The 120,920-nt window shown below is 38.0% G+C and overlaps 1 protein-coding gene across 5 annotated transcripts; it reads left to right on the top strand.

Annotated features, from left to right (window-relative positions):
- The first annotated feature begins 35,383 nt into the window (after positions 1-35,383).
- Positions 35,384-119,138, top strand: HERC1 (HECT and RLD domain containing E3 ubiquitin protein ligase family member 1). 5 transcript variants are annotated; one of them, XM_086471525.1, is made up of 77 exons: positions 35,384-36,313; positions 37,572-37,667; positions 37,980-38,174; positions 39,821-40,132; positions 40,813-40,909; positions 42,510-42,653; positions 44,071-44,198; positions 45,027-45,171; positions 45,260-45,431; positions 46,590-46,724; positions 48,501-48,666; positions 49,266-49,391; positions 50,597-50,818; positions 52,008-52,160; positions 52,350-52,482; positions 52,955-53,146; positions 54,314-54,535; positions 55,429-55,602; positions 56,551-56,665; positions 56,756-56,876; positions 59,014-59,185; positions 61,209-61,515; positions 62,851-62,971; positions 63,252-63,303; positions 68,999-69,270; positions 69,567-69,782; positions 69,869-69,989; positions 70,947-71,184; positions 71,542-71,735; positions 73,608-73,763; positions 73,991-74,097; positions 74,335-74,445; positions 74,526-74,702; positions 75,642-75,881; positions 76,088-76,171; positions 77,286-77,806; positions 80,959-81,734; positions 82,849-83,047; positions 84,019-84,179; positions 85,751-85,867; positions 86,030-86,261; positions 87,447-87,571; positions 87,839-88,038; positions 89,289-89,557; positions 90,075-90,127; positions 91,421-91,621; positions 92,258-92,432; positions 94,130-94,400; positions 95,138-95,351; positions 96,107-96,363; positions 96,929-97,056; positions 98,426-98,553; positions 99,748-99,948; positions 100,823-100,953; positions 102,003-102,202; positions 102,675-102,789; positions 103,328-103,474; positions 103,815-103,916; positions 104,906-105,079; positions 105,382-105,675; positions 106,441-106,506; positions 106,618-106,743; positions 107,364-107,502; positions 107,931-108,112; positions 108,833-108,988; positions 109,473-109,595; positions 110,187-110,289; positions 110,663-110,832; positions 112,220-112,358; positions 112,645-112,814; positions 113,268-113,437; positions 113,616-113,781; positions 115,098-115,174; positions 115,603-115,855; positions 116,087-116,239; positions 117,222-117,527; positions 118,469-119,138. In XM_086471525.1, exons 1-77 carry the CDS (start codon positions 35,384-35,386, stop codon positions 118,652-118,654), a joined length of 14,622 nt encoding a protein of 4,873 aa, XP_086327651.1. In that variant the 3' UTR covers positions 118,655-119,138. The 5 variants fall into 5 exon arrangements, with proteins under 5 accessions (XP_086327651.1, XP_009951062.2, XP_086327648.1 ...); XM_009952760.2 differs by having other exon boundaries at positions 87,839-88,059; positions 96,158-96,363; XM_086471522.1 differs by having other exon boundaries at positions 87,839-88,059.
- The last annotated feature ends 1,782 nt before the right edge of the window (positions 119,139-120,920 follow it).

Raw genomic sequence — 120,920 nt, 5'->3', positions numbered from 1 at the left:
GGTATTATTTATCTGCAAGTGGCAGATAGATACTCTTCTGAGGCTGTGGTAGATGTAAATGATTCCTTCTCCTCCTGTTGCCACTTCTGCAAAATATAGCCTGGAAGTAACACAGTGATAAAACTCTTATCACTCCAAATGGCACTGTCCCCTGACAGGAGGCCTCCAGTCATGTGGTTTTCAGTTCAACCAGATAACAGGACTGACTGTCTTTGAGGGAATCCTTCAGGCTCCAGGAGGGTGGCTGAAGGCAGATACTTGCTGAACAGTCCCCAGCAGGGTTTGGGCTGTGTTTCTGACTCTATAAGGGTAGAGAAAGTTGCACCCAGATATCAGGGAACATCTGTGAAAAGAATTAGATTCTCTTCCACTCCCTAGTGGAAGAATCAGTGAAAAACCATCCTCTGAGGCTGTGGCAAACAAACTTTCCTTGAGAAAATGTTGTGTTATGCGGGACCAAAAAGCACGTCCCAAAATAGGTAGTCTTCTACTTGATCATAAAGTGAGCTTAGTGAGGCTTTCCTGGTAAGCTGGTAGAACACATAGCCCTAAATGACTATAAATCAATCTGATTCCATTTCACTCCACTGCTCATGAGTAGTAGAGATGGTACCACCTCAAATAAACACATCTCACATGGCAGTGCTTGTCATGTTATGTATTATACCTGTGCTCAGACTGGATAGTGGATTCTAAGAGGTGCTTTCTCTATTGAATCTCAGCACCTGAATTTAAGACTGATAAAACAACAAATTTTTGATTCTATAATTTTTGTTGGGGATTTTAATTAAGCAATTGTACAGTAAGTATTATTAAGAGGTGCTAAAAGGTTCTTTCTCTTGGCCTCACGTAGTATCAGTGGTTTTCTCAGACTACTTTGAAACTAATTAAGCCTACCCAAGATGATGTGCTGTAATTAAGAAAAATATATCTAGGCTTGAGGCCACAACATGCCAAATGACAGAAGACATGCAGTATGTAGTTATTCTGGGACCGTGCTGAGGAAGAGACATCTGATCAAAATAAGTTAAGATCGAAAAAAATAACTGCTTTCTACAGTAACACTCTCTAAAGTAAAACTCAGGTCCAAGGCATTCTGATGTGACCAGAGCCAGTATTGTGGTTGTGGATAGGGAGTCATTTCTGACCTGAAAGTACATGAGAATTAGGAGTGATTTGTTCTGATTTAAATGCAATTTATTCTAAAAGATGATGAGTGTGGTCATATAGGAATGGTCTAAGTGATTAGTGATAATGGAAAAAATATTGGCACAATAACACCAACAAAAAAATCTGTGTTTCGTTAGAAAGTAAGAATCTCAAAGCCTTCAATTATAAAACCCAACAAAAACCTAGTTTGATATTGGGATGTGGTAAGGCCTAGTTTATTTAGATGTGATTGTGAAACCCTCTTTAGAAATACACTATGAATTTCAGTTTTAGAAAGCCTACTCTAGTAGTTTCTTTGGTAGTGAAAAGCCTTGGCTTCTGATGTGATAAAATTATAAACTTGGTAGCTTCTGCATTCTTTACAGTTGTTTCCTCTGTACGTAGAAACACTAACCAGGACTGTAAAGCAACAAGCCAAGACTCTTGAGGAAATTCTTAAATGAATCCTGGCCAGCCAGCATGATGGGAATGTGTCTTTGATATTTCTGAATTTGAATGGGCTTTCAACTTGTTGATCAGGTTGGTTTGTTTTGTTTTTTCTTTTCTTTTTTGCTGTCAAGTGTACGTAATGCCAGAAACAGCAGGGTACAAGGCAGAAAATCCTGAGGTGGTTAACAGCTGAAATCAATGTCCTAGCTTTATGTTGCTGGGTTGTTATTTTGTTTTAGATTTGGTCATTTTTTTCCCAACCTCCAAGTCTGGTAAAACTACATTGCCCACAGTATACTCTGTATCACTTAGAGATGAGGGGATGCTAAGTATTTACTGTAACTTTGATTCAACAAATGTCAGCAAATAAATGGAGAATTGACTCTTCACTACTATGCGTGCCTTGACACGGTTGCTTTCTTTGTGCAAAATGGAAGTAAGTGCTTCTAGACTAGAATTCTCTCTCTGTGCTCATAGTGTTTTACAGCCATGCAGCTTGCACATTATACCTTTTTAAAGGATTGCATAAGAATTAAGTCAGTGGGAAATTGTCTGTTACAAATCAGCATGTAGAAGGAGGATAATGTTCTGACTCAGACTTCTGAAAAGGTGGTTTATCAGAGGCTTCATATTAGCACAACTCAATGTATTTGAATACAGTAATAGTTTTCAGCTGTAAGAAGATGCATATCATCTTAGTAGTCTACTTGCCTACATGTGTACTTGTAATGCATGAAAAAAGTGTGTTTTAGCCTTATATTATGTACAATATTGGAAAAGGTCTTAATCGAGAATTGGTGAGGCATATCATAAGTGAGTTCTAGTTCCCTCAGCGTGTCCAGTTGAGAAGGTTTTTGTTTTGGGACACTTGTTTCTGAATTCTTAAAATAATTTGTACTGTAGCGGTTGCTAACATTAGGAGAAATGTTTCTAAAATTTCAGGCCTCTTATCTGCTTGGGAATCAAAATGTGTCAATTGTGCAGTTTGAAGGGAAAAAAAATGGTGAAAATAAGATTAGGAGCAGTTAGGCGTCTCGTACTCTGTATGGACACATGCTCGTTTTGTTACAGTGAATGTTAAATTACCTGTTTCTCAAGTGTGACATCAGATTCATGCTTCTGCACGGTCTCTGGACAGAACATGTATTAAACTTGGTCTAAGTCTTCAGAGTACAGAGTAAAACTTCTCAGAAGAAATGGAAACACTGTTTTGAAACTGAGCAAAGTGAACTTCCAGCATTCTTACGGGAAGTTTAGAATCGGATGAAAAGACAATTTTCTATATTGAATCAACATTAATATTCATTTAATATCAACTTAAGATGTTTAGTTTGGTAACAAAGGAAAAATAAGAATGTTTAAACATTTCCCCCCCAGCCTTTTATGCATTTTTTTTATTTGTAGCAGCTTTGCTTGTCAACTCCCTAGAGAACCAGGGAACAGAAGATTACTTAAAAGTTTTTTAAAAAAAAGTTTATGAAAACACCAAATTTGCAAAAATTAGAAAATTATGAAAAATTACAAACTATTGTATCCTTTTCAAATCAATTTTTGTTATGAAGCTTCCATAATGTTTATGTACAAATATTGCCAGCCAAAAGAAAGGTTAATGAATTAGCATTCTTCCAACTACATGAAGTAAAGAACTTCTCTCCTTACCAAATTTTCTTTCTGATGTCTACTGGAACTTTCATATGCTCTGTTGAAATAGTCTGTTACTTAAACTATTCTTGGGCACTATAGACCCTGCCAGATGCATGGTTTGCATCTGACCACATGCTAATTCTTAAGTACCTTGGAAGTAACACACCATTTACTTTTAGTTTTTGTTCAGTAAAAATGTAAATAAGACTGCAATTTTAAGGGCAGTTACTTCAGATGGAGTATGTGTACAGCTACAAAATGTTAGTCAAGATCTCTTTTGATCTGAATGCTGAAGATCAGTAGAACAGAGACATAACATAGTAAAAATGTGTCTGGTCTTCCAGGATCTTAGTTAATTGAAACATAAAAGTGCCTAGTAAATTTGTTATAGTATTCTATTTAAAATTTCATACCATGACTGTAACCATGGTATCTGAGCACCTTTTAGTCATGGACAGCTTTATTGCTAATCCTTAGAGGGTATTTCACACCATTATGAAACTGATTAACCTAGGTTCTTGCTCAGAAAAATCACTTATGTTCATGAAAAGACTTACATTCATGCTTATTTTTAAATCTAGGCTTAAAATCTTAACTTCTTACTGAACTGTAACTTCAGGAGAAGTTAAGCATCTGATCACTTTGTAGCCAAGATACAGAATTCACTGTATGGAAAGCCACTGGTGATTTGCTAGGTGTTATTTTTTGTTCTGACTCAGTATCCTAAAATATTAAGTGACATTGTGTGTTTGGAGGTGCCCCATTTCTGAAACGATATAACGCTGTGGTCCAGATGCCCTATGGCTATTTTCTAAGGATAGCTGTTGGCTGTGGTAGCCTGGCCAGCTTCCCGTTTCAGTAATTGCTTTTGGCATGCCTGAGAGATGCCCTGCTGCTTCAGTGGGATGCATTGTCTGTCTTTTGTTTCCTGCCCTATATTGTCCTGTAGTCATGCTCCCATGTCACGTTTGTACGTGAAACTATTGTGCAGCGCAGCCTGATTCCTCATGCTGTTAAAACCATTATTTTCAGATAGAGAAGAACATTTAGAATTGAATTAAAAGCCTGACCTTGAGCTCCCTGAAGGATTGGGTCATGCATCTGTTCCAGATGTTCTTCTAAAGGACCTTTGACCTCTGCTGCTCTGTCTCTCCATTTAGATTTAAGCATCCCAGGCCACCTTTGCAAAGCCTGAAAATCTTTCTCAGCAGCCTGCTTCGAGGGGAGAGCCCCTACAGCTCTTTCCATTGCTGTAGACTTTATCTGTCTCAGCCTCAATGTAGGCATGGCTATTGATCCTGGGGTGTGTTAGAACAGCCAGGAGTGGAATGAGCACTGGTTTGAAGCTTCAGATGTCCCACATTGGCGCCTGGAAAGAGGGACAGGCAGGTACCATCCCTCCTGCCCTCCCTGTTATTTCTCTACTGTTTTGCCTTACTGTCTCTCTGTTCTACATGCATGATTGCCTAATCTGTTCTCCAGTGCTCAACTCTGGCACAGCTTCATCCCAGTAATTCCCTACCAGGAGGTGGGACCATAAAACAAACCCAAAGGACTGGGTGAGTGCAAGGGCATGTCTTGGCAGAGGGGTGCTAGAGGGCACCCCTAGCAGTCCCCACTGTGTCACAGTGTTTCTGCCCCAAGACTTACCAATAAGGGAAAAACAGTAATCAGCTAATACTGTGGGCCCAGGGCACTGTGACTATATTTCTGATTTTAGACAGGCATGGTGTAGGTAATCGCTATTTCTTTCACTCTTCATGCCGGTGTATTTATAAAAATTGGTCAGTGTTACATGTATCCTCTTTATACCTTGTCCTTTGAAATCTGAAGGCAAGATCTGGGAATGTTTCTTCAGGCTACCATCTCTTTGAGGTTACGTTCTCCCTTTTTATTAATGCTTTGAAGTCGTAGGTATGAATTTTTGTGAGGTAGTGGCTGTAGGCTTGTGTTCTGTTACTGTGCAGCCATGTCTGCAGTGATGGTGTGCCTCAAATCTAGAAGTAGTAGCAGTGTAAGAAGAACAGCCTGAGCAGGATTTTCCTGTGTTGGTGAAAGCGTTCTAAATCCTTGTGTTCCAAATCACCTTCCTGCAAAACTGCTGTTGCAAATACTGCTTCTGAATTACCTTCCTATAGTGTTAGTTACTAGTTTTCACAGTAGCATTTCAGCTTTTGTTTCAAGGAGGACAACCTTACATGAAGTGTGCAAACATGATTGAAAGTGTTGTCAGTATTGCTTTAACTGCCTTGCTGCTTTTGATTGTTGCATCCCTTCTAAACTGTGACCAAGGTAAATGACTACTCTTTTTTTATTATTATTATTTTCAGTCATGAACTTCAAAAATAATTCTTCCAGCAGCACGTGAGCAATGATATTAATTTATATTGTTTTATGCAACTGCTGCATGAAAGGGTGACATCAGTTTTGATTTGAATTCCTTTGGTCCTTGGTCTGTGTTAAGACACCTGTTACACAGAAGATAGAGCTAAGGACTTTTCTTGGAGTGGCATCTACAAGTGTTAAAACAGTCTGTGCTCTGTTCTGTACAGTTACGCGTCCTACTGAGGGCTTGTGCATGATGCTGGGCGGGTTATACTTAAGGCGTTGAAAATACTGCAGATAAATACCGAGCTAACTTATTCCTGTGCTTCCCCTGTCTTCTCTGTTTTACCCATTCATGCTGCAGCCTCTCCTCTGTCTGAAGCTAACATGAACCAGCATTAGACTGGGCCACGTTGCATTTTCAAGTGGCTGGATCAAGCAGTGCTCCACTAGACTTCCTCTGCGCCGGGCCTGAACAACAGGTGTCCCCTCAGCGGCACTAGGCAGTGGCTGCTGGACCGAGCAGGGGCCCACTGGAATCCAGTGGGTTTGCTGGCAGGCTGGCCTTGCGGTGCAGTGCAGATGGGCTGGTTCAGATGCTGATGGACATGAGAGGAAATTGGACAATGTACTTAAAAAGGGGAGAAAGGGTTGTGGGTGAGGGAAGCAGGAGAATGACACTGAGGAGAAGCTGGGAGAGGTGGGGAAGGGTCACTGTATTGCGTAGTGGATGGAGCAAATTTTAGGGCGGTGTAGGTGGTGGCCCTCCTTGTGGGCTCATCCGCTGTCCTGAGGTGTGTTCCTGGTTGGTACCTCCTAATACCATAGGAATTTTTGTTTCTATAACACTCCATAGCAACAGAAAAGAGATGCCTACTGTCCTTCTTTCCATGTCACCATGCTGAAACTAGCCATCCTAGTACTAGTCTTGTTAGTACGTGTCATTCCATAGCTTTGGACCTTGATCCCAGCACCAGTATTCAACACTGCACAAACTCACTCTGAAATACGAATGTGAGAGCATGACCAAAAAGATTCTCAATGCCTCTACCTCATTTCAGAGGCTGGCATACCAAGTATCAATATGATAAACTCTACATGTGATGGAGACTATGAATTTACTGAGTGCTTCAGCTGGAAAAGATAACAGACCCAGTGAATTTCTAAGCTCACTCAAAAAATGCTCCTTTCAGAATTTTTCTGTCCCTTTTGGTGCTTCCTTAACCCTTTTAATGTTTCCTTCTCTGTCACTGTGGTTGGTTGTTTAAATATTGGAGGGAATAAAGCTTTGATCAGTACTATATTGTTGTGTTGTCTTTGATTTATCTTCTCCATGCTAGAAACTACTCAATAATAATTTCTGTGATTGCTTATGTGCAGCATAAACAGGGCTCTGTTTTAAAATTAAGATAAATCTCCAGAGCAATAAAATGAAGCAACCTAACACAGAAAGGTTTTGTAAAAAGCCCAATCAAAACTGCAGAGTCACAACATAATCTGAACAAATTCAGTTGCCCTGTTAGCTAATTTGTTTAGAAGGAAAATGATAATTTTGAATATCACCCACATTATTGAACCAGTTTAGTTTAACTGAAGGCCACAGATTCTCCCATGCCCTTAATCACCTGAATGGATCATTTTTCTTTGTTATTTCCATTGTTTATAGTTGGCCACACACTGTATAAGGGATGGACACATCTAAGATTGGACAAAACGAGCCTCTCTTGCTACTAAACTGGAAAAGAGTTTAATGAGATTTTTAATGAATACAATGCTGATTAGTTGAAAGAAAAAAAATTCACATACAAATACAGTACCGAATGCAGCTGTTCTATATTTGCACTACCTCATTAGCATTTTCCATGGACAAATTACAAGATATTATGGTTATTTATCAATTAATGTTAAAGGATGTTTCAAGGCTGTATTCAACTGTTCCAGCTAATTGTATACCTGTACTCTATTTTTTTAAGGACTAAAAAACTTGGCATGAGACCCAGTATTGTATAACTTCCCAAAGATCTTAATTGTATCTTGGGCAATTGGGCAATGCTGGACCTTCTTGCAAACTCCAGGGGTTAATTTCTGTCTGTAATAAAACTTCCTTACTGAAGTTTGGAGGGTGCTGCATAATATAAAATATATTCTGCACTTAGTTCATAACACCGTGAACTAAACTATGCACAGGAATTAGAGGCTGCTCTCTGCTTGGCACCTGGAAATCAAGAATTGATGGGGTTTCTCTTAATATTAATTTACATAAAAGTATTTCAGAAATAGGGATATGAAAGAGAGATAGAAAGGTGTACAGAGAATTTAAGAGGAGGAGAATCTGTTGAAGAATGTCACGGTGTATTATGGAGTGTCTTCTCTGTGTGTGCCTCAAGGTAATGGTATTCAGGTCTCTGAAACAGGTAGCATAGATCTGAGGTTTGGTTGAGTTTGCTGCAAACTGTCTTCCTCTGGTAGATTTCACACTTGGGATTTTGTGAATATTTATATTTATTCTAAAAACTTATTTTTTTGATCACTGATCAAAACTGCAATTTTAGCCTGCAGAGCTAGAGTCTTCCAGTCAGAATGTGAATGACAGTGCATCTGGTGACTTAGCTGAAAACTAATGTCGTATCAGTTTCCTCAAGGGTGAGGGCTTGAAAATAGCTGAACATTTCTGCAAGTGATACAGCTTAAGGGAAACATCAAAAGGGTGTGTTGAACTGTTGGAACACTGGAGGAACCACAGCTTTAACAGTGACATTTTCTAGGGAAATGTCACCTTGTGAAAAGTTATGCTGAATATTCTAAGAAAACAAGTTGAAGGGAGAGTTTTGGTTTCTTGCTGGGTTTGTGGAATTTGAAAAAAAACCCAGCCCCAACACATTACATTCCACACCTGTGAGTTGCTTAATGCACGACATTTTTATTTATTAGCAAGTTGTTAATGTTCCAAGTACAGAAATTGTGTCCAGAAAGTACAGATGGAGATAACTTGCATCCCATCCTAATTGTGCAAATTAGCCAGAGAGTGTATGATGGACTGTTCCTCAGGACACTAGCTTGGTTAAACAGGATGCCCTTTGCAGCCCTTTCTGTGCAATGGGCAGAGCTTTCTATTCATCTAGCCAAACGCTTCCGTATAATGGAACTGCTTTTCATTTCAAAGCAAAACTTTAATTTATTTTGTGCATTTTTTTCTGTTAGAAGGATTCAAGGCTTTTGTTAAAACAAACAAAAAAAGGAAATTACTATAAGTAAGGTGTTGCGTGATAGTTCAGTTTTGCTCCTGGGAAGAGGAGTGAAAGCTTTTTAATGCTATTTTCTGTGTGATCATGTAATTAAATTGATTTAGAACTATCTACCTAGAGCTTAAGATAGTACATTTGGAGAAAATACAAAAGTAAATGTAGGATGGGGTTTTAACTGAATTAATTGTTGTGTATTTGTCTTGCTTTTTTTTTTACTTTGCCTTTTTTTTAGTAGTTTTACTGACTCTTATCTGTTTTCATAATTTTCCTTGTGGAATCTTTACATTCTTTTTGAATTTTTATTATTGTTACATCTACGTTCATAGCAACATTTAAAACCAAACATCACACAAAATTAAGGACGTATTCTAGTTGTGTTCATCTTATATTAGATCAGATCTTTCACCATAGCTATGCTCTTCTGATGGAAGCTGCTGACCTGCATTGATCAAGTGTGTGTTGCTACAGCTGCTGGTGGGATCTGAGGTGAGGGGACTGGCTCTGAAGATAGGCCGTGGCTCTCGTTTTAGCACACTGAATTCGGCCAGTACTTTCTCTGAGATTTCGCTCTGAAATGAAGAGGGGAAATTTGAAAGTGGCTGCAGCTCCCCGAGATGAGCAGCTTGTCCCTGTGAATTGAAGGAAAAATTTGCACAAGAAATAGTGCCTGCTGGACCCTACATATTGTTCAGAAGTATGTCTCTGAAATCTGCCTGGAAGTGGGAGGGGTGGGTAAGGATGGGGGCAAGTGGCCCAGCGTGCAGATCGGCTGTAAAATGGCACGTCAGGGTGTTGGACCAGGCGTTGTGCAGGCTGTGCGGGACGGCTGGGACCGCTGGCCTGCCTGCTGCACAGCCCGGCCGGCCTGCTCTGGCGCCCCTGGCTGGGTGCTGTGCTGTGCACCTTGCCTCGCTCTCCCCTTCGGAGCCTGCATCCTTGCCAGCAGCACCCAGCAGCTCTTCGGGGCCTTTCAGGAGCTGAATACTCCTGCTGTTTGGCAAGGAGGAAAAACAGGCAGCTTGAGGGAATTAAAAATAACAGCAAGAAAAACCTTTTCAGGAATCAGCTGAAAGCTGAGGGAGGGGTGAGGAGAAGGATCAACTGGAGTGCAGCCAGTGATATGTGTTTGCCCCTTAGCACAGCATTTGGGCATGGGGATTGATTGTACCAAATCCCGAATGTCTGATCAAGCAAACACTTCTCCTTACAAGAGAAGATACAATTAAAGAAAGAATGAAGTTTCATCGTTTACTTGCTATACCTACTTAAAAATGTTTATGATAGGATTTTATCGGCTTTTTCACTTCTAGAAATATTGGGGAAAAAAAAACCTCAGCCATAAAATAGCCTGGTGCAGGAGTTTGCCACAGTGTATTGACTGATTTCTTGCCTCTTCCTCCTTGTGACTTACTCCTCTCTCATAGCCTAGCAGAACACTTCTGCTCTCTGATTGTGTACTTCAAAAAGTACTACCCATCGTGAGCAGGTATTGCAATTTAGCATCCCCAGGTAAGTAGACAGGGTATGTCTTTCAGTGCATGTGTTGCTCTTTTCCAAGGCATATCCACAGAAAATTGTCCCTTTGGCTTTTCCTGTCCCAAACCCATTATTATGAACTACCCAAATGTGCATTTGCTGTACATCCATAACACACAGCAGACCAGAAACACTTAACCCCTAACCCCTAAATATACAATCAACTCATTTTTGAGAAGCAATAAGCAGGTTCTCAGCTAAGTTTCTGACTTTTTCTCAGCTGGATGATTATTCAGGCTTGAGTTCTTTAATTCAGATGATTCAGGACAAGTTAGAAATAGTTGCAGGTAGCTATGTGACTGGTTCCAGAAAACCAGGATTTTTTCCTTTAATATTTAAAAAGTGAACTAATATCTTCAAGTTGTGCATGCTAAGGCTCGTCTTGACTTCAGATTGTTGCCTGTCTGACTTTAGGGCTGGATGGGGTTTTGGTGGGTTTTTTGGCAGGGAGTGTTGTTAGTAAGTGCAGTTATAAAGAGCAACACGTGCCTTTAACCAATAGTGCAAGAACAGAAGATGGAAATACGTGCCTCTGTATTGATGCCAGTGGCATTAGTCCCAGTCATTTACCATCATCAGTACGTTGGGACAGACAAGATTATACCCTAATCAGCACAGCTATATTGGTGGTCTTCTAACTTGTTTAATAGTGTTTCACAAGAGAAATGTTTCAGCTCATCTCTTTTCTGGATGATTTAGGGCTGAATTAGCAACAGCAAAGAGGTTGTGTTGGTTGGTTGCTCTGCGATTCTGTCTGTCAAGTCCAGGACTTCGTGGCACATACAAACTCAGATGCCTGTGGGCAGACCTCTGGGCTTTTGGGTCAAACACTAGTATTGGGTTGCGGAGACTGGAACTGTGTTTCTGGCTCCACTCTGTGTTATACCCTGAAACTCCAGAGTAGCCTTGGAGAAGTCGCTTCATCTGTGTAGGCTTCATGTTTTACCGCTCTGAAATTAACATGTTGATAGTGGTCCATGTGAAAGATTTCTTTGCAGTATTTATTTTGAAAGTGACCTTTATATTACCATGTCTCTTTTGTGAGTGGGCACTTTCTTTCCCCAGCAGCAGCGAGGTATTGTAGTGGTAGCAGCCCAAGAAGCTATGTGGGACAGAAAAAAGCCGTGCTTGAACTTTACCAGTCTCTTTTTAGAAAGACCAGGATGAACAAGGGTTTTCTTGTAAAAGTAGAATATTAGGTAACATGCTGAGCTGGAACACAACCTGTGCTAGACATACTGGGATGAGATAATTATCCTATTTATACCTTGTCTTTTCCTCATCTAAGGGAAAGATAATGCCCTTTGAAAAACACTTTGAGATCTCAAAGTGAAAGGTGTGGGAGGGTATTATTTGTGTTGTGGTGCTTGCTGGAAAAAATAGAATGCAAGAACAGATGGAATGAGAGGAAATGTGAAAACAATGGGATGAGAAAAACTGCTTTTTTAGCCTTACAGAGTAGTCATTGATTCATGAAAGCAGAAGGATAATTCCCCATTGTATAGCTTTCAGACAACAGTTAGAATATTCACTTCTAGCTAAAGACTAGAAAATATACCCATGAACTGACAGAAGCCAAAGAGAAGTCACATTAAAAAAAAAAAAAAAAAAAAAAAGTTAGGGTACTAGGGGAAAAACTAACAGGAAAAGCGGAAAAAATACAGTTTAGTGAATTGATGGAATGGAGCATGAGCACTGAAGTGACATAGCTGTCAGAGTTTGAAAAGATGGTAAACTCAGAGAAAAAGGAATTGCTTTTGTAGCTTAAGTTCAGAAAGAGGAATTCTGGGATGAAAATAGAGGTTTGTTTTTTTCCAAAAAAGAGGGTTTTTTATTATTTTTTTTTTTTATCTGAGGAATGATCTCCTAGAGAAAATGGAAGTCATTATTTTTAAGAATGCTAAACAATGCATTAGAATATTCTGTACAGACAAGATGGTTTACACCACCTTTCAGACCTTCAGGCTTCATGTGGCGCAATTACTCGGGTATTGTGTGTAACCATGGTCTTTGAATGTTGTTAGTTTTGAGGATAGCTTTACCATTTTTATTCATCTGTATTCTGCAAAGAAAAATAAATCAATCACAACTATAAAGAAGCGCTTCTTTTCCTAGGCTTAGTATTTATTGATGACTTTTATAAAATTAATGCTCTATTCTGACTCTTGCTGAAAGAAAACAGGCATAGGATCTTGCATGGAACAATTATGGTAAAGTATAATAATAATTTGCATTTGTGCAAAAATATTAGAGTAATTTGAAAGCAAGTTATACATCTATCTAGTGGCATTATGCCCATTTCAGAGGAATAAATAGGAAGGGGACTTATTCAAGGTCAAATGGCCTCAATGAAAAAAATGGAAGCTTTCTGCTTAACCGAAGCCATCTAGATAAACTAAGTATTACGGTCTTTTCTCCTTATGAAAGTGGAGACTGGATCAGTGCTATGCTTATGATTGCATAAACTTTAATTTTCATCTTTATTTCTTAAATTTTTCACCTCTCTACAATTGCCTTGAAGCAAAACAGAATATTAGTGCTTGCTAGGAAGAACTCAAGCATTATTTTGCTACTGAGTCCAGTTTCATGTGATGCAACTCTTTGTAAATATTGACTGGTGAAATACTGTGGCTACTGTTTTTTGGAACAGCAGTGAGTTTACTGTGTATTAACTTAATGTGTACAGGCACACATCTCTTGCATACTGTATTTGGCAGTCCTCCAGTACAACCCCCTTTGTCCTGCCAAAACTAACCAGTCTGCCTGTCTGTCTCTGTTGCTCCAAGGCCATGATAGCTGGATAACCTCTCCACCTGAAATGCGAAGGGACAGCTAGTGTCAGTTGGTTTGCATCTGCATGCTCCAGTAGTAAGCACAGAGGTGATGTTAGAGCACTGTGTTGTCTCTTTTCTGTGTTTCCAGCCAGAGGTCTTGATTTGCCTTGCTCACTGCGTAGGAAAGACTATGGGGGCAGGGGGTGTGTGTGTGTGAGCTGGGGGGCAAGCAATTGTGCCAAGTACTTTTCCTAACTGTATTGCTAAAGGGATATGAAGTGGGGACACAACTGTGGGATTGCACAGTGGTCATTCTTAGAAGAAAGTAGAGGACCAAACCTCACTCATAAGGCCCTAAAGGTATGGTGACAACTGGGGAGTGGCAATCCTATAAATGTTACTTTGATCATTGGTTTAACGCTCTCTAGTATCTTTATGCATATAATTATTATTATCACACAATATTTAAGATGCACTTTGGCTGTGCATGGATGCTATCATACTGAGCTAATGTGAATTACTAATCCTTTTGGAGTTCTAATAACCTTCTTGCTACATATGCTCAAAATGTTTTGTACTCATGCATAGATTAGTTTGGAATTAGTCTTGTGTGTGAATTTAGTTGTTAGTTGTTCATGTATAATCCTCTTATTTTCCTCTTTATACTCTCATTCGTTTTCTTCCATTGCAAACCCGTCCTGTTTCCCATGTGTTTTTCGGTTTGTTCTCTGGCATGTTTCCTGTTTTGGCCTGGCTAAGGGCATTTCTGAGGTGCAGAACACTGTTTCACCCAGAATGGCTTGTAACACTTTGAAAAAGTTACCAGGTAACTAAAGGAAGGGAGAGATGGTGATGGATTGAATCAGATGTTAAATTTGAGGTTGGTTCAGACTGGTTCTACTCTGCATTTCACAGTGTTGGGATCCAGCAGTAGAAGAAGGGAAGTGACACAGCCACCTGCAATCCTGAGCTCTGAAAGTGCTGATTATGTGGCAGTGGTGATTTGTACTGGGGTAAGAGCCAGCTGGCCGTGAGGATGTGGCTTTAGATTGCTTTCTAATAAATAACAGTTAGTATGGCTGAGCTTGGTGTGAACGGGAAGTGCCACGCAGAAGAACTGTCACTCCACAACATGAGTCAGAAGATGAAATTAGTGACTGACACAGATGCATCTATTTCAATGCCTCCACACTTGGCATCCCTGCACAGGCAAAATGTTTTAATAACAGCTTGCCTCATATACCTTGGATCGACAGGAGAAGAGCCAGTGTTGTGATGAGTAACATATAGAAGACATAGGTGAATGGTATTTTTAGCCTAGCAGTAAATTTTTCCAGACGCTTCCTAGTTTGGTGTAGGCTGGCTTTAGTCATGTTTTTCAGTGTTTGCAACTGCTTCTTCCTCACCTGATCAGTGACTGACACAAGCTCCTTTCTTCCTCTTCTAATTGGTAAACTTGCCTCTCTAAAATACTTCTCTTTTTCTTTTGCCTCATGTAAATTATGAACTCACTGGCCAAGTGAAGTGTCTTGCCTTTGAATGAGCCTTCACAGAGAAATGATTGGTCAAGACCTTTCTTTATTGGGATGAGTATATAAGACGAGACTCTTCTCATGTATTCCTGAACATTAAGAACAGCATTTATTTGGGCAAATCTGGGTCCTGGTCTGGTTAAGTAACTGCACAGGCATATCACTGTGATTTTGATAATACTTGAGAGTGACAAAGCTTTACCCACTCAGTGCTAATTGCAAGATGGGGTCACAAGTAGCAATTCAGTGTCTTGTATCCGATCAAGGAGCTTAAGTTCAATGCCTTTGGTTGCTGGTTTGGGCCTTTTCTTCCCAATGACCATTTATTAACTGGTGGCACAGAAACACCCAATGTCCATTATTCTAATTGTTGTCCCATTTCTGTATAAAATTATTTCTGAGTCACATCCAAGAACATATAGACTCCTTTCATTGCCATGACAACGGCAAGGCATGCCAATGTTAGCAATGTCTGCTGGAAAAAAATATCAGTAAAAGCAAAACACAGTTAATTGAGATATTTCATATACAAATCTGATTATCTGTAATGATCCAAAATTATCCTGCATTGTGCAGAAGTAGTTAAGAACAAGCCCTAGATAAATAGCATCGTCTAATGCTGAATGTTGGGTCCTGTCCTAGGCGCTGCTTTTTTTTCTACAAAAAAAGATCTTACAAAAACAGTGAGAGTGGAATTGATCATAGTCCTGGCATCATGTTTGGATCAGAAGATAAAGAGTTAAATGTAGTTACTAAAAATAGAGACTAATTACTAACAGTTTTAGAAAAAGACTGACTTAATGTTAAAGTGCACATTGTTCTTTCATTATCGTACCTTTCTCATCATTGCCCAAGATTAAAAGTACCTTTGCTGGGATTACATAACGATATATTCAAAACTAATAAATAATGCAGCAACTCATATAAAATAATAGGAAGTCACTTATGTAAAACAGGTCTCGTAGAGCTGAATGCTAGAAGAAATCTGCCTTAGTCCAGGTGAAGCTTGGAAGGAGGAAAGAGAGGGGGGTGGGACTTGAGAGATCTGCAGTCATCAGGAGTGATTATTTCTGTTTCAAAAAAGAGGTAGGAGCACAGAGCTAATGGAAGTAGTATTTGCAGCCTCCTTTCTCTTGAAAGCTGCGCAGTATATGGGCTTTCTCCTGGCCTCCCTCTATGCTTTGAAGCTGAGATAAAGGCTGTCTTGGAAATACAAATTGAGCATGAATACCCTGCAGTGAGGGACATTACCTGCTGAACTCTAGAAATTTGTAGATGTAGAAGACTTCTCTTTATGCTTGCTGTGCAGGAGGGGGAGAGGATGAACGATATTGCTCACTGAGAAGCTGTGATTCAGGTTTTCCTGGTCTATGTCTGGAGTTCTCCCATAAAACTCTCAACTGTTTTGTTTCCTTTTGCCCTGTTAATATGTAGCTGCAGATGGATGGAGGGCTAATCTTTCCTTTGATGTGTCCTCAGGGTGCCCAAAAGAGTACCAGGAGCTTCTGCAATTTCCAAAGAATGGAAGTGCTACGCTTGCATTTAATAATAGCTTGACTCTCAAGGTGGCTGATTTCTAATGATAGCCATAGGCAATGTCAGAGCAAATGTAGATCTTGTTTCCCTTATTTATAGCCTTGTTTTCAGCCCTACTGGTACTGCTGTAGATTAGGGTGCTGTTGGCTTCATTTGGGTTCTCAGGAATTTTGGCAATACTTGCCTGCTTAGTACAGGGAGATGGAATAGGCCTCCACATTCTGCGTCACTTGCTGTCCTGGGTTTTCTTTGAGTCCTGAAGGCCCTGAAGTGCCAGCTGGCTGTAAGTGCAGACGGTAGCTCAGGCAGTACAGCCCCCAGTGAGTGGGGGCTCCAGCTCTAAAAGAGCCCTCCTGGACTCCCAGAGAAGCTGGGGAAGTCACTTGACTTCTAGATGCTGCTTGAGACTTACCAAAGATTGTGGTTAATATAAAATATTAACAGTTGCTATGTAATAAACAAGCTTTGTGTGAGAGTTCAAAAAGATAAATAGCAATGGTCCTTTGGGACGTTGGCTAGCATTCTATGGGCTGAGAACCTTACAAAGGTTGGGTACGGCAAACCGCATTTTCCTTTTTTTTTCTTTTAATGTTGCTCTTACCCCTACCTTTAGCTAGCAGCATGCTATTTCACAACAGTAATGACCAGAAATTACAAGGCAAAGATTTTCAAGGTGTCTTGGAAAATTAGGTACTTTGATTACAACAGTCTGTATTATAATCATGTATGTTTAAAAATATATATTCTAAAGTGATAGGAAGATTTTTTAATTCAGAACAACTATTAATTTGCTTCCTTGATTCTTCTCATGTTCTTGGCACCTCAGGCCCCAGTCTGGAAAGTGGCTGCATTGTGTCTCCAGTGTAACTTAGGTTCTGAGATCAATGAGCCTCTGTGGAAACAGACAGGTACATCCACCTATAGCCGAATTGCAAGATGAAAGTCCTAGACTCTAGGTATTGCAAGCTGATTGAAGGGCTGTGTTAAGACTTGACAAACAAAACAAGAAAAACTTGCAGCTTTATGAACTTAATATCTAAGTGTACCTCACTTAAAAACATTAAACATTTGCAAACCTAAGAAATTCCTTGAGAATTGTACAACACTTGGTTGCTGGCGGAGCCTGTGAGCCATAAAAACCTGCAGCTAATGATAAGGTTTGTCTTCATGCTGTGGTTACCATAGGCGTGTGGGTGTGGGGCATGTTATCATGTTGAAGAGTAGTGCTTAGTGCGTCTTTGTCGTGCCCTCTGTTCTGCAGACTGGTAGACCTGCTGGAGATTTCCAAATTGAACGTGTTTTGATGGATCTGTTGAATTTTTTAAAGTTTATTTCTTAAACAGCCTCCTTTAGCTGTCATGTTTTAAATAAAGAATGCTTTAAAATGTTTTTATAATTTACCCCATTTTTGGTGATGTTTCTTTACACAGAAAGAAACTGATTCGCAGCAGTTTGACTATGGCTTTAGACAAAAGATTAGCCAGTGCAGTTAGGGGTACAAAGCTGTAAAAACTTAAGACTTCTTGAACAAAATGGTTGTCCTGACCATTTTTCTGTGGGCTGATATTACATGGGTGTTGCTAACAGAGACTTATTTGGGTCTGTGTTTTTTAGCTTCTTGGGGACTATTTTCAAAGCAAGGCTTTTGGGTTTTATTCTGCTGCAAAGAATTACGAATCCATGAGTAGCCTTTTAGAAGGACAGAATAAAGAGCCATGAATAGCTAGGATCTGCCTCCAAAATTGCCACTGTTATTTGATCTAATTTTGGCCGGAACTTGTGTCGTGAAGTGCAACAGCCCCTCCAGGGAGCTGAGCTCTACCCTTAGTAAATCCCCTAATCACTTTATACCTCAGAATGAAATATTAAGGATATTTGAGCTGAGAGGGGGGCTTATACTGAGGAGAGGTGCAGTAAAGATGGACTGTAGGACAAGGGTGTAAGGATGGGAACTGGTCCATTGGTACCATGTACCTGAGGACAGCCATCAGCAGATGCCCAGGGACGAAAAGGTAAGAGTGAGCACATAGCACTGTGCCCCCAAATACTCTATGGCCTTCTGCGGGTCAGGGCGTTTTTCAGCCAGAGGAGGTGTCTTTGGTAACCTGTGGTGGATTTTTTTTTTTTTTCTCCAGTCCCTTTTTGAATCCAGGTAAACTTTTGATACATAGTGTCCTGCAGCAAGGTGTTCTACAGCCTAACTATGTGTGCATGAAGAAATAGGCTCTTCTGCTTGTTGTGAATTTCACATCTACAAGTTCCATTTGTTAGCCTCTAGCTCTTCTACTGGAAGAGACAGTAAACAATTGCTCCCTGCTCGCCTGTTTCTTGTCACCCGTCCTTGTAAACTTCCCTTATATCCCCGCCTTAGGCTGATGTATCCGAATGTATGCAATTGCTCCTTGTATGGAAGTTTTTTCTCTTGCTTCTCTTGCCACATTCCCTGTTCATTTAATGAAAGTCACTAACAATGTATACTCATTCAGTCATGGCATCCCTACCATTGTGTAGACCATAACCCATTGACGGGGGTATAACTGAAATTTCTCATTGCTTTGTTTCTTGCCAGTGTGGCCTCACTGACCCTAGGTGGCATGTCATTGCTGCTGCCACCATCTTAGCCTGTAATTCAGCCTTGATAGTGTACTTTTCCTATTTTAGACCCAGAATTTCAATCCGCACTGATGCTTTTACTTCTTGTTACCCTGTTCATTTTAAGCCAAAGCTTTCTTTTCCAGTATATTCCTGCTCATCCACTGACGTGACCTGTTTTGCCTTTTCTGCACACTTTCTAACCCTGCACACAGCATCCATTTATCTTCCTTTCACTGACTTTCCAATACATCTGTTTGATCAGTCTGCTAATCTAAATTAGTTATTTCATTCCCCTAACCTGTTTTTTAAATTGCTTTTACGCAACATCTGTTGTCTGCTGTGCTTCGCGCGTTAAGAAAACAAACCCACCAGCCAACCGTTTCGGTCACGTTTTCGTTCCCAGCGCCAGCAGCCTGCTGCCATTTTGACCGAGGAGGAGCCACCCCCGCTGCACGTGCTGCCGCTGCTCCAGCCCTGCCCGGTGCGGTGGGCTTGGGCTCCTCTCTCGTTCTTCTGCGCGCCGACGGGTCGCTCCCCGATTTCTCCCCCGCTCTTGCCCCAGAGTCCCTCCGGGCCCCGTCGCCACCCTTGTTGCCGCACCGAGCTCCCGCAGGCTCAGCCCTGCCGCCGCACGCACACCTGCCCCGCCGGCGGAGCGCCGGCGCGCTCCCGGTCCCCGCCGCAGCCCCCCACGCTCGAGGCCAGCCAAGGGCGGGGCCGCTGCGCCGCCCCCCGCCGGGGACGCCCTTCTGCCGGGCCTGCGGCTGCGGGCGCGCGCTCGCAGCTTTCCCGCGGCGCCGCCGCTGGCGGCCCTGCGCGCGGAGGGGCGGGGAACGGCCGGCGCCTCGCGAGACCCGCGCGGCAGCCCCGCGAGATCTCGCCACCTCCCTCCCTCCCCGCCTCCCCCCCCCCCCCCCTTTCCCCGCCCGCGTCATGTTTTCTCTTTGACAAGCCGCCGCTGCCGCCGCCGCAGGAGAGGACGCGGCTCCCGGCGGGGACTTGCCGCTTGGCCCGGCCTCGCGGAAGAGCCGGACCAGGGTCCGCCGCCTCCCCCCGCCGCCTGGTGAGCGCTCGGCTGCGGGGGCTGACGAGCCCGGCCCCCGGTGGCGACAGGGGCGGGAGGCCTGAGCGAGCGCGGCGCGGGCGGGGGAGGGAGTTCTCCTCGGCGCCGCTCCCACCTAAACAAGCGGCTGCCTGGCGGGGCGCGGCCGCGCGGGGACAGCTGCCGCCCCGGGCCCCCGGCACGGCCCCCCGCCATGTCCTGCGGGGGGCGGTGCACCCCCTGTGCCGCCGAGGGGCGGCCGGGGGCGCGCAGGGAGGCGAGGCCGGAGCTGTAGCCGCGGGCGTCTGGGAAGGGGGAAGGTGCAGGCGGGGATGGAGAAAAGGGGCGGCAGGTGGGGCCAGTCAGATGTCAGTGGCCTGCTCCTGAGGGTGCGGGAACGACGGGCGTCCAGCAGCACCTCTTCCTTTGTAGCCAGGGGAGGAGGGGGCTTTTTGTGCCTGTTCAAAGCGGCATAAACCGTGCAAAATCAGCGCTGTGCTTCGGCCGAGGTCCTCGGAGCCTGTGCTTTTCCCCTTGAGCCTCATGAATGCGGTTGCAGTGCGGCCCATGCGTTCTTCCCCTCAACGCTAACCGCATCTCTGGTTGTGTGCATCTCGGGTCGATCTGGCTGCTGCCACAAAATTCTGTCTGAAATCTGCTGTGTGGGCCTTTATCAACTGTGTATATGACTGTAGGGGTTCCATGTATCCCCAGACCTGTCATCTGAATTGCGTCGTCTCCCTATGTGGCTTATTTGCTGGCTTTTACTTGCAGCAATGAAAAATACATGTATACTTTTACTTAGAGGTGATTTACTTTGTATTCTAAAGTCACATCCTAGCAGGTGTTGTGTTTTGCTTTTTTTAACTGCATACAGTTAATTTCTTTTAGAAGTTACTGTATACAAGCTGCTTTTCATGTTTTTTAGGGACAGAACCCTATTGCTATGCTTTCTCCCTTTCGCAGTGTACGTAAGAGAGGTTTATGTGCAGTTGGTGAAACATCTTAATCTTTTATTGTTTTAGACTTGTTCTTCATGTCACATATCTAAGCTGATTGTTGCTTCATGGACTGTTTAATTTGCTGGAGCTGGGAGCATGTGCCTTATACATGCATACATATTGCATACATGTATGTACGTGTATGTATTCATGCGTACGTGTTGTGTCGTGAGCTTGATCAGATTTGTAGTTTAGCAAAGTGTTCTATGCTGTTACTTCATAACAAAACCTCAAAGAGATGAATTCACATGTACTGGATTTAGTGCTCCTTGTTAGAGGCCACATGTAAACCACATCTTCTCCATTGCGTAGGGATGTGGGACTGCAGAGGACTTGGATCTCAGGACTGAGTCTCTGTAATTATGGGGGAAAATAGACATTTAATCTGAAAAGGTAGGTTGTATACCTGGTCAGCCTGCTACTGTTTCCCAGTATTCTAAAAGGAATCTAATTTCTACTAATTTTGTATGGAAGATTAAAAGGTGTACAGTGTTAATGTGCTACAGGACAGAAGAAGGGCATTGCCAGTCTCCTGTATCTTTGCACTTACGAGGAATTTGTTAGGTGGCTTTATATACAGTCATTGTCTCTCAGAATGAAACGTCTTGGGGCTCCTTGTCTCCAAGTATAAACAAACTTGTATATGTTTGAGGCTTTCCTCTCTGCTCCTCTGTTCTTATTCAAATGTAGCGTGTGTGTTTTAACATTAGGCTTTAACATTAAGGCTAACCATGTTTTTGTGGCTGGAAGCATATAAGGTGAAGGGGGAGTGGGGAGGGCGTTGAAATGTTTTTCTGCAAGTTGTGTAAAGGAGGTATTGATGTCTATTTGTTAACTAGAATAATAGGGATATAAAGTCTTTGGCTTATTTTTGATGAAGGACTGCTTGGCATAGTAAGAATATAAAACAGCATTTTTTTTTTTTAATTCTTTTAATCCTTGGACTGGAAGATAGTTTACCAGTGAAAGCTTTTTCTTCCGTTATTTCAGAACTAGATTAAATGGATATTGATTAGGAAAGGATTTAAATGGCCTGACTAAAAATCTCAGTTGTTTTTTGACTTTTAATTTACCATTCTCAGATAGGTATAGTCTTCCTTTTTGGGGGAAAACAGTACAGGGGTGCTCTGCATGTTTTTAAAGTATCAGCGGTGATGGGAGTGGACTATTTTGTGAATGGGAAAAATACATGTGAAATTAGTCTGTGTATTTTGGTAGTAAAATTAAAAGTATATACCTTTAAATACTTCTTTTAAGACTCACTTTTAGTATTCCAATCTTCCTTTCTGTTTTTAATGTAATTATTCTTGTAATTATCGTGGGGTGGTGAAGCAGTTTTATCCCCATTTTAGAAAAAAAGTAGTGGAGACAAAAGTTATTTGTATTTCAGGGAGACTTGGTGGAGCAGGCATTTGAGTTCTCATCATAGGTTGTTATGAAGGCATTATCCTTTCAATACAACAGTCTTCATTTAGATACTGTACAGATACTCAATCTTCCTCTGTTTATATAACTTGAAAGATTTTTATCTTGCACTAATATATTTTAGTTAAATATAGGGTGCATTTGTTGATGGCTGATCTAACTTCCTGGTGTCAAAGTCATCTTACTGAATGGCGAGTACTGTGTAGTTATGTTTCTTTTTCATGAGTGGTTCTCAGACGTACTCAAACTCTGAAATTGATGGCAGGTTTTCTTTTTTTCTGTCTCCCTGTAGTGTAGTGGTTGACAGTCATATGGAACATTCAAATCTAGGAGGTGTTTCCTCTTCAGGAACATCTAAAATAGCCCTCAGAAAATGAAGCTTTACTTTCCTAGTGCTGCTGAAGTAACTGTCAGTGTGCTGCAGCTGGTTGCTGCGCGTCATAGGAACTTCATAGTAACCCTTGTAATTTTTGACGATGGAAAAAAAAAAAGCAATCATTCTCTGCTGGAAGCTGGAATTAATTTACTGTTTAAAGAAAAGCCTACAGTTTGAGTCCTCCTTACTAGTAATAAAAATTTTTTGCTGTCAGCACTGCATAATACAGAAATTTCATCATCAAACATTTCCTTACAAATGCACGAATTTATACAACAAAAGTTTCTTTTTCAGTTAGTTAAACTGAGAGTACTCTGAGTCAAGACATAAAAATATTAACACAAAGTGTATTCTTTGCTTATTTTGCATTTAGGTTGCAGTTAAACTCTTGAGTACTTTTTTTTTTTTTTTTACTCTCTGAAATAAGAAATTGCATATTAAAGCAAAAATGGTCTCAACTGTATTTTAAAGTAAAATTACCTACACCTTATTCACTGTATTCCAGAGAAAGAAGTGTTCAAAAACTTGCTAAGAGGACCGTCAGATAATTACATTGTAATTACAACCTCTGGAGGTTGTACAGTCATAGAATTGTGGAAGGGTTTGGGTTGGAAGGGACCTTAAAGATCACCTAGTTCCAGCCCCCGCCATGGTGGGTGTGTGTGTGTGTATATATATATATTTATATATATAAAAAAGGCTGCGGTCCACCTCTCTGCTTATATCGGAGCGAACTTGAAAGTTAAATGAGATCACTGATCTGGTTGAATTTTGAATATCTGTACATGTGCGGATTTTGCAAACTCCTATCCGGTGCTGACTTTCTCAATTTAAAATCATGATTACCAGTAAATACATCTTAATATTTTTTCTAGTTTTTACAAGCAAATGTCTGTTCCTGTGTCTTGTGGTGGTTGGAAATATTATGACTACATGGTTAGTAGTAGTATGAGTTAGTAGAAGTACAAGTGATCGTACCTTTGGGGGTGACTGGTAGTGGTAAAACCTAACCAGGGTTTTCAGCCCTTTCCCAGTGCAAGATCAGGCACCTTTCCCCAAATCATTGGAACGTTTTTGATGCATGGGTGGATGTCTGCTTGTCAGCTCCTCTTTTCATTAACTGTTTTTGGTGGTTATGTATGTAGACTGTCTTCTACATTCTCAGCTTTTGTTTCAGTATACTTTTATGCATATGAAGAAGTAATGGATTAAGTTGATTTTTAAGTTTCTCTGCTGTGTAGTAATAATAAACTTTTATTTCTCTTCTGCTTGGGTAGGTTTTGCACAGCACCCAAGGGTATAAGGGTATACATTCACAAACCATGATTAGGTTTTTGTATTATTTTCTTCATAAACATAAGAGCAAAAAAGCAAATAGATTTTAATTTCTTATCAACTTAAAAATTACTTTGTCTTCCTTTTGTCTATCTCCCAAAAGATTTTTGGAGTGAGCAGTTATGACCAGCTGAAAGCATAGGGTTATATTGGTTTCAATAATAGACCTGATAATGAATCAATAATCCTAAAGGAACCTAAAATCATGTAGAAAGACTAAATTTGGAAGAATATTAGTAGAACCTCAGCATGGCTTATCTGACAAATATTATAGAGCTAGGTTGAATTTAATGTTTGGAAAGAAAATACGGTAGTTGGCTGCAGAATTAATCTGCATTAGGAATATTGGTAATTTGGTTTCCATATGCTGAGCAGAAGGCTAATACAAGGAGGAAGGATAGTGGACATTGTGACCAGTGGAGACAGATGTTCACATAAATCAATTAATGTTAGTGTGTATGTCATTGTGATGTTTTTCTTATGAGTGAAGAACAATCTGCTGTAGCTGCTGTTCTTGCTTGGTCTTTCTGATTTTTTACTTGTCGTCTTGCTGTTCCAGATTTGTAGGAGACCATGGCTTATTTTTTCTACATTGTTTACTGTCCATCTCCTATTATGTAGCACCTCTCCTTTTTTCCTTTTTTTTTCTGCTTCTAATGTCTGTTATTTTCTCTTTAGTTTAAATTCTCTGTTAATTTGTAGTAATTTCTCTGCAGTGTCAGCGTATTGTAACTTATTGTTTTCTCTTTTTCTTTCCCATGACTGTTTTGTATAGATTCCCATTCACCTCACATCTGTCATGACACTGCATATAGACTGAATGTATTGGCCAAAAAGAACATTTGAGGAACATTATCTTGCACAGTGATCTACAGTGCCTTTTGGCACGAGTGAAATATTGAATAAATAACCTTTTCAGGCAACATTATGTCCTGTTACTGGCATAGTTTGCCCTCGCCATGAGTAATATCTTGCAGGTTTTGCGTTGCTTCTAGGTTTATGTTGTTGGCCTATAACAAGGCACAGTTTTAATTAATTTTATATATTCCTGTTTTCCAAATTAACATTTCAAGAAAAATGCTGTAAGTGTTGTTTGGAGCCTTGATATCTGCTGCTAAATCATATGTATACAACCCTTTATTTATGAAAAAAGGAAAGCAAACAGTTTGCTTTTCTTATAGTTGTACTTTCAGACTGTAAAACTTTAATAAGGATTGCAAAAACTGCTGCATTCTAACAACTGGTAGCATGTGAAGCATGGTTCTTACTGGGAATTTGTGCCTCCCTTGTAAGAAGTATGAAAGCCTGGAATAGTAAAAAGTTGATGTAATACATCTTTTTATGGAATGTTAGGAACTGTTAGGACTGGAACTCGGCAAAACCAGAAAACAGTCCTTCTGTTGCACCGATTCAAGGTACATCTTTATATTGAATTACACATCCAGTTCTGAAGTCATGCAGATGAACATACAGATATAGTGATGCTACAGGTAGGTCATTATATCAGTAAAGCAATCAGGATCATATAGCAATAAAGGAACTAGGGAAAAGAGAAAGGAATATGGTATGGATGATCAGAGATGCGCAGTGCTTCTTTGGAAAGAGAGAGTCTTTGGTTTCCGATGATATGGCGGGGGAGAAGTAAAGTAACCACATTTTTTTGTGTGTTATATTAGGAATCGGACAGAATATTGAGATAATAATTTAGTAGATTTAGATATAGAATAAAGACTTTGCTTGACTGGTAAGAGTGTCACATTTATTTGAATTAACAAAATAATTTAGAAGGGTTCTAAGTGCTTATGCTGCAAAACTAAAATGTTGCCACTTTGAAGAGATTCTGCTTGTATAATGGAATTATAGTATTATCATAGATAATACCGTAGATAGAAACATATTTGTCCTGGTTTTGGCTGGGATGGAGTTGATTTTCTTCCTAGTAGCTGGTACAGTGCTGTTTTGGGTTTAGGATGAGAATAATGTTGGTAACACGCTGATGTGTTAGTTGCTGCTGAGCAGCACTTACACTAAGTCAAGGACTTTTGAGCTTCTCACACTGCCCCACCAGTGAGTAGGACGGGGGCGCACAAGAAGCTGGGAGGGGGCGCAGCCGGGACAGCCGACCCAAACTGGGCGAAGGGATGTTCCAGACTGTGTGATGTCATGCTCAGTATATAAACCAGGGGGAAAGCTGGCTGGGGGCCACTGCTGAAACTGGCTGGGCATCAGTTGGCAGGTGGTGAGCAATTGCATTGCGCATCACTTCATTTGTATATTCTTTTATCATTATTCTTATTTTCCCTTCTTTTTCTATCCTATTAAACTGTCTTCATCTCAGCCCACTTTTTGCAATTCTGTCCCCCATCCGGCTGTGGGGGAGTGAGTAAACAGCTGCGTGGTGTTTAGCTGCCTGCTGCGTTAAACCACGACAACGTTGCATCAAATTTTCAGCCATATTTCAAATAAATTAACTGTTCCAGACCTGTGATCAGCTATGTGTACAGAACTTCTTTCTGCTTTCTTAAGAACTTATCTAAAAAAAACTCAAAAAAAAGAAGTTTTTGAATAGTCTCACTTGCAGTGAATGAATTAAGTTCTCAATAAGCTAGTAGAACTACCTGATTATTCGATTGTGAAATCTTTCCTGAGTTTTGTGTAAGCTGCAAAAAGCTTCATTTTTCTGGCCCATCTGCCAAAATTATTTTTCACTGTTGCGAACAAAGATTTAACTACTCTTAGCAGTATCAAGAGCTGTAGTGCACCCCGTCTGCCATCTGTTTAAATATTAAATTTTCTAATCCTTCTCGTAATCCACCCAGGTGACATCATGCTTTAAAAGTACCCCTACCACAGTTTACTCTAGGACCACTCATGTTGAAAATAGTAAGTGAAAGTGCTGTGAACTTGAGAAAGATCATTGTCAGTGAACACACACCAAGGAGCTCTGTCCTATGGAAATACACAAATCTGCTTATTTGTTTTGCTTATTTGATAAATTTTTTTTTTCTTGCACTTGTTTAGAAAATACCTTTACCTATACAATGAGGAAAGGGGTTATAACATTACAGTGAGGCTGTTACACTCTCTCGTTTTAAAAACAGTGGAATAATGTTCCTGTCTTCCACTTTTTAATGATCTGTTGTACAACCTTCTGTTAAACAAAACAAAAAACCCTCTACTTTTTCTTGCCTAGACTTTTGTTCTTAAATCTCTTCTCTCAGGAATTTAGTTACCTCTTTGGACTTGCCTAGAGCAGTTCCTTATCTTCCTGTTCCTCCCTCAAAAAGAAGCTACAGTGGGTGCTGTAGTCACTTTATATAGCTTCTGTCCCATCTCCAGCTTTCTTTAATTTATCACAGCAGTCTTTCTCTTAGATCTATACACAGCACCTTCTAGCCATGGAAGGGAGCTTCCTGTTTATATTAGGATAAATTTGTCAGCTTTGTGAAGGTAGTTCTTGGGTGACAAATTCAGATACCTCCTGTGATTTCCAAACTGACATGGGAAGGGAAGACTATGGAAATTCCTTCTGGGAAGTTGTGTATACATTCTGTCCAGGGCCAGTCCAGGGCTAAGCTGTCATGGTTTAACTCCAGATGGCAACTAAGCACCACACAGCTCCTTGCCCACGCACCCCCCATGGGATGGGGGAGAGGATTGGAAGAGTAAAAGTGAGAGAACTCTTGGGTTGAGATAAAGATGGTTTAATAGTGAAAGCCAAAGCCGTGCACACACAAGCAAAGCCAAACAAGGAGTTCATCCTCCGCTTCCCATTGGCAGGCAGGTGTTCAGCCATCTCCAGGAGAGCAGGACTCCATCATGTCTCATAGTTACTTGGGAAGACAAACGCCATCATTCAGAACATCCCCCGCTTCCTCCTTCTTCCACCAGCTTCATATGCTGGGCATGAGGTCACACTGTCTGGAATATCCCTTTGGTCAGTTGGGGTCAGCTGTCCCAGCTGTGTCCACTCCCTGTGCACCCCCAGCCTACTCGCTGGTGGGCTGGGATGAGGACCTGAAAAGGCCTTGGCTCTGTGTAAGCCCTGCTCAGCAATAATGAAAACATCCCTGTGTTATCAACAGTTTTCAGCACAATTCAAAAACACAGCCCCATACGAGCTGCTGTGAAGAAAATTAACTCTATCCCAGCCAAAACCAGCACATAAGCTCAGAAAAAGGACCTTTATAACCTTATAATCTTTGACCTTCAACCCCATGCTAAAGTTTTTTTAAGTTTATTCCTCCCTCCCCCCCACCCCTGCCCTTGGAATATAGGAATATTTGCTGAGCTTCCCAGATTCTGGAGTCCTTTGATGGTGTTGGAAGTTGAGAACTTCTATTAACCTGTTTTGTAATCTTTTTTCCCCTCTGGTGAGTTGTTCTTATTACTTGCATTTGAAGTTGATCAAAGTTGATCTCAAAGTGAGAAGACCTAAAAACTTCTTGGTTTCCAGAAGCTGTAGTAAAAATCTGAAAAATATTCGTTCTTAGAGATTTATCAGTCTTCACATCAGAGCCAACCAAGTGGATTTATGAGAACTCTTTAGTATTTGCTTTGTTCCCCTTCTAGAAAAATCTACATTTTCCATAGATAATTTAGGAGGTGTTGGTAAGTGGCTGCGAAACTTACTGTTAACTTTCCAGTCCCGGTTTATCTTTTGTGTGGTACATGATATAAACACAAAAATACATTTTACATAATTTCCCCTATAATTTCACTTTGATGTTAACTGTAATATTTTGAAAGAATTACTCCACTTTTGAAATTTTGAAAATAAATAATTGTTACACAAAGTTACTTGTGCTTCAAACACATATACATGAAATACTGAAATATTTATAGTATATACTATAAATACTGAATTATATATATGTACCTATAGAAAAATACTGAAATATTTATAGTGGAATAATTTGTTACATCTCCTAGTCAGTTTTACATCAGAGTATTGCTCATGCATCCATGCAGTCAGTGGCTTCGTATTGTATGTATAAAATAAACAAGCTGGGATTAATTGCAAGATTGAGTTCCTCTTTCTGATTCTGAGTGTTTAAATTGCTATGGTGACAGAGAGAAGAAAGGAGCAGTATTTATGGTTTATCAGTTCATAATTTATTTCAGTTTCATGGAAATAACTTGTAAATTTAGTTATATGCATTTCCAGTCTCGTATTTTATTCTTATTTAAGATGCAGGGATAGTTTTTATTTCCTCAGAAAATATGCAGTTTTCCTCAATAAAGGCATTTACCGTTTGTCCTGTTTCATTAGAGCTGTAAACTTAATCTGAATTGAAAGCTCATTTGTTCAATAGTCTGTTATATTTAGTGATTACTTGCAACAGGCCTTTCACATTTTAATATGTATGATTTATTAGTTATTTTAGGCAAGCTTACATCTCAAAAATAAATGTTTCAAGTGTATGTTCAAGAAGTAGCTGGTGGTTTCAGGCTGAATTAATTCCTATTTAAGAAAAATAAACTCTGTTATAACATGGAATATTTTAAATTCTTCAAAAGTATTTGCTAGGCCACTAAAGACTGCATTTTCTCCTTGAAATATGACAGCTTTCCTCTTCTTCCTCTATATTTTAACTCATAAGGGAAGATCTTAAATGTATTCATTATTATTAGCATTTACTCTGACTTGCTGAAGAACGCTTGCAGGCTCGTGGTTTTGTGTGTTTTTTTTCCTAGATGCAGCAAACACTGTCTAAACCAAAACCTCTTTAAAATCGTCATGTAAGGAAAGAGATTAACAGAAATATATGGAAAAGGGGGAAATTAAATTTGTTGTAAACTTGCATTCTCTCAGAGTTCTTGGCCATGTGGAAATGCATGCCAACCATTTAATTATTATAATTTCATAATGCTTAGAATGGCTTGTAAGTTGATTTATTTGAATTTGAAATGCAGCCTATGATCTTCTTTTTATGCTTACTAATTATTGCAAGATGTGAAGACTTCATCCTGAGCTTAGAATACAAGTGATAATAGCATGAGGTAATTTGTCTATTTGGTGTTAGTCAGTTTGTTTACATAATGAGAAAACCCCATGAACAGTCAGAAGAGGTAGCTGATTTGTACTATTGTGCTTGAAAACACAGAATCTGAAACAGGGGGGTGATCATTCGTTATGCAGTGAGATGCAGCTTTGGACATTGTAGGTTCGTCTTTGGGTGCATTGTGAGTGGTGGACTGATAAAAGGCAGAAGAACCTTTGACTATGCTGCAGGCGAGTTCCGTGTTTAACATTGAGAGAGCACTCTCTTAAGCACATTTTCTTTTGTTGTTTAAATGTGTGACTCTGCTCTTAGCTCAGGACACCCCACCCCACCCCCCTTGATTATGTTCCTCTTGTTTTCACAGGTTTCATTAGAAAGTTTTCTTCTTATTCCCTTTCACATGCAAGAGGAAAACCCAGAGGTCAGTGTCCCAATTGAAGTGAAGGGTAACTAACAGCTTGCAAATATTCCAGTAGAGTATTCGGTGAATCTGAGCCTCTTCTTCAGTTACAGAGTCTTCAGCGCTCTCAGTGACTCACAGAGCTAGGAAGTGTCATTTTCCCTCAGCTTTAACAGTAGTTTCTCTTCTCAGTAACTACTGAGGGCTGTGGACAAATGCCTTTTCCTTCATCTTCTGTTCGGCAGCAGTTCTTTCTTTTTGGAACTGACAGTAGTATTGACAGGTTTCTGAATCTTCCTCCTAGTACTTGTTAATAAAAACCACTTTCTTGGCACGCATTAAGTTGGATGAGAAATACCCAAATTCTTTTGTCCAAATAATGTTTATAAGGAATGCAGTTGACCCTTGACCTTGCCTGGGTTTAGCTGAAGGTAGTCTCATGCTTGTATCTTTGCTTTACTTTCTTTCAATGCTGCTTGTTTACTCCTGGTGTTAACAAAGTTTCATTGGCTACACTTGGTTAGTGTTTGCCCTTTCTTACATGTGTTCCTGAATATATATTTTTTTTCTCAGAGTCAACTCATGCGGAGGTTTTCCCGCATTGGTTTCTAACTTTGTAACAAGGAACCTGGAGTTCTGGGATAGCAAAGGAGCTCTGAAGGCGGTCTTGGTTACCTTCAGTTTTATGCAAATGCAGCTCAGGTTGCTGTCCCTGCTGTTTTGAAAAATATTCTACATGCAGGATACATAGATACATTTCTTTTGGGGTTTGATATTTTCATTTTGTCCTAGCTGCTCCCTGGAGTAAGCTTTTGAAATAGATGTTAAATTTGGTAAGACTGTTTTGTAATCCTTGTTCAGCTTTGAGTTTTAAGTCCATTTTAATTGACTTGCCAGTCAGCAACAGTGAAATATATGTGGGCATTTACTCCCCCCAGAATGGTTATTTGCCCGACAGGAACTGTGGTTCTAAAAGATGGGACAAACAAGTTGTGCTGCAAATTCTCACTGTGTACTAATTTTTTTTTTTTTTTTTTTTTTTGTAATCTGAGGAGGAGGAGAAAACAAGGAAAAAGGGAAGGAGAGCTGGGCATTTGTTGTTCATATTTTGTCAGTGTGAATAGATTTTTCTCTACCAGGTGCTGGGCAGATACATTTTTATATAAAGTAAAATACCAAAACTTTCTCTAATAATTCTAATTTAAAAACTTTGCTACGTGTCCGGAAATTATGCAATAGGTAATGCTCAAGGCATCATCTTGGTTAAACCCTAGCGTTTCTGAACCAGTGAGAGCTGTTCACTTGGAAAATTTGGACGTTTAGTACATCTAAAATGTGGGCTTGTGATTTGACAGTAGGGTAAGTTATTTTCAGATTGCTGAAAGGAGTGTTTTCTCTAATTTGAGTCCCAAACTATGAAAGTATAAACACATAACAAAATGTGACAGGGCCGTTTTTAAGGAGGAACAGTTGTTGCAATTTCCAAAAGATCTTTAGGTTGCTTTTTTTTTAAAAAAAATTTGTTAAAATAGAAATCCCAGAAAGTTCTGGGAACTTTGAATTTGGAACTTCGAAGTAAATTTTTTTTAAGTGCTCCTGTATTGAAATACTTTTATAAAGCTGTTGCTATACATTTAGATTGGTTTAGGTTTGTGCTGCTGCTGCTGAAAGAAAAGTACTTCCTTTCTCCACTTCTTGTCACATGTTTCTGCTTTCTTTCTTTGTGCTTGGCCATATGATCAGCTTGTTTAGGAAGTTGGTGGCACTACACGCTGGCCCACACTGCAGAAGTGGTACATTCCACATTGTCAGCTGACCTTGTAGTGGTTAGATGTAGTAAAACATTAGTGAGTATGTGCACATGGTCTTTCGAAGTCAAATGTATTTTCTTTTTGTCTGCACTTAAAAAGAAATGAGATGTCCATGTCCATGCTGCGAAGCCATTACAAACCTTATATTTGTGGACCTCAGGCAATGAGCTGGAGGAAATAAGCCCTACCTACAAACTGTGCTAGCCATTGTTACCTAGTTTCTTGTTAACTTCAGTCATATGTAGTTGCCTCGCTTGTACTCCGCAAAGAGATGGAGATAATTTACATTTTATTCAGAGAGCATTGTCAGGATTATATCAGATCAGCTTGTTGCCATCAGTGTATCCGTTTGCAGACTGCTACCTGTCACATCAAACCGAATGTTGTTTTCAAGATGGACCAGCACATTTCTTTTGAAAGTGGCAGTAGGAGAGTAGGTCACCACTGAGAGCTCGGATTCAAGCTTCAGTCTCTGTTTTTAGAGATGCAAACAAGGGAAAGTATTTATCAGTTTTCAAGAAAAGGAGCTCTATTTGCACCTTTCAAGTACATGAGCAAATTTTGAAATTTCTGAATGAAGAGTAGCTAGTGTAAGGATAACATAAAGCGAATGAACTGTCTTTATTCGGGGAACTACTTAATGTAGGTAGATCCCTATGTATTGTCTCTTGAGAAGGCACAATCTTTGTCACTGAAGACCAGAGTTTGGAAGTTTGCATTAGTTGGCCTTACAGTTGCAATTCAGATCAAACAGCAGTTAGCATATCCTTCCTGACGAATGAGAAGATGTTGCGTTTTCTTCATGAGCCTGAGCCTGGAGGTAATAATACCTATCTGTGTCACTTGGAGGCTGAGCTGTTGATATGTTTCATAGTGTGAGAAAACAGAAGGTGTGTCTGGTATGAAATGCAAAGATGCTGACTGTCTCCGAATGGTGGTTAACAGTTGTAGCTCCAGTTTTTGTGTGCCAGGCATGTGTAAGGATTTTGTCTGCTCTAATACAACTGAGGTTACTTGGGCAAGGCCCACTGAGGCTCAAATATGGCTTTTGATGAAGGTGCTAATCTATTTTAGAGAAAATTTGGCTGGAATAAAAACAGGTGCTTGATAGCACAGAATGTGCTTTTTTGGCAACTATATCGGCCGAAGAGCTGTATTGTAGTTTTCTGATTTTTTTATTTATTTAAGTGCGAAATGTCAAGACCGAGGGAGAACAAAGTTGCATTACATGTTGTCCGTTGTGCTAGAAGCATTACAGCTGTCGTAAGCACATCCTCTCACTAGATGGCAGAGAGATTCCTTCCAGCCCCCCGAATTTTAAGTTAGAATAAATAGGGCTCAGACTACCAAAGAACACAAGCCTCTCCTTCAGAATATTACATTACTTTTTGGTGAAATTGTAATATATTAGAACTTGGAGGGTCAAAGAACAGAAACTGATCATCCTGAACCTACATAACCCCTGGTTAATGATTATAGAGCAGGAGTCAAACAAATCTGTTCTGTATAACAGAAGGTAAGAGTTTGTGGATTACTTTAGACAACACTTCTTTTAAAAACAGTAGTTTGAAAACACTCTTTTGCTTTGAAAAAAGCCTCTTTGCATATTAAGCTATGAGTTAGCCTGACAAAATTTGCAGTTGACATCAAGAATCCTCTTGAAGAAACTGGAGTTCTACATGCTACCAGCATTAAAATTAATAACTCAGGTGGCTCTTTGGGAACAGTGTTCTTTTTATTTATTCATTTATAAAAGTTTTTCTCAGAGTTAGAAGAACCCTGGACTCAGCTAGTTGTGATCAGTCTGCATTCTTGTATGTGAGAAGTTTTTCATACTCAGTGTTTGTCTTTGGAGTTAGGGTTTTTTTTGTCACATTATCAACGCTTTTACATTTGCAGTAAAGTAAAGTTCTAGTCATTGCTTTATTCTTGGGGGAGTGCTATCAGTTGTATCTCCTTGAGTTTTGGTCTATGGAATTTCTTGGTTTAGGAGAGATGTGGACTGTTCAACAGTTTACATTTTTGTCAGAAAAGCTACCGCATTAGTTTAACCTCCTTTAGCCTTACAAAATACCAGAACATGAGGGCAGGGTCATCCATTGTATAATTCAATGCAGACATAAATCATCATTGTGCTGAGATATGCGTATCAATTCTGCAGCTTTTTAGTTCTTGGGATGTAAATCTTGAATTACCTTGTCTGTTAAATAAATGCTGTTCATGTGTACCTTTAAAATAATAACTAGCTAAATTAAAACAGTGGTTACTAACATTAATACAGTTAATACATTAATACAGTTCTGTAGTACTTGGAAGAAATAAATTACGGTGAGATGTCCGTCGTGACGAAGAAGAAGTGCTGTGCATTGCTGCATTTATATGGAACAGCCCCTATACATCCTCATCTGTCTGAGAGAGCAATCACTAAGACAGTGCTAGGCATGTTCTAAATAAATTTTAAAACCAATTAATTTACTTTATGACTCTTAAGTATTGCAAAATTGGAACAAATTTCACTTTGTGTTTTTGCTGCAGATTACTTGGGATTTCTTTCTGTGATAGAAGTCTCTTCAGGGAAGATCTTTTTGTTAGCCTGAAATAAATGTTTCCTAGTAGAATGACAATATGAGACTAGAAAAATTCTTTGTGTTGTATATCAGAATTTATTGTACTCCATTTCAAAAAGGTTTGCTATTTCCATTGAAAACTCATTGCAGCATTTAACTGGGAACAAAATTCTGAGATTTTCAGTTTAAATTCATATATTATTGTTTCATACCCATTTGTTCTTATACTCAATATTCTCCTTTTGCTTACATAGCCACTACCCTAACCTGTTTTTCTCTGCTGTATTTATAGACCAGATTTCATTTTATTTCATTTTCATTATGTATTTTTTTAAGGAAGTTGCACATATGCATGTACTTATTTGTTTAAAATTAAGATAAAAGTTAATCTGTAAAATAATCTTTTTGTACTACTCCTAAACTATTCTGTTAGTATTTGGTCTGAATTCCAGATTGCAGCACTTATATGGGTACAATGGTGGAACTTTGGTAGTTCTTGGTGGTTAATCTTTTTGCTACTTTCTTTCCTAAAGAATTATTTGTATTTGTGCTACTGTGAGTTCTGGAGGTAATATTGCACACCTATTTACAGTTTTTTTTAATCTTCAGGACTAATGGCAAAGGAGTAAACCAACATGGCAGCGATGGTCCCACCTGTGAAGCTGAAATGGCTTGAACATCTAAACAGCTCCTGGATCACAGAAGACAGTGAATCTATTGCAACAAGGGAGGGCGTTTCTATCTTGTATGCTAAGTTAGTCAGCAATAAAGAAGTAGTGCCGTTGCCCCAGCAGGTTCTGTGCCTCAAAGGACCTCAGTTACCAGATTTTGAACGTGAATCTCTATCTAGTGATGAACAGGACCACTACTTGGATGCCCTTCTTAGCAGCCAGCTGGCACTGGCGAAGATGGTATGCTCAGACTCTCCATTTGCTGGAGCGCTTCGAAAACGTCTCCTTGTGTTGCAGCGTGTCTTCTATGCACTTTCTAATAAATATCATGATAAGGGTAAGGTGAAACAACAGCAGCATTCACCAGAAAGCAGTTCTGGATCAACAGATGTGCATTCTGTCAGTGAACGTCCTAGGTCAAGTACAGATGCACTCATAGAAATGGGGGTTCGGACTGGATTAAGCTTGTTATTTGCACTGCTAAGGCAAAGTTGGATGATGCCCGCGTCAGGACCTGGCCTCAGTCTTTGCAATGATGTTATCCATACTGCAATAGAAGTTGTGAGCTCTTTACCCCCTTTATCTTTAGCAAATGAAAGCAAGATTCCACCGATGGGGCTGGACTGTTTATCTCAAGTAACCACGTTTCTTAAAGGAGTAACAATTCCAAACTCTGGGGCAGACACTTTAGGTCGTAGGTTAGCTTCTGAATTGCTGCTTGGTTTGGCTGCCCAACGAGGTTCCTTGCGATATCTTCTTGAATGGATAGAAATGGCTTTAGGTGCTTCAGCTGTAGTAAACAGCATGGAGAAAACCAAGTTGCTGCAAAGTCCAGAAGGGATGATCAGCTTTGATTGCTTTATGAGTATATTAACACAGATGCGACGATCTTTGGTAGGTAGAACATCTTTGGTTTTTCTACATTGCAAATGTAGTTGCATTCTTAACTTTAGTTTCTCAGTACTGAATGCCAGTTTGCTGAATAGTTTGCTTAATATGTTAAAAAAAGATGGGGTTTTGTGAAATATTTTTTTGGTATTTTCTTTTCTTTCTTACCCACTGTGTCTCTCTCTCCCTCCATGCCCACCCATTTCCTCGTAGGTGGAGATGAAACAGCAAAGCAATCCTGTTGTCACTTTTAGTCGTGCTCATACTTCAGGGAGAAGAATCAAGGATGTGCTTGATCCACTTGGACTTTATGTTTAAGTTCATAGCAAAAAAGTTAGAAAGTATGGAACTGTTTTTAAGGCTTGCTTTGCTGAATTTCCTTAGAATTCACACTTTTGCAATATACCTTGTTCCCTGTTCAAAGCTATTTATATTGGACATTCTTGCTCTCCAATTAACCTGGACCTCTGTTTATATATCTTTGGGGAATCAGTATGATTTGAGATGTTTAGTGGTTTTGCTACTGCTCAGAAATATGCAATAAGAAAACGAGCTAAATTGATTGGAAGTATGGCACGGTGCTTTGTAAGTTGAGTGCTTATTTCTGGTCCTAGATGAATATTCTTTTTAAAGCTATGAAATTATTGCACAATATGCAATCAGAAGCTGTGGCAAGCTTCTGCCTCATGTGCTCAAACTGAAACAGGGAACAACTTTTTTCCCTGAAGTGGTCGTTCTTTTCTCTCCTCTCAGGCTTGTAATGCTTGCTAATAAACGTGAATTTCAAAAACTAAAAAATTTAAAGAATGAGGATGATGAGGAGAGCACAGCAGTGGCAAGATCCGAATTGGATTGAATGTTCTGATGGGCAACTTTGTTACTCGTTTTGGCCTATATATAAAATTAGAGACCAAAATATGAAAGATACATAAGCACAAAAATAATGATGATTAATCATTTAAAATTAATAATCACTTTAAACTAAACACAAAAGACATGCATTTCAGGACAAAATAGTGTTAGGAGAAATTAAGTCTAAACCTGGATATTTAAAAAAAAAAAGAATAAATAAAAATGTTTAACTAGCGCTTGTCACATTTTTGTTTCCTGAAGTGTATGCAGATATCACAGCTAAGGGGAGAAAGGTAGTTTACTTATGCTTATAGAAAGAGCTTTTAATTTTGCTTATTAACTGTAAGAACAAATCCCTGATGTATTTTGTACAGGTGCATTTTTTCATAGTAACAACATTTAAAAATTGTAGGGATCATCTGCTGATCGAAGTCAATGGAGAGAGCCAACTAGAACGTCTGATGGCTTATGTTCTCTTTACGAGGCAGCTCTGTGTTTATTTGAAGAGGTATGTCTTGAAGCGAACCTTGACTTTAAGGTAATTGTAGTTTACTTCCCCCTCGCACATCTGATTGGTGTGTGCATGTGGGTATGGTCCTGTCTCTGCTGAATTATTCTGGAGTAGAAGAGGAAGGCAAAAAAAGGTGAAAAACTAAGACATAGAGGAAGAAAGTAATTTGGGAGGGGGCAAGATAATGATATGGTGATGCATGATTTGTGTTTTAGGCACAGAATCATATTGAGGGGAAATTAAAGTTGCATTGAACTATCTGGAAAGAAATGAAAAGACTACTGTGTAATAAATCTCTCATTTTAATAGGTTTGTCGAATGGCATCAGACTATTCAAGAACATGTGCCAGCCCTGACAGCATTCAAACAGGTGATGCTCCCATTGTTTCTGAAACCTGTGAAGTGTATGTTTGGGGCAGCAACAGCAGTCATCAACTGGTAGAAGGAACTCAAGAGAAAATACTTCAACCCAAGCTTGCTCCGAGTTTTTCTGATGCACAGACGGTGAGTGACATTTATAGTGGTACATTGTGTAACATTTAACAGCTTCATAGTTACAATATGACATTGGAAAACAGAACTTTGTTTCTGAGTGTCAAGTTGTAATGAAGGTATGATGTTCAGAACTAATCACACAAGTTATTTTACTGACAGTGTCTCACTACTTTTATTGATGCCTGGAAAAAACATTCTGTCTTGGTTTTAATGACACACAGAGAACAATATCCACGTAACAAGAACGAATGAACCATCTAACTCGCTATGAAATGCATTTGCAGAGACAAATTTGCTTGCCTGTAGTTTTTGGTTGGTTTGTGTTGGTTTGTTTTGGTTTTTTTTAATAATACTGTTGTTTAAAAGGTATCTTAACTACTTGATCTTCTTTTCCATTGGTGGTTTCCACACCAAGGTTGCCTAGTTTAAAAGTCCAAACCAGGCTAACTGCTGGCACAGCAACCTCAATTAGTTTTCTGAAAGTCGGTATACAGTGTGCTCTTTCTGCTCTCTGTCACAGATTGTGTAGTTGCAACTGAGCATGACACAGAATATAATAGTTTGCTTTTCTGTTACTATATTGGCTTTGCAGTGTTGACTCAAGTAAAAGCATTTTTTTCATCACTAGACAATTCAGATAACATTCTCTGAAATTGTTTCTGTTGCTGTCACTGATGTATTTTATATGCCAATGGACTGCATGCAGAACCAGGCATCATAAAGCAAGTTTATGTGTTCAAAAAACTTTGTTTAAACAAAACAGTAATACACAAGAGTGGAGTAAGTGATCTGAATAAATGGGTTACTCTTTAAATAATACTGTGTACACCTATACAATGTATTTACCTGATTTCCCATGGGGATAAAGAATTTTTTCTGTAACGCTTCATTGGGGATCTCTGTAGGATTTGTCTAGATGAAGAAGTTAATTCACAGCAAATAGAACTGTCACCGTGAGGTCCACCACCTGTTTTGTGTAGGTTTATGATGTGGAAACACAGTGCCTTTATGTCTCAGATTTGAACCTGCTTTGCGCTTACGGTGTGTTAAGATTCCTATAGGAAATTATTGCAGGAGTAGTTGCTGTTAGGTCATTCTTCAGCTGTGCACTGACTCCAATAAAGCAAGTTGTTTTTAAAAACCTTTTAGTTTTATTTCTTTGGTGCTTATGTAATTAAAATGCGTAGTCTCAAATGGTAGTGGGTTTTTAGCATTAGGTGTGTTTCTGTTATGTTACAACTTGATACTGTTTAAATTAAGCAAAACCTGCAGTGCTTTATCAAGCTGTAACTTTGTCGTCTTAATGCTAAGAAATTAACATACCTTCAAAGACTGTCCATTTCCATCCAGAGTCTTGGAGATCTGAAGGCAGCCTGAGTTCTGTAGACTGTAGAAGACATGCGAATAAATAAACCAGAAGAATCACTATTTACGTCCTTTACCTCAAGAAAACAGATTTACTCATAAAATATTTTTCAAGAATTTGATTTTGCTGCTAGCTGCAAAATTCTCCTTAATTTTTACGTTATGTTAGATGAGAGCGTTCTGTAAAGATACCTGTCATTCTGTTTAAAAATACAAACTTCTAGACCTGTATGTGAATTTTACATTTGTCTAATCTTTCTTTTTTACTATTTTAACCTTTTTGTTTATAGATTGAAGCTGGACAATATTGTACGTTTGTTATTTCCACGGATGGTTCTGTTAGAGCCTGTGGTAAAGGCAGCTATGGGAGACTAGGACTGGGTGACTCCAATAATCAGTCCACATTGAAAAAATTGACTTTTGAGCCTCATAGGTCTATAAAAAAAGTGTCATCTTCAAAAGGATCTGATGGTCACACTTTAGCGTTTACGACGGAAGGGGAAGTCTTCAGCTGGGGTGATGGTGACTATGGAAAACTGGGACATGGAAATAGTTCAACTCAGAAATATCCCAAACTTATTCAGGGCCCTCTGCAAGGAAAGGTATGCTTTGTATAGAACAACTATTTTTGTTCTGTTCTGTTGTGATGATGTGTAAAATTTCAAATAGATAAAGTCTTAAGAAAAGTTCTGTGGTTTTTCTAAACTTTGAATCTGGGTCTGCTTCCAGCAAAGCAGTAAAACTTACGGTTGCCTTTATGCGTGTGGTTTGGACCATGGCATTGTCAGTAAACCTTCTCATAGTCTTAGGAGTAAAACTTAAGTGCTTTTGCTGAACTGCAGTGACATGCCAGGAGATGGTTTGTTAGCTGTAACATGAGTACTTTTGACATACAAGTTTTTAGTGGCTTTATTTGAAAAGTGGCTTTGTATTGTCCTACAAGGCCTTCTCTTCCTTATCTTTGTCTATGTTTTGAGCAGTGTTTTAAACATCCACTGGTGCTTTTTTTGCTGCTGTGAGACTAGGATATCATTAGGTTAAGTTTCCTTGATAAATAAATCATGACTGGTTTATATACAAACTTGTCTCTTTGTGTACTGATTTCTGCTATCAAATACTAAAGAGAAAAGATTGCAAAGATTAATTTTTGTGTGTACTTGCTCTACATGAGTGAACAAGTTGTTTTCTGTAGACTGCTTCTGAAACTGGACTTTTTGTAAGCTTTCAGACTTCCTATTCAATTTGTGTAAAAGCTTGATTTTTATTTTTGCATGTAATATAGGTTGTTGTATGTGTGTCAGCTGGGTACAGACATAGCGCTGCTGTTACAGAAGATGGAGAGCTATATACATGGGGAGAAGGAGACTTTGGAAGATTAGGTAATTTTAAAGTTTCGTAAGATGCTTTTGGAAGAGTTCCTGTGTGCCTGGTAATGTTACTATATGTGCATTTGCCATGTTCTCTTATTGTCCCTTCTGAATACACATACCCATGCACACAGGTGTGTGTATATAGGTGAGTGTAATAAAACTAGTGCAGAGACTCTTAAAAGATTATAATGCAATTAATTTTACAAAGGTTCTGGTTTTTTACATTTTCATTTCTAGGAAAAGTTGCCTTTATTCGTTCATAAGACTGTATAAGATTGCCACTGCCACTTAAGTATAAACAGTAGAAATTTTAAATAAACGTGATCTAGTGATGGTAGGATGGTTCTGTGAACAGTCGTGAATAACTTGCTAATAATGCCAAGGGTCTGATTCTAATGTGATACTGATAAGGATACTCGACATCAAGTTTGCCGGGATGACTTAATGTCCTTTTATCTTAATATGTCTAAAAAGTTAAATTTAAGTGAAACGAAAACCACAGTATTTCGATTTGCTTAAAGTTCACTTGTCTATTTCATCATCTTTCCTGTACAGCTGGTGTGCCTAGTATAAACCCACCCTTCTCAAGCAGGTTCAGTTGAACCAACAGATTTTGCATAGAAAATTGCTTCAAGTTGCGCTTTAGTTCTTTTTTGCTGTCTGCTTTGAATGTCATGATTGCCAAGTAGAGGGGTGAAAGTAAGTAACTGACAATGGCAGAAGATGAGGACAGTGTTTTACAACTTAGGCTGTCACAGTTTGTCGAGGTAATCAGTAGAAGTGCTGAGCCTATCCCTGATGTTAAGAGGAACATGGGGTTAGAGGTTTAACCTACAGTTTTGGGGGGAATTGCGGAAATATTCTCACTGAGTTTAAGATTAATGCGGGGGTTTTACGTTCTTTGGAGAGCTTAGAGTTTGCAATGGTAAGTTCCAGTTCGCAGCTAAAAAAGTAGCATTTAATTGCATAATAGTGCCTTGTTCACATTTAATCAGTTATGGATACCATGTAGTATTCTTTTCCCTCAGTTTCCCATTTTTCTTCTGCATCTGGAGACTTACTGAGGTTTTTTAGACGTTTAATTTATGCTTATTATGAAGTAGGTGATACCATAATGTATTTGGCTTCTGCAGAAAGGACCGGTTAGAATTGTGACTGTCTAAAACTAGCTAGTTTGCTGGGTTTATTTGTCTGTCCAGCATGTATGCTTGTACTGACAGTAGTAAGAGTGTGCCGTTGTTTTAGCTTCCTCGTGCTGTTCAGGCTACCTGCTGCTCAGTACTAGGAAGTATAGCTACCTAAAGAACTAGTATTAAAGACAATTGTACTAGCAGTTATTTTTATTTCTTTTAAACCAGGTAGAAAGTAGTCCTGTGATTTAGTGGCAGTAAGGTATGAACAAATCTTCTGGAGTATTTCTTCTAAAAACATTTCTTCTACTACAGATCTCTTCCAAACCTTACTACAAACCTTGCCAAAAAGTGGGCAGAAATTATCATTGGTGATGATTATAATATATATGGGGTTTGCAAAATCTTACTGAAATTACAAACCATGAATAGAACTTATATCTTCACAAAAAGAAAATACATTTTTCTTTTTTCCATAGGTCACGGTGACAGCAACAGCCGCAACATTCCAACTTTAGTAAAAGATATTAGCAATGTAGGAGAGGTTTCCTGTGGCAGTTCACACACAATAGCTCTGTCCAAAGATGGGAGAACAGTATGGTCATTTGGAGGAGGAGACAATGGTAGGTAAACCCAACATTTTGGTAGTAATTTTTGTTTTATTCCATCTACCTCGTAGCCTCAGTACTCCTTGCACTTTGTTGTGGGGTTTTTTTGTCATTTGGTAGCTGGTCAAGAAAAGAATTTTAGTAAAATCTAAATACAGTATTTGAAGTTTAACTGCAAGATTATAGTCTTTTAAAAAAGGATTATCAGAAGAGGGGTGTCACAGAGAAGAAAGCTTAATGAATGCATAAACAATTCTAGAAAAAATGCTTTGCTGATACCTTTCAAATAAACTCCCTCGTATGATAACGGCAGTAACTGTATTCCCATACTAGAAACTTGCATTTAAACTGGCTCTTGAAGAAACGTCTCCCATCTCAAAAATGAAGGGCTTCTGACCTTTGTAGATGCTTTGTCAAGCACAGAATCATTCATTTTCTAATATTACTGTGTTTAGCTAAATTTGATTGTGCTGCTGGATAAAAATTAAAACTCAGATTGAAATTGCGATGTTATTGCTTCCAGCCTAGTGTGAGAAGAGGGGAAAAGGCAGGCTACAGAAATCTCATAATCAAATTGGTGGTTAATAGAACTGGGTAGGAATTAAAATTTAATTCAAAAGCTAGCTCTGACATGCACATATAGAATTGTTCCCACTCCTGTAATTTCAGTTGAAAAAACAGTTTTTAATATGAAAAGTATCTTAACCTTCACAAAGTATTGGAGTTTGCTTTTCTGTTGCAGTAGATTACAAACAATTTGGCCTTTGGATATTAATAATGTGGTACTAAAATATTGTTGTAGGGAAGCTAAACCAACATGAATCAAAGCATAACCTTTGTAGAAATTATCAGTCTTTGTAGTATATTTCACATTTGATTTTGGTTTTTCTCTTTCCTTTTGAGGAATGTTTTTCTGTCAACACACTGACATGGTCTAGTGACAGTCCTTGTTTTCTGAGGTCATGAAAATGGTGAAGTTGTGAAGATGAATAGCTGGTTTCAAGAGAAACTTCAAGGATGAATAAGGGAATAAAAATATTAATGATTACACAAATGCACACAGCTGTTAGGAAAAAAAATGTAGAAAAGTTGGGGTTTTTCCAAGTCACTTTGTAAAGAAATCTTTTTTTGCCAAATATGAAGAGGCTTAGTGCTTTGGAAGGCTTTAGTAATTAAACAGCAGGCAATGAGTAGCATAGATATATGGACTTAATATTAAAATTTTTGAATACACTATGATAAATGTATTTCCTGAAGTTTGTAATTACTGCAATTGAAAGAGAATAGGTGTTACAAAAATTGTACTATGTTTTAATTTTAAAAATGTACTCTGGCATTTTTGGAAATCCAAAAAGAATTCTTTTTAGATACTTCTAATTGTCATAGTTTATGTATTGAAAATACCTTCCACTTGTGTTTCGTCCTTTTGTAGGCAAACTTGGTCACGGTGATACAAATAGAGTATATAAACCTAAAGTTATAGAAGCCTTGCAAGGAATGTTTATTCGAAAAGTTTGTGCTGGGAGCCAGTCTTCACTTGCCTTGACATCGACAGGGCAGGTAGGCAAAACCAAGTTTTCACTCAAATGGTGAGAGTTGGTGAAGATGGTGTGTTGATTATTTAAGCATTTATTATTTTGACTGTTGAGAAAATATTCAACTAGTAGTTTAAGTTCTTGAGTGGGGATTGACTAAAGTACTGCAATCCTAATGTGCTAGAGTCATGAAAAATGTGCTGAAGAGGCGTGTAAAAGTACACTTTTCAAGACTCTTGCTTAGCCACAGAAAATGAATAATTTTTATGTTAATAAACATAGCCAGTGCAAAATCCACTTGTATTCAGGAAGCGAAGTGGATTCCGGAAGCAAAAAGCAGTGAAATGCTTGTGATCTGTAATGCATTAACCAACTCGTGTGGTTCAGTGATGTAATATTTTAAAATGTATGTGTATTTTAGAATACAGGTTTTTAACTGAAAGTTTTATTTCTGATCTGAAAAATCTCAGGAGAGCTTGGAGATAAATGTTTGGGGTAATACAATAAGCATTTCTACACATGTAACTGAACTGACCCCCCATCATCACTGCCCTGTGGTTCAAAGGCAATGGGGTTTTAAAGTATGGATTAGGAATGTTGAACTTTACTGTAGCAGTTTCTTTTCTTGCAACAGCCTCCCCATTGATGTGCTCTGTGGCCAGTGATCTGAGTGGCTGGGGGGAAGAAATGTAGGTTATATGAAATGTATGTGAGAGTCATGAAAGTACCGTGCATGTTTTGTTGAAAGCCTAATTGAAATTATTATGCAAGTGGTTATCTGGTACTTCTTTTGTTCATGGTCACCAGTAATAAAAATTTGACGTGCTGAAATTTTGTGGTTCATTTGCTTTAGGTATATGCATGGGGCTGCGGTGCATGCCTTGGCTGTGGCTCTTCAGAGGCAACTGCTCTCAGACCGAAGCTTATTGAAGAACTGGCCGCTACAAGAATAGTTGATATTTCGATTGGTGACAGTCACTGTTTGGCACTTTCTCATGGTAAAAAGCATAAGGTGTAAAAGTACATAATCCTCCTCTTGATCAAAAGCAATTATATCTCTGTTTTCTACTTTATTTATGTTTGTAGATAATGAAGTTTATGCTTGGGGTAACAATTCAATGGGACAGTGTGGTCAGGGAAACTCTACTGGTCCCATTACTAAACCGAAGAAAGTAAGTGGTTTAGATGGAGTTGCAATTCAACAAATTTCAGCAGGGACATCCCATAGCCTTGCCTGGACAGCTCTTCCACGGGACAGGTAACAATGACATTGGGGGACAAGTATACACTTTTTTTTTAATACAAATCTGCTTTGGGATACATTTAACTCTTTTGTGAAGGCGTTAAGCACATCGTGTGTTTCAGGTATTGTGCTTGTAATGTTTTGGACTGGAGAATCTTTTCTTCTCTCTTCCTTTCTCTCCTTGTCTTTCTCTTCCTCTCTTTCCTTCTATTCTCCTTTTTAAATTGTTACAGGTTACAAGTGAAAAATACAGCAGCACCAAGGATTTGGATATTACTACTTCATATATGAAGATTTCTTACCTGCTGTTAGACAAAAATTACCTCTATTTACTAAAAATCGATGAGTTAGGCAGCAGGAGGAGAAACAACTCAAGTTTTTTATTTTGTGCTTCTGACAGGATATTTTTACGGCTTAGGCAGTTTCCTTTAGTGTAACAACTAGTAGACTAAGCAGAAGACTCTGGGAAATGGGGCAGTTTAGACAAATTGCTGATGTGGATTTAAACATCTTAATAAATTTACGGATGGTTACATGTTAACCTAAACTAAAAAGAGGTACCTAAATAAGTAATTTGTTTATTAATGTACAATAACTGAAATAATACTTTGGTACACCAAAACCATGAGCAAGTGATTGAAGTGAACCAGTAAACTTCAGATTTATATGTGGACTAACACAAAAGAATAGAAAAACGTAATATTTGGAAGATAATTTAGGAAGAATTGCAAATGCCCGGTTTTAAAGGGAGCTATCTTAGAAGAATCAAGAAAATAGTGAGACTCAAATAGTACTAAGTGATACCACCCCATTGGGATTCTCCCTGCATTGCAGCAAAGGGTTTTTGTAATCTGGCGTTTGTGCTAAAAATAGGTTTGTGAGTACTGGTCAGCTCTTGCACACATCAGGTTAAATACATATGGTTTTATATTTATGGCATTGTAGGTGTTTTTGTTCATAAATGAAGAGTGTTTGATTTGTAAAGAGCTTTACAGAAAAGAGAGCGGAAAAATACCTTCAAGGATCAGGGAGTTTGTCTGCCTGAATCATATTAGTTTGTTCTAAGAAGAAAATTAGTTTGGTCAAGCATGTACTCAACCTGCTTAAACTGTTAATTTATTAAAGCAGTTAGAATATTTTCAGTAGTTAACTAACTTTGATGTTTGATTCCAGGCAAGTTGTGGCGTGGCACAGACCCTATTGCGTAGACCTTGAAGAAAGTACCTTTTCACATCTTCGTTCTTTTCTTGAGCACTACTGTGACAAAATTAACAGTGAAATTCCCCCTCTTCCTTTTCCTTCGTCAAGGTATATACAGCATATGCATGTTACAGATTTTTGTAGATTTTTTTGTTTTCTTTCCAGCGGTGGTGTGTGGCTTAGTCCTGGTTAGTCTTTTGTTTAACAAGCGTGAGTCTGGTTTATTTGCTCGTTCAGGTGCCATTTGTTTGTGTGGAGCTTTTCAGTGCTTCAAATGTAGCAGGACCTTTTGTCTGGAGTTTATTTTAATTATGCACTGAATTAAATATTTTATTTCAGAGTTATCCTTTAAAACACATTTTTCTAGTATAGTTGAAATGCAGTTACTTTTTCTGTACATTATTTCTGCTTTGCCAGTTCTTCCTCCTGTAACCAGTTTGAGTCGATGCTTATTAACTCTAACCTACCAATAAGCTTAGGCAAAAAAAAAACTCTTCAAGTGATAATCCATCAATCCAAACGTTCAGTTATTGACTAACACATCTATGATGCTCAGACTAGGAGGTGTGTAGTTGCTGTTGTGTTTTGAGTTGGGATGAATGCTCTGATAAAACCCTGTTTCTGTCTAAGGAATTAGGATGTTTTTCTACAAGTGTTTTTAACATGTGAAGGTGGGCTATTTCCTTTTTGCAGCTCAAAGTCTCTGATCACCTCTGGAGAACTAGAAATTATGCAGAATGCTTGAAAGACTTTTTTAAAGGTCATGTATGACTTTTCCTAGGTTATGTCAAGTAGCATAACTTTTCCACCTGAATGAACAAAATGGAGAAAGGCAGTTCAGGTTTTTCAGGAACTGATTTGCTATGAACTTTGTAATGAGGTGTAGTATGACAGTTACAGCAGTTTGCCAGTTTGTTTCTGATACAGAAGTTAGTAGTGGACAATTTGGGATATTTCATGGTCAGTTCTATGTGGGCTGGTTTTTTTTTTTGGAGGGGGGGGTGTTTGTTGTGGGTTTTTTTTTTTAAGATGCTCTATTAGTTTTGAAAATGCAGACTGCTTCTCACAAATGTTGAGATTCATATGCATGAAATATCACTTAGGTTTGAAATATATATGCAAGAAGCATTTTCCTTGCTTTGGATTTGGGCAGCCTTTGTGCATTTCCACAAATTTGTCTTTTCTGGAAGGTGCTCCAGCAAATTAAATGCAACAAAAGTAAGCCTGTCTTGATAGTGCCGTGTTGACTAAACCAGCATCTTGTCAAATGATTGGTAATCATTATTACAGCTTTCAGATTTGAGTCTTTTCACCAAATGCAGTGTTTTAAATGTATTGCTATGAAATACGAATGCATGAATGTTTCCTCACCAATATTTGCAAAAACCACTGTAAATATCAAAGGTCATTATGAATCTTTGTTTCTTGCTATGCAGTTTTAAAAAGTTTTAGTTTTTTAAGATGACTAGAAATTAATAACCTGGCTTTTCATTTTTAATCCAATTGTTGTACTTCCAAATCTTCTGAGAGAAGATTACATTCATTACTTATTAAAAGTTATTTTTTATTCGCTTTGTTTGTCTGTCTGTTTGTGTATTTTGGGATGATTTTGCCTCCTAATTCATGGGACTACTTTTCTAAAATGAATGCCTCTTGGAACCATTGTCCCCAAAGACGCTTTTCTCTATTCTAGTTTTGATTTTTGTTCTTTTAGGCAGATTTTTAGTAGGTTTTCAGAGGAGTTTCTTTAAAATCCTAGTTGTAATTCACTTAACTTTCTGATATGCAGAATCAAATGAGAGTTAAAAGCTTAATGCACAAATAAGTGAAAGGGAATAAGGCTGATAATAGGAGAGATTAACAGGGATGTACTTCTTTTTACAGGGAACATCACAATTTTCTTAAATTGTGTTTGAAGCTGCTTTCTAATCACCTTGCACTTGCACTGGCTGGAGGTGTAGCTACTAGCATTCTTGGCCGGCAAGCTGGTCCTCTTCGAAATTTGTTGTTTAGACTGATGGACTCTTCAGTCCCTGATGAAATTCAGGAAGTAAGTAATGCTTTTTTGTTTACATGTGAAAATTATACTCCTCTCCTTTCTTTCTTTGAATGTGTAATTAGAGATGTATCTGACTTTCTGAACTTGCCACTCTGATGAATACGATTCTGACTTACCAGTTTTACTCATTAAAGTTAAAAAATTTAATCACCATCACTCTTTTATGATCTGAAAGTAGAGGAGAATGTTTTCATAAGAATTTCAAAAAGCTACTTTTATTTTTTAACATTTTAATTATTATAACTTGTAATAATGAGCCTAAAAATGTTAATGATGTGGATTGGGTAACTAACTTACTTGAGTAACTTCTCCTAAGATGTCACTCTTAGAGGAAATAGCAACGTACAAATAATTTTTTGTTTTCACAATATGTTGGTCTCATTTCACTCCTTCAATGTACCACATATCTTTGCATCACAGAATAAAACATTAATGTGCTATTGTGTGATAGAATTCTGATGTTAAATGAAATTAAGTGGATGTGTTGGATATATTGTGCGTGGTGTACTGTATTTTTTAAAGATGCAGTTGAGTTGATGTGCTTCCTCGCCCCCCCACTGAAAAAGTATTTTCTGCTACTTTAATTTTAGGTTGTAATTGAGACTCTCTCAGTAGGAGCAACTATGCTACTTCCTCCGTTGCGAGAAAGGATGGAATTGCTACATTCTCTTTTACCCCAAGGTCCTGACAGATGGGAGAGCTTATCAAAAGGACAGGTAGGGTGTAAAGTAAAAATATGCCATACTTTGAAAACAGTTGTGGGGGTTTTTCTGGGTTTTTTTTTTTTGCTAGAACATTTTGAACAGTGAGGTGAGCCTCATTTGCAGAGTGCAAGCACATCGTGGTGAGATGCAGCGTAAAGCCCAGCTGAACAAAATCTGTAGGTAGCCTGGCTAAATCGGAATCCAGTGAGGCAGGGAGCACGACCTTGTTAGGAATTGCTGCCTTGGAGAGTCTAGGCAAGTTTAGATGTTCTTGAATACTAGCTTGATTTCACAAGTCTTAGTAACAGAAAATTAACTAAGAAGAATACCTGTATAATGCTTTTCCTACATGCATTTCACCCTACTTTGCAAAGATGACTAGGATGGATGTTCCTTTTTTATTTTTTCTTTCTTGAATGTAAAGAGGAGGAATTAATGCAGGTTAGGAGACTTGCCTAGTATCCTAGAAATGGAAGGAAAGAAATTCAAGGAATATCTGTTCTTGTCCTTGAGGGCAGTAGGAACTGAAGCTTCAGCAGTAGTCTCAGATTGAAAAATGAGAGAAACTATTATTCAGTTCTGTACATACAGGATCCTGGTCAAATCCTTTCTTTTATACACTATGGAATAGACTGGATAACACTGATACTGGAACTACGAAGAAGAATCTTCTGATTCTAATTTTCTAAAGATTTCTGAAGATTGGTACTGGTACAAACTAAAACCCCAGACAATTACTAGGGTAGAATAAGTTTCAGTTTTTCAGGATTCATAACCAGCAACAGTGGAGAACAGCACTGAAATTGAAAGTCATCACTCTGCATCTGCTCCCTCCCTTAGTCTAATATATGCTTGTTCTGCTTTTTACCCTTTTACTTTTTCGTATGTATAGATTAGAGTAATTGCCCCTCCCTGTCCAGATCATCAGATAACTAGAACAAACTGGAGAAAGCATTTGGTTCCGTGTCTAATATCTCTCTCTTAATCTCAGATTTTTATTAAGTATGGTCATCTAATTCGCTGTATTTGTTCTCTAATACAGCAAATCTGCAGGCAAAAACTGTTTGGATTTTTTTGGTAAAGTCTTCCAGCTTGTTTTCATGTCTCATTAGAATATATTTATGGCATAACTATGCCTGATGCTTTTTTTCTTCTTAGCTCATTATTTTATCCTCGTTAACAAAGAGTGTTTCTTGTGTCTCAACATTTTTCTTTAGAGAATGCAATTGGATATTATTCTGACAAGCTTGCAGGATCACACCCATGTAGCTTCCCTGCTTGGCTATAGCTCACCATCTGATGCCACAGAAACTTCCTCATTGTGTATCAGCTATGGAAATCTCTCTGATCAAACATATGCTGTCCAGAGCAGTCATCCGGATACTCATCTAGCTGAAATCTTAATGAAGACTCTTCTAAGAAATTTGGGATTTTATACCGTATGTATAGGCCGTGTACTTATTTATTTATTTGTTTAAATGGTAATGAATTTTTAATATTTAGAAGCTTTAAAAGTTTCAGAAAATTGTGCTCTTTTTGTTTATCTAAAGTAGCAGTGCTATATGTATTTGTCCTGAAGTGCACTAAAATCAGTTCTGTCATCTCTAACGTTATGGTTCCGATTGTTATAGTGGTATTTATTGTTTACTTGGCTTATGTAAGTGTAGATGGTTTCATATCGGACTAAAGTATTCTATTGCTCTTACTTTGGCTTCAAAATGTTTTGATGATAGAATGTAACACGTCAAGTAAGTAGATTGTATGGAACCCTTTTTGTCAGTATAATCTTAGCCACCAGAGAAAGACAGGCAGACACCAGAAATGAGAATCTGTTTAATGAACTTCGCTAGGGCAACTGCCTTATAGCGCAGCAAGTACAGGTCAGCCATCTTATTATACATAGTGTGTCAAACAGATTGTTCTTAGAAAGTTTAGGGGAGCGTAAGAGCAAGTAACTGACTGACCTTTGTATTCAACTAGCCAGTTAAATATCACAGCAAAAAGAAATCAGAGATTTTTACTTCTCTGGCATAGTATCCCTAGCTCCCGAGGGTGAGAATTGGTAGGTTTTTGTTCTTTTCCCTAGACCTCCACCAGTCATCTAGATGGAGATATCTGCTTTGAATTTTCTGCTTGACACTAGCTCAGTTTTTTCAATAGATCTCGGAATGAAGTCAAGCAGCCGTGTACCATCTGCAGCTTTTATTGCTATCCTAGATAATGCAAGGAAGGATTCTAATCAGGAACATTTTATGTATCAGCCCACAATAAATTCTAAAGGGTTATTACTTACTTTTAACATACTGCGAATTGGGGGCTGGGGTGGGGAGTGAGTTCTTTCATCCAGTTGTACTAGGCGAGTTGAACAAAAAGTATTTCTGTATCTGAAGATACCCTTTCTAGAATAGAAATGTTTGCTTGACAGCTATCACAGTCACTGCTTTGGCATGCTAAATGATTGTAATTTCAGGTTTGGTTATCCCATGGTCCGCTTGACATCTGATTTCTTTGATAATTACAGGTGCATGTGGTAAATGTAAACAAGCTTCTTTTTTGAGATAATAGTAAAGTATTATAGCATTAGAAGACAGAGTTAATTGTTCTTTTCCCCCTCTTTTGTCTTAATAGGACCAAGCCTTTGGAGAACTGGAAAAAAACAGTGATAAATTTTTACTGGGTACATCATCATCAGAAAACAGCCAACCTGCTCATCTTCATGAGCTTTTATGTTCGCTGCAGAAACAGTTGCTGGCTTATTGCCACATCAACAGTGTTAGTGAGGTGTGTGTCCTTATTTTTATCATTGCGGGGGGGTGGGGGGTGGGAATTAATTCAATATGCATGAGCACCAGAAGGCTGTAAGGTTCCTGTTGAAAATCTTCCAAGTATTTGAAAGGTAAACTGATTTAAATAATTAACCTCTTAAAGACATTTACAAAATTATTCTTACACTCGTTTGTTTCCTTCTAGAATTCCAGCAGTGTGGCACTGCTTCACAAACACCTTCAGCTTTTATTGCCTCATGCTACAGATATCTATTCTCGTTCTGCAACACTGCTTAAGGAAAGCTCTTGGAATGGTAGCGTTGGGGAAAAACTGAGAGGTAAATGTTCATGAAGAAAACAGTACTGGTGGCTCCATAAGCTTGGGGCAGTTCATGTTTGTTTAGAAATTAATTTTTCCCTATGTTTGCGTAAAATAGACACCCCAAGCCTCCCCCAAAGGAGATTAAGCGTCTACCCAAGGACAGCATCTGATTTATGTTTTTGGCAGAACATTTTGCATACAGGAAGAATACAGAGTAGAGAGGATATTGTCTCTGTGCATTATTGTTTCAGTTTTGTTAGTTCTAGTTTTCTCTTTTTAAAAGTACGTTTTCTTTGTGATTACTGAAAAGCGCATCAGTAAAATACGGAGTTGATTAATAATTATTAAACAAACCCCGCAATTCAACATGTACAGTTGAAACATTTTGAGACACATGAGGTATTTTTATGTGATTCTTTTGACTTGTTAAATTGTGCTTGGAATATAATTATATAACTATAATTATGAATTTTTTTTTTTCTCTGTAGATGTAATTTATGTATCAGCTGCTGGTAGTATGCTCTCTCAGATTGTCAACTCATTGTTGTTACTGCCAGTATCAGTAGCTCGGCCTTTGTTGAGTTACCTGCTAGATCTGTTGCCACCTTTAGATCGTCTTAATAGACTGTTACCTGCTGCAGCCCTTTTAGAAGATCAAGAATTACAGTGGCCACTTCATGGTAAGTGTAACAACTAACACACTTTTAATCTGAAAAATAAAGAATGGTGTGCCACCTTTTTGTAGTGGAAGTCTTAACTGTCCCTTTTAAGATGGCTTTTTTTTTTTTTAAGCTACATGTCTTTCTATGTCTCATTTTCAAATTCTTAAATGTATTAACATCCCTTGCTATGAAATATTTCGAGCTGCAGGCAAACTGTTTATTCTGTCAACCCAGAATGTATATTGACTTGAGTGGGAATCCAAGAGCAATACGGGAAATATATATTGAACTGAAAATACCAGGTTTGGAATACTTGAAAATACCATTCCTTACTTGTAGAAGAAATACTGATTTTAGAATCATAAAATATCTCCAGTTGGAAGGGACCTGTAAGGATCATTCAGTTCAACTCCCTGCTCCTCGCAGGACTACCCTAAAACTAAACGAGATGACTAAAAGCATCATCCAGAACCTCCTTGAACTCGTGACAGGCATGGTGCCATGACAACTTCTGGAGGAGCCTGTTCCAGTGACTGACTGGCCTTTCAGTGAAGAACCTTTTCTTAATGTCCAATCTGAACTTCCCCTGACACAGCTAATAGATAATTTTGTCATGATTTATTTATTTACGTGTCCAAATTTTAGTTTTGCTTTCCGTTTCGTGTTGTGATAGAATTTTAGCTTAGAATCATGAATTACCTGCTAATTTCCTGAACATGAGCCACCGGGTATTTCTGGTGCCAGTGAGGCAGAGGTAAAGCGACTGAAATACGTGATAGGAGGTGCTATACTTATTTGCCATCCATTGAATTCTTCATTAATATTTTTGGCAAAGTTTTCTGCTTTAATTGAGTGCTGTTTCTAGTTGTATCATTTGTCTGCAAAGAAATATGTATTGGACAAAGTAGGTGCTTGGGCAGAGTTTAAGAGAGCCTTTACTTCCTTGAGTATGAACAGTTGTATCATGAATGGTGATGGTCTCTGCTGCTGCTGAAGTTACAATGTTAAGCGATCTATTTGTCCTAACTGCTGTTTGTTCAGCTTACATGTTGTTGACTGAGGGACGAATCTGCTGTTAACTGGGAAATATTGACAAGATCTGCCATCAGTTTTACTAATTTTGGAATTGTTCTTAATATCTGGGCAACAGTGACCAATTTGACAACTCATTGCTAATACTTCCAGGTGGACCTGAATTAATTGATCCTGCTGGAGTGCCCTTACCACAGCCTGCCCAGTCTTGGGTATGGCTTGTTGATCTAGAGAGAACTGTAGCTTTGCTTATTGGGCGGTGTCTTGGTGGCATGCTTCAAGGACCTCCAGTGTCCCCCGAGGAACAAGATACAGCATATTGGTTGAAAACTCCACTTTTCAGTGATGGAGTGGAAATGGATATTCCTCATTTAGGTAAGCAGTTAAATGCAAGTGCCTACTTGTCATTGTAAGTATTTTTGTTCGGTTTTGAAATTGCTGATGATGTTTGAATAAGTCTGCGTACTTAGGGTTTGCCTTTCATCATTCTTGTCTATTTACATAGTAATACAAAAAGTTGGAAAATGAATATTTAGTTTACATTATGGCAATGCATACAGAAGAAAAAAATCTGCAGTTCCTCAGTGAAAGAAGTAACACAGACTTCACTGAGTTAATTTTAAATGTTTTACTTCTAGATGCTGAACATTTAACAGACACAGCAGGGGCTCCATTGGTCATATTAATTACTGAAAAAGATTATCTAAAATTGTGTTCTACTTGCAAAGCAAGTGCAATTTTTATTAATTAGAAATAATACTATTAACAACAAACTTCTATCCTTCTGATCTACCAGAACTGTTAACAGGACTAAGCATTAGTATTTCTAGTCATCCCTTCCTATCTGAGTAATGCACTTGCTTTTGCTTCTTTGTGGCCTGTTCCGCTTAATTCACTTCTCCTTCTTCCTCTGATTCTGAGTAGAGTACTTCAAGACTTATTTGCAAGACACAATGTTTTAAAATGGGCCCATACAATAATTGCAAGCGTGTGGCTGTATGGTTCAGGTAGAATTAATGACACAGAATTATGCTGTTGAAGCAGAGTTGAATAATGCTTCTGTCTTTGTAGGTTTTATGTAAATTGTAACTCTAAGTCACTTTATGCCTTACCTAACGTGAGTTCATGGTTGGACAATGAGATGTCTTGATTTTTTTTTTTTAAAAAACAAAATGGAGAGTGAAAGCTGTTTTATACGCTTTTAGATAGATGCGTATAATCCTCAAAATTTGCAGAGCTTAATTTCTTAGATATTTCCCTTCTGTTAGACAAATGCATGAGCTCCTTATTAGAAGTGGCCCTATCTGGAAATGAGGAACAGAAGCCATTTGATTATAAGCTGAGACCTGAGATTACAGTCTATGTTGATTTGGCCTTGGGGTGTACAAAAGAGCCAGCAAGGAGCCTCTGGATCAGTATGCAAGACTATGCTGTTAGTAAAGGTAAGATGTTGAAAATACATATGTGTGCATGTTAAAAGCATATCGCATTCTTCAACTACATGCCTAGCAAAATCCTTTATTTTCTTTGGCAATGACTTGTAATTATGTGACATTATGTACTTAGTTTATTGTCGTGTTCCATGGTCTTTCTTTTGCTTTTTCTGTTACTTATTTCTGACATTGATTCCAGTGTTTGGCAAACATGTAGCTTGTAAGGAAGTGAGAAAGTAATTTTTTTTTTTTTTTTCCCCCCATGAAAATTTGTGGTGCCCTGTGGAGGTTTGCTTGGCAGTTTGGTTGTTTTATAGTAGAACAATATTGCTTTTATAGTGGTTCTTTTTAAAGTGGGGAAAAATTATTTTTAAATTAAAAATAGAGTTTCTGAAAATAGTGGACAAACCTTAATTTTGAGACCTGAAAATGTTTCCTGTTAATATTAGCAGTGAAACTTGTGCTTAAACTTGTGCTTGTGTTAATAGCTGGCTTTCCTACTGGAGATAAAGCTTTTTCATCCTGAGTGAGTCTGTGAAATAATTATTGAATGTGGTTTCAACCACAGGTAATAGAGCAGAAAGTCTCCAATACGGTGTGTTTCTAAGCAAGTTCTGTGTAAATCAGTGGCTTGGTAAAGAGAAGAGTTCCAGTTTGGTACCCTTGCTTGGAAGAGAGGTTACAGCGGAAGTTCAGCTCTGAGTCTCTGGTGACAGTTTGTGTGTGTGCCCTTGGCTGACTGTTAGACTAAAGTACCTTGAGCAGACTGAAACACATTTGTCTGAAGCAGTGTATTTATGAGTTATTGATGCTAAAGTTATTTCTTAGGCATTAAAACAACTTCTCAGTTGGAAGATTTAAAGGGGTGAAGATTTTTATTTTTTTTTCAACATTGTTGAAAATCTATTTGTTTGTTGGAAACAGTAGCCAGTTTTGATAAATCCTTTCTATTTTCAGATTGGGATACTGCAACTTTAAGTAATGAATCACTCCTAGATACTGTGTCCAGATTTGTTCTTGCAGCTCTTCTGAAACATACAAGTCTACTTAGTCAAGCTTGTGGTGAGAGCAGGCAAGTAACTTAAAGCTGCTTTTAGAAGTTCAACTTCAATTTTTAAAAGAAAGTTTATATGATTTTGTTCTGGTTTGGGTCTCTTTGTAGGTACCAGCCTGGCAAAGCCTTGGCAGAAGTATACCGTTGTGTATATAAAGTTCGGGGTCGCTTGCTTGCCTGCAAGAACATGGAACTTATTCAGACTAGATCATCCTCAAGAGACAGATGGGTAAGACTGAAAATCTCTTTTCAGTTCTTCAGGCTTTAATGTGTATTAAGAAAATACTACATAATGTTAGTTTCATGTATGTTGCTGGTATTTTTATTCTACCTTGTTGAAAAACTTTCAGGAGTTTGCAAATGAAAATGGTCAGTGTATAATTAGGAGTCCATTAATCAGTAGTACATGTGGTATTAAATCAGTTGAAGCAAATGATTGATTGACAATATTTGACTCAGGCACAGCCTGAGGCCTAGTTTTACCTGTAAACATAGCATGCTGTACCATGGAAGCCTACAACTGAGATGTAGATTGCTAGCGGTGTTGACCAGGCCACAGCTTAGTCCGGCTGCCATTTCTGAACACAGGTGAGTTATCTGGGCCTCTAACTTCTGTCCCTCTCTCTTCCCCTTTCGTGCCTGACTCACCCCTTTTCCCTTCCTCCCTGGCCAGATTCTTCTCTTAGTCCTAACATTGCCTTAAGGCTACTTGTCCTTCTGAGCCCTACATGAACGTTAGATATGATAGGACTGGGCCTGAATCTAGCATGATGGCAACTTCTGAATTGTTCTGTAAGCCAGGTCAGAATTGATGATGGGAGTATTCATTGAATTACTCAGGGTTGGGGACTGTTAGGCATTGCATTGTCGTTAAAGTAAGATTAGGGTTTCTCTGATAGGATTTTTTAATTGCTATTTACAATCTACAAGTGGGATATTTTTAATCAAGGAAATTCTTATGTGACATCAGGATTATGAGGTTTTTTATTTATATTGTAAAGCACTAGTGATGCTTTTTAAAATTGTGTAGGTCTATATCCTCCTTTTAATTAATATTAAGGGGATATGTGTCTTTGTCCCTTCCTTTCTTATGGTAGGGGGTCTAACGTATCTGCAAGAGATTCAGCACTTCTGAAAGCATTGGGTGCAGTGCATGTACACAGGACAGCGTGCATACCTTAAGCTTGGTGGTTCTCTGGCTTACCAAGCATACACAGGGTGGTCATTTTGTACACACGTAATACATGCGTTGCTTCATGCTCATGTTGTAGCTGTTTTGTATGCTCACAGGCAGGTGCTCTGTGTGTGCAAAAAGCTCCATGTCTCATGGAAGTCCTTGGGCTTATTGTGCAGATGCAATACAGCAAATCTAAATGTATGCAGTAGATTTGTGGCTTTAGGGAGATCTCAGATTTAATACTGTTGGAGAAAAATAGCTGGTTTACATTTGCATAGTATACATAGGCTTCATGGTGGAATGATGAGAGCAAATGAGAGGCACCAGAAAAATGGTGGCCATGATCTACAGTTACCAAGACTTCTGTTTTTTTGGAAAGGAAAACTGCCAGGAGAGGGCAGATGAATTATGCTGGTGGGACGTGTATGTCCCAAGATTTGTAGGATTAATTACCTTCTAAAGTATTCTAAAACCTCTGGTGTAACAGTATGTCTTAAATATAAAGCTTTGCCTTCTTCAGATTGTCTAAAACTGTTTCCTGCATTGGAAAATTGTCTAGTAGGTAGTAAGTATTTTGCTGGTCAGCATTTGCATCCTCAAATGGAAGGAAGGCATCAACCCAAATACACACACTCAATCAAAACGATTTTTTAAATTAAAATTCTATTGTTCTTGTGCACCTCATATGCTAATCTTTGATCTTGGGGTCTGCATCCGTTTAATTTCACGGAAGTAAAAGGGAAGAAAAGAACTGCATATGCAGGACTCTTAGGATTAAAAGTGGGAACATACTGGGTATCACTTTAAGTGGAATCTTGTCCATCAAAGTAAGTTTTATCATATTCATGTCCTTTAAAAAGGGAGAAAATTTTATGAAACAACAGCGTGTGGTTGCTAAAGGCTTCAATGATGAAGTGTCAAAGTTTGACAGTAGAGTCTAAGTAAGCATTACAAGAAGACTTTTTTCTGCAAATAATCTGAGTAACATTTATTAAAGGAAAATTAAGTTTTCCAATTTATGTGTTTAAAGCCTTAAATGTAAATAGCTTTGTTATTTTGCGCAATATCAAAAGTCTCTTCTAATAGGAAAAAAAACTATTAAATACTTATGTCCTTCTATGTTCATCTTCGTTTTGGTGAGAATTAATTTTGCTATATAGATATATATTTCTTTTTTTTTTAAATCAAGATGTTAGATAACCAAGAATCTGCTGATGTTGACACTCAAGAACATTCTTTTACTCGTACAATTGACGAAGAAGCAGAAATGGAGGAGCAGGCAGAACGCGACAGAGAAGAAGGACACCCAGAACAAGAAGATGAAGAGGAGGAAAGAGAACATGAAGTTATGACAGCTGGTAGTAAGTACTAGTTATGTGTCTCAGTAATGTAACGTGCTTTGGAAGGACAGTATATTTTTCTTTCTGAGGTAAAATGAAGAAATTATTTGAAAGGTTATGAAAGATTTGTCTGCATAAACATTGTGAGAAGTTTATTTTTATAAAGTGGTGTATTGCTTTTATTGGGTCATAAAAGTCTTTTGATACAAAGGGGTGTGAATACTAGGCAAGTAGACTGTCTTTATGGGCAATTCTCAGGGCATCTGACATACCACCGCTTCCTATATGCACTGTCTACAAGACTAATAGGCTTCATATTGTTTTCTCTAACCTTCAGTAGACCTCTGAGATTTCATCAGTATTTGTATATAGAATTTTTGCTGTGTTTGTATGTGTTCATCTTGTATGTAACAACCTTTCAAGGGTAATGTTATTCTGAAGTTTGGAAGCAAAACTGTTGATAACAGCTACTTCACGGGCTGACTGTGTCTCTGAATATCTCTTTTTGAATCTATTGAAAACTTTGAGCTTTTAGTCAAAGGTTGGTATTTGTAACACTATTTGCAATATTTTCTCATGGGTTTTCTGAAAAACTTGTTTAATTCTTCAGAAGGTAGCTTGAAAAAGGTGAACTTCACAAACTGTTGTTCTACTGACTTGGGCTTGTAATCAGGCTCAATGGGTTAGATATTGCTTTATTTTTCCAGTTTCAGTGAAGCGACATAGTCACACTCAACTGTTCTTTCTAGTGTTCTCAAAGGCAGAAATCATGTTAGCCATTGAAAATCACTGCAGAAAGTATGTAGCTTAAAAAAGAAAATTGGCTGATGTGAAATGTTTTCCATAGGTACATGATTTTTTTTTTTTTCTTTTCCAAATATTGTTCCTCCAGATACTGTTAGAATGGTTATCTTCTTCCAGCCCCTGCTGCCATCACCGATTTTGCTGATGATATTTATATTCCCTGTTAGGACTCTCATATTCCTGTTTGGGATCTTATAGACCGAAATGGGTTTACACCCTTAGTTTCTATATCATGTGTCATGATATCCACAGTGTAGTAGGCTTTCCTGAAAGTGTACTATGGAGTTGAAGTGCACATTCATGAGCTGATTTATGGTTCTAGAAGGTGTACACGTGTTACCTGTTCAGCAGATGCAATATGCTTTTGCTGCTTGATATATGGTTATCCTGGGCAAATGCTTGGTGTTCTCAAAGTCTAACTGGACAGGGTGTACAATAAAGGGAATGTATCCAGAAATACCCAGACAAGACAGTAGTGTTACATGCCCGAATAAGTAGGAAGATGATGACTCTTTTACTGGAGATCCTAAGGGGAGCTGATCCTGACATGCAGAGTTCAGTTTGTGTCCTTGATGGTTTGCTGCTTCTAATTCTATTAACATCAATGAAGGAAGTGTTTGGATTTGCCTTTGTCTTTACAAAGGGGAACTGAACTTCAAAATTAAAATGCTTAAGTTAAGAGAGCTTTAGGTCTTTGGGCAAAGGTGATGAGGTCTCTCACACAGCTTCTTTAGAAGAATCTAGCACCTAAGACAGCAGCAGAATCAAGCAAAGTAAAGGCTAAGAATTTTGATGGGATCTTCATTGTGCAGACCAAAGCTAATACAAGTCCGAAGCTGTTTCAGTATTGAATTACAGATATGCTGGTGTCTGGAATACAGATTTACAGAAGCATTACTTTATATATGTCTGCTAAAAGGCAAACATGAAATAATCTCTTTCTCTTTGATGCTATCCAAACAGGAGTTGGGTTGCAGTAAGACACTGAAAGAGTGTTTAGTGTTCTGTCAGATTGCATTGTCCTCTTCATTTTAAACTTAACATTGTGTAAATGCTTCGTTTAACCTGTTTGCATAACTTCTTTTATATCTTTGTATTATTAATGTATTTTTTTACTGTTGGAAAAATATTTGTTGTTCTTTGTAGCGGGGCAGTTTTTGGCCCAAGATGTAGATGAATATTTCATTCTGTGTAGCTTTGTCTAGAAGTTAAGACCTTCTTTTTGTGTTGCATGTTACAGAAATATTTCAATGTTTCCTATCAGCCCGTGAAGTAGCTCGCAGTCGGGATCGAGATAGGATGAACACTGGGCCAGGGACTAGACTTGATGATCCACCTCCTCAGTCTCAGCAGGAACGAAGAATCAGCACTGATCTGACAGAAGGTCAAGATGTGTATACTGCTGCGTGCAACTCCGTGATCCACAGATGTGCCTTGTTGATCTTAGGAGTAAGCCCTGTTATCGAGGAGCTCCAGAAACGAAGGGAGGATGGACAGTTACAGCAACCTCCATCTACTACTCCTGAGGGGATTGGACTCATGACAAGGTGGGATTTGCTGACTGCTTAGACTAGTTAACTCTCCTCTGCTTTCTTTAACGTTGATTAAATAACCTCAGTTTTCCTCTAAGGATTCTTAGACTTTTTTTTTTAAAGAAGATTTTTTTGCCTAGAACAATGTTCTGTTTTTCTTGAGAATAGTGATTTTTCTCAGTTTTCTTTGCCTACGTTAACTAAACCTTAATAAGAGTTTTATTCTGTGTGGACCATATTTACTTCTTCAAAGCTGAGCTTAGTGATAAATAGTAATGAAGTCCAGATCATCAAGTGTACAGATAATCTGAGGTAATTGGAAAAATTATTTATTTTTCCTAAAATTTATTTATGTGTTTGGATTTTTTATTACCATATTTGTATTTTCTTGAGCTTTACCAATGTCCTATATAATAATGTCCAAAAAAAAAATTGTAGCATATGTTTAAAAGCAAATGTTTCAAAGTCTATTATGAAAAGTGTCGTTCGTGGTTGATTTTTGTAACATGCCTAACATATTGGCGTGTGTAAGACACTGTTGTTAGGTATAGGAGAATAACAAAATAAAGGTAGACAGCGTATTGAATCAGAGAAGTGTATAATCTAAATAGTTTGAGTACTACATGATGTATTTTAATTTTCATAACCTGCGATATTCTTGGTAACACAGTTTTATTCTAAACTTGATCCATTTACACTTTTATTCTAGAGATTGTTGTGTGTGTGTATTAGATTATAACACAGGAATTGGGTGGCTGGTGCTACTAGTGAACTCCTGAGTTAAGCTTCCAGTGTACAGAAACTGCTCTGATATTTCAAATTAAGATATTGATGGGGAGTTCAGAGGGAGATTATATACATTCAGTACCCTTTTATTCTTTTTGCCTCTCTTTGGAAATCTAGTCCCTAAAGCATGGGTGGCTGCCTCTGTCATTGTCAAAGCGGCTTTCATCTCCAGCATATCACCTTTAGGATGCATAGTATGGGTGGGTTTTTCATAAGTTCAGTGCTTTTTCACCCACTTAACCTGTCTCTGTTTTCTTGTCCTCAGCTCAGAAGTGTTTCTGTATACTGTAATACTTACCCAAGGCACTTGAATGATCTGTCATTTGAGGCTGCCCTTTGTTCAGTTGACCAATGAGGGTGTTAAGAAGTAGCAAAGTTTACTAATACCCATTATAAGCATAATAATTGAAGCCGTCAGGCCACTTTTTTTCCTCTTCGGTCTGGTCTTGTGATGTTCTGTGATAGTCTGCTCCCAAATAAAACTGTGGTACCGGCTAAATTTGATTGTGTTACTTTTGCCTGATATTGGTGTTTTCTTTATGTGTGCATGTGCACCTGAAGCAGGAGTGAAAGTCTTACTGCAGAAAGTCGCTCAATCCATGCAAACTCAAACTACAGACTGATTAAGTCAAGAAGTGAATCTGATTTATCTCAGCCAGAATCAGATGAAGAAGGTTATTCACTGGTAAGTAAACTAGCATTATGTATTTAGACATTGTCAATATAATACTTAGGTGGAAAGTGCATCTTAAACTTTTAGTACCGTGTTTCAATACTTTAGTTTCTTTTCGAATAACCACCATTGTTAAAATAAAGTGATAGTGGTAAAAAAACCAACTGAAATTATTGTAGCTCTGTTAACTTTCTTACTTTTATGGGTGAGGGATGCGTTTTAAATACTTAAATATTATGCACCACATAAGTTCACCTAAAGAAATTAGGCTTTTATTAATCTTTTAATCTAGAGTGGAAGACGAAATGTTGATTTGGATTTGGCATCATCACACAGAAAGAGAGGTAAGTTTTATCGTTTACCTAGTGAACATTGACCTGATAAATATGTTAGTATTTCTTAAGTTAAAATGTGTTTGCAGTTTAATACAGTACATAATGGCAATCAGGATGTTAAAACTGAGTATTTAAAAATAGTGTTTAAAATAATTATTACCTACTGTTTATTGTGGTAAGTTCTGTTGCTTTGTGACTTGGTTATAGAATTTCTTAGTTTATAACTATTTATTCTAGTTTCTTGAATTGCGATGCTCTTTTGAAGCAAGTAAGGATTTCTGTGAGGTCAAGTGAGTTAGGAACTTACATTCTGTTTTCACTCATGTGACTTCATGAAGAAAAAATTGATAGAGATGTTCAAGTGGAACGCTCCATTCTAGTGCTAACAATGAACTTTTACCGTAAAATATGCTTGTATATGGAGAACTCGTATCCAGAAAATACCGCTTCAGTTTTTGCATCCTCTCAACACCAGCACACCTACAGGACTGATTGACTGCTTCTTCCCTTGCTCCAATATAAATCAGATTTTTAGCTTTTATACTACGTTTTGTTGTTGCTTCGTTCTGGGGAATCTCAATGAGCTGCTTCACAGAGGGTAGTGGAGGGAGCAAAGTATGTTTGTTCACACAGGGACCAGAAAGTCCCACTTCACTCTAGATGATGCATGGTTTCTGCTAAAATCATGACTATGTCTGTTGTATCTGTCAAAATCTTGGGAAAAGGTTAACAGGAATTAGATTGGGTTATGGTATGCCTTAATTACAGAAGGCTTAATATTGTTAGGTAACATAAGAGTTCTAGTTTAATAGCCTTCATCATTAAACAGAGTACTGAGAGGTTGCTCACTTTAAAAAGTCTTTTGAAATTGTAACCGAATTATCAGTGGCAGCACCCATTACCCTTCAGTTTGTAAATAGCGTGGAAAGGAGTTCCTTGTACATGGATAATCAGTTTGAACCAGTTCAGCGTAAAGAAGTTTACTAGAGCTGTTCATACTGTGACAGCAGGATGTATGTTGGCATTGGCAGTGTTAGAAGATCTGATAGCCTCTATCTGCACTCTCATCTGCAGTGTAGTCTTTGAAGCCACCATTTTTAGCTTTGCCATTAATCTGACACAGAACTCTGCTTTCCTCTGTATCCTGAAAGTAATCAAGGAAATCATCTTGGGTTAGATCTGAGATACAGTATATCTTAGGGGTTATGGTTCATGAACTGTTGGTTAGACTGAGATTGTTTTGGTCATGGGCTCCAGGAAATGAGGAGCAGCAAAGCTGTCAGGATAATGTGGTGTGTATAGGGTATTGGTGGATGGCTCTTCTGTAATAGGCAAGAGAATAATTCCCTCTGGAGTGAATTGGCCTATTTTAAAACATCTGTTTATTGAATGCAGCAACTCATTATTCAGCATTCAGATCACATTTAGTTAAGAATTGAATCTCACTATTGGTTATAGTCTGATTTTTATGGTATGAAAGCTGTACCTATTCATAAATTGCAATACAGAAAACTAGCAATAGGAAAAACTGCTAATATGATAAATTGTTCCTATGGTCTTGCAGACTCGGTCCGGTCTTTAATCTAATTGCCTTCTTCCTTCCTTTCTTGTATCTGTTCAGAGATGTGACTGTAATATTCCTACTTCAGCCTGGGGATCCTTTGAGTACCTTGTTCCTTGCTATTATTCAGTTATTTCTGAGTTAGTAAACTTTTTCTTCTATTCCTGCGGAAAAAGTCTTTTTCAAGACTTTTGCCATAGGGGGTGATGAGCACGTTATTATTTTTCCCTCATATCTAAGTAGTTCGATTTTTTGTTGTTGTTGCTTAGATAAATCTTTTTCAGTTTTGCAGATCCAGAGAATATGCCTCAAAATGTTGTACCTATCCTGTACAGTACCTGCGGGATACCGTACGCTACATTACATACTCAACAGTAGAGAATGTGTGTTGAGCAGTGCAATCATAAACGTAACTGCAGACAGATAAATGAGTCCTCCAGTCTTGGGTTTTCTTACTTCACATAAATCTTAATTCAGTGAATTTCAGTGTGCTTGTGTGTATTGTACTGACATAATTGGGCAACTGTGAAAAAAGCAGCAACTTAAATGAAATCAAAATTAAGTTGAAATAATTTTGTGTACCTGTAATAATGTAAGTGCTACATTTTGATATTGAAAGATCAAAGTTTGAGTAAGGGATGTAAACATGTCTTGGTGTATACGTACAAGTGTAAAAGGGGATGTATTTTTTTTTTCCCTGAAAAAAAGGTGGAAAATTTGCAAAGTCTGTTACCTAGACTATACTAATTCAAAACAGGAGTAAATGTTTTTTCCCCAAAGTTTGCTGCTTGATATATTGTTGTGTCGATTGAGACTGATAAGTTAAGTCTAAGTCAGAATAATATGAGGAATTATGAATATGTTGCCTTCTGTTTCAAATGTCTGCTTTTGTCTTCTGATTCTTGTGTGGTGTAGTGTATTTTCTCCTTTTTGGCCAGTTGAGCCCCAGAAAAAAGAAGAGCTTCAAGCAAGTAACTGATGGCATGTTTATTTTTTGTCTATAGCTTCCCTACATATTTTATGTTTTATGAAGTGTGTATTGCAGCTGTGCCACATTCATTTAGAAAACTCATTTTTACAAGCTGGCTTATAAGGACAAGTAGTTTTTTGGTTTTTCTGTTTTTTTTTTTTTACTGTAAGCTTAAAGTTTATTCTTATATGCAACTCTATTCATGTGGTGGTAGAGGCTTATGGAAGTGCTAAGCTGCTATCAATTCTGTGTAATTGATACTACACAGAATCAAGCTAAGCTCTAATATACAATCATACTTTTGATTGTTCTATTGATATTTAACATCTTGAAGGAAAAAAATTACTTTGTTTTAGATTTGTGTGCCCTAATTCTTAAATGTTTTTCATTCTGAAGTATACTTCTTTGACTTCTGACATCTTTGTTTTTAAACTCTGTACTTTTTGTTGTAACTTCTCTCGTTTTACATTTAATCTGTATCTCATAATTGTTGGACTTATCTCCTAATTTGAAACAATTTTAAATTGTTCTTACATTTAAACATGCTTGCATTTAATACTAAAATTATTAGCTAAGACCTCATCTTTTTTCAAACATGAGAAGTTTAGGTTTTTTTAAGGTTTTTTTTTTTTTTTTCTTTGCTGACTATCAAAACGGTATTTTCTTCTGATGTTCTGTTAGTCCTTGAAGGGTCTCCTTTAGCTTATGATTTAAGACATTGGAATTGCTTTTTGTTTCTTTACAAATCCTTTGATTCTCTTCTGTGCTTCATAGCGGCATAGCGTAGCATAGGACTGGTAGACGATAGGAAGCTAATGTCACTTCGGGATGCTTTAAGCTCTCCTGCTGTTGAAAGAGTGTAGGGCTTAAGGAGGCTTTTGAAACAGTTGTTGCTATGTAGGCAACTTTTTGTGGACTTGGTAATGATTTAGCTATAATTACTGTGGGGAATCTGAGGCTTCATTTATTCTCTCCCTTGGATTCTGTTCACCATACATATGGTGGGAAACTCCTCCCTACAAGAAACTGAGTATTTTAGCACCCTTTTATTCTGCTCTGTTCTGTTTATCTTATGTTTCTCACCTGCTGCTTCAGCATATAACTTAGTATTGAATAGAAAGCTTTAAAACAAGTATTATAAGAATTAATATTAAAATTAGGGTCTCTGTATTTACTTTTATTTTAAATACTGTTACCAGGTATAAATTGTAAAATTGAGTAACAGAATTTCTTTAAATTCTTTTATAGTAAACATGACAAAATAGCTTGCTCTCTAAACCAGGTAATAGTACTGTGTTACATAAACCGGCGAAACTTAGAAAATTAGATTGTACTTTGAAAAGTAGTATTTAAAGTAAATCTTTGCATTATCCAAAATAAATTTGTGTGCATATATTTTGTCAAATACCTAATGTGGCCCAAGTACTGTGATGGTTCTTTCTGAAGCCATTGCAATCTGTTGAGTAGCAAGTATAAGGAGTAGCATGCAAATGCACATGAACACTATTTACAGAAAAGGAAATGGGATGTGAACAGGTTTACATAATTCATAGCCTTGACAATTACATTTTTTGGTGGTTACCTAATTTACAAAGGAAAGGCAAAATTTCAAAGTATTTTGCATTTCTGAGTTGCATAAACGTGCAGATTGGTTGACAGAACAAGAGCATTTTGCCTTTACCCCAGGAAAAGAATGGTGTACAATGATTGCTAGGAGAGTTGTCCTGTGCTCAAAACCTGATGTGTCTGTCTTTCCTTGTTCCCATGAGCAGCTGCTTGCAGAGCTGCTGCAGGTAGGCAGTGTTTAAAGAGGGTCCTGAAACTAGTATCCACCTGTTGCCACTGGAACTCAGCCGCACTGATGAAAGCTGTCAACAGATTAATTTCTATGAATTTGTCTGACTTTTTCCTGAAAATAGCTGTGTTTAATAATGTTTGAGGCCAATACCCTGCAGACAGATTTTAAAAACTGAAGTCTTAATGTAGATTTGTGTGAGTACGGTGCATGGGTTGCGATTCTCCAATTGGTGTCTGTAGCTCATAGTGCACAGGAGAGATTAATATTTAAAAATGCTATGCAGATTATTTAGTATAATTAATAACTAATTAATAAGTTAATTTAAACATACATTAGGTTTACACGTTGGTCTCCAGACATTACCTGTCTCTACAGATGGAAAATTCTTTTGAGCAGGGTCTGCCCTCTTGTGATAGCTTGCATAGCTCAAAGTTGGCTAACAGCATTTACCAAAGTAATAAAATTACCAACTTCTGTGTTGATATGTATGTTTAACAGATGCATATACGTTAACTGCTCATGAAGGTCTGACCTGAGTGACATGGCACTCGTTTGTGCCAGGGATAGAGTTCTAGCAAATCTCTTTTGGAAATGAGATCAGATATATGGTGATAAATAAGTTCCAGTGCTGCAGATTCATGACTGGTGCTCATTTGAAGAAGTACATTTATTAATGATGGTAAAGTTTCAGGTAGTGTAATGACATGCTGATGCAATAGGAAATACTTGAAAATACACTCGTGAAATTGTCAGATGACAAAGACATATCTCTAATACATGCTGTAGTAACAGTATTTAATATACATATATCTATTTATCTTGAATCATAACAAAGTAAATGTTCTCTGTTAGTCTAAAATAAAAAAATTCTGTTCCCTTCTGCAATCATTCATTCTGTAATATTTCATCCAAAATAACATTGTGCTTTTTCAAAAATATGAAATATATAGTGGCTTGATTAAAACCAAAAAAACCCTTGTTTTATGGTTAGACCTTAAAATAAATATCCAAAGTGCACAATTTCTGTTGTAGCAGATCTTTTCTTTAATATTTTGTCATTTAGCTGCAAAGCGTTTTTATTCAGTGTTCTAGCTTTAAGCTGAGCAGTTTGAGTGGCTTCTATCTTTTTGTTTTCTCACTTGGCAGCGTGTTGCAATACTGCTTAACATAATTAAAAGAAATACAGCCTTTCCTTTAAGGAAATTGCTGTAAATTTAAATCAAGTGTTTTGCTCTAAGTTGCTTAATGCATGGTATAATTAACATGAATATCCATTTTCCACCTGTATGAATAGCAGCAGTTCAGTCTTTACCTACTGTCAAGATGTGTTACCTGGCGAATAGAATTCATGAGACTTTATTATGTGTATCTTTAGGAGCAATACACGGTCAAGTGGAACCTTTAAGTGACTCATGGGCTCGACTGAAACACAGCAGAGATTGGTTGTATACTTCCTCCTACTCATTTGTTGAGTCCGATTTTGATCTCTCAAGATCCCTTGGAGTGCATACTTTGATTGAAAATGTTGTTAGCTTTGTAAGTGGAGATGTGGGAAACTCACCAGGATTTAAGGAACCGGAGGAAAGTATGTCTACCAATCCACAAGCGTCAGTCATTGCAATGGAGCAGCAGCAGTTGAGGGCTGAGGTGAGTTACAGTTTAACACCTTTTCTTATTCTTCGTACTTTATGCTCATTTTATGGATTTTTTTAAAACCTTGTCCAAATTCTGTCTGGTAAGGACATTTTTTCTCTTTCCTGTTAAAATATATTATCTGGAACTGGGAACTTTATGTAAAAAAACTCTAAAACAAACTTCCCTTTTTTTAAAAAAAAAAAGTGTTGATGAGAACGCAGCCATCTTATTTAGTCTTGCTTATAGTTGAAGATGATCTAGTTCTAATTTCTAAGGATACTTAGTACTGTCTGTTGCCTGCCTTTTAGCTTCGTCTGGAAGCACTTCATCAGATTTTAGTCCTTCTATCAGGGATGGAGGAAAAAGGCACTGTGCCATTAATGGGAAGTCGTCAGGTATCAGGATTTCAGTCTTCTTCATTGCTTACTTCTGTTAGACTACAATTTCTTGCTGGCTGCTTTGGTTTGGGCACTGTAGGACATGCATGCGCCAAGGGAGAGAGTGTAAGATTGCATCACTACCAGGTATGTACTTTAATAGTTTCTGCTGTTTCAATAACTGGGTGATAAAAATCTGTCAGTCCTTACAACGTTTTATTTGTTTGACCCAGGATGGTATCAGAGCAGCTAAGAGAAGTATTCAAATTGAAATCCAGGTGGCTGTGCACAAAATTTACCAGCAATTATCTGCTACATTGGAAAGAGCTTTGCAAGCTAATAAGCACCATATAGGTAAGTGAAAACCAGATTTGCAAAATATGTCCTCTAATATACAGTACAACAGCTTATATTTTGACAAAGCAGACTTTGATATCAATGACCAGAATTCACTGAAGTCAGACTTGTTTTTGTAAGAGAGAAGCTTTTTAACCTTTTTCTGTCTTAATTTTCTTCAAGTGATAGGCCTTTTTAAGACTTTTAATTATTGTCAACCTTTCTGTTCCGCAAACCACAGTCCTCCACAGTCACTCATGTCTTTGGTGCTTCAAAATGATTTTTAGATTTTTCAGGGATAAACAGTTTTCTGAAGAGATGAGAATTCTACAGTCTTCTTTCCCTCATTCAAGAGACCTTTCTTTAAATCCCAAACCAAAGAACAGGGCGTCTTGCCTGTTTTGAAAGCCCTTTCTCCTGTCCTTCTATACCCAGATATTGCTGTGTACTTCTGTCCTTAAGGGATAGCTGGAACTCTGCACCTCTTTGTGCCTTTGTACCTGCACTGACTGACAGCTTTAGTACGGAAGAGAGTTCTGTAATTTAGTTTGTTGGTAGAGCCTAATGGGCATTCTTACCTGAATTGTTTTGTTGTTTCACTTACTGTTAAAATGGAACTGAAAGAAATTTCTTCAGAATCATCTTGAAGTATAAGTAGAAAATTATTTCACTCAGTTATCGTTGCCCTAGAGAGAAGATTCTGGTTTGAGATTTAGCCTCAGAACATCTACATCACAAAGTAGATCTACATGATAATCTTCTTTGGGCAACCTTGATGTAGAGGTTTCATTGGGTTAAAGAGGGCTACAGTGGCACATCAAAGACTACCTCAAGGTGTCTGACAAAGGCGGCTAACTCTTTACTTGATATTTTAATTCATTAAACTTTAATTAAAAGATAATCTGCTGTTCTTCTGTCTTAGTATTCTTACTCTAAACAGCTTATTAATTGAAAACAACTTTATTTTAATCTTAGAAGCACAACAACGTCTTCTGTTGGTAACAGTCTTTGCTCTAAGCGTACACTATCAGCCTGTTGATGTCTCCTTGGCCATTTCCACTGGTCTATTAAATGTGCTATCACAGTTGTGTGGCACAGACACCATGTTAGGACAGCCACTGCAGTTGCTGCCCAAAACTGGTATTTCTCAGCTCAGCACAGCTTTGAAAGTAGCCAGTACAAGACTACTTCAGATCCTCGCTATCACCACAGGGTAAGTATCGAATGGTCACTTGCTTTCAGGAAACTTAATAGTTAAGCTTTTCAGCACCCTTTAAAAATAACTTTTCTTTTGTGGGAGCTTTCTTTAGGAAAATAAATGTTGTTCAGGAACATATATGAAAGGAGGGGAAAAAAAGAGTAGTCACATCATTCATAAGAAAGATGCGTGTAAGACTCATAAATATTTTTAAATTATAAGTGAAGAGTTGCAATGGCATGAATTAGAATTAGTGCTGTGTTGGACCCAGTTGTCACTTGCACTGAGTTTATAATTTTGTCTTTATGTTGTTGTTCCTTGGATCAGCTCTCAGATACTCTTGGTTTTACTTTTTTGTATGTGTGCGTATAGAACCTATGCTGACAAACTGAGCCCAAAGGTGGTCCAGTCTTTGCTGGATTTATTATGCAGCCAGCTGAAGAACTTGTTATCACAAGCTGGTGTGATGCTTATGGCTTCCTTTGGAGAAGGGGAAGCTGAGGAAGATGAAGTAGAATCAAAAAAGGAAGATTCAAATGGAGATAATGAGAAGAGAGACTTCAGAGGTAATTACCTCTCATAATTTCTGTTACAATTTTGAAATGCCAGGACACATAGTAAAAAAAAAAAAAACCAACACTGAATGCTGAGGCCTTCGCCCGCTCTACTGTATTTTGATTATTGTTGGGTCATTTTCAACTCTGTAAATTAGATTGGAGTCATCAAATAATTTTGTGCTCAGGTCAGGTTACACAGACTTGATACATAAGGCAATTTAAACGTAGGAGCAGGTTGAGAATAAGAATTACTCCATCTGGTTTGCAATTAGGAGGAGAATACTGGTTTCCTCAAAAAAAGAGGTTTTGGTAGTATTGTTTTTCATAAATGTGGTCATAGGGATTTAATTATCTAAATTTCAAACTGCAGATAAATATAGATTAATTCAGGAAATTGTTGCATTTGCTTTGTATTATGTAGTTCTGCAGTCTGAGTGGAAGGGAAGAGGTTGACCCTACCTTATCATATTAAAAAATCTGCAACAAAATATTTTCTGAAATATTAATATCTTCACATAATTTGCAGTCCCTTAATGAGCATTTTGAATTTCTGTGGAAATTGTGTGTTTGAAGAAATTTTTAATTGTAGCTTGATTTTAGATGTACATATGATTTTGGTTGTACATATAACTGTCTTCGCTTATAAGTAATGCAATGGCTGATAAATTCATAAGATAATTAATTAATTAGAAATTAAGATATAAGGTCTTTCTACAAACATTTTCATGTTAAAACTGCCTTGGAATATGAATCAGGGGTGTGAGCATGTATGGTGTTTTGCATCAAATGCATAAAACAAAAATATACTTAGGAACCAGTTGTTACATTTTATATTCCAGGGACATTTAGAAATAATCATGTGTATTGATTTACATGGCAAGGTTTTGGTAGTAGCACAGGGCTGCAGGGGTGGCTTCTGTGAGAAGGAATCAGGAGCTTGTCCTCATGTCAGTCAGAACCAGTTTCAGCCAGCTCCAAAGCAGACCTACTGCTGCCCAAAGCTGAGCCAGTCAGCAACAGTGGTGGTGCCCCTGTGATAACATCTTTCAGAAAGGGTAAAAACCACCGCACAGCAGCTGTGGGAGAGAGGAGCAGGGAAAGTGTGAGAGAAACAACTTTGCAGATACCAAGGTCAGTGAAGGAGCGGGATGAGGAAGAGGTGCTCCAGGCTCTGGAGCAGAGATTCTTGCAGCCTGTGGAGAAGACCATGGTGAAGCAGGTAGTCCATCTGCAGGCTGTGTAAGACCCCTGCCAGAGCAGGTGGCTATGCCTTGAAGGAAGCTGCGGCCTATGGAGAGCCCATGCACGAGCACATTTCTAGCAGGAGCTGTGGCTTGTCGGGGACTCGCACTGGAGCAGTCTGTTCCTGAAGGACTGTATCCCATGGGAAAGGATCCACAGTGGAGCAGTTCTTGAAGAACTGCAGCCTATGGGAAGGACCCAGTATGGAGCAGGAGTAGTAGAGAAGAAGTGTTGTGAAGTGACCACAACCCCCTCGCATTCCCAATCCCTCTACTCTGCTTGGAGGTGGGGAGGTAGAAGAGTTAGGAGTGAAGCTGAGCCGACAAAGAAGGGATGGTTTGGGGCAAAGTGTTTTAATTTTGTCCTACTCTGTTTTTCATTGCCAATAAATTAAATTAGTCTTCCCCAAGTTAAGTCTGCTTTGCCCATGACAGTAACTGGTACATAATTCACTGCCCTCATCTTGACCCACAAGTTTTTCATCTTATTTTCTCCCCCTGTCTTACTGAGAAGTGGAAGTGAGAGAGCAGCTTGGTGGGCACCTGTCAGCCAGCTAAGGTTAATAGCCAGCCATCATGTACTGCTAGTAAGGTTGTAGTAACAAGGTTGTAAATGAAAACTTTTAATTTAACTTCCTAGCTGCCCTCCGAAAGCAACATGCAGCGGAATTGCACCTAGGAGACTTCCTTGTTTTCTTACGTAGAGTTGTGTCTTCAAAAGCAATTCAGTCAAAAATGGCGTCTCCAAAATGGACAGAAGTACTTCTTAACATCGCTTCTCAGAAGTGTTGCTCAGGTATGAGCTTTTCAAAATGTGCTCAATGGTTACTTGCATTTCTGTAGCGCAGTTCCTAAAAATAGGTAGAACATGTGTTACTTAGTGAACAACTAAAACTAACTTCAGTAGATGTATGCAAGTTACACTTTGGAGAGTTCTGCACTGGTGGCGTACAGCTGGTGTCGTAGGTACGTGCCTGATGCAGAAGTCACTTACAGCTTATTAACATATTGTTCCATCTTTAGGAGTTCCATTGGTTGGCAATTTGAGGACTAGACTTCTTGCACTTCATGTACTAGAAGCTGTGTTACCTGCTTGTGAATCTGGCGTTGAAGATGATCAAATGGCTCAGGTCTTTATTTTATTATAAGCTTTTACACCTGTTTCTTCAAAAAGTCTCACTAAACTTTTAAGTGTTTCATAGCTTTGTTCAGAATCCAAATCAAGTGAGGCTCAGTGTAGATATTTGCTTCTCTAAGAGCGCTAAATATTTTGACATTTATACCTACAAAGCAAAGTAAAACAGTATTATACTTTGTTGTCCTCATCTTGGTTTTAAAATGAGCTGAATTATATTCTAATACACCAGGTTGTTGAACGATTATTCTCACTTCTGTCTGACTGCATGTGGGAGACTCCAATAGCTCAGGCTAAACATGCAATTCAAATAAAGGAGAAAGAACAAGAAATGAAGCTACAGGTAATGATGCTTTTACTTTCTCACTTGACTGAATGCAACTGAGTTACATTTACCACAAGTATTTATCCTATTTCTGATAGAAGCAAGGAGAGTCTGAAGATGAAGATGAGAATCTTCCCATACAGGAAGTGTCCTTTGACCCTGAGAAAGCTCAGTGCTGCATAGTGGAGAATGGGCAGATTCTTACTCATGGAAGTGGAGGTAAAGGATATGGTTTAGCATCCACTGGAGTTACTTCTGGGTGTTACCAGTGGAAGGTAGGTTGCATAAAAATGTATTTCTTAACTTCTCTTACTTTGTTTTGGAAATATACTATGATTTATAAACAGCTACCTGTGTTTTTTGCCTTATGACAACATTCTTGAGCAGGTGACATTTTGGCAGTTTATGGTTGGACTCGGTGATCTTAAGGGTCTTTTCCAACCTAAATCCTTCTATGATGCTATGATTTTTCAATCCGAAGTGAAGAGTTTGTGGCTGCTTTTGAGCACTTCCATTTGGGTATTTCAGTACCCAGACTGGAGACTGATTGTGTGTTGCATATTTGTAGAGGTGATGGTACTTGGCCCTAAGATCCAGAGTCAGCACTGAAGTGCATTGTCTTGTAAAAGTTACCTACTGAAATGTAGATTTTTGATTTTTTTCTGTAGAAAAACACTTCACACAACATTTTGTTTTCTTGCAAATAGATGCATCAGCCTGTCTGACTGACAAGACCAGCTTTTAATATGTCATCTGGGGTGATTTGTTTTAGGAATATTAGATGCATACACATCTTTGAGCATAAAAGTTTACTTCTTTTTTTACTTGAATCTGTGTAAATCACTCGCTGTGAACATGAGGAGTAAAGCTTATGTATTTCTGTAATATTATTTTTGGCACTTGTAACCCAACTTCTGGGTGTGTATGTTTTGAGTCTGGAAAAAAAGCCAACTTCTTTGTGTATTTACATACAGTTTTCCTAATTACTAATAGGTTAAGTTTAAATGACTTGTTAGTGACTGACCTTACACACCAAGATGTTGTTTTAGAGGTAGAGCTTGATTTTAGCTTCTTATTTTTTATTTATTAAAAGCTTCTGAGTAGAAGAGTTGTAAGTATACATAAATATGTGCAAGGTAAATTTTCATTGCTTTATTGTGTTACAATGTATGTTCTTGACTTTTTTGCCCTGTTTGTTTTGTTTTGCCTGCTAGTTCTACATTGTGAAGGAGAATCGAGGCAATGAAGGCACATGTGTAGGAGTTTCTCGCTGGCCAGTACATGATTTTAACCATCGCACTACCTCAGATATGTGGCTATATAGAGCCTATAGTGGTAACCTTTATCACAATGGAGAGCAAACCTTGACTCTGTCCAGCTTTACCCAAGGAGATTTCATCACATGCGTATTGGATATGGAAGCAAGAACGATTTCCTTTGGTAAAAATGGAGAGGTATTTAACATCAATTGGTTTTTTTGGTGTTTTTTGCAACAGTAATTTGGCATGGATATTTTATATAAAGCTAAGCATGATAGTTAAGACACATGATAGTTTCACTACTTACAAGGATTATTATACAGGTATAACTGTGTCACATTTCATATTTTTACTTGTTAAGATGTTCTAAGTTTGATGTTTTGTGTTTTGTTTTCAATTAGGAGCCAAAACTAGCTTTTGAAGATGTGGATGCAGCGGAGTTGTACCCTTGTGTTATGTTCTATAGCAGTAATCCAGGAGAGAAGGTAACTTAAATGTTCACCTGCAAATGTTCATACTGGTTTTGGCTGGGATAAAGTCAGTGTTCTTCATAACAGCCCATATTGTGCTGGTTTGGATTTTTGACCAAAACAGTGTTGATAATGTGCAGTGTTTTAGCTATTGCTGAACAATGTTTACAGAGCATCGAGGCTTTCTTGGGTTCTTGCTCTGTCCCTCGCAGCAAGTAGGTTGAGGGTGGGCAAGAGGCTGGGAGGGACTGCAGCCAGTCAGCTCACTTAAAGTGATCAAAGGGGTATTTCATACGATATAACATCATGCACAGCAGTAAAACTGCAGGGACATTTGCCGGGGGTTTCTGTTGCTCAAGGACTGTCTGGGCATCAGTCAGCTGATGGGGAGTGATTGCATTTTGCATCACTTGTTTTTCTTTGTTTTGTATAATTTTGTGTGTGTCCCTCTCCCCCCCTCTTATTTATGATACTTTCTTTGTCTCAGCCCACGAGCTTTCTCAATTCTGCCCTTCTGATTCTCCTCAGTATCCTACTGTGAGGAGTGATTGAGTGGCTGTGTGGGGCTTAGATGCCTTACTGGGCTTAACCCTTAACAAGAGGTCATAGGTTTATCCTTTCCTTTCTGTTCTCTGTGTCAGTGTTATGGATGTTGCGTTTTTTGGGGGTGAGGGTGGTAGCTAACAAGTGCTAGAATGTCACTGATTATTCATTTTGGTTTATGACATACATAGCACTACATTACTTGCACTCTAGCTAGACTTTTCATAAGTTCCTATATTGGTCAATCTGTTCCAAATTTAAGATGTATTTTATTATTTAGAATTGATTTACAGACTTAATGTTCTACACATAAAATTGCGTTCCCCAGAAACCAAGGAGAATGTAGTATTAGGAATTCCAGATAGTCTTATGTGAGAGACCATGAGTTGTTGTAATTTCAGCATCCTTGTATTTGAAGGGGTGCAGGTTTTGATCAATGTTAAGGTGGATTTCCTGGGGATCCCAAGCAAAAAAAAGTCAATGCTAATAATTTTTCTATTCAGCAGGAGACTCCTGTATTTATAAAATGAGCTTCTTCAGGTACATTGAGAAGGTAACTTTTAAACTATTCTCTTTAAACACTTAGGTGAAAATCTGTGATATGCAGATGCGTGGTACACCAAGAGATTTGCTACCTGGTGACCCCATCTGTAGTCCTGTTGCTGCAGTGCTGGCAGAAGCCACTATCCAACTCATTCGTATCCTTCATCGCACAGACCGTTGGACACACTGCATCAATAAAAAAATGATGGAAAGACTGACTAAAATCAAAACATGTCTTAAAGAAGCAGGCCAAAAGCTGAAGAAAAGTCGCTCAGTTCAAAGTCGAGAAGAGAATGAGATGAGAGAGGAGAAAGAAAATAAAGAGGAGGAGAAAAGCAAGCATAGTAGGCATGGTCTGGCTGACCTTTCAGAACTGCAGTTGAAGATGCTCTGTGTGGAGGTGTGGCCTGTTCTGGCAGTAATTGGTGGAGTTGATGCTGGTCTTAGAGTTGGAGGTCGATGTGTACACAAGCAAACTGGACGTCATGCCACCTTGCTTGGAGTAGTGAAGGAAGGCAGTACATCTGCCAAGGTCCAGTGGGATGAAGCAGAGATTACTATCAGGTATGCTTCTTTCTTACACGTTTCACTGTCTACTGGTGTTTTGTGCTTGGAAGTCTTCAGAAGTAACATACATTTTACATTGGAGTAATTTTGATCAAATATTTTAAGCTTAGACTACAACATTTGGCTTTTTAAAACAAACAAATATTATGAGTTAAATTTTTATACTACTTAGTAATAAAATGCCTTGTTTTGGATTGATAAGCATCATTAGACTTCTTAGCTTTGGCCTCTAGGTTTCAGAGTTGGAATGTGACCAGCTTGCCATTTTTCCTAGATTTGAAGATGAGTATTGTTTTAGAATTGGTATGATTGGCTAATGAAAACATTATTGCTGTCTTAATTTATTACAGCTTCTTGCTTACATATGTAAAGGACACAAATTTTTACTGGGGGTTGATGCACAGATTTCTTGTAAATGGTGAACCTGGTTCTGAAGAGAGACCTGATTCAGTTTATCAGAGTTGAGAGTAGGTGTCTGTGCTGCATTGTCATGCCCTTCTTAGGGGACTGGAAATTGCTGTGGGGCTTGAGGAGTGGTTAAGGTTAAGAGATGAGAGGATTCTCTCTTCTTAATGGGCTAGATGATGGTGTTCAAATTAATGCTGCCTCAAAGTAGTGTTTGTTCATTCTCTGACCTGCCTTAGAGAGCTAAAGGAATACCTCTGTAGTAGATGTTAACACTCTGGAGTTGTTCTGTAGAAGATGATGAGAATTAAGGAGGAGGTTGGAAAGAGACTCCTTTTTCCACCTATCTTGCAGACGCGCCTTCAAAGGTGTTGTGGTTTAAGCCCACCCAGCTGGCAACAAAGCACCATACAGCCGCTTGCTCATTCCTGAGCCCCGCCTGCCCTCGGTAGGATGGGGAGGAGAAAATAAAACCAAAAGGCTCGAGTGTCAAGGCAAAGGACAGGGAAGGCTCACTCACCAGTTATGGTCGTGGGGAAAAAACAGACTTTACTTGGGAAAACAACATCAATTTAATTTAAACACCACTACCACCACCAATTTGCCAGTCAAATCAGAGCAGGATAGTGAGAAATACAACAAGATCTTAAAAACACCTTCCCCCCCACCTCTCCCTTCTTCCTAGGCTCAGCTCTGCTCCCGATTTCTCTACCTCCTCCCCTCCAGCAGCACAGGGGAGTGGGGAATGGGGGTTTTGGTCAGTTCATCATGCATGGTCTCCACCACTCCATCCTACTCAGGGAGAGGGCTCCTCGCAGTCCTCCCCTGCTCCAACATGGCATCCCTCCCATGGGAGACAGCCCTCCACGAACTTCTCCCATGTGAGTCCTTCCCACGGGGCTGCAGCTCTTCACCAACTGCTCCAGTGTGGGTCCCTTCTGCAGGCTGCAGTCCTAGTGAGGGGCTGCTCCAGCGCAGGCTTCCTTGGGATCAGAGTCGCCTTTGGGTGCAGCCATCTGCTCCGGCCTGCGGTCCTCCCGAGGCTGCTGGTGGGCATCTGCTCCACCATTAATCTCCATGGGCTGCAGGGGCAGCCTGCCATCTTGCCATGGGCTGCAGGGGAATCTCTGCTCTGGCAAACCTTCTCCCTGTCCTTCTTCACTGATCTGGGTGTCCCCATGGCTGTTTCTCTGACATCCCCCTCCTCTCCTCCACTCCCAAAACAAAGAGACTTGCCCAACAGGTTTTTCCCTCTTAAATACATTTATACACAGAGGTGTTGATTGTCTCAGCTTTGGCCAGAGATGGGTCAGAATTGGAGCTGGGGGGAGCTTCTGGAAGCCTCTGCTAGGAGCCACCTCTGTAGCCCCCATCCCCTGCTACCGAAACCCTGCCAGACACAAATCTAAGAGAAAAGGGAAGGCACTTGAAACGAAGCTTGTGGCTCCTGTGGGCTCTCTGGCGCTCTCACAGGAGTTGCCTATGTTTTTGTGTGGAAAAGACTGGATACACTAAATTTCTTAAGCTCCTTCTGGCTATAGTTGAACCATAGTCTTCCGGAGCAGTTGAGCAGTAATTATTTTTTTTGCCACCAGTTACAATTACATTCTGGAACAACTGAGGTCAGTTCACCTCTTGGAACCTCCTCCTCCTCTTCTTAGAACTGTTGCAACATTATGCATATTTGGTCTTTATGCAAAGGCTTTGTCACTTTAACTAGATATACTGAAGTGCAATCAATTGTCAAATTTAGTTCCAGATGTAAATTCTTTCAAGTATGCCCATGTTACAGCATAGCCTTAAAATAAGTGTGCCCTTAAAATAATTGGAAATATTATTTGAGTGAAGTGGTACAACACTTGAACATAGGCAAGCTCCTGGTGATGCATTAAATTAAGTTCAGAGTGTACCTTCTTAGTTAAAACCAGGCTAAAGCTTGCTTTCATTTTCGGGTAGAAGTTTGCATTGTAAGATGGGAAAACATTTTGGGATAATAAGAGGCATATTTAAAAGTCCTTTATCTGCTGGATGTATGGGAAATAAGAGATGCATGGAAATACAGGCTGGTGAATTTTTGTCCTGCTTAGAGTGAAAATTAGTCAAGTGTAACAGTCCTAAATAATACAAAAAATTATCACTGAATATAGATGGACAGAGAGACAGACATGAATTATGTGACCTATGTTTTTTAAAAGTTAACGTCCTCTCCAAGTAATCTGTCCTCGCGTAACCAGAGACAGAATTGTCATAAGCTATCAGTAGTGTGCTCCTTGTGATGAGTAGTTGGACAGGAATGTGAGGTCAATCAAAGCTTTTCCTCAATGTGAAAAAGTTTAGGGTTGTTTTCTTTCTAAGCTTTTATACCTGTTCACAAATTCAGCTCAGATGTGGTGATAAAATTTGGCTTAAGGTAGTTTTTTCTTACTAGAAGTCTGTTACATATTTCTAAATAATATAGCAGAAATCTCTGTCAGCACGGAATTGATAGCTCCTATGATGTTTCTGGGTTTTAACACTTATTGTTGAAAACCTCTGCATGCTTTGTTGCCTTTACTCTGATACCATATCTCCCCATTTTCTGTTTCATAACCTCATTTTCCCCTGTTTGCATTTAATTTTTAGAATTGGTTTGTTTATTTTATTAAATATATTTTACATCTTGCTTTGCCTACATTATTTCCTGTACTTTCCTCCTGTCTCTCCCTCACTTGCTTTTTCCTGTGTCATTCTGATCTTTATTAAAGCTTCCCAACTTTTTGGTCGCCTAGTGATACTCCATTGTATAATCTGGAGCCCTGTGAACCACTGCCTTTTGATGTTGCAAGATTTCGTGGGCTGACAGCTACTGTATTGCTGGACCTTACCTATCTGACTGGTATTCATGAAGATACGGGAAAGCAAAGCACCAAGCGACATGAGAAAAAACACAGACATGAATCTGAAGATAAAGGGGAAATGGACCAGAAAACAGAGGGTGATATTGCATCAGATACACGATTAGGACAAAGTGCTGATGATAACAAAGGACATAGCGCTACAAGCTCTAAGTCGGAAAATGAAATTGCTTCCTTTTCTTTAGAACCATCAGCACTAGGTACGGAATCCCAACACCAACCTGCTGAAGGAAGAAAAAAGAATCATGAACATACTCAAAGAAATCATGATATAGTGCAGTCAGAAATCAGAGCAGTACAGCTATCTTATCTTTATCTCGGGGCAATGAAGTCACTTAGCGTTCTTCTTAGTTGTAGTAAATATGCTGAACTACTCTTAATACCAAAAGTCCTGGCAGAAAATGGTCACAACTCTGATTGTGCTAGTTCTCCAGTTGTCCATGAAGATGTTGAAATGCGTGCTGCCTTGCAGTTCCTGATGCGACACATGGTGAAACGGGCAGTCATGCGTTCACCGATTAAAAGAGCTCTAGGACTGGCAGATTTGGAACGAGCACAGGCCATGATCTACAAATTAGTGGTTCATGGTTTGCTGGAGGATCAGTTTGGTGGCAGACTTAAACAAGGTACGTTTTCAAAATTATGGAAGTATAATGCTAATTATTTTTTTGAAATTATTAGTAACAATGATAATACAAGTAACATAATCTTGTAACTTTGTGGTGATTATACTTCAGAGGAATCTTAATGGGATAGAGAAATTTTACAAAGATGTTTTGCGGTTTTATAAATACAGTACTGACTTTTTACTTTTTCCTCAGTTCCTTATTTGAATAAAAAGTGAATGCATATCAGTCAATCAGAAATATGAGTTCCTAATTCATCTTTAATACTTTTTAAAAATGAGCAGTTCTGCATTTACTTGTCAGAAGGATTTGTGTGTGATGTAAATGTCATAAAGTTAATTGTTGTTGAATGTGATTGTATGCAGTCATGTTAACAGATAGTGTTGAGCGTGTGTATGTTCAGGATGTAAATAACCTATGTTTCTGTCTGTGAAAATCTCTCAATCAGTTGTGAGGTTTTGGTTTTAGGGTTTTGATTTCTGGGGATTTTTCTGAAGATATTTGACATGGCACTACAGGAGCTGAAGAGAAAATATGTATTATTAGTTTCCTTCTTAAAAATACATGTATTACAGTCTGCATCTTCAGGGAAACCGTTTAAATCAGTTTAAACAAAGAAAAAAGTATAAAATATTAAAGCTAATTACTGTGCTATCTGGTTCCTTAATGTCTTAAGAACTTCTAAACCAACCAAAAAAAAATCCTCCAAAAATCTGTTACTTACACAGCTGAGTTAAAAATAGCTTTATAGTTAATAAGTTGTATTTCCATATATGAGACTTCTTTCTCTTTTGCCTATGAGAATAATCCTGGCTGTTAAAATTTGGAATCTAAATCTAAATATCATAAGCTGTAACCAAGTAAGTGGCTTCTGTTACCACCTGGAAAGACTTGTTTACTGTTTACATTATATTGGTATGCCAACAGCAAGAACCAGTAGACTGATTTCTCTATGTAAGTCCATGAGTTACTGGCAGAAGTATTTGTATGGTGTGCATTCCTGGGGGGCGGGATTTTAAGTAATGACAGCTATTTTTGAAAGTTTAACCACAGCTACTATTTTGCTTTACGTGATTATATTAATGTTCCTGTAACGTCCTTTTTTCTGTTGCAGAAGTAGATCAACAAGTAGAAGAAGGTGATCAGTCTCAGCAAGCCCAAACACCAGTTACAACCAGCCCTTCTGCTTCTAGCACAACATCTTTCATGAGCAGCTCTCTGGAGGATACTACCACTGCTACTACTCCAGTAACTGATACTGAAACTGTTCCAGCTTCAGAATCACCTGGTGTTATGCCTCTCAGTCTTCTTAGGTAAAATATCTTTATTTTTAGCATGTATGATTTTGTGGGTTTAGAGAAACAGTTGTGTGGTTTATATACAATATGTCTTTAGCTGTCTAAGCCTTTGAAAATTACAATATTTGTTTTTACTACCAAGAACTTCCTCTCCAGAGGGCAGAGTTTAATTCGTTACCTTGCCTTGCAGGACATGTGATACTAGAAACAAGAAACTGTTAAGCTTTTAGTGTACACTGTGTATGTATATAACATCTGAATTCTTCAAGACAGGAGAAAATACCTTCCTTATGTTGTCCTTCAATTCTCATGTTTATTTGGTGTAGTTTAAATTACAAACCTGAAATTATATATTTCTGATAGATAGTTGTTGATTCTCAAACCAGAGTAGATCTTAGTTTGTAGGTAACATCCTGCAAGCTAAGACCTCATTTCATCCTGCCCTCACATACTGAAATGGAAGTGAGATAAAGTTAGTTAATCTGCAGAGGCTATTTGTGATGTAGAAGGAAATCTGCTTTACATTGGATAGAGTCCTCTTCTAAGTTTATTAATTCTGTTGATGTATCTGACCTCTGTTCTTAGAGATTTTGCAGATATGATTTGACAAAAGCCACAAGTACGTCCTGTTACCAGGGCAGTGAAAGTAAAATACTCACCTGATTTAGTAGTCAGGCTGAGTTCAGAACAAAGCGGGGAAGAGTGTTTACTTCTCTCTTATCTCCTACGACAGCTCTTGGTCTGTGAGAGGTTTTCTTTTAGGTGCATACCTAGAATTTAGCTTTGCAGGCAAAGGTGGTAGGAATGAGCTGTTCCGACAGGGTTTATCTGCCTGCTCCGAGGTATGTATTGTGCCTTACCCTTACAAAATTCAATTGCTGTAAAGTATGACTTGCCAAGTGCACTCTAATTTGGTGTATTTCTTGTGTCAGACCTTTTTCAGCATAGCTCTTTCTAATATAAATGTATATTGTTCTTTTTTAAAGGCAAATGTTCTCCAGTTATCCTACTACAACTGTACTTCCAGCACGACGTGCTCAGACTCCTCCAATATCTTCTTTACCAACATCTCCTTCAGATGAAGTTGGAAGAAGGCAAAGTTTGACTTCTCCTGATTCCCAGTCTGCAAGGCCTGCCAATCGTACAGGTAAACTTGTAGTCAATATAGATAGAAGTGTGGACAAATGAGTAAATTCACAGTTTTTAGACATTGAAAACCAACAGGATTTCTTTTGAATGCAACCTAACATGCAAAGCATTGTTGAAAACCTTTTAATGACTATCTTAGGACAAAAAGCTGTAGATTGCCTAGCTGTAGACTTTATCAAGCAAATTAAATTAGTTTTTAAAAGATGTGGAATAGATTACAGACTGCATGTGTAAATCGAGAATGCAGTATCATTGGTAATTACTTCAAACGGTTATTCTGATTTGGGCTTGTTTCCTTGGTTGTGTGCTACTGTTTAGAGCACTGATTTTCTACCTTTTCTTAGATCATACACCACACAGAAAACAGAATTGGTGTATTTTATGATATGTACACCAGTATAGCTCCTTCCAGCTGATCTTGTTTAATGAGATAGAAAGGGCTGTCCAGCCTCCATGGGCTCCTCATGCTTTGTCTGGAATTGCGTGAAGGCAATGGGAGGCTTCTGTTCATAGAAGTCATATTACTGCCTGCACCATACTACTTAAAACAGAAACTTGCTCTATTCCAGTGTATGTACAGAGAGGGAGGCTGCGCAAATTGTTGTGTGAGAATCGTCTGAGTATAGTGACGCAGAGGAGATAATACTGAACAAAAAACCACATGTCCATATGAGCGTGTTTTGTATTAAATGAATTGAAGAGACTGACTTAATGTATATTCTCCAGATTTCATACTTGGTGCTGAGAAACAAAGCCCATGTTTTAAAACTCTGGACTGATACAATTGTTTATTCTTGCTCTGACATCCATGCTGTTAGTTGGGTCTTTTAGCTGTTCCGTGCTGTGTTAGCTGTTTCATTTGTTACATAGCAACTTGTCTGCTCAGTTTCGCATCTCTTTTCTTTTTTCTTTTTTTTTTTTTTAACGAGATGACTTGCTTCTAGTCATGATACTGTCTTCACAGCAGTGTTTGTTAGTACATTCATTCAAGATGCTTTCATTGATCAGACCTCACTTTTACGGCAAATGATAGGGAAACTGTGTGTTTTTTGGGTAGTAACTGACCTTTTTGGAGTCCCTTGAAGGACACTCTGCACAGAAATATAGCTATCATCTGTGAAAAGATTTTCCAGATATGTCATCAGCTTGGTTGAGATCTCTTTCTGTACCTTAAGAGGAATGTGTATTGGTGTGATCTGATAACATTTGGGAAACTTGATGATTTGGACAACTTTATCTAGTCTACCTAAATATAAATCAAATATGTAATTTGATACAGTTCTAAATGGAAATAAACTTCTTAGAAATATCTTAAAAAAAATAACTCTTTGAATATCATCAGTATCAGACTTGATTAATCAGAGGCTTGCATAGTATGTGTGTTACCAATAAGAATGAAGGCCATCAGGTTTCATTAGAGAAAGTATCTTACTTTGTGGAAAATAGTAGAGAGGAAAGTTAAGAGCCGTTACTCCCTTGTTTGAAGCTAATATATCAAAGTAAGGTCTGGTGAAGTAACACTAAAGAAAGATTTATGCACTTTACATTTAATGTTTTCTATCTTTTAAGCTTTGTCTGATCCAAGCAGCCGACTTTCAACATCCCCTCCTCCTCCTGCCATTGCTGTTCCATTGTTAGAAATGGGGTTCTCCCTCAGGCAAATTGCAAAAGCTATGGAAGCTACAGGTAATCTATACCTATAATATCAGTTTAAACTGAAAAATTAGCTAAACTTGAAACACTTTTTTCCAATGGAATACTTAATGTTTAAGTTCTATAACCATTTATGGGGAAAAATTTGAGTTTTTCACATAATACAATTCTAAAGTGTAATTTTCCTGCTTTCAGGTGCCAGAGGAGAAGCAGATGCCCAGAATATCACAGTGCTGGCCATGTGGATGATAGAGCACCCTGGAAATGAAGATGATGAGGAGCCCCAGTCAGAAGGGACTGCAGATTCACGACATGGGACAATAGTCTCTGGAAGTGGTGGAAAATCTGGTGATCATTGTTATTTGCAGTCACCAGGTGATATCCCTTCTGCTGATGCCACTGAAATGGAGGAAGGCTTTAGTGAAAGGTAAAACGCAGTTTTCTTCTAATTCCTTGTAATCTGTTGCTGAAACCGAAAATCTCCCAAGTTTGTTGTTGCTGACAGAACATCACTTTGTAATGCCGCTTTTGGCTTCTGTTAGCACATAAGTAAAATCAAAGATGCGATTAAATTAGGTGTACATGGTGCATTTATTTTCCAGTACTGTTTGTGCACAGAACTGGGGAATAATGTAACTGAGCATCCTTCCTTCAAAAAAAAAAGAGAAAGGAGGAACAAAAAAAATGAGGGCATATAATTTCACCTATAAGACCTCATAATAAAGCAAAATTTCACTGGAGTGTTTTTCTTCAGTGTATTCATGAACACATATTTTTCTACATTTTTTCTTTTAAATTAATTCTTAGTTTGACCAGAGAGGGTGAAACTGAATTGAAGTTTACATTCTCAGTCACCTTCACAACCTTAGACCTAAGCTATTGATTAAACAAGGAGGAAAGATGGTTGGGGTTTTTTTGGTGGTGGTTTTTTTTTTTTCTTTTTAATCCTAAAAGTAGTGGTTATATTTTTAAGTAACACCTATTAGGAATCATACCAGCTTTTTTGTTAATAGGGAGGATGACAATTACAAGATGTATTTTGAGAACACTCGTTCAGATTCCTTGATCCTACTGAGTTTTTTAGGTTTCCTTCTGTTACTTTGTCCCAGCTAAACTGTTATTTCATGTACGACTCACAGATTTCAGTTGGGAGAAATAAACTAAGCAACAAGTGTTATTAAGTAACTTAAATTCAGGTTTTTCAAAAGATTTTGGGCAAAAGGGGGAATGACTGAGGCAGCGACAGTGGAAGTGTTGATTTTATTTCTTTTAAAAAGGAGAAGAAACCTAGTTTGAGCTGTAGTTAACCTTGACATGATAAAATGGGTGCTCTCCCAAAATTTCTGCCATGCTTAGGCACTATGGAAGCATCAAATAGGTGTTGACGTTGCTGATGTAATTTGTTTGAGGTAAATCTCACAGTCAAAAAGACAGTAAATATGTGCTGCAGTGGAACTGAAAATTCTTGAATTCCAAATAATCCTTGTTCCCTTCCTTGAAAGAAAGAAAGAAAAAAATGCCAGTAAATATGATCTTAGTATTTTTCCTTACTTACTGTATGTGGCTGTTTAAAACTTGGTTTGATTTACTTGTGAATTACAAATTCTTGTAGCCCTGATAATATGGATCACGTGGATAATGCAGCTTCTGCAAGTGGACTTCCTTCTAGAAGTCGGTCAGCTGTAACGAGAAGGCACAAATTTGATTTAGCTGCCCGAACATTGCTAGCACGTGCTGGTAAGTATGCTGAAAGACTTCCAAGGTCTTTGCTTATCTGGTAAATGAAGATGAGGGGCATTGGTACTCAGCATGAAAGTTACAAAACTCCATGTATGTGTATCAGTGTATATTTAACTTAGGTGTTTTATGTGCTAAGAAGTAGATTATGTTTAACAGAAGACTTAAAAAACAAAGCAAAAGGAAGTTGAAAATACAGGCATATTTCTTACATGCAAAAGAGCAAAATTAAAGTACTACTTTCCTTTTTTTTTTTCCCCACTTGAGCGGGATTATTCCGCTCTGTACAGGCCCACAGGAATCAGAGTCGAAGAGAAGGGATATCTTTGCAGCAAGATCCAGGGGCGCTTTATGACTTCAACTTGGATGAGGAGTTGGAAATTGACCTTGATGATGAAGCAATGGAAGCTATGTTTGGGCAAGACCTGGCTAGTGATAATGATATTCTGGGAATGTGGATCCCAGAGGTACTGGATTGGCCTACCTGGGTGTGTGTGACTGCAGCGGGGGCTGCTTTAACTTACTGCTTTTTGCATGTTCATGTTTTTAAACTTGAAGTAACATGCATATGCTTATACCCTGTTTGAAAATATCTAACTAAATGTCAGCAATGCTGCTTGTATTCTCTAGCTTCACTTTTGGATTAAGAATAGTGCTTTCTTCTGTTTTTTTGCTCTGCACTGCTACATGCACATAGTTTTTCTTCTCCCTCCCCAGAAAGATGAGAACAGAACTAGTATAGTTGTTGTTTTGATAATATCATTTAGAAATCAAGTGGGTGTTCCATATTGCTTAGCTGTATGAGATAACACACACAGTTATGAATGTTTGTTGTTGTTGTAGTAGTAATAGTAATAATAATAATAATAACAAGAACAACATCTGATCTGTAGCAACATAATTTGCACTTAAATCAGTTTTTCTTAATTTAGTTGTGTCATGCATTTCATTCTCTAGGAAGGATATGGTAACAGTCCTCACTCAGTTGTTGTATAGCCCAATAAAAATACATTTGAGGTGGAAACAAAATGTAACAACAGCAGCTTGTTAATCTTTAGATTATCTATGTCAAATTAGACAATGAACCCACAACACTAAGCTTTTTGTCTCCTAATTATGATGTTACCTGACTGATACAGAAACAAGTTTCAGTGAGCGTGTTGAATTTTTCAGAGCTTGTTTCACTGGAACATCACAATGAGATTACTGACTTAGGATAGAAATGTAATTATAGAAAAATGAAATTTATATTCCGACAAAACCTCAGAATTTATTGACACAAATTATAATTATTGTTGCTCGGTAAATGTAAAATCCAATTGAAAAAAACGGAATTATTTTTTCTTTGTTGGATATAATCTCAGCCAAGTTCTGAGGAGAACCAGGTAACTTAAAGACAGCAATGAATGTGAAGTATATGTGTTATATGTGAAAAGTTACGCTGTCAAGAATTTTGAGTCAGATCTGAACTTAAATAGGAAAATCTCATCCTCTGAAACTTTGCTTCCGAATGTTTTTCGTATTCTGAGATGGTCTGCTCTTCATTATATCATAAATTGTCTATTTCTGCTTTGTTTTTGTGCAAGATGACCATGTAATTATCACTCTGTGTGTAACAGAAAGGCGCAGGAACATCCACCTAAGAATATTGCTATATTTTACGTCTAATATGAAGATATTTATTCTGTACAAATAATGTGAAAATCTTACTCTGCAGCATGTTTGTGAAACTGAAGACAGAGAAGAAGTAGTGGTTTGTGAACTGTGTGAATCCAGTGTTGTCAGCTTCAATCAACACATGAAAAGAAACCACCCTGGCTGTGGTCGAAGTGCAAATCGCCAGGGCTATCGTAGCAATGGTTCTTATGTAGATGGATGGTTTGGTGGTGAATGTGGAAGCGGAAATCCTTACTATTTGTTGTGTGGCATCTGCAGAGAGAAATACTTGACCCTGAAGAGTAAATCTAAAACGTCAACTTCTGAAAGGTACAGAAATACAAGATAGTGGAATACTCTGTGTAAAGAAAGGATGTTTGCTAGCATCAGCATTTTAAGACTTTGTTTGAAGAAATCAAAATTCTTAGCAGAATTTGTCTTTGTTTTAACTGAGGCTTAAAATCGTTCTCTGTATTCAACAAATGCATATTTAGAAAAAAAGTTGTCATGATAATTCTGATTTTGAAATGAACAACAAGGAATTACTTCTTGGGATGTTGCTTACTCTTGTTGACTTTTGAGAACTTGCTTTTTCAATTTTGTCTGACAATACCAGTATTTTTTTTATAGGCCTTTCTCACATTAGAACTGCAAAATGCTTCCCCCCTCCACAGATGCTTTCAGAAACCCTTACATTTCTTTCTCTGTTATTAGCTGTTTCCAGAAATCATATGCATATTGACCTAACAGTAAAGTAAATTAATAGTAAACCAATTTTAAAATTATTATGCATATATGTAAAATATTAGAGCCATTCAGTTATTTTCTTTGTTATTTTTTCATACAGGTACAAAGGCCAGGCTCCTGATTTAATAGGTAAACAAGACAGTGTCTATGAAGGTATGTTTTTAAGTTGCTGAAGATACTAAGTACTTTGCACGTGCACAGTGTTTTATTTTTCCATAAAAAGTACTTCCATGCAAATAAACCTGTCATGAAACTGGACATGAAGGTATACTTTAAAATCTTCTTCAGGCTAGATGTAGTGTTTCAATTTTTTTTTTTTTTTTTTTTTTTTTAGTTTAAATGGGGAAAAAAATCAGTGACTTTTTTTTCCATATCTTTTATCCAAGTAGCTGAAATGGCAAATACCTAACTTTGGATGATACGGTATTGTAGGTAGGTGTTATAATCCAGAACTGCACGTACAAAGCCTTATGTTGAAATACATTTCTTCAGCTGCCTTTGTAGCAGAAGTTAGTTAGCATAAGTCTCAAACATCTGCCATTAGGCTTATTGTTACTTCTTCTACCTTTGTACTAAGGATGTACTGTGAGAAGTACCATGTACTGAGGATGGCTTTCACTTTAAACAGATTATTTCTAGTGACTGTAGAAAACCTTTCCCAGATGATTCTTTGATTTTGAGCCTTTCTGTAGCTTCTATTATTGCAGTTGTATGATTTGCCACGTTTGTTTATTTAAGACTGAAGGAGCGCTCCAGAACTTAACGGCAAGTCTGTCTTCCAATAAATAAAACGTGTTCGGTTTCTACTGTATGGGGAGGAGATAGAGCAGGAGGATCCATAAATATAAACGGACTTCTGTGTAAATGGTTGGGAAGTGAATGGAATGCATAACTGAATTGCAATTATAGTACTTTCTCTCTTGCCACCCACCTACCCCTGCGAAGGAAAAGCAAAAGCATGGGTGTACAGTTATTACTGAAGGACTCATGCATACTTTTTTTGATGAATATGAAGACCAGAAATTTCTCATATCTGTCTTTACTGTTCAGTCCTTTAGAATATGCACCTGTTATCATAATCTAAAGCACAATTGAATATCTGCCCTTTTTATGATATTCCAGGTTTTGAAGTTGTCTTGTACTAGATATGATGACCTCTTATTTCTGTGTTTTATAAAAACATCTAGTTTGATACCTCAGAGAATCTTCCATGAACCTTCTCTGCAGTAGAAATAAAGATCAAATTTAATGGAGAGGGGCAAAAGCGGGATTTTGTTTTTCTGATTTATGTTGTGTCTATGTCAGCATCAGAAGATGAGTTTTTAAGACTCCTGTGTTACAGGTTACAATCCACATTCTGTACCCTGTATTACTTTTTTAATTAATTGAAATTGTTTAATATTTCAGCTTTTGTAACCAAGTCTAATTATATTTCTTCAATTCTAGAAGACTGGGATATGTTAGATGTAGACGAAGATGAAAAGCTTACAGGAGAAGAGGAGTTTGAATTACTGGCTGGACCTCTGGGGTTAAATGATCGACGCATTGTACCTGAACCTGTACAGTTCCCTGACAGTGACCCTCTGGGTGCTTCCGTTGCAATGGTGACAGCCACCAACAGTATGGAAGAAACATTGATGCAAATAGGTAAATTTGAAATGAGTTTCATTCAAAGAACAGATACCTCCCCTTTGGTGTGATTTTTACAGGGGCAATGCAGAAATATTTTGACAGACTTTCCTGCCTCCCACCATGAAGAAGTGAAGACAGGCTCTAAATTGTCTTTTTATTATAGGAGAGTTGGAGAGAGGAGTGCAAGGCATTTATGTTGGCAGAACGCTTGAAGCTTTGATTTAGTAATAAAACTGTGACCATAGTCCTTCAATGGATGCCTTGTATTGTATTCTGCATGTTTTGCAGAACTCAAAGATGGATTCATGGATTTCAGTTGGGACTTACTGACCAGCTTGTTGAAATGCAGGATCACTATTTGAGTTTGTAGTCCCCTCTGTGGAAAAGGGAAACAGAGGAATTAACATTAACTTGAGTATTGTCAAGTTGTGCTCATCTGTCTTTGAAAATAAGAATTAATTAAATTATGGAGTGTATTTCAGGAGTGTATTTTCCTCTCAGTCATTATCACTATAGTTATGTATGTATGAAATGTTGAACAAATAGTGAATAATTTGCACATTTAGGTCAAATTTGTTTCTGCATTTATTACTATATGATAATGTTTTGTTTTTCTTCACACACTTGACACAAATCATCATTACTTCCAAGGCTGTCACGGCTCTATAGAAAAAAGTTCTTCTGGCAGGATAACCTTAGGAGAACAAGCAGCTGCCCTAGTAAATCCACATGACCGTGTTATGGCTCTAAGAAGAGTGACAGCTGCTGCCCAAGTCCTCCTCGCAAGAACTATGGTTATGAGAGCACTCTCACTTCTGTCTGTCAGGTTTGTGACATCCTTGGCAACGCTTCCACCTTTCATTTGCAAGCAGCTATCAAGTTATGTTTGATAGGGATGCAGTTTTAAGCTATTGGTAAGCGATTTTCGTTTTATGTACTTACATCATACTAGGGTTCAGTACTAGGGCCACTTCTGTTTAACTTATTTATCAATGATCTGGACGAAGGGATAGAATGCACTCTTAGTAAGTTTGCAGACGACACCAAGTTAGGTGGGAGTGTTGATCTGCTCAAGGGCAGGAAGGCTCTGCAGAGGGACCTGGACAGGCTGGATTGATGGGCCGAGGCCAAGTGTATGAGCTTCAACAAGGCCAAGTGCCGGGTCCTGCACTTGGGTCACAACAACCCCACTTAGCGCTACAGGCTTGGGGCAGAGTGGCTGGAAAGCTGCCCGGCAGGAAAGGACCTGGGGGTGCTGATTGACAAGCGTCTGAATATGAGTCAGCAGTGTGCTCAGGTGGCCAAAAAAGCCAATAGCATCCTGGCTTGTATTAGGAATAGTGTGGCCAGCAGGAGTAGGGAGGTGATCGTCCCCCTGTACTCGGCATTGGTGAGGCCACACCTCGAGTACTGTGTTCAGTTTTGGGCAGCTCAATACAAGAAAGACATTGAGGTGCTGGAGAGAGCGCAGAGAAGGGCAACACACATGGTGAAAGGCCTAGAGAGTAAGTCTTATGAAGAGCGGCTGAGGGAAGTGGGACCATTTAGTCTTAAGAAAAAGATGCTGAGGGGAGACCTTATTGCTCTCTACAACTACCTGAGAGGACTATGTAGAGAGGTTAAGTGCTGGTCTCTTCTCACAGGTAATTCATGATAGAACAAGAGGGAACAGACTCAAGCTGCATCAGGGTAGGTATAGGCTTGACATTAGGAAAAATTTTTTCACTGAAAGGGTTATCAGACATTGGAATAGGCTGCCCAGGGAGGTGGTGGAGTCACCGTCCCTTAATGTGTTTAAAGGTGGTTTAGATGTTGTGCTTGGCGATATGGTTTAAGGGTGTACTTGGTAGAGTAGGGTTGATGGTTGGACTCAATGATCTCAAAGGTCTTTGCCAACCTGAATGATTCTATGATTCTATTAAGAGAACGAGTTCTGTTGATTTTGTTCTTTTGAACCCTATCTTCAAACTTTATGAAAGAAATTTCTACATCTTACATGGAAAGTGGACTTCAGTAGTATCAGCGATCCAGAACATAAAGATGCTGTGTTTGTCAGTGACTTTTTGTTCAAGGCAAGTGTTAGAGCTTGAGGTAAACATTAGAGGAAAGAAGATGAAGTGCAGGAGTTGATGAGGTATGAGGATTTAAAAACTGGCTTTGTACAAACTACCTCTGCAACTATGAAGGCATCACAGAGATCTGACATGTACATATGCCTGTTGTCATAGCATAACTCTTAAGCATGAATTATCCATCTAATTGTTTATGAGTGATTCCAGGTAAACTGATGGATTTTTGCTAGGGCAAGTCTATAATGTGTTTTTGCCTTCATCTTAGACGAAAAGGAGTGGAGGGGACTGCAGCTTCATTTCTCTTTCTTCCCCTTCCCCCTGCATGGTAACAATGTCCAGCTAACTGAACAGGCAGCGTTCACTAATAGTTTGGGAATAGTTTTATCCAAACGATTAAACTGTCTTTTAAAATGTACTAACAAAACCAAGAGCATTTATATTTGTTTTTCAGTGGTTCCAGTTGTAGCCTGGCAGCTGGTCTGGAATCCTTGGGGTTAACGGATATCAGAACTTTGGTTCGTTTAATGTGTCTCGCTGCAGCAGGGAGAGCAGGCCTCTCCACAAGTCCGTCCACTGTGTCAAGTTCAACAGAGCGATCTAGAGGAATACACAGCAAAACAAGCAAGCCTATATCTTGTCTTGCCTATCTGAGTACAGCAGTAGGCTGTTTGGCGTCAAACACTCCTAGTGCTGCAAAACTGCTGGTACAGTTGTGTACACAGGTAGGACTTATTTCAGCATAAATATTTATAGTAAACTACTTGTATGTGAGGTGAAACAATCCATTTTGTACCTATTGCTAATGTGTGCGTTTATCTTCTGAACTGTGGTGAGACTGCCCTCAGTTTGAGGATCTACTTAGAGTTCTTGTTTATGGCTTTGCACAAGGGTATGCTTTATTGTTAGTAAAAAGCAATTAATTCTACATTTTTTAGCTGAGTACTCTTTTCAGGCGGAGAAAAATGGATGTGCTTTTTGTATTGATAGGGTTTTTCTGTTAAAGTTTTTGTTTTTTTGAGTCAACTCTGTGTGGAGCCCAGATTGTTTATACTTAGATGATCTACAGCTGTGAACATGCAGCAGGATATCATATGTATCAGGAAACTTCTAAGCAATCAGAGTAATTAATTGTTTTGTTGTTCTGAGTTGGAAATATAATTGGAGAAATATGAGCGTTGGGTGGGATGATGGATTTTATTACGTGTTATTGGCTTTTATCCTACTACCAGGTATATAACTTTATAAAAAGTTCTTCTATAAGCTCCTTAGTTCTTGCTGGTATTCTTGGTTACTTGATACATGATCTTTGCCTGTTAAAATAGAAGTGGTTGGGAAATGAGAATTTCTGAAGAAAAAAAAAAAATCTTTAAAACTACATCATTTGTTCAACTAAAGATGTTTTCTAAAATTGATTTTTGTTTGTTCTGATTATTCATTGTTTTTAATTATTTATTTATAGAATTTGATTTCTGCAGCAACTGGTGTAAACTTGACAACAGTTGATGATCCAATTCAGCGAAAATTTTTGCCAAGTTTTTTAAGAGGAATTGCAGAAGAAAACAAACTTGTCACATCTCCGAATTTTGTGGTTACTCAAGCGCTTGTAGCATTGTTGGCAGACAAAGGGGCCAAACTGAGGCCAAACTATGATAAAGCAGAAATTGAAAAGAAAGGTATGACAGCTTTGTTTTTAAATGTTAATTGTTGAATCTTCAATTCCTCATTTATATTTAAGGAGAGACTTGCTAGAATAATGTATAAATAAATACTCCCAAAAATGTACAAAACGTGGTTTAATCAAAGTAGTCTTACAGTTTAGTACCCACATTTTACTTAGAAATATGATCTTATTACTTAATTGCATCTTTTGTCACTTGAAAAAAATCTGAACATGTGTGTATTCAAAGCCGTATGGCTAAGACATTCAGACTTGCTTGTGCCACCTAATGAAATTAAGGGGAGTAACAGTTGATTACTGCCACCTAAGTCCGTTCTGTGTCTGATGCAGAGAGGTGTGCTGCCTCTGCTGTGAGAGGCCAGGAAGCCAAAAGGCACCTGCTGTACCTCAAGACCAGGCTGTTGCTGTGTTAAAGGGAGGGAAGGACATAGCAGTGACAGCAGCTTCTCTCTGTCAGAGGAGGCATCTTCCTGTTCAGAAAGCACTTGCTCTTTGAACAGCCATCTTCCATATGGTGGGAATAAGGCTATTTGTAATTCTATTCTTAAGGGGGTTTTGTGACATTTTAAAGGGGGTTATTTTTTTTATTTGTATCAGAACAGTGTTTTTTCTAATCGTTAATATGATAGCAACTCGTTCTTATAAGATGTTCGTTAATCTCTTTCTGGAAATTATGGCTAATGCTGTGTTCATCTGTGTAGTTCTGTTTGGTACTCATCTGGGCATCATCTCATTGTTTTGTTTAAGCAGGTTTAATTGCCCATTTGTATGCCCATCCTTCCTATGATCCTTCTGCTGTAGGCCCTCTGGAGCTGGCTAACGCACTAGCAGCTTGCTGCCTCTCTTCAAGGTTATCTTCACAACATAGGCAGTGGGCTGCTCAGCAGCTGGTGCGAACTCTTGCAGCACATGATCGAGATAATCAAACTGTTCCTCAGACCCTCGCTGATATGGGGGGAGACTTACGAAAATGTTCCTTCATAAAATTAGAGGCTCATCAGAGCAGGGTAAGCACAGTTTCTCCCAAAATGGTATGAATTTTAATACTCTGTCTTGTAGAATACAGAAAAAGTAAAATACTATTATTTTACAAATATACTGGCTGGATTGATTTCCCACAAGAAGTAATTTTTTTATGATAAAGTAAGTTATTGCTTGAGGGATACCTCTGATGCAGAAAATTGCTTAGCTGCTTTGAAGCTTCAATTAAAGGGGTCATGAAAGTGTTGTTACAGTTCATGAAGTCATCAGAATCACCCTAAATCTTTTCTTAGACTAGATGTTAATTTGCATTAATTTTTCTGTCATAGTAGTTAACGTGTTTGTCCGGTATTCTGTGCAATGATGGCCTCTGGAGGACGGGTCTGAACAAAGTGTAGCATCCTTAAGCATGCTTAGTTACAGCACACACTACTGTAAAAGTAGAAAAATATCTCTTGTTTGATTGTTGCAGTGTATTTCAATAATGTAGCTCATGCTCTGTCATGTTGGTTAGTGTTTGCTTAATATTGGTTAACAAACATATCTAAGCTTTAAATTCCAGTTTTGCCATGATTACTTTGGTATTTGTAGGTCATGACATGTGTTTGGTGCAATAAAAAGGGACTTCTGGCGACTAGTGGAAATGATGGCACCATAAGAGTGTGGAATGTTACAAAGAAGCAGTATTCATTGCAACAAACGTGTGTGCTCAACAAGCTGTAAGTTGATTATAACAGTCAGATATTTAATTTAAGGTGTAATTGTGATAGATAATGAAAAAAGCCAACCTTGCAATGTCTCCTGCGCTGACATTCTCTCATTTTTTCTCTGGGACTATTGTTGTCTTTATAGTATGCAAAGCAAATTAAATAGCTTAAAACTGAAAACAGAGCTTAAATATCAAGGTAGTAAGAGTTGGTATAGAGATCACGTAAAGCTGTTTAAAAATATTCTTAATTAATTCATATAATGAGAAATGCGTAAAGTAAAAGCTCTAAGGCACTGTCATATAAAAAAAAGATGTTATTGTTCCTTCAGTGGATTCCATTGGACAGTTCCAATGTATAACATGATGGTTATAGCGTGGTCATTTGAGTCAAGCATGAAAAAAGAATTTGTGACTTCTGGGATTCAGGAACTGAGCATAATTCTTCTTCATGAGAGTGTCTGGGAAGTAGTTCTGGATCATTTGGTTGTGAACAAAAAAAGAAGAAAGAAAAAGGGAAGATTAAAATCTAATTTGTCAGTATAGCTTAGGTGAGTTTGACTTGGGAGAATGAAGAAACAATAGTGAACTAGAATGTTGTTTCATGATGATTTCTTAGTCATCGTTTTAGTTCTTGTTTGCTTACTACTGTTAGACGCTGCCTTAAGAGGAATAAGTGAAATGACATAGCTTGACTTCAGAAGATGGTAATCAGAGCAGCATCTTCCTTTAACAGAGATCTTCCTGTGGCAGAAAATTATGCTTCCCGTACAGTAGATTCAGAATTCAGTATTTTCATGGGATTCATTGCTAACAATCTCAATAATTACTTTAAATACAAATGCAACACAATTCTATTTGTATTCTGTATGGCAGTGGGTAAGTGCCAGTTCTTCTTTAAAGGTAGAATTATTTTTTTTTTAGCCCTTAGAGATAAGCAGTGGTCCTGTTAACAGTTAGCTAAAGCAAACTTTAAAATAGTAACAGGAGGAAGAGTTTAAACTAGAATTGAGAACAAGATATACCTCTTTAATTTTTTTTTGTCCAAGCTATTCTGTTTCATTTCATGACTTCCCAGAAAGTTTTGCCCTCACCGAAGATGTTAAATTTGAGATATAAATAGATAAAGATAATTGAACTTATTTTTCTAATTGAAACCCAACTTCAAATTTCATACTGTGGAAATAACTAGCATCTCATTCTGTACTTTGAAGTAGTAGGATATAGAACTATGAGCAGAAAAATTTATTAAAATTTTTAGTAAATCTGCAGTGATGGGAGGAGGACTCCAGATTTCAACAGAGGTATTTCATGAGTTCTATGGTTTCCTGTCTGTGTAAAGGAAATGCCCTCTTTTAATTGCATTATTTATTGTATTGTAGAGAAGGTGATTCTGAAGAAAGTCTGGGATCTCCCAGTGACCTTAGTTTGTCTCTTGTCTGTTGGAGCATCAGCGGCAAGTATCTGGCTGGAGCTACAGAAAAGATGGTGAACATATGGCAAGTCAATGGTATGCTTTTAACTACCTGTGCCCACTTCATGATACAACATATTTCTAGGGAAGCTGCTGAGTTACTGAATATTTGTTCACCCAAGCGTTTAACTGTGTGTGCTCTCTAATTTAAATGCCTGCCATCTTCCACAATGTCTTGTAAACCTATTTAATTAGAGAAGGCACTAACCACAAATGGATGTATGATTTCCAATTAATTCGGTAGAAAACTGAGCAGCGTCTGAGTCCTTGTTGAATCAGAAGGTTTTAGGTGTGAGGCTTGATCACTCTTTGCAATATTTTTCTGCAAATACTGTCTTCCTATAGTCTCCAAGAATTACCTTTCTACGTGCAACAGGGAGAATGTGAAAATTGACTGAAACAGATGGAGGGAAGGGTTGCTAGAGTGATCAGTTAGGTGGCATGTCTTCTAATTTTGTTTATTTGAACAAAAGAATCTTGGAGGAAGACATTTATAAATAAATACATTGGGAAGATAAACTCTAGGAGAAGCCCAGGGAGAAAAAGCAGCTATGTAAGCAAACGAATGGTGTTGACACAAGAAAAAATGTAAATAAATTTGCCATTAATAACTTCACAGAAGTTTCTAATCTTCAAAAGACCGTGATCTCATGTTTATAAGGAGGAATGACAACTGGGGAAGAAATACTATGGAATTAATTAGATAAATTAATGAGATTGCATTGTGATAGAGGGGACTGAACCTGACCCAGGAGAGGCCCTTTCCAATTCTGTGGTTCAGTTTATGAGCATCTTTAAGTGGATTCTCTACATTTTTTCTGTCATTTGTCCTGCAATTGACTAATCCAGTGTAATACCTTTAGAACTCCTTTGCGAGGAAGACTGTTAGTCACTTAGTCATTTGTAATCTCTGAAACTTCATTCAAATCACCAGTTACAGTGCCTGTGTTAATAGAAGTCCACAAGAAAAGTATTAATTTACTGACTACTGAAGAACTTAGCTTCCTTCCTTAACAAAACTGTGTATCCTAACTGGTAATTTTGTTAGCTGCATTTTGTGTCTGCATAGATTAGTGGACCATTGCTTCATAGTCTTGTAACTTACATGAATTTGTAGTATGTCCTAGCTCTAAATAGGATCTCTTTGATATTTTCCCATGGAAAGTATTTTTGTTGTTTTCTTTCCTTTATGAAGATGAAGTAGTTCTAAAAGACTTTTTTGGTTCCTAGGAGGAAAAGGATTATTAGATCTTCAGCCTCACTGGGTATCTGCTCTGGTTTGGCCAGAAGAAGGGCCAGCTGCAGCGTGGACAGGAGATGCTCCAGAATTACTGTTAATTGGTCGTATGGATGGATCTCTTGGTCTTATTGAAGTTGTAGATATTTCAACCATGCACCGGCTAGAACTGGAACACTGCTACAGAAAGGAAGGTGGGTGACTATCAGTATTTAAGTAGAAATTAAAATTATGAAACCCTCCTCCCCTTTTTTTTTGATTAAGCAAGTATATAATATCAATATTTTTTTATTGTTCATGGGATATGACTTCTGGTACCTTACCTGCAAGCATCATTCACTTGCATTCATGGGGGGAGAAAAGTCTGTGGGATCTTTGTCTGCACCCTGATTTGCCTACAGCAGAGGCAACAGTTTGTAGCAACCTAATCAAATCCTGACACTCCTTGCCAGTGTGTAAAATCAATGTAGATTTCCCTGCAGTGTCTGCTCTGTCTACAGATGGCATGTAGTCAGTGTCATTTGGATTACTGAATTATTGCCATTTCTCCTTTATAATTCCAGTCCCAGGGGACATCAAGTAGCACATCTTTGGTAGCATTGAGTGGTTTTGCATATTGCTTCTGAAGGAAATTTGCAGATTTTTTGGGGTAGAATCAAGTGATGCAATATCTACATGCTAAGAAAGGCTCGAATTGTTTTCAGTGCTTTTCTTAGAAGCATCTCCATATCAGATACATGTATAGGATTCGGTCAACTTTTTTTTCTTTTCCCTAGCATAGTTCTTTTCACCCTGTCAGGAATATAAACTCAATTATTTTAATAAAAAGAAGAAGAATGAAAAAAAACTATTACAAAATTATCTCAACAGGTGTCATTACAGTGGCACTCAGTTTTATTGTTACCATACAAATTCATGAAAATGTCAGGCCAAAAATTTCAGGCCCTTGGGGGGAGGGGGGGGCAAAGTTGTTATGCATTTTGTATTTTAACCAGTTGCACTGCAGAAACCTCTTTGGCAGGAGTGAAGTTCAATTTAGTTTAATTTTTGTGTTGTCTGTTTACGTAGTGTCTGTCACGTGCCTTGCCTGGTTCAGTGAAGACAGACCATTTGCAGTTGGCTATTCAGATGGGAAATTGCTAATAGGAACAAAGGAACCACTTGAAAAAGGAGGAATCGTTCTAGTTGATGCACACAAGGTAGAGTTAGTCTTTTTAAAATCAGTGTATAATTTCTGTAGGTAAAGATCTGTTTAAGCTATTTTCTCTATTTGAAATGTATTTATAAAGTTAAGTGCAGATTATTTTAAGAATACATACCTATGTCTGATACACATATTAAACACAATGTATTTTAAAAGAACAGTGTACCAAATTTAAAAAAAAAAAAAAAAAGGAAAATAAATTTTATAACCTTTTTTGCTATTAGAGATTGTGAAATGTATGTACGTACAGCAACAGGAGTGTATTGAGGACACAGCTATGCAGGTCTGGATTTAAAAGACTGTAGTTCTTTTAATTTGTGAAAGTGTTCATGATAAATTTTAATTTTGCTTATGTCATGTGGTTTTGTAAAGCTTAGGTTCCTGTGCAAAGCAAAACATAGTTTTCTAAATATGCAGCCACAAAAGTTTGGACCCTTAACTTGGCTAGTATGTAGTAATAAGTCATTAATAGTCCATAAAAGATTTTTTTAGGCTAAGAGGAGAATTCCTCACATGTAAGTGTAGTAAAAGCATCTTGAGTGCTTCCAGGAGCTGGCCTTGGTATTTGAAGCATAGTGGTCACAGACGTGAGCATGCTCTGACAGTAAAACTATACTTGCCTTTTCCACTGTGGGCTGTTCTCCTTTCCTGCCTCAGTTGGACTCAAAGCTGTATCTGGCCCCTTGCCTAATATGTTTATGAACCATGTACCATTAAGGTAATTTGTACTACAATTTCATAATATAAAAAAGAAGAAAAAATTATCTACTTCTTGGGGGTATCAAGAAAGGTGTGCAGACCTCTTTTTCGTATGCTTTCCCTTTAGTTTCTCTCAGGAACCAAGGATTTTATTTTAATTTAATAGTTCTGGAAAGTATTGTTATGATTTCAAAATTGCTACTCATGAGCTCTGTAATGATTTATTTGAGAATAAAAAGTTCTTTGTTATTAATAATTAAACATTACATTAGCTACAAGAGTTAATTTTTCTCTGTTCTTACTGTGTTACTTCATACCAACTTCTAATTTTTTAAAATTCAATAGGATATGATTATTAGTATGAAATGGGATCCAACTGGTAAGATTCTCCTGACATGCGCCAAGGAAGAAACAGTGAAACTCTGGGGATATATGGGAGGTTGTTGGAGACGTCTGCATTCACTGTCCCATCCAGCTCTTGTGAATGGCGTTGCCTGGTGTGCTCTTCCAGGGAAGGGACCGAAGTTGCAGCTTTTACTAGCTACGTATGTAATTTTTTTTAATTGTTTCTGCTCTGTTGCAGGTCTTTTCTACCAGTCTTTAGTGTCCAGAGCAAAGAAAAGTTTTGTCTTTTTTCTAAGTAACATTCATTCAGTAAGCCAATTGCCGTGAGATCCATGAGGCTTCGGAATTCAGATAGAAAGAGTGGCTCTGGTCATATTACCAACTGCTTTCTCCGTGCCGTGAGACTGTGTGGTGGTCCTGCTTGAAATATTTTTGCTTCATTCTGCTGAGAATATGTTCTTAGTAAAAATTGAAAAGCTACAAGGGGAAGGACTAGGAAAAAATGCATTTATCCGTTGGGAACATGCCTTTCCCCTGTAGATTAATTGAGACGATGTAATTTTATAGGAATGTGGTGAAGACTACTGATATTTTCAGTTAATACCAGACCACTGGTATTTTGTTAGTTAATACCTTTACTTTGTTTTTCTGATTTATCCTGATTTCCTTTAGAGGATGTCACAATGGTTTGGTGTGTGTCTGGACTGTTCCCCAGGACATAGTAATCACACTGCAGTCAAGCTCAGCTTGCTCAGAAGTATGGTGGGAGCAAGAAACAAGTGCCAAGGTAAAAGGAGTTAACTTGGTATTTAAGAAATTCTCTTTGCTCATTCTAAAATTGGAGGAGGAGAAGAATGTGAGCGAGTTACTGAACTCTCAACATTTCCTGAGAGATCTGCCAAAAAGTGTTTGTATTGTATATGTGTAAGCATTTTCAGAACAGGAAATGAAAAAAATCACAGGTTTAAAATATTTTATTGGGCTAAAGGTTGTATTTTGATCTGTTTTCATTTTTTAAAAGTTGATACATTTATACTGAAATTTAATAAGAGTAACATTTTTCCTAAGTAAAATTAGGTCAAGATCAATTTCACCTATATAAATTGTAATGTGGTCTTTAATGTTGATGGCATTTTGTAAGGGGAGAAAAGATGTTAATGTGACAAAGCTATTTATAAAATATTGTCATAGTACTGGTCGTCTTTACTATGGAAATTACACCCTCTCTATGGATGAGCAGTATTTATTGCAAAATACAGAAGCTGTTAGGCTGTTGTGTTTGCTTTAAGTAATTCAGTGTTCTGTAACTATGAAATAATTTTCAGGACGGATACAGAAAAGCGGTAGAAGTCAAGTGTGTATTTCAACTGAGAGGACATATTACTCCTGTTCGGACTGTTGCATTCAGTTCTGATGGACTGGCATTGGTATCTGGTGGACTTGGTGGTCTCATGAATATTTGGTCTTTAAGGGTAAGATCGTCTTTGACGTGGCATGACTCTTCTTTTAGCACAAATATCTAAAATGGTCAAGCATCAGACTAGATTATTTTTTTTTTTTATTCTCTTACTTTGAGAACTTTTCCAAGAGTCAGATAATGTGGATTACTGAACACTTCTAAAGCATTAGTTACCTTGTCTCCTTAATATGATAAAAATGCTAGGTATGTTTTTGCTTTCAGTATAAATATTTCAGTTTTAGATAGATAATATTCTTAGAAGCTTTTCAGTAACTTTTAGGACTGTGATTATATGCATTTAAACAGAAAACTAGCTGTGTATACACACTGACTCAAAACACTTCTTTCCTTAGGATGGTTCAGTATTACAGAGTGTTGTGATAGGCTCTGGAGCTATTCAGACTGCAGTATGGATACCTGAAGTTGGAGTAGCTGCTTGCTCTAACAGATCAAAGGTGACACTATGTGTTGAAGTAATGTTCTTTCAATCTTTTTGCTAAAAGAAAATGCCATTTGTTTGCCTTTTTTTCCTTTCTTTTCTTTTTTCCCCTCTTTTTTTTAGAAATATGTAGATAGGTGTATCAATCTAACTTGTGTATTTTCAAGACACGTTATTTTGTCTTTCAACTATCACCTGACCCTAAAAAGATTGGGTTTTTTTAAATAGTAACCATGTTTAATTTGGGGGGCAGGCTGGAATCCTTCTGAGCCAGTGGTTATAAAGGATGCTGCACACTGATTACATCAGATTCTCCGTTTAATGGCAGCAGCCATAAATGGGCTATGAAAACAGGCAGAAGACAGGTTTTGGGGTGTTTACCCCCCCTTATGCAGCATGAAGAAATGTTTGGATTCCTCCAGCAAATAAGATACTTCAATGATCTAACTTAATCTAAAGCAGCCTTAACCTCAAAATTTTTTAAGGAGCATCAGAATTTACTTTAGCGTTTGCTGTGTCAGGAACTGCTGGCATCTGAACGCAAGTTTTGTAACAGTTGATTATTCCAAAAGATGTGGGGTTTTGTGAATGAAGTTAAATGTGGCGCAAGTAGGGTCACGCTGCATGTGATTCTAAGTATATTTGGATTCTTTGAAAGTCTTCTCTGAATTCAGACCAAATATTGAAGGTCATATTACAAGGCAAATCCTAAACTAAGGTTACAGCACTCACTGAAATGAACTTTGCCTATTACCATGTTTGCACTCTTCTTTGGAGTCATGATCATAGTGTTACCACATGGGAATGTGAGGAAGTGGCAAATGGAGATGGCTACCCCATGGCATTTGTTAGCGGACTATTCACCAACAGAGACAAAAATGTTCAAGTTTGTGTGTTTTCTGGCCCCTGTGGAAACTAAAATGATTGGTGATAAATTAATGGAGCTATATAATCCTGCGTTATGAACTTTAATTTCTAATGTGTCTTGTGACTGCTGTTAAACAGGATGTGCTGGTAGTGAACTGTACCTCAGAGTGGATATCCTCCAATCATGTCCTTGCAACATGTAGGACTGCACTGAAACAGCAAGGAGTTCTAGGATTAAATATGGCTCCTTGCATGCGAGCTTTCTTGGAACGTTTGCCCATAATGCTTCAGGAGCAGTATGCTTATGAGAAGGTAAGATGACCTAATGTGAACATTTAAAATTCATGTCTGACATGAGGTCACTGTTTGAGTTTCAGCTGGTTTCAGTCTTTCACCACAGAGAATCCAGAAGACTTTCCTGCATCTTCTTTGCCAATGTCTTTCAGTATTCTCAAAGCTAGTAGTCTCCTAATTGGAGAATATGTAAAATATTTGAAAAACTTCAATTAAGCTTCTACAAGACTAGCTTTGAAGGACTTCAGTTTCTGAATTGATTAATACCTGTTTCTAACTTTGCATGTTCAATTTCTCTCTCCCACTCCCCTCACCTTTAGCCCCATGTTGTTTGTGGAGACCAGCTTGTTCACAGTCCTTACATGCAGTGCTTGGCATCGCTTGCTGTGGGCCTTCACCTAGATCAGCTCTTGTGCAATCCCCCGGTACCACCTCATCACCAGCACTGTCTCCCTGATCCTTCAGCCTGGAATCCCACAGAGTGGGCCTGGCTAGAGTGTTTCTCTACTACCATAAAAGCTGCTGAAGCCCTGGCCAAGGGAGCACAGTTCCCAGAATCCTTCACTGTTCCAGACCTGGAGCCTGTTCCAGAGGATGAGCTTACTCTCCTAATGGTAAAATGCGCTTTATTGTCTCAACAGTGAAGCATGTTGTTATTGAGCATTTGGTATGAGGCAGTTAACATCTCTGAACCGTAAAGCTTTATATTCATTAACATAAGCACCAGCAATAAGCGTAAGTTTATTTTTTTAATTAACTGATGAGAATACACTGTGAAGATTAATCTCTGTGTGTGTAATGAGCACAGGTCAGTTGCATATTAAAAAACAAAACAAAACAAAACAACCCAAAACTGTGACAGTAACTTTTGTACTTTCTATAACTTTTGTGATAGAAGCAAGAAATGTAGAGCTTTACAATGCTATTTTTAGTGTAACATTTTCGTATGTGTCTACATCGAAATTATTTTGCTAGTGTCAGTTGTCTTTGTGACTTGTTATGATACGTAAACCAAAATAGAAATTTTGGATTAAGAATTTCTTATCAGCAAGCTTATTACATTTTAAGCCAGTGTTTGCAAATAAAACTTCAAAAAGCACTAAGCATCAGTAAATGGGAAAAGATTTTGTTTGGTTTTCCTTTTTTTATTTGGATTGCAAGTCATGGGCAACAGTGTCCTTGCTAGATGGTTGTAGGAAATAAACTTGGCCTAAGGATGAAAATGAAGTAACTGAGTCTGCACATATTCACTCTTATCGCTGTAGCATTTAGAATAGTTTGAATGTCAATTAGTTAGAAAGGAAAATATGTATTACATAACAGAAAAATAACGTGCATATCTTGAACCGAATGTGGTAACTGTGACTTTTGTTGCGTAGGATAACAGTAAATGGATCAATGGTATGGATGAACAGATAATGTCTTGGGCAACGTCAAGGCCAGAGGTTAGTAAAATTGATGATTTGAGGGGGTTTTATTATTTTTTTCTATTTTTCAACATTGTAAGCTATTGAAAGTACTCTTGTTCTAAAGTGTTCTTTCATGCTCTTCCATAGGATTGGCACTTGGGAGGCAAATGTGACGTGTATCTGTGGGGAGCAGGAAGACACGGACAGTTAGCAGAAGCTGGTAGAAATGTCATGATACCAGTAGGAGCACCTTCATTCTCTCAGGCGCAGCAGGTGATCACTTAAAAACAGTCATGCTTTAATGATTTACCGTGTGTTGTTTGTGCAGTTTGTCAAAAGCTCTCTCTAAATGTCTTTTCAATTTGCTGTTTGAATGTACTATGAAGTACCCCCAAAACTTGAGTTTTCACTAAAGAGGAAGTCTTAAATTATTTGACAAATTCAAACCAAGAAGTGACTGAAATCTGACCAAACAAAATTGTTTTATATGAGCATGATTTGAAAATACCTGCACAGCTTTAACATAATACACGCGCCAATTTTGTTTTCTGAAATAACATTGACATTCGGGACGGAAACGTCAAAACTAAATCTCAGGTAGGAGTATATTGTGATTTCTGTCACTGGAAGAAGGTTTGCCAAAACTTGGTAGCAAGTTTCAATGCAGTAATTTTTATTATGATAGGACTGAGTAACAAAACTCTGTTAAACATGGGGTCAGTGAAGTCTTATGTTAAGAGGGTTGTCATAAAGGTATTTGCAGTGTGACAAAGGAGTCTATTGTCTTGATATAATTACAAAGAAAAAAATTTGAAAAGGAGGTCATGTAGGTATTACAATGTTGCTGCATCTAACAAAAATAATTTGAATTCCTTTGCGTCTTTCTAAAATAGGTTGTTTGTGGTCAGAATTGTACTTTTGTCATTCAAGCTAATGGCACGGTTTTGGCTTGTGGAGAAGGGAGCTATGGGCGACTGGGACAAGGGAATTCTGATGATCTTCATGTGTTAACAGTCATTTCAGCACTGCAAGGTAAAATTGTTGGCTTTGAAATGAGTCGATAGAGCACAAATAGGTGTTTTGGTACTTAACATCTATTTGTGCAGATTTGCACATTAAAATATTGTAGTCTTTAAATTAAAAAAATCAAACAAATAAACTAGATATTCATTTTTCCTTAAGATTTAAGCAGTGATATGTTAAAATTCCTTAATTTTAAGACGGCTTCAGGGAGAAGTGTTTGCTGGAGATAGAAACATTTAATTTCAAAACTAACAGCAGTCCAGAAGCATAGGTTGTTCAAAATAAAAATAAACAAATTGCTACAACAAGAAAACTGTTATTGTGGTTGGTTCCTTCCCACAGACTTAATTGGCTACCAGTAGGGGCACTTGGATAAATATATGTTAAGAGTTTATTATAATTAATTCCAAACTTTGTTTTCTCATTTTCTTTAACAGGCTTTGTTGTAACACAACTGGTGACCTCATGTGGATCTGATGGACATTCCATGGCTTTAACAGAAAGTGGGGAAGTCTTTAGCTGGGGAGATGGAGATTACGGCAAACTGGGACATGGGAACAGCGACAGACAGCGCAGGCCTAGACAAATAGAGGCTCTGCAAGGCGAAGAAGTGGTGCAGGTTCCAAAACATTTTCTTATCTCCTGCAAACTGCAGGCATGGTCACCTAGTGCTAGGAATGTTCCAGAACCATTGTCAGTCTTGACAATTTGAGTTCATATACTGAATGAAAACAGGGAACTTTACTTCTCTGAACATTATGAGCCAAGTCAATAATTTCCAGTTGAAGGCTGTTAATATCACAGAGGTCATTGTTGATGTGTGATGTTAGTTGACAGTTTTACTGGAGAAGACTGAAAATTAGAGAAAGCATGGAAGAGAGGGCGGATCAAAAGATTATAAAAATATAGACATGATTTAGAAGTTTCCCTTGGTCCTTGTTGTGTGACCTCTTTGTAAGTACTAAGTGGGCATTGTAACAAGGCAAGAAAACATATTTGGCTTTGACTGGAGGTTTCTTTATAAAAATACAAAATATTCATACAACAAAAGCAATACGCTTGCAGAAAACAGTAGTTGGTAAAAATAAATAAATAAAATGCCTGAAAGCCTTTCTTCACACAAATATCCTCCTCTTCTCCTCCTCGACCTCACTGTTGAGAAGAATAAGAGAGAGGTGGTTGGAGAAATCATTAATACTAAAATATCTGTATCTTGCCTCTTTATAAAGTGAATACAGTTTAGGGGAGGAAAAGTTGTTACATATTTACATGTAATAGCTAATATAACTCCCCCCCACATTTAAAATGCGTGTGAAAATTATGTTTATTTTGCTTCCAGATGTCGTGTGGCTTCAAACATTCGGCTGTGGTGACAGCAGATGGCAAACTTTTTACATTTGGAAATGGTGATTATGGTCGATTAGGGCTTGGAAATACTTCCAATAAGAAACTTCCAGAAAGAGTGACGGCGCTGGAAGGTTACCAGATTGGACAGGCATGGTTTATCTAAAACTAGCAGTGTATCTTTGTTTAAGCCTGATATTTTCAGAATACTTAAGTGTTCTGGGTTATTTTTTGACCTTGACTTTTTTTTTATTATGGTGTCAGAATTTGACTGTGCATAATTTTTTAGATACTTACTTTCCTGACTCTTGATTCTCTTTCTGCAAAACTGCCCAAGTTTTTTTAACTTTCTAACATTTCAAGATTTAGGCGTTTTTAAGCGTGAATTCACAAGCTATTTTACATTCTTAAGCAATGAGCATGTGCAGCATAATACTATCCTTTGGTTCTAGGAGCTGAGAGGAAGCAAATATCTAAAAAATACTACTGTGGTCCTAAATGTCTTTAAAGCATTGTAATAAGCAATGGAAGTTTTGATGGTTTTAAACAGATATTTTCTTAAAGGTAGTTGGGGTGTTTGAGTTGGAGTAGTAAGTTAGCAAAAACTGTGGCAATAACATATTTTTCTCAACCAGGTGGCCTGTGGACTCAATCATACTGTAGCTGTGTCAACAGATGGGTCAATGGTTTGGGCTTTTGGAGATGGAGATTATGGCAAACTTGGTTTGGGAAATTCCACTGCAAAATCCTCACCACAGGTTAGAATTCATACAGAAATTGTTCTTTGCATAAATTTTCAGTGCTGTTAAACGTTTTAGGCAGCATTCAGAGTGTAATTTTCAGAAGTGTAATTATTAAGTCCACCTACTATACTGTTCTAATACAGTCTGGCATAAATAATTCCGGTGATACGTTATGCTGAGTCTGCTACTTTAAAGGATTTCATGTAAATAATAGTGACTTTATCTCATTTGCAATACAAATAGTGAAAAATGTAGGGTTAGCTTAGAGGAGAACTTTCTTGTTTTAGAATTTGGGGGGAAGGTTGTTTACATGCTCAGCTACTTCCTCTCATGCCACTCCCCACTCAGTCCCAGTAAAAAAAAAGGTATTTTCAGTCATCATACATAGAATAAGCTGTTAGTTCCATCAAAGAAAGAGAAAACTGTGTCTCAATTTCCTGTAGTAATTCACAAGCATTAATTAGACTAATACTACAATGTATGCATTGCACAGTGGGAATTGTAACATTTCTTTTTGGAAGCTGGAGTTACAGATTAATTTCATGTTTGCTTTCTGTTTATATCTTCATAATACCATAACTCTTTTTCCTTTCATTTGCCCCTTAGAAAGTGGATATTCTTTGTGGAATTGGAATAAAAAAAGTCGCCTGTGGAACCCAATTCTCTGTTGCACTGACAAAAGATGGTCATGTATATACTTTTGGACAAGGTAGGACAATCTGGTATTTGGACCTTTCCACCTATAGGTTTGTGTGTATTGCAAGTGAAAAGGAAGAATATTAAGATGTCTTTATAAGGCCCTGTATGTACTATAAAACCATACGTTTAGATCTAGAAGTCTTGTTTTAATAGAATTTGATCTTGTTTCAGACTTAAAGTGAAAATAAGAGGTTTAGCAATGTTAATGAGCACTGTGGGAAGTACTGTTTTGTAGGAAACACACACTAGATTTTTCACTAACTAATTGCACTTGTGTTCAACGACTATGTAGAATTGCTTTTTGTCCCCCCCGACTTCTGCCTGCAAGTAAAATTAACTTTTTAATGTTCTTTACAAATATAGACGTGTGCTTGCAATTTTAGATCGCCTGATAGGTTTGCCAGAAGGTCGCGCTCGAAATCATAACAGACCCCAGCAAGTTCCAGTACTGTCAGGAATCTTCATTGAAGATATAGCCGTAGGAGCAGAGCATACGCTGGCTTTATCATCCACAGGGGATGTGTATGCTTGGGGTAGCAACTCTGAAGGGCAGGTATGTGCTGTTCCCTGTTGACCTCTAACCTTTATAAAGCTGCAGTGGTGCTTCACAGATGTGGTTGGAGTATCTTTGTTTTGGTGGAAAAGACAGCTTTTATTTTCATTATCCTCCTTCCTGCCCCCTCAGCCATAATGACATTTTAGGCATTTCCATTATTTTCCTTTTTGTTTCCTCTGCTCTTACATGGTAGCAGTTTGGGAAAGCACTGAAAACATTCTACCCAAATTATTCCGATCAAAGCTTTTTTAAAAAAATTACGAATTTTTACCTAATTCTTGAGCTATCATCAATTTTTTCAGCATAAAAAAATGTATGGTTGGTGTCAATCAGACTTCTGAACTCTTTAGATGCTTTTCATAAAGAAAATATGAATTAATTTTAAGAGAGTCATTTTTTAAAGTACAAAAAAAAAATTAGTTAAATAATTTACTCATTTGTTTGGGACCCTAATTTTATTCCTGCCCTTAAATGTCCATTCTCCTCCCTCACCCCATGTATAGCTCAATTTTTGAAAGGACTTCAGCTTTTTGACAGTTTTGCATGCTGTCAAAGGAAAGCCTCTTGTTATATTAGCTGTTGGTGTTTTGGGAAGTTCGGGCAGAGTTTGTCCTCTGGTCTTTCAGGATTGAGTTTTTGAGAACTTGTTGTTTAGAATAATTTCTAAGAGGAACTTCTTTGGTTTGTGTTGTGTTGTTTTGTTTTGTTTTTTTAAATAGGGGCCTTACTTTGTGTTTCTGGAAGAGAAAAAATGGTTAGGGTAAAAAATTTAGAGAAGTGTCATTCTGAAAGCCTGTTTTATATGATTTTCCTTGAAGTGCAAAAAATTTGGTTTGTATGAAGTGTTAAAAAAAATTTATATGTTATATATTTATATAAATACAAAATGAAAATTATGTGAAATTTTCACTTTTAGAATATGAAATTAGAAACTTGAGTAAACTTTCCCTTTACACAAATTGTGTTTTCATAAACTATTGTAGGAATTTACACGCTAGAACAAAAATGGTATTTAAATGACACACAAGAGACATGAGCTATGTTGTCTATGGCTGAGAAAGATTGTGCAACATAGATGACTTATCAGCACAGATTAGTTCCTCAGTCTGCAAAAGAGCTTGCAAAAAATCTAGCTGTTTTAAGGTCTCTTTGACACCTAGCTCTTCTACTCCCATTGAGTATGGATGCATACTCTATTGAAAGTAGAAGGTAAATGCTAGCATAAGAAAAGATGTATACAGTAAATATTTTTTATCCTAGTGTATGCTATAGATAAATACCATTTTTTACCATTTGCTCTGAATTTTTGCTCAGAGAGTTTTAGAAGTATCATCACAGTTGTTGATTTCTCTTTGTCCCTTTTACATCTGTTGTAAATTGTCAGCTTGGACTGGGCCATACCAACCATGTCAGAGAACCAACCCTAGTAACAGTCCTGCAAGGAAAGAATATTCGACAGATTTCAGCAGGACGTTGCCACAGTGCTGCCTGGACGGCTCCGCCTGTCCCACCAAGAGCTCCAGGTAAAGAACTGAGACTGTTTGTGCGGTCATTTGGTTCAGTTTTTGTGTTTCCTTGGGGATGAGTGTAGCAAGAACTTCTGAACATTTGGGACAAAATTTAGTTTGTTTTATATCCATGCAGGTTTTCAAATTATCTTAGTCTCTTAATTTTGCTACTGTCGTGGTTTAACTCCAGTAGGCAGCTAAGCGCCACATAAGCTACTGCAAAGAAAACCAACTCCATCCCAGCCAAAAGCAGTACAGCTACCCTTTATGAAATAATCCTTCTTTTATCTTCCCCTCATAGGTGTTTCAGTGCCTTTACAGCTTGGTTTACCTGATGCCATTCCACCACAGTACGGGGCACTGAAAGAAGTGAGCATTCATACAGTAAGAGCAAGGCTCAGACTGCTGTACCATTTTTCTGACCTCATGTACTCTTCATGGAGATTACTTAACCTCAGTCCCAATAACCAGGTAAAATTCCATTTGAAAAAAACCAGCTTAGCTGTGTTGTGTTATGCCATGTCACCAAATCACGGAACGGTACAGGTTGGAAGGGGCCTCTGGAGATCATCTAGTGCAACTGCCCCTGGTGAAGCAGGGAGGGGAGTTGCTAGAGAATTTCTGACCAGATCAAGACAGATCTTAGTAGTAGGTTCTATCTGGTTCTTGTAATAAATAGAAAAATATGTAAATCCAGATTAAACTGAACTTTGTCAAAGTGCTGTTACATATTTTTGCTTATACTAACACTGACATGTCAGTGTTTCAGTTTCCAAATGCTTACTAGCCTCAAAGCTAAAACCAAAAAGTGCTAATGTGTCTGTTTCCTGAAACACTGAAGTGCTAGTGATTACTATGAAGGTTTTTATTCTTTAAAGACTGGAATGAATATCCTTTATTAATATGTTTACCACTTTATTGCAGAACAGTACATCTCATTACAATGCTGGAACGTGGGGAATAGTTCAAGGGCAGCTAAGGCCCTTGCTAGCACCACGAGTATACACTCTCCCCATGGTACGCTCTATAGGAAAAACCATGGTTCAGGGAAAAAACTATGGGCCACAGATTACTGTGAAAAGGATATCAACCAGGTCAGTATTGTTTTCACAGGCATTGTATTAGACCTCAAACAAATACTAAAATGAATTCATACATTTTCCATAACTTTCGGCATACTAAGCTCTCTCTGCAAGTTTGTTAATCAGGTGACCTCAGTAGCCTTTATGTGTTTCAGTTACATTGTTTGGCTGTGTCTTTCTTGTTTTGAAGAGGTCGGAAATGCAAGCCCATTTTTGTGCAGATAGCAAGACAAGTGGTAAAGCTGAATGCATCAGACCTTCGCCTACCTTCCCGTGCCTGGAAAGTGAAACTGGTTGGAGAAGGAGCTGATGATGCTGGTGGTGTGTTTGATGACACCATTACAGAAATGTGTCAGGTATGAAGTGTCTCTTAGTTCGAAATGCATGGGTAGAGGTTTTGTTCTCTCTGGTATCTTTTAGCATTTTTCAAATTTCCTTTTTGCAGCATAGCAAATACTTGTTCTGAGCCACAATACTAGAGCTGCCTACGTACAGATGTCTCTGAGGATAAAGAAATCTTCCTAGATTGTGGCGAGGCGATGCCATAAGGCCACACTATAGCTGGTGTTACAGTAGGCCCCTTGGAATTCTGAGATGGCCTCTACACATTAGGGGAGCATTTTGCAGCCCCCATTTTGTCCAGCCACCATCTTCTATAAGAGAAGTTGTGCTGTATTCCCTGATTACACTACATTCCATGCATACAATACAGATACACCTCAGACAGGTGTTTCTCACATACCCAAAGATACAGGTCACTTCTCAGATTCAGTGCTGGAAAGATGTTCAGTAGCAGAAAGTGGATGTTTTTGCCTTTCTCTAACGAGGATATTGTTGCTATTGTCAACATAGCAGTCTTTTCAGATTCCCCTGGAAACTGAAGGCTTCAGACTATTAGGACTAAGATAAAGCTGGTCAATGCTAATGTGTGCTGCTTATAGTTTTAAAGATGTGTCTCAGCCCTGTGACACAACTATGATTGTTGCCAGGAGAAGGATTCAAGGCCATTCTGGCTGGAAAAGTTTGGTTATTCCTTGGTCTTCCAGGAGCCTCAAAACGCAAAGAATGAGGATTAGTGAGGATAATTAGTATATCTGCTTAGTCTGTGACAGGGCAGCAGCTATGGAGAGTGCTGGAGCTGGCATTGGAGTTACAGGTAGGATACAGGGTGGAAGAAGCTGAAGAACTCCATTTGTTAATGGAACTTCTGAAGCCTGTAAGACTAGAGAAGGGTTGATTCAGATAAGGACTTGAGGTGTAATTTTTGGGTTCTTTCCTAGGCAGTTTACATTAAATACAAGGTGTGATAAGGGTCCAGATCTGAACTGATGGAAAAATTTGCTTCATTTTTGGTTCTTGAAAATGCTTCACCAGTAGGGTGTATAGCTTATGGCTTCTGATTATTTCTGAAACAGGTACCAGGACGTATCACAGAGCAGTCACGGTAAAATAATCATTATAGTCTGACCTAAGGGCAGGTCTTAAAATAAACACGGTTTTATTACTAAAAATCATCCCTACCATGTTTACTTTCTCTTAAATTACATTAATTTGTAAGCAGTAATAATCACTATAATGGAATAATTTGCCTTGTAATGCTATAATGTTATAATATATCTGTAATAGGTTTGTTAGCCCTGTGTCTAAGGCTTTTTTGTTGTTGATTTTTAAGGAGTTGGAAACTGGAATAGTAGACCTGCTTATTCCTTCCCCAAATGCTACAGCTGAAGTAGGCTACAATAGGGATAGGTAAGTTGTCCAGGATTTGCTTTTATTGCAGGTGTCAGTGGGTGAAAATTAAAATCTTCTGTTAACTGTTTTATACCAAATGATGAGACTTCATGATTGTCTCTAGTGTATTTTTTCCTTTGGGTTGTGATGTTACTTTATTGTGGAGGAGAGGGCATGGTTTTAACATGAAGTTGCTGGATTGCTGATGGTAGAATTCAGAGTAACATCAAGAATGCCAGCCTTTATGGTCAGAATTAGTTCTGCCTGTCTTGGCCGCTGTTATTTTAACAGCTAAAGATATCAATAATGTTCTTATTTGGACATCCCTTGCTGATAATTGTTTTGACAGTTACTATACTGTACTTAGAAATGTTTTGTCTTTTACTTCTAATGAAGTAGCATAGAAATAATACTAGAGTATTTTCGCTGATTCTTTGTTCTTTCAGGTTTCTCTTTAACCCTTCAGCATGTTTAGATGAACATCTGATGCAGTTTAAGTTCTTGGGCATTCTCATGGGTGTAGCTATTCGTACAAAAAAGCCATTAGATCTTCATTTGGCTCCAATGGTCTGGAAGCAACTTTGTTGTATCCCACTCATCTTGGAGGATTTGGAGGAGGTAGATCTGCTCTATGTGCAGACCCTCAACAGCATTCTTCACATTGAAGACAGTGGGATTACTGAAGAAAATTTCCATGAGGTAAGATAGGAATGTTTGAGGTTTATTCTGAAAGCAGTTACTTTATCTGATTGACCTTAACTTCAGTATTTATATAATTCAGGGTCTCTGTTATTGGGATAACAAGCACTATATATGCGTTTGGAGTACATTGTGATCGTCTTATAGTTCTGGGTGGCTGATAGTAAAATATTAAACTTAGATCACTGGAGTGACTTACTCTGAACATACTTTTCCTGTTTTGCCTAACAGATGATTCCTTTAGATTCTTTTGTTGGCCAAAGTGCTGATGGTAAAATGGTTCCCATAATCCCTGGAGGGAACAGTATCCCACTTACCTTTTCAAACAGGAAAGAATATGTGGAGAGGGCAATTGAGTACAGACTCCATGAAATGGACCGTCAGGTAAGAATCTCATGACCCTATCCCTATTGTTAATGTGAACAGCGGTTTTGGTTTATGCAAGTTTCCATTACAGTTTAGTAGGAAATAAGGAAAGCTTGGCTGTCTGCCTCTTGCCTGGGTCCCCGTGGCTTTTTTTCCCCCACAAACTGTTTTGGGGTTTTGTTTTAAATTAATCCTATTTTTCTTAGTAATTGCTCAGTTAACAAAAGATCACTAGAAATCAGAACTTGTCTTTCATTAGCGTAGCCCCGCTGCAACTGTCAGCCCCACTTGAGAAAACAACCTGCAGTTGTGCATGCTGCGTGCTCTAATTAGGCATTATAGCAACATAGACACTAGCCAAAGTAAATATTACTGACAGACATTTAACTTGAAACTGTTTCTCTTCTCTTCAGCACAGAAACTACAAATATTTGTTCTATGTTTTGAGAAGTGTTAATTACCTATTTCCATACTTAAGTGTATTTTGTAATTTGTATAGTGAAGCTTGTGAAAGCAGAATACTAATTACATGATAGGAAGATTGTTCTCCTTTTTCTTAAGATACAGATGGGTGTGATATTATCTGCATTAGAAAAGTAACTTTCTCATCAGAGATACCAAATCCTAAGTCTTCTGGAACAAATACAGACTTCTTACAAGTATGACTCTGTTCCAGCCCAGTTGTATGGTATTTGCACAATTTTTTTGTTTAGCCATCATCATTTGTGCTGCGAACTTGTACTTCTTTAAGTTATCTTTGTCTGTATCAAAACATGTTCTTTAATGTGCAGTTACGATTACAAAGACCTGCAATATTCTTCAGGATTTTGAGAGAGGATACAGCCCTTACATGTGGGAGGCTCTATTTGGCAGATATTGTATAATTTTATCTCTTTGTCCCGTTTCTCAGCTGATACATTACTTTTACATTTAGATGGTACAGTAAGTGTCAGAGGTAAGGCAATTGCACTTCAAAGATCTCTTCTTTATTGGGCAACAGGTGGCTGCTGTAAGAGAAGGAATGTCTTGGATTGTTCCAGTTCCTTTGTTGTCTCTTCTGACTGCCAAGCAGTTGGAGCAAATGGTCTGTGGAATGCCAGAAATATCAGTTGAAGTTCTGAAGAAAGTTGTGCGATACAGAGAAGTTGATGAGCAGCATCAGCTAGTACAGTGGTTCTGGCATACCCTTGAAGAGTTTTCAAATGAGGAGAGAGTTCTTTTCATGAGGTTTGTGTCAGGAAGATCTCGATTGCCAGCCAACACAGCTGATATCTCTCAGCGATTCCAAGTAATGAAGGTTGATAGGGTAAGATCCTGTTTTGTCTGGTTGTTTCTTGGTTTTGTTTTGGTTTTATTCCAGTCTAGTACAATCTGTCCTTTGGCAATAGGAGACAGGTTTCCATAATCGTAAATTTACAGAGAAATATGGGATGGGATATGCTCTGAGCTATTAAAACCAAACATTTTAATTGTTTAGAAGGACATACACTGCATGAATTGGATCTTGATTCATCTGGTGCATTTACTATAGTCATATGATTGGAAGTCAAGACAAGTTCTTGCACAAGGAACAAATCGTCTTGTATTATAACTTGTGCACAGTCATTTTCTGTTCCAATCCCTTTTTTATTTGATAATTTTCACTCTTTTTTTTTTTTTTTTAAGTTTTAAATCTGTATAAGTGGCAATGTATGACCACTAGTGAACTCTGAACATCTTAAAACTACTGTAATGAGTTTGTAGGATATTATTTTACGTACAGGATGCATTCATTTGGCATTACTTTTGTTTTTTTTGCAGTGAAAGCACATTCTCTGTGAACTACATGAATCAAAACTTCTCAAAATCTAAGAGAACAGTGGTTTGACTGTCGTCTTTGGTTAGGTGTCATTCACATTGCCTCGTGTTAAGGCGCACTGTGGCATGTAATGTGAATGTTGCTTGGTATCTTCCACTGGGCTGCTAAATAGTAGTGCGATCAACTTTTCAAGTAGTTGAATTTCGTTAGTGGGTTGAATTATTTACAGAGCAAGTGATAACAGCAGTAGCTTTGCATACACTTAAGGATGAAACAAGTGATGTAAACAAGGGAGGCTAGTCTGCTTCTTAAAGGGAATTTTGAGATAGAATGTGAAGATGATGAGTGATAGAGGCAAGGAAGGGAGGGAGCAATGAAATATGGTTATGTTGCATTTTTTTTCTTCGTTCACCACTTAACAGTGTTCCACCTTTTATCCATTTCCACAGCCTTACGACAGCTTGCCTACCTCACAGACTTGTTTCTTTCAACTGAGGCTCCCACCTTACTCCAGTCAACTAATCATGGCAGAGCGTTTGCGCTATGCAATCAATAATTGCAGGTCTATAGATATGGACAATTATATGCTTTCACGGAATGTGGACAATGCAGAGGGCTCAGACACAGATTATTAACATTCTGTGAACAAAACCATCTTCCTTTTACTACAAATAGTGCCCTAAGTCCAGTTCGTTGTTGACATAATTTTACAGTAACCATAGATGTTTTAGGAGCATAAAACCAGATGTTAATAGACAGTGGCCACATTTTAGTTACTCTAAATGTAACAAAAAATTAGATGTTTTTATTTTTTTGTGATTGTAAAAAAGAAAAAAAGGAAAAAGAAAACAAAAAAAGTATGATCAGTAAGTTTTTTCTCCTTTTTTGGTCACTTTTGATAAGTTTGCATGGAGACATTTTGGTGCATTTTTGTTGGGAATAGTACATTTGTAAGCCCTCCCAGTGAACATGAAGAGTTGTACATTGTGTATAATTGTTCATTAGCAAGGACAGTTTTACATGAATATTCATATATTTATTTTGTTTTAATTTGAATTGCCTGTGCAGGGTTCCTTATGCAGAGAAAAATAAAGCAAATTCAAGAATTGGTTGCTTGTATGCATTTGTGAACTGTGGTTTACTCAGTCTTCATATGTTTATATTTTATCTCAGGAAATTATAGTATTGCGGTGTTCAGACAGGATGTGACATTTGAAGCCTCTTAAAATGTTTGTCTTCAACAAATCTGATGTGTAGTACTGTGCTCTGCATTCTTAATGTCTTTGAGGTACTGGCTTTTTCAGGTATACCACTATTTATTCCTCATGCTTCAATACAAGTTAATGCTGTACTTGGTTCCTTCTTGATTTTCATTTAAATGTGTTTTTCCTCCGGAGTAGTAGTTGTGGACAGTAATGACGTACTGCCACCTTGTCTTTACATCTTTTGTCAGAAAACAGCTTTTTAGTACATGGATTGATGTAGTTGACTCCTGATCAGCGTACAAGAAAACTAAAATGAAAGTGACAGGCTGTAGTTGAGGCTGTGGATCTTATATGCATTCTTAGTTTATGCCTTTGGTTTCAGTGCATTTCACGTGTTTGGTCTCATTTCGTTGCAGCTGTAATTGCATGATGATCAGCAGGGTGTGGCTTACACTCTAATGTTCATATTTGGTTAGGACAGTCATGTACTGTGCAAAGAAGTTTTTGTTCTATGTCCTAGGGAAGTGCTGAAGAATAGATAATTCCCCAGTGTCTCTATCAAACACATGATTTGTGTCAAACTGCAAAGGCTGCTTGGTGTTCAGGAGCAGAATTTACCTGGGCTGAGGAAAAGGGTAGAATCTGTTCCCAGGTGAGTCACTGCTCCTCTGCCCTCATTTTCCCTGCCCTCATTCTCACTGAACTCCTTGGTAAGGATGCTGTGGGGCCTGAGGGCTAGCGAGAACAGTGATTAACTTAATCTCACCTGGGATAAGACTGGTCTGGAGTCTGGAGAAGAGGGTAGAAACTCCTGTGGTTTTCCCTCATGTGATTGCTGTACGTTGGCAGGGATTATTGATAGGGAAACTTCCTGGTTGTCCGAGACTGAACTGCTGTCTTGCTGCCAGGTAATAGTGGTCAAAGGGCTAACTTGAGAAGCTGTAAAAATTTTAGATCCAGGCTTTCTCTAGTGAAGTTCTTTCAGTCAGGACTAGTTGTTGGCTTGTGAAAAAAGCAAAAGGTTCTTGAGCTATGACCAAGGACCAGACTGCAACATGAAACATCTGGGAGGGGGCTTTCAGCAGTTTTGGGAGAAGGAGGGACTCAGGGCTCTGAAATCATGCGGGCTTAGTGTACTGCCTCATTATATATTATGGTTCCAAATTGAACTGTGATTTTGGTGTATATGGGGGGGGAGTATATTCACATCTTGGTCTAAATTTGTAGGTGTAATACATAAAAAATACAAGGTTACAAATAAAAGCAGGAACTGCTATATAAAGTCCTGTATTATTGCCTACTGGGCTTCCAGTTCTGTGTCTGAAAATAGTGCTACTAATTTGTGAGTCAAGCACAGAAAATAATAGAGAGTATTTTTGGAGGCAGTTTACAGTAAAGTGAAAGAGGATGTTGATATTGGTAAATATTGGTGTTGATTAAAGGATTGTGCTTGATTGTTTAATTGAGACTTTTTAATTGATTGTGCTTGTCCTTTGAATATCCTATCTTAGCATCATTAAAACTATCAAGTGCTTAATTATTTTTATTTTATCCTACTGTTTGTTTTCACCTTAATTATATTGTGCATACATTCCTTTTAACCTGCTGATGGACATTTTTTTGTTGCTCAGGCATCTTAGTGAGACTGGATTCATGTTCAAGTTTCTTGCACTATGCTGCTTATACATAATTGCAT

The sequence above is a fragment of the Leptosomus discolor genome, chromosome 11, assembly GCF_034619465.1.
Source record: "Leptosomus discolor isolate bLepDis1 chromosome 11, bLepDis1.hap2, whole genome shotgun sequence".
Taxonomy (NCBI): domain Eukaryota; kingdom Metazoa; phylum Chordata; class Aves; order Leptosomiformes; family Leptosomidae; genus Leptosomus; species Leptosomus discolor.
Note: the sequence above shows the minus strand (reverse complement) of the source record. Positions and strands in the feature narration are given on the sequence as shown.

What these genes read in the sequence shown, in the direction of transcription:
- HERC1 (XM_086471524.1), top strand. Translation starts at nt 35,384, where the DNA reads ATGGCAGCGATGGTCCCACCTGTGAAGCTGAAATGGCTTGAACATCTA. An exon ending in AGCAAGAAACAAGTGCCAAG is followed by an intron (nt 102,790 to 103,327) that starts GTAAAAGGAGTT and finishes AATAATTTTCAG; the next exon opens with GACGGATACAGAAAAGCGGT. An exon ending in TGAATATTTGGTCTTTAAGG is followed by an intron (nt 103,475 to 103,814) that starts GTAAGATCGTCT and finishes TTCTTTCCTTAG; the next exon opens with GATGGTTCAGTATTACAGAG.